This window comes from Schistocerca serialis, chromosome 3 (assembly GCF_023864345.2).
Source record: "Schistocerca serialis cubense isolate TAMUIC-IGC-003099 chromosome 3, iqSchSeri2.2, whole genome shotgun sequence".
Taxonomy (NCBI): Eukaryota; Metazoa; Arthropoda; class Insecta; order Orthoptera; family Acrididae; genus Schistocerca; species Schistocerca serialis.
In genome coordinates, this window is record NC_064640.1 from 800,407,742 (window position 1) to 800,551,920 (window position 144,179).

General features: G+C 41.7%; 1 protein-coding gene across 1 annotated transcript; it reads left to right on the top strand.

Annotated features, from left to right (window-relative positions):
- The first annotated feature begins 30,050 nt into the window (after window positions 1-30,050).
- On the top strand, window positions 30,051-110,832 carry LOC126470643 (protein obstructor-E-like). The gene is made up of 5 exons (XM_050098625.1): window positions 30,051-30,136; window positions 73,488-73,742; window positions 93,497-93,697; window positions 98,294-98,489; window positions 110,214-110,832. The coding sequence occupies exons 1-5, from the start codon at window positions 30,088-30,090 to the stop codon at window positions 110,362-110,364; spliced, it is 852 nt and encodes a 283-aa protein (XP_049954582.1). The 5' UTR covers window positions 30,051-30,087; the 3' UTR covers window positions 110,365-110,832.
- The last annotated feature ends 33,347 nt before the right edge of the window (window positions 110,833-144,179 follow it).

Here is a 144,179-nt window from a genome sequence, read left to right on the forward strand (position 1 = left end):
TATTCGATCTGAATGATTTATTAATCAAAAAGTTATATACGGACCAAGCATAGACAATGTTCCCCAATCATATAGTAATCATTTGCGGATACTTTAATCATCCAACAATTAAACGGGAAAGTTGCTGTTTTGTTTGTGGTGGGCGTGATAAGACAAAAAAAATGGTTAAAATGGCTCTGAGCACTATGGGGCTTAACATCTGAGGTCATCAGTCCCCTAGAACTTAGAACTACTTAAACCTAACTAACCTAAGGACATCACACACATCCATGCCCGAGGCAGGATTCGAACCTGCGACCGTAGCGGTCACGCGGTTCCAGACTGTAGCGCCTAGAACCGCTCGGCCATTCCGGCCGGCTGTGATAAGACATCCTGCAAAACGTTACTATATGCCTTCTCTGAAAACTGCCTAGAACAGATAGTTAGGATCCCCACTCACGGTCTAAATATATTGGGTCTAATAGTAGCAAATAGACCTGACCTCTTTGAGGATGTCCACACCGAAACTGGTATGAGTGACCATAATGCGGTTGTGGCAACAGTGATAACCAAAGCACAAAAGGCAACTAAAACAAGCAGAAAGATATAATGTTCAGCACACTAGATAAAAGATCAGTAGTATCATATCACAATGAGAAACTTGAAACTTTCAGCACAGGGCAGGAGCTTGTAGAGGAACTATGTCTCAGCTTTAAAAGAATAGTTGATCACGCACTGGGTAGGTATGTACTCAGTAGAACACTCCATAATGGGAGGGAACCTCCATGGTATACAGTCACTGTACAGAAACTTGTAAAGAAACAGAGATTACTGTTTTTCAGTAGGTGTAAAACAAAGGTAGCGGTATAGATAGAGAGACTCTGGATGAAAGGCGTTTGGCTATCAAGAAAGAAATGCATGACGCCTTCAATGACTACCGTAGTAGAATATTGTCATATGATCTTTCACAGAACCCGAAGAAATTCTGGTCGTATGTAAATGGTACCAAAGTAAGTGCCCAGTCCCTGGCGAATGAGGCAGGAACTGAAAAAGAGGGTAGCAAAGCAAAAGCTGAAATGCTTAACTTTTCCTTTACGAAGGAAAACCCAAGAGAATTGTCCCTAATTAATCCTTGCATTACTGAAAAGATGAATGAAACAAATATTAGTGTCAGTGAGGTTGGGAAACAGCTGAAATCTTTAAAATTGAACAACGCACCAGGGCCCAGTGGAATCCCTGTCAGATTCTATACTAAATTTGCGGCTGAGTTGGTGTCTCTTCTAACTATAATCTGAGTTAGTCTCTCTTCTAACTATAATCGACCGTAGATCCCCCGATCAAAAAACTGGGGCCAATTCTAGGAAAAAAAGCACAGATCACACCCATCTACAAGAGGGGTAACAGAAGCGATCCACAAAACTACCGTCTAATATTCTTGACATTGATTTGTTGTAGAATCTTAGAACATATTCTGATCTACATAATGAGGTATCTTGAATACAATGATCTCCTCAGCGTCAACCAGTACGGATTGCGAAAACATCTATCATGTGAAACCCAACTCACACTTTTCTCGCATGACATACTGAGTGCTTTGGAGCAGGACAGTCAGGTAGATGCAGTATTTTTGATTTCCCAAAACGATTTGACTCAATACTACAACTACGGTTATTGACAAAAGTATGGTCATATGGGATATCAAGTAAAAGTTGTGATTGGATTGAGGACGTTTTGTTAGTGAGTACGCAGCATGTTACCTTGGATGGAGAGTCATCGTCAGATAGTACTTCATTATAGATAACTGCATCATCAGCAGAAAGCCAGATGTTACTATTACTATTGTCTGCAACGTCACTAATATGTAACATGAACAGAAAGGGTCCAAACACACTTCCCTGTGTACACCTGAAGTTGTACACAGGGAAGTGTGTTTGGACCCTTTCTGTTCATGTTACATATTAGTGACGTTGCAGACAATAGTAATAGTAACATCTGGCTTTTTGCTGATGATGCAGTTATCTATAATGAAGTACTATCTGAAAGAAGCTACACAAATATTAAGTCAGAACTTGATAAGATTTCAAAGTGGTGCAAAGTTTAACAACTTGCTTTAAATTTTCAGGAATATAAAATTGTACACTTCACAAAACGAAAAAACGTAGTTTCTTTGACCATAATATTACTGAGTCACTGTTGGAATCGGCCAAGACGTACAAATATGTGGGTGTAACACCTCGTGGGGCCGTGAAACTGAATGATTACATAGGGTAAAGCAGCTGGCAGGCTTCGGCTTATTGGTGGAACACTGGGAAAGTGCAATGGGTCTACAAAGTAGATTGCTTACCAGTCACTCGTGCGACCCATCCTAGAATATTGCTCAAGTGTGTGGGACCCATACCAAATAGGACTAACAGGGAATATTGAACGTATACAGAGAATGGCAGCATGAATCGTCACAGGTTTGTTTAATCTGTGGGAGAGTGTCACAGAGATACTGAAAGAACTGAACTGGAAGACTCTTGAAGATAGATGTAAACTATGCCGAGAAAGCCTAATAACAAAGTTTCAAGAACTGGCTTTAAATGATGACTCTAGAAATATACTACACTCCCCTACATATCGCTCACATAGGGATCGTGAGGTTAAGATTAGAAAAATTAGAGGCATTCAAATAATCATTCTTCCCGAGCTCCATGCGTGAATGGAATGATAAGAAACCAAATAACTGGTAGAATGGGATGTACCCTCTGACACGCATGTCACGATGGTTTTCAGAGTATAGATGTAGATGTAGAATGAAAGTGCACTTATCAAGGTATTACATTGGTATGATCCCTACATCATAGAAGAGTTAAATTAAATATAACAGTGCATTAAATTGAGTAGTGATAAGGGTAGACAGGATAATGGAGGGATGGCAATTTACACTCGTTTATACATCAAGAAATAAAAATAAGCATCGCCTTTCACCACCGATCCCACTATTGAGACTACTGCTAACTCAGCAGAGGGAATCTCATCTCAACTCTGAGAACATCACAAATATGAAAAATCCAATAAATTCCATAAAATAAACGAAAAGAAAAATAATTCCCATGGATAGGTACTCCTTATGTTCCGCGAATTTAGATCAGTCAAAAATAAAAAATAAATAAATAAATAAAAGGACTGAATTTCAACGTACACTGAACGACACGTGGTCGAACTTGCCACTATACATGCAAAGAAATCTTGTCTCTTCCTAGACAACATTCAACTGAAATTCAGTACTGTCCACAAATACCTCATGAATGCTGAAGCCAAAACTAATAAAAAAAAGAACTCAGTTTGGTCAAATCCCCAAACCACGAATATCTGTTAAATTACATCATTCCAAAACAATGAAAAATAATGTACGTATATAAGCATTCATTCTGCTCTGCAAATCGAGATCTGTTGTTGTTGTGGTCTTCAGTCCTGAGACTGGTTTGATGCAGCTCTCCATGCTACTCTATCCTGTGCAAGCTTCTTCATTTCCCAGTACGCACTGCAGCTTACATTCTTCTGAATCTGTTTAGTGTATTCATCTCTTGGTCTCCCTCTACGATTTTTACCCTCCACGCTGCCCTCCAATTCTAAATTGGTGATCCCTTGATAACTCAGCACATGTCCTACCAACCGATCCCTTCTTCTAGTCAAGTTGTGCGACAAAGTCCTCTTCTCTCCAATCCTATTCAATACCTCTTCGCCGGCCGCGGTGGCCATGCGGTTCTGGCGCTGCAGTCCGGAACCGCGGGACTGCTACGGACGCAGGTTCGAATCCTGCCTCGGGCATGGGTGTGTGTGATGTCCTTAGGTTAGTTAGGTTTAAGTAGTTCTAAGTTCTAGGGGACTTATGACCTAAGATGTTGAGTCCCATAGTGCTCAGAGCCATTTGAACCATTTGAATACCTCTTCATTAGTTATGTGATCTACCCATCTAATCTTCAGCATTTTTCTGTAACACCACATTTCGAAAGCCTCTATTCTCTTCTTGTCTAAACTATTTATCGTCCAAGTTTCACTTCCATACGTGACTATACACCATACAAATACTTTCAGAAACCATTTCCTGACACTTAAATCTATACACGATGTTAACAAATTTCTCTTCTTCAGAAACGCTTTCCTCGCCATTGCCAGTCAACATTTTATATCGTCTCTACTTCGACAATCATCAGTTATTTTGCTCCCCAAACAGCAAAACTCCTTTACTACTTTGAAGTGTCTCATTTCCTAATCTAATTCCCTCAACATCACCCGACGTAATTCGACTACATTCCATTATCCTCGTTTTGCTTTTGTTGATGTTCATCTTATATCCTCCTTTCAAAGCACTATCTATTCCGTTCAACTCCTCTTCCAAGTCCTTTGCTGTCTCTGACAGAATTACAATGTCATCGGCGAACCTTCAAGTTTTTATTTCCTCTCCATGGATTTTAATACCTACTCCAAATTTTTCTTTTGTCTCCTTTACTGCTTGCTCAATATACCGATTAAATAACATCGAGGATAGGCTACAACCCTGTTTCACTCCCTTCCCAACCACTGCTTCTCTTCCATGCCCCTCGACTCTTATAACTGCCATCTGGTTTCTGTACAAATTGTAAATAGCCTTTCGCTCCCTGTATATTACCCCTGCCACCTTCAGAATTTGAAAGAGAGTATTCCAGTCAACATTGTCAAAAGCTTTCTCTAAGTCTACAAAAGCTAGAAACGTAGGTTTGCCTTTTCTTAATCTAGCTTCTAAGATAAGTCGTAGGGTCAGTATTGCCTCACGTGTTCCCATATTTGTACGGAATCCAAACTGATCTTCCCCGAGGTCGGCTTGTACCAGTTTCTCCATTCGTCTGTAACGAATTCGCGTTAGTATTTTGCAACCGTGACCTATTAAACTGATAGTTCGGTAATTCTCACATCTGTCAACACCTGCTTTCTTTGGGATTGGAATTATTATATTCTTCTTGAGGTCTGAGGGTATTTCGCCTGTCTCATACATTTTTCTCACCAGATGGTAGAGTTTTGTCAGGACTGTCTGCTTTCCCTTCTTTGCTTAGAACTGGATTTCCATCTGAGCTCTTGATATTCATACCAGTGGTTCTCTTTTCTCCAAAGGTCTCTTTAATTTTCCTGTAGGCAGTATGTATCTTACCCCTAGTGAGATGAGCCTCTACATCCTTACATTTGTCCTCTAGCCATCCCTGCTTAGCCATTTTGCACTTCCTGTCGATCTCATTTTTGAGACGTTTGTATTCCTTCTTGCCTGATTCATTTGCTGCGTTTTTACATTTTCTCCTTTCATCAATTAAATTCAATATCTCTTCAGTTACCCAAGGATTTCTGTTAGCCCTCGTCTTTTTACCTACTTGATCCTCTGCTACCTTCACTATTTCATCTCTCAAAGCTACCCATTCATCTTCTACTGTATTTCTTTCCCCCATTCCTGTCAATCGTTCCCTAATGTTCTCCCTGAAGCTCTCTACAACCTCTGGTTCTGTCAGTTTATCCAGATCCCATCTCCTTAAATTCCCGCCTTTTTGCAGTTTCTTCAGTTTTAGTCTACAGTTCATAACCAATAGATTGTGGTCAGATCTATCCAATGACTAATAAGGAATAATAATACATTGCACTCTGAGAAATATGTGATCGAACACACCATGATTCACACAAAGAAGGTTCATCTCTTTCCAAAAGAAGTGGTCAGATTTGGAAACTTCAGTAGACGCCACTCACACACTGAAGGTGAAAATGTTTACTGAAAATTAAAAATGGAACAGACTTAAATCCTACCATTGCGCATATGGTATGCTACTTGAACAATCCCACATGCTTCCAAGTCCCAAAAACTCATGAAAAATATAGAATTCAGGCCCATGCTTCTCCCAATTACATTCCACGAATTTACTTTACACACTGAAAGCAATTTCACCATGATAACCATATTGGAGAAAGAGGTTTCTTTGCACTACATCACACGTGGTGGACATATTATGCACTCACGAAGTATTACCTACCAAAAGTGCAAGAAATAGTAAGTCCACCTCCGAAGTGTCTGCTACCATAACTAATGTAATTTTCCCCAAAAGTCCAAAAAGCCTAAGTACATTCCAATACCTACATGTATAGACTGTATGAAGGACACCCTTTCTTACCTACACCCAGAGGCCGAGTGAAGTACCAGACGAAGAGAGAGTGCCTTCCTCTACCTGCTTTCTTCTTTCTCCCTCTCTTCTTTCAGCGTTTCTTACTTTATTTTATATATCGATACGGTTACGTCCTAGCAGGTCGTTTTATGCATGAAACGGCCCCTCTGAAGATGGTGTATTAAGTGTACCCTATTTTTAATATTCATGAATGGTACAACATCCGTGTCAGAAATGGAAGACATTACTGGGTCTATACGTTTTTATGCGCAGCTTACCTGTCCTCTATAGATGAGGGGTCTCTAAAAGCACACACCGAGCGAGGTGGCGCAGTGGTTAAACACTGGACTCGCATTCGGGAGGACGACGGTTCAATCCCGCGTCCGGCCATCCTGATTTAGGTTTTCCGTGATTTCCCTAAATCACTCCAGGCGAATGCCGGTATGGTTCCTCTGAAAGGGCACGGCCGACTTCCTTCCCAATCCTCCCCTAATCCGATGAGACCGATGACCACGCTGTCTGGTCTCCTTCCCCAAACCAACCAAATCTAAAAGCACATGGTATTTTAAAACTTGTCACTCCACTTTTATCGTACCTTTGTGCGATAACGTCTTGACAGTGGATCTATGGTATATGTGCCTACAACGTCGTTATATTTAAAATTGTTAGATACAGACCACTATGGGTGTTCTTAGGGCCAGTCCTATCAGTCCTGATAGTCTGATTCGTCTGACTGCCATACTATTACGCACATTTAGGGCTATTCTTTACGATTGTCAGCTGCCAACAAAACCATTTTAAATCCGAGCACACGGATTTATTTCAGAGCTGAGTGTAGAAAATATTGTTTTCCACGACAAGACTGGGGTTATAACCCCTGTTGGTTTTAGAGACCCAGAATTATTTTAGAGTATACTGTATAATAAAAGATCCAAAACGTAATTTGTAGCCATTCTTGTAATATTTTAGATAAGTGCCCCACGCCTAGTATATTCTATAAGAATAACTCACAACAGGACAGACTCAGTTTCTTGGTAGCCATCTCTGACTACTTCTTCAAGTCTCGATTTTTAAAAAAATGTACTGTATTTTCTGGGGAGCTCTATGATATTCTGAGTTAATGGGACAGATGAGATGTCGCTGAAAAACAAATTTTTTTACTGCTCTGATTCCCTCAGTGCTTGGACAGACACGAATTAGGGGGAATAAGCAAGCGGTTGTATTAGGGTAGGAGAGCTACAGGGATCACAGTGAGTCACAATGTGCTATTCCACTGCACGCCTTTATATCGTTGTTGAGTCAAAGACCCATGCAGTTCTGAGACGTGAAGCTGCAGGTGGTGTGGGACAAGAAGCTATTGTCCCTGAAGTCATCTGTCTGTGGTGCATTTCATACTGGTCACTTTGACGGGACGTAGTCTGCCCGGCGCTTCTCTTAATAAGGCACTGTCCATTGACACATGACTTCATACTGAGCAATGAAGATCCGCCAGTGTGTGGGTCAAATGGCATATAGATTAATGTACACCACATATCAGCAGAGTACGATCTATATTTTGACAGAGAGGGGAGAAACAGAACTAGCCTTCTACTTTATCTGAAGATGGGATGAGTGAGCTTTTACACACTCTAGGCATATTATTTGTGCAGGGGCATTCAGTATACTGTAGAGTGGCTGATTCACCCGTTCCTAGTCAAGTGGTCAGCCCATACAGTTGTCATGCTGTACAACAGGGCCCGCCATGGCGTGCCAAACTTTACACATGCAGGGTGTGTGGGCCGTGTGCAGGCCAAGGCTGGGCGTGGTGTTGGCTTTGCTCGTTTCTTCTCGGAAGAACCTGCAACAGTGCACCATTTCATTGAGTACTGCGGGTGATGTGGTATTTTTCGGTCGGCACAGCACTCTTCAGGTCGACAGAATCGTGCTGTCAGCGATGTTTACCATTCGCTATTTGTTTGTGGTGTGTAGTACGTTCGCAGGTCCAGTGATGATGATGTTTGGTTTTTGGGGAGATCAACTGCGCGGTCATCAGTGCCCGTAGAAAGTCCGAATTTTTACACAGTCGAATCTAACCACTGTCACGAATTATGATGATGAAATGATGAGAGCAACACAGTCAGTCTCCGGGCAGAGAAAATTCCCAGTCCGGCCGGGAATCGAATCTGGGAGCCCGTGATCCAGAGGCAGCAACGCTAGCCACTAGACCACGAGCTGCGGACCGCAGGTCCAGTGGCTGTTTGCACAACAAGACGCAGTCTAGCGATCTATCGTTACAAGCTTTTAAAAATGAATGGGGATGACAGAAGACAAGGATGAGAATTCTAAATATATGTTATGCAGTCGCAGAAGTGATGGGTACCGCAAATTTGCTATGAAACGGTATTGCAGTACCATGCAAAAGAATTTAAAGATTTAGCTGACAATGCTCGTGACAATGATCGTGAAATGATCGGCAGATGGGATTCATTGTTCTGTACATCAAGAAGCACTCTGTGCTAAATTTGCAGGCATGCAGCACGTGAATATATTGGTGGTATGAAGAGTAAAATTTCTGATATCTCCCACATTATTCCACTGTCAGTTTCAATTGTTTCCTATGCAACTGAACTAAGAGTATGGAGACTTTATATATTATTGCAAGTACGTTGGTTAAATCAAGGGGGAAGCCCGGAATGATCTTTTGATTTAAAACCTACTGTTGTCGAATTTATGAAAAAAAAGGAGTGCAGGAACGAAAATTAACATCCGAAATGGATTTCAGGCCTCGTATTTTAAGTGGACCTGACTGCACTTTGCACATGGTAAGACATTGCAAAGTGAGAAGCAGCTTTCTGATTTCATGGGGATGCATTTAAAAAGAAAATCGCGTTGTAGGAGTAACATATTTTGAGAAAGCTCACTGGCATTAAAGAAAACGAGAGGTTTGAAGAATTCATTGTGGCGTTGAAAGTATTACAAGAATAATTTCCTAGACGCTTAGAGGAGACAGCCAATCTTAAATCAGTTCTGGAGCTGTTTTCGAGACTATTCGTCGTTTCAGTTGCAAGCGTCCCTACGTATGTGAAGATGTAACTGACTGAACTGCAAGGTAATCCCCATTTTAAAGACAAATTCCTTTGACCTCAAAACTATCCAAGACGTGTACATTGCTTTCGTCAGGTACAGTTTCCACGTCAGCATAGTGAGGTTGTATAAGTGCTACAATATTTCGCCCAACATATGTGTATGAAAGACATTTTTTTGTTATGAAACTAAATAAATCACGATTATGTCGCAACCTGAGCGCGAAAACTTATGAAATTGTGTCTCGTATGCAGACAGTTTGTACCAGATAAAAATTATATTATGTCTTCAGCGCACCAACGATAATTAAATAATACTGAAAATTTGTTTTGTTCTTTATCTGTGTTGTTGATAAATGTGAAATATAAACCAAGTCATAGGCAATACGACTTCATTGCCATTTACATGCGGAGCGTTCGCAATTCGCTCTCCTCACGTTCCGACAGCGTGGTGTGGTGGTGGGAGAAACGTGCCACCCAAGCCAAGTGCTGTAACACTCGTGCCAAGGGATGGCTCGTGGGCCAGATTCTTGGCTATCCCTGCTGTAGGATTTTAGATCTTTTGCTAATGAATGTCTCCTTTCCATCAAGTTTCATATCTCATGATTTTAGCATGTGCACGCCTAAGGTTTGCGCACGCGCCTGTTTCTGTGTGTGTGTGTGTTTTGGAGAGAGAGAGAGAGAGAGAGAGAGAGAGAGAGAGAGAGAGAGAGAGAGAGAGAGACAGAGAGAGAGCGACAGAGACAAAAAGAGAAAGCAGAGACTCTGAGTGCGTGTGGCTTAGGAAAATACGATATTTCTATTCTACAAGAGATTGTACTTTTTCTCCTTTCTAACCACACTCGTTGCATATGGTTATAGAACTGATGGTAAAGACCCCGACATTTTCCACCCATGTAAAACTGTCATAACCAACTGTTTACAGCTGTATGTGCACTCTGGAAGTTATTGTGCAGTGCATGGCCAAACGTGATTCATATTAATACCAACAATTTTACGTGCTATTCTATTCATGGATTGGATAAGGAAGAACACTGTTTGGCTGGCTCTGAGCACTATGGGACTTAACATCTATGGTCATCAGTTCCCTAGAACCTAGAGCTACTTAAACCTAACTAACCTAAGGACATCACGCAACACCCAGTCATCACGAGGCAGAGAAAATCCCTGACCCCGCCGGGAATCGAACCCGCGAACCCGGGCGCGGGAAGCGAGAACGCTACCGCACGACCACGAGCTGCGTACAGAACACTGTCTATATTCCTCTATACGTTCTCTATTCTCTATTACATTATTCTCATAATTTCTACTCGAGACAGATGATGGAGATAGAATTGTGTCATATTCTGCCTGGGTCATCCGTTTTCTAAATTTATCGAAGAGAGTTACGCGAGAAGAATATCGCCTTTCTTCCAGAAAGTTTCAATTAAGTTTTCTGAGCGTCTGTAATAAATGCTTGAGGAGCTATACCAACTTGTAACTATTCTAGAAGCCTGTCCGCCTGCTTAGCTGAGTGGTAACATGTTTGCCCACCATAAAGCGGAACCGGCTTCGATTCCCGGCCATATTGGAGAGTTTCTCTGCCCGTGGACTGTTGTCGTTTTGTCCTCATCATCACCGACACACAAGGTGCCCGATGTTGCGTCACTTGAAATACGACTTGTAACTCAGCGGCAGAACTTCCCCGGAAAGGGACTCCCAGCCATCAATATCACACGATCATTTCATTTCTAGCAGCCCGCCTCTGATTTCGTTCTATGTCTGGAATCGTGCCTACGTGATGAAGATTCCACGTTGGAGCAATTCCTTAGAACTAACACCAATTAGCGTCTTGTGTGTGCTCTTCTGTATAGATGCACTGCACCTGCCAACAAATCTAACTCTTCAATTTGCCATCCCTATAATCGATTCCTCGCATTCATCTCATTTCATATCGCTTCTTAGTAGAACCACTAAACATTAAAACCATTTAAACGAGTGAGGGGCTCCAGAAGATTACCTCAAATTTTGTACTTGTATAGTATCATGTTATTTCTCTTTTTACAATCATCATGTATTTATCCGCACTTATTACACCAAGTGGATAGTCTATGCTCGGCGTTCTGCATTTTCTTACAATACTTAAATGATGAAACTTTCCTGTAAACAACACAGCCGTCAACGAGTAACCTGAGAGTGCTGTTGTCCCTATCTGATAAATCATTTATGTGCATTAGTGGACCTATTAAACTTTTTCTTTCGCTTGTACCGTTTTCCCGCAGGGATGCAGGGTCGGCAAGGTTAATCGGATTTGGCAATGTTAGATGAAGGGGTGGCTGGATGCCCTCCCTGCCACCACCCTGTACCTCCCGGGATGGAAATAGTATACTCAACTGTCTGCGACTAGTGTAATCCATGGAATAATGCGAAAGTGTTCATGTGTCTGATAGCCGTGGAACTGAGGCGGGACATGGGGACCAGCCCGGTATTCACCTAGGGGAATGTGGTAAACCGCCTAAAAACCACATCCAGGCTGGCCAGCACACCGACCGCCGTCGTTAATCCGCCGGGCGGATTCGATCCGGGGCCGGCGCGCCTACCCGAGTCCACGAAGCAGCGCATTAGCGCTCTCGGCTAATGTGGCAGCTAGTGGACCTACTAAACTTCTTCACAACAAATTTGTTGCTTTCGTTTCCGTTAAGCATTTGGCGTCCAGTGTAACCTACTGGGTGCTATCAGTCATAAAGATTACGAGACAGTCACATATCTGTGATAATGATGATGATGATCTTTGGTTTGTGGGGCGCTCAACTGCGCTGTCATCAGCGCCCGTACAAAGTCCCAGTTTCTACACAGTCCATTTTCTTTTCACAATACAATATAGTCACTCTCACAAATGATAATGGTGATGATGAAATGATGGGGACAACACAAACACACAGTCCCCGGGCAGAGAAAATCCCCAACCCGTCCAGGAATCGAACCCGGGACTCCGTGATCCAGAGGAAGCAACGCTAGCCCCCTTTGCTTTCATTTTGTTCCTTATTATTCGACGTATTTGATCGTAGCGGACGTCACATGACATCCGTTGAAGTTCGTTGCTGATGCCTTCACACAGTTTTTTTATTACAGAGACCAGCCAGCTCTTTAACCAACACGCTTAGCTACCGTGCCGGCAAGTGCACAGAACATCTGATAAATTACCTCCTAAAGTAGTAAACCTACCTGTCAATTTGAATCGACTATTTGAAAAATATCGTGTGAGAAAATATCGAGTTATGTTTCACACTAGCGCAGGTATGTGACCGAGGATGGAAGGGCAGAATGGAAGGGGGAGTCATGTGGTTCGTTAACCCCCTCTCAAAGAACACTTTAATAAATATATGTTCCTTTGATACAGATCGATAACAATTTTCAAACTTTTGAGACAACTATCGGAGAATAAAGTAGATTGAAATGAAGGGCCTCGAAAATGACAAGACGTTATAGCAAATTACAAGCTACACTACCTAATCAAAAGTATCTGGACACTTCTATGTAATGCAGAATTTACCACTAGATGCCACTATAGATGGACACACCAGTATAATAAGAGGCCGAAAGTATTGTGTTATCAGGTGAGAAGCAGTAACAGCAGAATGGATCGCTCAGGGGAGCTCAGTAACTTCGCACGGGGGCTACTGATTGTATGTCACCTGAGTAACAAATCCATCAGGGTCATGTCAACCCTTCTACAGCTGCCAAAGTCAACTGCCGATGAAGACTGATTGCATTTCCCGAGTATTCTACCAATAGACCCAAATTTGCCACCTGCTTTACATACTACTGAGCCTATGTGATCATTCCATTAGTTGTCCCTACAAAGTGTTACACACAGGTATTTGTATGAGCTGGTGTTATAGTCATAGGGTACTACATTATTTAATTTTGTGAAATGTATGATTTTGCATTTCAGGATATTTAAAGTAAACCGACATTCTTTGCACCATTTTGAAATCTTTTCAAGATTTGACAGAATATTTATACAACTTGTTTCAGACAGTACTTCATTAGAGGTAACTGCGTCATTTGCGAAAGGTCTGAGGTTACTCTTAACGTTGTCCGCAAGATCATTTACATACAGCACGCACAGCGGGGGTCCAACACATTTCCCTGAGGCACACCAAAAGTTATTCTATGTGATCAAAAGTATCCATACATCGTGCTGAAAATGACTTACAAGTTCGTGGCGCCCTCCGTCGGTAATGCTGGAATTCAATATGGTGCTGACCCACTCTTAGCCTTAATGACAGCTTCCACTGTCACAGGCATACGTTCAATTAGGTTCCGGAAGGTTTCTTGGGGAATGGCAGCCCATTCTTCACGGAGTGCTGCACTAAAGAGAGGTATCGATGTCGGTCGGTGAGGCCTGGAACGAAGTCGGCGTTCCAAAACATGCCAAAGGTTTTCCATAGGATTCAGGTCAGAAGTCTGTGCAGGCCAGTCCATTACAGGGATGTTATTGTCGTTTAACCACTCCGTTACAGGCCGTGCATTATGAACAGGTGCTCGATCGTGTTGAAAGATGCAGTCGCCATCCCGTAATTGCTCTTCAACAGTGGGAAGCAAGAAGGTGCTTAAGACATAAATGTAGGCCTGTGCTGTGATAGTGCCACGCAAAAGAACAAGGGATGCAAGCCCTCTCCATGAAAAACACGACCACACCATAAGACCACCGCCTCTGAATTTTGCTGTTGGCTCCACACACGCTGAGAGACGACGTTCACCGGGCATTCGCCTTACCCACACCCTGCCATCGAATCGCCACATTGTGTACCGAGATTCGTCACTCCACACAACGTTTTTCCACTGTTCAGTAGTCCAACGTCCACGCTCATTACACCAAGCGAGGCGTCGTTTGGCATTTACCGGCGTGATGTATGGCTTATGAACAGCCGCTCGTTCATGAAATCCAAGTTCTCGCACCTCCCACCTAACTGTCATAGAAGTTGCAGTGGATCCTGATGCAGTTTGGGATTCCTGTGTGATGGTCTGTATAGATGTCTGCCTATTACATATTACGACCCTCTTTAACTGTCAGCGGTCTCTGTCAGTCAACAGACGAGGTCGACCTGTACGCTTTTGTGCTGTACGTGTCCCTTCACGTTTCCACTTCACTATCACATCGGAAACAGTGGACCTAGGGATGTTTAGGAGTGTGGAAATCTCGCGCACAGACGTGTGACACAAGTGACGCCCAATCACCTGACCACGTTCGAAGGCCGTGAATTCCGTGGACCGCCGCCTTCCGCTCTATCACGATGTCTAATGACTACTGAGGTCGCTGATATGGAGTACGTGGCAGTAGGTGGCAGCATAATGCACCTAATATGAAAAAGTATGGTTTTGGGGGTGTCGGGATACTTTTGATCGCATAGTGTATGTCTACATCTGCTGATAACTTCCCTCATAGATAACTTTCTCCATTCTCCTTACCAAAACTCCTCAATCCAGTTACAAATTTCGCTTGATACCCTGTATGATCGTAGTTTTGATAATAGGCATAGTTGTGGTATGAGCCGAATGTATTTCGGTAATCCAGGGATACTACAGCTTCTTGACTGCATTGATCCAAAGCTTTCAGTACATCATGTGTGGGAAGTACGAGTTGAGCTTTACAAGAACCACGATATAGATAATTCTGTTAGAGATACCTCATCATGTGTATAGTCAAAATATGTCCTAAAATTCTACAACAAATCGATATCAAGGATATTAGACGGTATTTATATTTGTACAGGGTGGTCAGAAGCTGTCTGAAGGGCTTGTAAGGGTAAGAATATTTCTCTCCGTTTCAGAGTTGAATAGCACTAAAATTATCCAGTCAGGCCGTTGCGAACGCAGATTCAAGCAGACCACCAGAGACGGGGTCGCCAAACGTCTGTTTTGTTTTTTCCTAAAACCGAAGAAAAGGGCGATACAAAAACTGGACATGGGACGGTAGTAAGGATCGAACCAGAGCCAAACGCTGACCAGTCTTGTGCGCTATCATCTATGTTATGAGAACAACTGATACTGCATCTGGCGGACCACTTGAATTTGCGCGTGCAACGATCTGATTGGCTAACTTCAGTGCTAATTAACTCGGCAACGGCGCAACTTACCGAATTTTTGTCTTCACAACTGTTCCTCCGTACAACCAACCCTCCAGTACTCTTACAAGCTTTTCATACTGTTTCTGACTGCCCTGATGATGAACTACAGTTTCAAATATTGAAATTTATTCCTGAAATTCAACTTAACTGTAATAGGTACAGACGTACTGCTAAAACGACATATGAAAATTTGTGCCGGGCAGGAACTCGGATTTCCCGCTCATCGCAAGCGGTTGCCTTACCACTTGCGCTATCACTGCAAACTCCGCGGACCGACCCAAACTTGCTTATGTCACACACCTATCTATTTCTTATAGATTACTAATTCATTTACCCATCTCGTGATATCCTCTCAAGTTTTTAGAATAAAGTCAACAAGAAGTCATAGACTAACATCGTCATTTTCGTTACAGGCATGTCTGCGCCTTATATACTCTAATCGCCTCAAATATAAGTGTATGTAAGGCGAAATCTGTCCTGTGACGAAAATGACAACGATAGTCTATGACTTCTCCCTGTCTCGATTCCAAAAACCTGCACGGGGATCACGAGATGTGCGAGGGTGGGTAAATTAATTAACCGTCTATGACAAGAAATATATAGGTGTGTAACGTAAGGATGTCTGGGTCGGTTCGACGAGCGTTCTCAGATAGCCTAAGTGGTCAGGCGACAGCTCGCGATAAGCGTAAAATCCGGGTTCAGATCCCGGCTGGCACAAATTTTCATGTGTCGCTTTAGGTAGTACATCTAAACCTATCACAGTTAAGTTGAATTTTAGAAATACATTTCGATATTATACCTTAGTTTTGGGGATCATTACTGCTACTCTTTTTGTAGACGGGTGTGGCCTATGCTGTCTTCGAACTACTGGGCATGACTTTTGTTTGAGGGAACTACGATAGATTATAGTTAAAAGGGGATCTAACTCAGCTGCAATTTCATTATAGAATCTGAAAGTGATTTCATCGGGGCCTCGACCATTGTCCAGTTCTGACGATTTCAGTTTCTTCTCAACGTCGTTGACACTAATACTTCCTATACTTCCTTTACCCATCTTTCCAGTGGTACGAGGATTAAATTGGGGCAATTTTCCTGGGTCTCCCTTCGTAAAGAGACATTTGAAAGTAAGTTAAACAGTTCTGCTTTTGCTGTGCTACGCTCAATTTCAGATCGTATTTCATCCATGAATGACTGGACGCAAACGTTGGTGCCAATAACAGCCTCTACATACGACCTATTATCCAGTAGTCTCGGTTTCTTCAGAAGTTCCTTTACAGTGGCTGTAATCCATGAACCCATCATGAACTGTTCTGCTGGGTTCATACTTATCCAGTGCGTGGTCAACTATTTTTTTTTTAACTTGAGCCATAGTTCCTTCACGAGATCCTGATCTGCGCTAAGAGTTTCAAGTTCCTCACCGAGATATTACACTATTGCTCTTTTTTCTAGTTTACAGAGAATATAAATCTTCCCACATATTTTAGTTGCTGGTCGTACTTGGGTAATCATTGCAGCTACAACTGCCTCATGGTCACTGATACCTGTTATAATGTCAACGCCTCAAGGAGGTCACGTCTATTAATTGTCATTAGATCTAATACATTTCCATCGTGAGTGGATTACCGAGCTATCTGTTCTAAGTAGTTTTCAGAGCAAGCATTTAGTCATGTTTCACAGGGTATCTTATTCGTGAGTTCCAAAGTGCTACCACCGTTCCAGTTAGCACACGGTCTATGCCTGGGGAATTAGAAGGAATAGGGTATAATGGTCGAGCAGGCCCTTATAAGCGAGACATTTCTAAGTGACGCTTGAGGTGGTGTAAAGAGCAAAGAAACTGAACAGTAGATGACCTGAAACAAGTGATTTGGAGCAGCTCGAAGACGATGATTGTATCTTCACGACAATGCACCATGTCGTAAAGTAGCATCCGTGAAGCAATTGTTTGTGGACAATAACATTCCTGAAATGGACTGGCCTGCCCAGAGTCCTGAGCAGAATCCAGTGTAAAACATTTGAGATGAGTGATAACCCTGGCTTTGCTCCAGAGCCCAGCGTCCAACATCATTACCGTCACTGGTTCGCCTCTTGAGGTTAAATGGGTTGCCAGTCGTCCATAGGCATTCGGACACCTCACTGTTTCCGATAGAATTAAAGCCGCCATGAAGGCGATGGGTGGACACGTCCCGTATTGATGTCCACTAATAAATGTCCGAATACTTTTCATCAGATGTTTACCAATGGATACTTGCAGCTGCTTGCCTGAGATCTAACCTAATTGGATGGTTTTGTGGCCTGATCGCCGCAAAAAATTTCCCATCTGGGCTAGTAGCCGTTTTTTCTTAAAAAAAAAAAAAACTTCTCTCCGTAAGCAAACTCATGGTGTGCTGCAGAGGACACATTGTGCAGCATTGTCTATTCCCGTCTTTCCTGTGCCAGTCGTGAATGGCGCTCGGCTGTCGGTAAGCATCCGTATAACTCAAAATCTGTCTAATTTGATCTTCATCGTCTTTTCGCGGGATATGTGTAAGAGTTGTGGTCCGGGGGTAGAACACTACACTCCGGCGCTGGGGGTCCCGGGTTAAATCACTGACAAGGGTAGGATTATTTTTCGTTCCAGTCCCTCCAGGATGGCCCCAGGTCCCCTCAGCCTGCTATCAAATGAGTACTGAGGACCTTTCCCGGGGTAAAAGACGGCGAGGGCAAAAGGACTCGCCATCCTCCCCCTACCAATGTCGGGGTGAAAGGCTATGCTCTAGCTACAGTCAGGCCAATAGCCCAGTCACGGGCTTGTGCAATAGACTTTAATTTTTGTATGTAAGAGATGGCAATATATTGGTTGACTCATCTACACTAATGAACCAAAACATGACCACGAGACAGAATGCCAAATCAAATGGTTCAAATGGCTCTGAGCACTATGGGACTTAACTTCTGAGGTCATCAGTCTCCTAGAACTTAGAACTACTTAAACCTAACTAACCTAAGGACATCACACATATTCATCACACACAGGATTCGAACCTGCGACCGCAGCGGTCGCGCGGTTCCAAATTGAAGCGGCTAGAACCGCTCGGCCACATCGGCCGGCACTGAATGCCACCTGCTAGTGTTGTAGCCATGGTAAGGGAAGTATATAAGCGGAACAGAGATGAATGGGGAATCAGTCCAGCGCAGATACGGGCCGAAAATGGGGAAATTTTCTGACATGAGCGACGCTGACGAAGAATAGATTGTTATGGTCCAGCACCTGGGTATGATCATCTCGTTAACGGCGAAACTGGTATACTGTTAGCATGACAGTGTCGCAAGCATCTATGGAAAGGGGTTGAAGGACGGTGAAATCACGAGTAGGTGACAAATTGTTGGATGTTCATGTCACATAACAGAACCTGGATGTCGCAGGCCTGTTGCGATGGGTAGTGCAGGACCGGCGGTGATCTGTGGCAGATCTGTCGCTAGACTACATGCTAGTGCAGGCACGAGTGTTTCTGAGCACATTGTTCAGCGCTCAATGTCGAACATGGGGCTCCGCAGCAGACGACCCTTAAGTTTTCCCATTTCGACACAAAATCATCGTAAACTAGATAGAATATTGCCACGGGAACACTGAGATAGGACCGTGAATCAGTCGCATTGTGTCGCTTAGTCGGATGAATCATGCTTGTGGTTATACCAGGTCGATGGTCGTGTCCAGATAATCCGTCATCCGTGTTATGCTACTGAGGGAGTTGGGGGAGGGTGGGTTCATTCACCTGGGATTCCGTGGGATCTGTGGTAGTAATTGAAGGCACAGTGTCAGCTGTGAAGTACATGAACATTATTGTGGACCACCTACATACCTTCATGCTTGATATCTTCCCCATCGACGATGGCATCCTTTGGCAGAATCACTGTCCATGGCACAAGGCCATAATCGTGTTACAGGAATTTGAGGACTATGAGAGTGAACTCATTTTGATGTCTTGGCGATTGCCAGCCGGTGTGACCTAGTGGTTCTAGACCCTTCAGTCTACAACCGCGCTACCGCTACGGTCGCAGGTTCAAATCCTGCCTCGGGCATGGATGTGTGTGCTGTCCTTAGGTTAGTTAGGTTTAAGTAGTTCTAAGTTCTAGGGGATTGATGACCTCAGATGTTAAGTCCCATAGTACTCAGAGCCATTTGAACCATTTGTCAGTTTCAGCTGATCTGAACTCTTATGGAACACATCAGTGACGCTATCGGACGCCAGCTCTGCACCCACAAACCACAGACCCGTAATTTATGGGAACTGCGTGACCTGCGCTAGAGGATTAGGTGCTACATATCTCCGAAAACCTACCAAGGACTTATTAAATCCATGCCGCGCAGAATTGCTGTAGTACTACTTTCCAAATGTTGACTTATACGCTGTTCACCAGGTGGTCATTTATTGGCGCATCATTATATGATCGTGTGGTCTCGCAATTTTAACATAAACTATTCTGTAACAAACAACGCCTCTCTTGTAACGTCTGACAACGTAGTTGGATGAGTATTTCCTTGACGCTTTCGGGCTTACTAAACAGATCCATGACGAATCGTAATGAACATCTCTCGATCTTCACTATTTCGTCTATCAATCCTATGCGGTAAGAGTCCCAAACTAAGGAGAAATACTGAACTATCGGCCGATCGAGGATTGTGTAAGTTACCTGCTTCGTGGATCCTATAAACTTCCTGAGAGTTACATGAATGTATTCGCAGTTGCGAATGATGACAATGAAAATTTGCAATGGCCCGTGATTCGGAGCTGATTTCCCGCTTATGGCGAGCGGTCGCCTTACCTTTTGGCCATCCGAGCACGACTCACGTCCAGACCCGAACTTCCATGTGTCGTCAGCGATCATACCGTTTACATGGGGCTCCAGAAACTAGATTTAGTAAACCGATTTCCCAATGCCGCTTCTGGGTGGTCATGTTAACACTTCAAAATCGATTCTGGAAATCCACTTCTAGGTGTCGGTTTTCCAACCCCGTAATCGAATTTCGCTCTCGTGTAAACGCAACCGGTTTTGAAACGTGCTTGGACTGTCAGGTTTCGTCTAGTTTTTAAAAATTTTCTGCTGATGTGGAGGGAGTGACTTTTTGTACAGTGAAGGATAAGTTGAAATATTAGACTGAAGCTGTTTACACCTCGTCTAATAGAAAAGAAATAGCTATTGTGCTAAGTCAGAAAATGTAACAACTTTTCCTCAGGCGACATATTTAAATGGGCTAGCAAATCCGCTTGAGACCTTAACACGCAAATATGACAGCGAAAAACGGTTTCCCAAATTCGGTTTTCGTCTTTCGGAAGATGTGTCGCATGTAAATAAAGGTAGTGCAGGTGTCTACAACCTGTGCTCGTACATTAATTACGTATATTCCGGTACAGGGGACAAATTTTACTTGAAAGTCGCTTGCTCAGTGTCCCGGATAAATACGATGTTGCGGTGCCTGTGTCATTTCGAATTACGATGCAACGTACCTTCGGACATGCATACATGTCCAAAGGAACACCCACTGTGGTGACTACAACCTTCTTGAAATACATGAAATGTACACGTATTCGGAGTTGCGAATATGGACAACCTTCGGTTGTATAATCGAATGACGACAACCAAAATTTGTGCTCTACCAGGACTTGAACCCTGCTTTCCTACTTTACGCTTTGGCTATCCGTGCGCGACTAACGGCGAGACCCAAACTTCCATTTGCCGTCGCTCATGTGTCACAACCTGCACTCGTACATATTATGTAACTCCCGTACGGCCGAACGGGTGGGTGGGTGGGTGGGAGGGTGGGGGAGGCGCGGGGTGGGGGGGTGTGAAGGGGGAGAAGGAAGACACTGTAATTGAAAGTCGCTTCCCGTTATCGGCGAATAAATACGATAGTGTAGCGCCTGCGTTACATGCATGCATGTTCGAAGGATCATTGCATTGCATTTCTTAACCACACGGCCACTGCAGTATCGTCTTCCTGAGATATCTTTCAAAACACCTCAGTCCGTCGTATGCCTTTCCTAACGTTGGTTTTATATGATCGTTCCACTTTAAATCTCTCTGTCCACATACACCCAGATACTTTATGAATGTGACAGTGTCTGTTAATCAATCAGTGATCGTGTAATGGTGCAATAACGGGTCTTTTATGCACAACACTTCGCATTTGTTGACGTTGAGTCATCGACAAATATACAGGCTATACATAAAGTCCGGGAACACTTTCAATTATTTATTGCACAAGAACCAAACATTGTACTGATATCATACATATGTCAGTTTGAAGAGAAACGCTGAAAGTTTTTTTTTCATGTATACCGGCACAGCGTAGTTTGGTAATTTGCCAGTAGTCAGTGGTAGTCGCGATCGTGGCGAGTTCAGGCGCGGAGCGATCTTTCTGTGTGTTGGGATTGTTGATAGTTTAATTTTTAACGACGAAGCCACTTTTCACACTAATGGAAAAGTGAAAAGGCATAATTGTCGAAACTGGAGTACAAAGCATCAACACGACTGCACTGGATTTGAGCGTGATTCCCCAAAGGTAAATGTTTTTGTGCCTTGTCATGTCGAAAACTGTATGGGCCATTCTGCTTCGCCGAGAGCACTGTCACTCGATATTCCATATTCTGCTTCTACATGTTGTAACAATGGCTAATGCTTCAAATGTAATCGGACTCTCCGTTCATCTGTCAGCAGGATGGGGCTCCACCAGCCGGCCGCTTTGGCCGAGCGGTTCTAGGAGCTTCGGTACGGAACCGCGCTGCTGCTACGGTCGCAGGTTCGAATCCTGCCTCGGGCATGGATGTGTGTGGTGTCCTTAGGTTAGGTTTAAGTACTTCTAAGCCTAGGGGACTGATGACCTCAGATGTTAAGTCCCATAGTGCTTAGAGCCATTTGAACCATTTGGGGATCCACCCCATTCTTATCGTGAAGTTCGTGAGTACCTGGACACGGAGCTGCCGCATCGATGGGTCGGCCGTGCTACAGAAGGGGACAGCCGTTTCATGAAATGGGCTTCCCGATCACCAGATATCACTCCGTGTCACTTTTTTCTGTGGGGTCACGTCAAAGATCTGGTGTATGTACCGCCTCTACCACGTGACGTAGCAGAGCTCCGGGAGAGAATACGGGAAGCGACTGCCACAGTCGACGATGCCATGCTGGGACGGGTATGGCAAGAATTCGATTAGCATATTGATGTCCGTCGGGTCACTCATGGTTCGCATATCGAATGTTTGTAAAAAAACTTTCAGGGTTTCTCTTCAAAATGCAATATGTATGACATCTGTACAATGTTTAGTTCTTGTGCAATAAATAATTGAAAGTGTTCCCGGACTTATGTACAACCTGCAGAAGTAAATTCAGGCGTGCACTACAAAAGCGTATTGGGACCCTTGCTGTTCATGTTATATTTTAATGTCGTGGGGAACAATATCAGAAGTAACCTTAAACGTTTCGTAGATGGTGCAGTTATCAATAAAAAATACTATCTAAAAAAGGCTGCAAAAATATTCAGACAGACCTTGGTAAGATTTCAAAGTGGTGCAAATACTGGTAAATTGCTTTAAATGTTCACGAATGTAAGATTATACACTTCAGTAAAGGAAAAAAAGAACGTAACATTCTATGACTACACTATCAATAGCCACAACTGCAATCCCGGGTTCCCGGGTTCGATTCCCGGCGGGGTCAGGGATTTTCTCTGCCTCGTGATGACTGGGTGTTGTGTGATGTCCTTAGGTTAGTTAGGTTTAAGTAGTTCTAAGTTCTAGGGGACTGATGTCCATAGATGTTAAGTCCCATAGTGCTCAGAGCCATTTGAACCATTTGAACTGCAATCAGTCAACCCACGCAAATGCGTGGGTGTAAAAACTTGAAGGCATATGGAATGGAAAAATCACACAGCCCCAGTCATAGGTAATGCAGGAGTCACATTTCGGTTCATTTATACGATACTTGGAAAATGCTAGCAGCCTACTATACAAAGGATATTGCTTACAAAATACTCGTCCGACTCATCCTAGAATATTGCTCAAGTGCGTGGGACTCATAACAAGTAGGACTAACAGGAGGAATTGGAAGCATACAAAGAAGGGCTGAATGAATGGTTACAGGTATTTCCTACCAATTGGAAAGCGTCACGGAGATGCTGGAAAACCTGAACTGACGGACGACTGAAGATATACGCAAACTATGCCGTAAAGGGCTACTTGCTAAGTTTCAGGAACCTAGGAATATACTGCAAGTCTCTAAGTATTGCTCCCGTAAGACCGTGAAGACAAGATGGAACTAATTACAGCGCACACAGAGGCATTTAAACAATCTTTCTTCTCACGCTCTATATGGGATTAGAACGAGAGGACGCCCAAATAACTGCCAGTACGAAGTATCATGTACCATTGACTTCACAGTGGTTAGCAGGGTGTGTATGTAGATGTACAGGGTTATTCATATGTACTTCCGGGGTTGTAGAAAAAGACTGTGCGAAAATTGTTAGACATACAGAAAAATGACAAATATCAATGGGTAGAGCATCTCACGAAGGTTAGATTCGTAATACTCGCCATGACAGTCACAGAGCGAACCAAAAGAGGACAAGCGTTCAGAACATATCATATAATGAAGGAATACGGGCGTTCTGTGCCCTTGAATTCGCTATATGTGAATTAATTACGACGGTTCACCCACAATTTAGCACCAGATATCAGGTAAAATCGCCAATGGACAAAAGAATTCATGGATGGTACTATACATTCCGCGAGACTGGGTACTTCTGTGGTGCGAAGAAAGCAGACTGCCTGGGACCGTCAGCAGAGAAAGTTGAGCGTGTGTGGGATCATTCGTCAGGAGCCCAAGGAAACTAACATGACATGTGAGAAAAATTTACCGCAGTCAACTTTCCGGCGCATTCTGCGCAAAAGTCTCGGTGTAAATCCATACCGTATGCAATTGTCACAAGTGCTGAATACTCAGGACCATGAGCTTTGTTCTGACTATTACAATGCCTTGCAGAACTACTGGAGGAGTACGGTTTATCGCAGAAGTTGGTTATCAGTGAAAAAAGCCGTGTTTAATGTGTCTGGAAAGGTGCATCGTCATAAGATGGTATTTTGGGCACAGAACGTCCAAGCTAGATTGTGGCGCACATTCGTGATTCACCTAAGGTTAACATCTTTTGTACCATGTTCTCTTCAAAATTTCACTGGCTGTTCTTCTTTGCGGAGAAAACTGTGACAGATTTCATGTTCCTGGACGCGTTGTAGCATTGGTTCAAGCCTCAATCACAGCAAGACTTTGAAATCTTTATTTTGCAACAAGACGGTGCTCTACCACACTTTTTTTCAGACGTTCTTGATTTTCTCAGTGATGAACTGACTCAGCACTTAATTGGACGAGCTACCCACTAGGACTCTTCTCTTCAACGGCCCTCACGGTCACCTCACTTAACTCCGAGTGATTTCTTCTTGTGGGGTTATGTGAAAGATCGTGTGTTCCTACCTACGCTGCAACTTCATTTCGAAGAGTTGCTATAAAGGATAACTAATACGGTCTCTGGCATCGACCACACCATGTTAGGATGTGTATGGCAAGAGTCTGACCACCGTACTGACGCGCCTCACAAACGGTGCCCATACTGAGCACCTGTAATGTGAGTGAAAAACTTGGAGAGATTCTCTATCCACTATTATGTGTATATTTTCTGTATGTCTTGTAGTTTTCTTGCAGTCTTATTCTGGAACCTTGCAGGTACTTATCAATAAACCTGTAGACAGAATTTAGCGTTGTTGTCTTCAGTCCGAAGACTGGTTTGACGCCGCTCTCGATGCTAGTCTATCGCGTGCAAAAAATGTTCAAATGTGTGTGAAATCTTATGGGACTTAACTGCTAAGGTCATCAGTCCCTAAGCTTACACAAAACTTAACCTAAATTATCCTAAGGACAAACACACACACACACACCCATGCCCGAGGGAGGACTCGAACCTCCGCCGGAACCAGCCGCACAGTCCATGACTGCAGCTCCCAAGACCGCTCGGCTAATCCCGCGCGGCTCGCGTGCAAGCCTCTTCATCTCTGCATAGCTAGCGCCACGTGCATCAGTTTGAACCTGATTACTATGCTCAAGCCTTGGTCTGCCTCTAGAGTTTATTCTCCCGACACTTTTTTCCATTACCAGACTGGCAGTTCCTTCACATCTCAGGATGCGTCCTATCAACCAACCCCTTCATTTAGTCAAGTTGTACCATAAATTTCTTTTTTTCCAATTCTATTCAGTGCTTTCTCGATTGTTATTGGGTCTGCCCATCTAATATTCAGCATTTTCGTGTAGCCCTAAATTTCAGGAGTTTCTATTCTCGTCCTGTCTAAACTGCTTGTCGTCCACGTTTCACTTTTGTGAAAGGCTACAATTCAGTCGAATGCCTTCAGAAAAGCTGTCTTAACACTTAAATTGATATTAGATCTTAACGAATTCCACTTTTTAGATATGTTTTTCTTGCTATTGCCACTCGTTATTTTATAGACGCCTACTTTGACCATCATCAGTTATTTTACTGTCCAAATAGCAAAACTCATTTACTACTTTTAGTTTTTCATTTCCTAATCTAATTCCCTCAGTATCGCTTGATTTAATTAGATTACACTCAATTATCCTTGTTTTGAGTCTGTTGATGTTCATTTTATAGCCCCTTTTCAAGACACTGTCCAATCATCAACTGTATTTCCAGATCCGTTCCCGTCTCTGACAGAATCACAATGTCGTCGGAAAATTTAAAGTTTTTGTAACTTCTCCGCGAACTTTAATTCCCTTTCCAAATTTCACCGCCGGCCGTAGTGGCCGAGTGGTTCTAGGCGCCATAGTCTGGAACATGTCCTTAGGTTCGTTAGGTTTAAGTAGTTCTAAGTTCTAGGGGACTGATGACTTCAGAAGTTAAGTCCCATAGTGCTCAGAGCCATTTGAACCATTTCAACCAAATTTCACCTTGGTTTCCTTAACTATTTGCTCAGTGTGCAGACTCAATAACGTCGGGATAGCCTACAAGCCTGTCCCGTTGCTTTCTCTATTATGGCTTCATTTTCACGACACAATGGTTCAAATGGCTCTGAACACTATGGGACTTAACATCTGAGGTCATCAGTCCCCTAGACTTAGAACTACTTAAACCTAACTAAGGACAGCAGACACATCCATGCCCGAGGCAGGATTCGAACCTGCGACTGTAGCAGCAGAGCGGTTCCGGACTGAAGTGCCTAGAACCGCTCGGCTACAACGGCCAGCTTTTTCACGACACTAGACTCTTACAACAGCAGTCTGGTTTCTGTAAAAGTGGTCGTGCGGTAGCGTTCTCGCTTCCCACGCCCGGGTTCCCGCGTTCGATTCCCGGCGGGGTCAGGGATTTTCTCTGCCTCGTGATGGCTGGGTGTTGTGTGATGTCCTTAGGTTAGTTAGGTATAAGTAGTTCTAAGTTCTAGGGGACTGATGACCATAGATGTTAAGTCCCATAGTGCTCAGAGCCACTTGAACCATTTTTTTGTTGTTGTAAAAGCTGTAAATAATCTTTCGTTCCCTGTTTTTTATCCTTGGTACTTTCATAATTTCAAAAGAGTTTAGTCCACTCAACATTGTCAGAAGTTTCCTCTAAATCTAAAAAAGTTATAAGCTTAAATTTGCCTTTCTTCAACCTATCTGCTATAAAGGGCGTTCAAAAAGTTTCCGTTCGAAGACCGTACAGTCCAGATCAGGACAAATCGCCGTGTTGATGGAGGCAATCATCCCACTGACGCTTGAGGTTGAAGATACCTGTTTGATAAAACACCGTGTCCGGCTCCATGAAGAAGTCCGTAGCTGCCTGCTGCACATCCTCGTCCGGCAGTAACCGCCGACCCTTCAAGGCCCTTTTTAAGGAAGCGAAGGCGTGATAATCGCTTGGTTACACATCAAAACTATAGGGCGAGAGCTCGAGTGTCACCCACTTTAGCTGGCGCAACTTCTGCGTTACGACATTTGCGATATGGGGACGTTCGTTACCGTGAATCAGCACTACATGTCGCAGTTTTCCCTGACGTTTCGCCTTAACTGTCACCGTAATTCATCCAGCGTTGCGCTGTATCGTTCTCCAGCGATGGAGACACCAGGTTCCTTGAAATGGAAGAGGCGACCTCCCAGACAGACCGGCATCCAGTGTCAAATCGTGACCAGTGCGGAAGTTGGCGCACCATTCCACATCGATGGTTTTCGACAGCTATGCTGCCCTATACACATTCTTCACTCTACGATGTATGTTTACTACTGTTTGGTCATCAACAGCCAAGAAAATAATAACAGCACGTTTGTATGCATTTGGTAATAACGTCGCCACGCTTCACGTTTCAGCATTTACTGCATGCACATCAGAGAGACACGAATGTCACACTAATCCCTGCCTAAATGTCGTTGTTTGAATTAGGACTGTTGATATTTTTAAAAATATCGGGAACCCGATATATGAATATTTAAAAAAAATATTATCGACCATAGATACGTCGAAAATAGTATTGGTATATAGACGGAAAAAATATCGACGTACTGGCCTGTAAAAATATCGTTGGCCGGAGTGGCCGAACGGTTCTAGGCGCTACAGTCTGGAACTGCGTGACCGGTTCTGTCGCAGGTTCGAATCCTGCCTCGGGCATGGATGTGTGTGATGTCCTTAGGTTCGTTAGGTTTAAGTAGTTCTAAGTTCTAGGGGACTGATGACCACAGCAGTTAAGTCCCATTGTGCTCAGAGCCATTTGAACCATTTTTTTGTAAAAATATCGGCTACACATTGTAAACATACTGCCAGTTTTAGAGCTGTACATGTAAGTATTGGTTTCTTATTAGATATTCTGCACGTCAACGAGCTAGCAGTCTGCCCCTTAAAACAAAAATTGAAAGGAAAATGATGCACGTTGACACTTGGCGATAACCACTTTGCTAACAGCGGTAACTGCAGGTAAGTGACACAATAAAAGGTGTCCGATAGGTCCGCCGTTCGGTTTAGTCACATATGAATTTGTCTGGAACACTTCATGTAGACTTCCCTGTTTTTTCATTTTTGCAAACACCATCGGCCCTCCAGTTGTAGTGTCAAAACTGCGTGGTGAAGTTAAACGTTGCAGTTTCTGATACCAGCACCGAGCGACATTTACGTTAGCATTTTCCCTCACACGCCTCTGCCCACGCAAAGACTCTCTCGTCATTTTGATTTTTCTTCATCATTTTCAGTAACTGTTTTTGAAAATGCCGATGTGAAGAAAAGCACACTAGTGGCGATAAAAGTTGTTTTCTAAGTCAACTGGTGTGCTATTTCTTCACATCGGAAATCTTGTTATTCCAATCACACAGCCACCCCCAGTGTAATCGGACTTCTTCTTTGTGCCACCTATATTTGTTCACACAGTCAAAGAGAAAGACTGGATGTGATGAAAGCTCAAAAAGTTTGTAACACTTCTTCACTCTCTGAAAATAAAATTATGTTCTACTGCAATTTTAAAAGAACAATTTCAAATATTTACTGAAAAATGCGAAAAAATATAATATAAAATAAAAATATCGGCACTCGATTTTGTCTTTCGATATCGATATAGCGGGACAAGGTATCGTGCCAGTATATATCGATATTTTTGGGGAAAATATCGAAATATTGAAGTATCGACATTTTTCTACAGCCTTAGATTACGTACCCATACCGGAGTCACACTACTTTGCATATACGACGCAGAAACGCCGTCAAAAGGAAACTTTTATATGCCCATTATAGGATAAGTTGTAGGTTCAGCAGAACTGCCAATTCTTGCACCAGGCATCGATCCTATACAGGCGGTCTTAAAACGCCCTAAATGACGAACAATCTGCGACTTGACAAGGTGACATTAAATTCTTCATTTGTGTGGTCATAGTGTCCGTAGTTGCTTTATAATTCTTGAAGGTATTTTTGGTCTGTCGTTGCAACTACAAAAATGCGTGATTTTTTCACCAGACGCTTTTCGCTTTATTGAGGTAAAGCATCATCAGTGGTGGTGATTTTTAGGTTGATGTTTCGCTTACATCGGGAAATGCCGTCTGCTAGCGCATCGATGTTTTTCTGTTTTTGATACTGATAATTTTCGTCTGATTTTTAGATGTCTGCAGCGCTATGCATTTCTCACACCATACTTTTATGCATTTCTCACACCACACTTTTATGCATAAAAGTGTGGCGTGAGAAATGGATAGTGCTGCAGAACATCTAAAAATTAGACGAAAATTATCAGTGTCAGATATAGAAAAACATTGATGTGCTATCAGACCGCATATCCCGATTTAAGCGAGAAATCAGCCGAAAAATCACCACCACTGGTGCGAAACGCGTCTAGTGAAAAAATCACGCATTTTTGTAGTTGCAACGACAGACCAAAAGTACCCTCAAGAATCAATGACTGTCACGTGTTCGAACCCTGGATTCGCGCCACCACGAGTGCATTTTTCTAGAGGGTAGTTCTTTGCGAGGTATTTCTGTTTCATTAGGGACGTCATAAAGTTCACGCTCTCGGATTCGGTAAAAGACGGTCGTTAGCGTTATCGGTATACAACTGTACACATGTCGTCGGGGGCGCCCACCGTGCTTTCCGTGGACAACAAAAGGCTAGGGAGCAGCGGGCTCAGAGATTGCGCTGGCCGAAAGGCCGCCTACCGGTACTTTCTCGCGGCGGGCGTGTATAAGCGCAGCCGCAAGGTCGCCGCGGCCAGTCCGGCGCCGCGTCGCACAGCAACATGAGACCCGCAGCAGCAGCCGCCGCCATCCTGCTCCTCGCCTTCGTCGGTGAGACTCCCTCTCGTTCCGCAGCACAGCTTCCCGGACTCTGTGAGAACGCTCGATGGTCACAGAACTGCGGGGCTGTGCGCAGGCGAGAGGACCGCCTATCGTACCTGTGTATTTGACACCAGACAGCACCGCTAATTTTTAAATGCCACAGTTCACTGCGGTCTGCGAATTTCAGTTCAGATTTTAGATCGCGGTTCATTGTTGCTTTATTATTCGTGAGTTACTAAATTGCTCGACTTTTGGAGAACACGTATGGTACTTCAACGAGTAGCGAAAAAAAAGTTGTTCTAATTCATTTTGCTGAGATTTCATATTGTGTGTTTCAAAGCAGACAGGTATAACGCAGTCAACGAGTTTGGTAGGTGATCTATTGATCCGATGGGATTACATTTCCCTGGAGATATACTGAGTCTCAATTTTAACTTACACCATGGTAGAACCTGAAGCACTGAATTAAAACTTGTGCCATGATGGGCTGAAGTGTGAATTTGTGTTAGGGAGGGTCCTGGAGTAGGGTAGTCTGTACAGCTGTGTCGGCTACAATTCCACGGTGGTATAGTGGACAACACATCTGCCTAGTGAGCACGAGATCTGGAGTCAAGTCCCAGCCTAGTCACAAATTGTAATTCGTTACTTCAGCTTCTATCCTTATCGAAGAGTTTAATAGGCACTAATTTACTGAGCACTACTGAACAGATTCACATAGTTGTTCGCTGAATAATCACATTTCCGTACTTGGAGAGTATATGCACCGATGCTATGGCAACAATGTTTGCAGACGTTCTCTTGCAAGTGGGCTTTATCCTAGACGATTGTTAAGACATTGCCATTTCTGAACAGCAACTTATTTTCTTTCCTTATATTTTACTTTACTCGTACATTAAAAGGAATTACGGTACTTTCTTTTGATACATAACCATGACACCGGAAAATTAACAGAAAAAATATTTATTTGGTGGCGTAAAGATATTTTGCATGACATTAATGGCTCACTATTGTCCGCGAATTTCAGTTCAGAATATAAATCATTATTCATTGTTACCTAATGTATTACGTAAATTACTTCAATTTTAGGGAAGATATATGTCCGCTGATAGACACATCAGCAAGTGACATTCTAGTGCGAACTAAACAAAAACCAATTATTGCACCTTTGGTTGGTCTTTTATACTCTGGTTTCCAAGCAGCTTTTCTTGCGCAGTCAGCGAGTTGACTAGGCACTCGTTTCTTGAGCATCAATTAACATATCTGTATCTATATAGTTGTATACGTAGGAATAATTTGCGCCAGTGCTATAGCAATAATATTTCTGGAATTTCTCTTACAAGCAGGCTTTATCTTAGACGATTATTGAGACCTTGCCATTTCTCAACAGCTGGTTATTCGCTTTCCTTCTGTTTCACTTTCATACATAAAAGTTAAGAGAAATTACGGTGCTTGTGATATGCAACTCCCACACTCGAAAATTAAGATAAAAACAGCCATGTGACGGCGCAAAGCTGTTCCGCATGATTGTAAAAATAGATTTTTGCACTGTGAACAATGTATTTATTGGGAAATATAATGATAAAATCATTTTCTTGAGATATGGGTCCACAGATTCTACTGTATAATTTTTTAAATTACGTCATATTTACTTTTAGCTTTTACTGTTTTTGTTTTACTATTGTAATTTCAGCATTTATGCCATTTTTGAGCATAAGTGCCGGCCGCAGTGGCCGAGCGGTTCTAGGCGCTTCAGTTCGGAACTGCGCTGCTGCGATGGTCGCAGGTTCGAATCCTGCCTCGGGCATGGGTGTGTGTGATGTCCTGAGGTTAGATAGGTTTAAGTAGTTCTAAGTCTAGGGGGCTGATGACCTCAGATGTTAAGTCCCGTAGTGCTCAGAGCCATTTGAATTTTGAGCATAAGATTTTTGACTTCCACGTTGACGTTGGACAGAGATAACAGCTGAAAGCAGATATGATGTCATTTAAATAATAATAAAATTCGTATATGCTCTTTTCGATAGCGTTTTTACGTCACCAGAGTACATTTCGAACGGTTTCATCACTAGTATTCAGTTTTCATGGAAGGGCCTTGATTGCGACACGCCTGAGACGCTTATCTGTCAATTTTGCTGTTTTATGTTGTGTATGACGCCCCAATGGAACAAGTTACACATGTTGTTTACATTGTTTTTTAAAAAATTTATACATTTCCAAAGAAGACAGCTGAAGCCCTGATCAAGAAAATGTGCTTCGAAATGCGTATTGGTGAAGTAGAAAAGCTATTCATAGCACAACACACGGATTTTATTATGAACTTTTGTCCTTCCACTGTTCTGCCAAGAACAGCCTCTATGGCAACCATGAAAAAAGCTGGAAGTGTTTGTCACTCTGCAGTACAAATGCGAACGCAAAGTCGCTATCAGTTCTCCGCATGCACAGTGTTTTACGAAGTTACATCGTGTACCAGGATCATCTTACCCCCTTCATTTTCCACTCGCTGGTTCTACGCTAGAAGAAGTATTTTCGTTACCCCTATGGTTTAGCACGAATTTCTATTGTTTCATTGTCGCATTCATTATGCGAGAGGTACGTTGGAGGAATTAATACGTTTTTTGGCTCGTACTGGAACTTAGGTCACGTGACACCCGATGCCGCGTGTCCTATTGGAGTTCGCTGAGCGACTCAGTGAAGCAAAGGTCATTCTGTAGCCAGACGACTTGCATAAAGTAGAACACGTCGCGAGACACTGCAGGCGGCGGACAACTTCCCCTAGAAGGACACGCGCTCCGGAGGCCGTGCCAGCGTTTTCCTTCGTTCTTGTTACTTTGCCTTGAAACGGCTTCAATAATGTCAAGTGTGCTGATATATCCAAGGACATTCTAACGTATTAGCTGCTTTTTGAGGGACACTGATCATTACATTGTAATTCGTCTATGCACGCTGGGCGACCTTTTGACTGGAACGGGGTTGAGAGAGTGAAGTAATAACATCTTTTTCCTTTCATTGTAGTTACGTAACTGAGCGGATTCTACAATAGCTGGTATTATGTAAGTTACGATATAAAGAATAGTTATAACTGTTTACTTCCTTAAATATTGTTCCTATCCAGAATGGTTCAAAGGGCTCTGAGCACTATGGGACTTAACATCAGAGGTCATCAATCCCCTAAAACTTAGAACTACTTAAACCTAACTAACCTAAGGACATCACACACATCCATGTCCGAGGCAGGATTCGAACCTGCGACCGTAGCAGTGACGCTGTTCCGGACTGAAGCGCCTAGAACCGCTCGGCCACCGTGGCCGGCTATCCAGAATGAATCAGAGCCATTCAGAAGTGTTTAGAAATTACCATCACAATGCTCTGTGCGTTGCATCGTCTATAGCAATTAAGCAGTCACGTTAGGAAGAAAAGTTCTGTGAAACAGACGGGTGAAAGATTACTTAAGTTAGTTGTTCGCGTCTTTGTTGTAACGCTTTGAGACAGTAGGGAATTTGTAAGACGTCCAACTGAACACCTTTGCGAAAGACTTTCACCTCGCCAGCAGAATACGTGCACAACGGAGACAGCGCCTTTGTCTTTTTCCATGCACTCGGTAATATCTCACCTGAATCTTCGAAAGCCTTATTTCCAGGTGGTTACGAAATTTTGATGTAGTCTTCTGGTTTCTGTCTTTCGTGTGAAGAAACATTGAAATGAAATGAAATGTCGTGTGGCTAGGGCCTCCCGTCGGGTAGACCGTTCGCCTGGTGTAAGTCTCTTGAGTTGACGCCACTTCGGCGACTTGTGTGTCGATGACGATGAGATGATTATTAGGACAACACAACATCCACTCCCTGAGCTGATGAGGAAATCTCCGGCCCTGCCGGGAATCGAACCCGGGATCTTTGGCATGACATTCCGTCGTGCTGACAAACACTCAGCTACGGGGGGGACTGAAGGAACATTCATAAGAGTGAACAATGATGAAGGTCACTTTCGCCTGCAGTGTGCATCCAAATGCAGTTACCTTGCCTATACCAAGAGCGGGGAATGTTTCCACTCCGTTGGAAAATTTTTTGTGGCAAATTTCTATGGGCCCAAACTGCCGAGGTCATCGGTCCCTAGGCTTACACGCTACTTAATCCAATTTACGCCAAGGACAACACACACGCCCACGCCTCAGAGAGGACTCGAACCTCCGACTGGGGGAGCCGAGCGAACCGTGGCAAGGCGCCTGAGACCACGCGGTTAGCCCGCGCGGCATTTCTGTTGGAATAAACTATATGTCACACATCAGTGAAACTCATCCGGGAAGTTTCTCAGGTGTTCTCAAATAGCAATATGAAAATGTGGGCAATATGAATGATAAGAAAGAAACTAATCATAGTTGTTTTAATTTCTACCAGTGATTGCATGCATTTCGATGTAATACAACCGAAAGTAATCAGCTACGGAAATATATTTCCATTTTAGGACAAGCGAGACCGTTTCAAGAGGACGAATGAACACCTAACATGTCGATTTCACAAGATGGTGGCTGGTTGCTGTTTTTATTTCGTTCACATCGTGTTAAACACACAGTCGTTGATTTCCACTATTGAAGAAGTATAACTAAGACGACGCTCGTTTCACCATAGCACTGAAATGGAACAGTGAGAATACCATTAGAGCTGCTTCACCACAAATGTGTATGTATAAAGGACGATCAAAAGTTTTCCGCTTGAAGACGTTGCTTCAGTGTATATGCAACGCAGCACGGTTCCGATGCGAGCGTACAAGCAACGAGATTTAGACAAGGGATGAGTGTGGCATTCGTGTCTTTCCTACGTACGTGCAGTAAATGCGGAAAAGTGAACTATGGCGGCGTTATTACGAAATGGGTCCAAACACGACCAACGTGCTGTTATTCTTCATTTGGCTGCCGAAGAACAAACATCACCGAGCGAGGTGGCGCAGTGGTTAGCAAACTGGACTCGCATTCGGGAGGACGACGGTTCAATCCCGTCTCCGGCCATCCTGATTTAGGTTTTCCGTGATTTCCCTAAATCGTTTCAGGCAAATGCCGGGATGGTTCCTTTGAAAGGGCACGGCCGATTTCCTTCCCAATCCTTCCCTAACCTGAGCTAGCGCTCCGTCTCTAATGACCTCGTTGTCGACGGGACGTTAAACACTAACAACCACCACCACCACCACAAACATCGGTAGACATCCATGGAGAATGAAGAATATGTGTGGGGCAGCTTGTCTTTCGAAAACCACCGTTGCGGAATGAAAACTGCGACAATGGGTGCTGCTACTTCATGATAACGCACGTCTCCATAACGCAAATGTCATAACGCGGAAGTTACGACAACTCAAACAGGAGACACTCCAGCACCCGCCCTACAGCCCTGATTTCTCTTCGGTCCCTTAAAAAAGGCCTTGCAGGGTTGACAATTGCTGTCGGACGAGTATGTGCAGCGGGTAGTTGCACAGTCCTTCACGCAGCAGGACGAACAAGTATCTTCAGCCTGGTGCGTCGGTGGGATAATTGCCTCAGTGCTCACGGCTATTTGTCCTGATTGGCATACCGATTCTGGACTGTATGGCCTTCGAACAGAAACTGATCGTCTCTTAATCAACTGCTGGAAACACAGGCACAAAATTATACGTGCAGTGAACTCGATACATGTTTCATAGCCGGCCGGTGTGGTCGAGTGGTTCTAGGCGCTTCAGTCTGGAACCACGCGACCGATACGGTCGCAGGTTCAAATCCTGCCTCGGGCATGGATATGTGTGATGTCCTTAGGTTGGTTAAGTTTAAGTAGTTCTGAGTTATAGGGGACCGATGACCTCAGACGTTATGTCCCATAGCGCTCAGAGCCATACATGTTTCATAGGGCACCTATATCAAAACAAGTGAGTACCGAAATGGTTCACTGAACAGAGCCTAGAATGATTTCTTTCAAATCTGACTTTATATCTCATGGCTTTATTGTAAACGGGACTTCCAACCCAACAGAAAAACCTGCGTAAGGTAGAGTTATTTTTACGACAACGCTGGCTTCACTATCAGCTGTTTGAAAACGCCGCAGCCGGTTCTGAAGTACATCGGCAGATTATTATTTGGAAAACGGTACGACGCTCTCCGGTGTAGATGGCAGAAATGTGCGAGGCGGAGGAAAGCACACGGCGGGCTGGCACGTATTTTGTTTGCGATGCGCGGCGGTTGGCGGTCGCGAGCGCTGCCAGGAGAAAGCGGCCACCGACAGCCGTCTTGTGAAAGACTCGCGCCGCGCCGTTACGGCTTCTCTCTCTGCTAACGTCCTCCGCACGCTTTCGGGACAACCCGTCTATAGCTTGCGATCCGCTTGTGCCCTCTCAGCAGTTCCGTGATTCTCTCGGGTAAACGGACTCTTGTTAGTGAGGCATTGCACCGAGGTGACAAAGTCGTGGGATACCTCCTAATATCGTGTCGGACCTCCTTTTGCTCGTCATAGTACAACAACTCGACTTGGCATAGACTCAACAAGTCGTTGGAAGTGCCCTGCCTTGCTGCCGTCCATAATTGCGAAAGTGTTCCAGCTGCAGGATACTCAGCACTAACTGACCCGTCCGCCCCCGGTAGCTGAGTGGTCAGCGCGACTGAATGTCAATCCAAAGGGCGCGGGTTCGATTCCCGGGCGGGTCGGAGGTTTTCTCCACGCAGGGACTGGGTGTTGTGTTGTCCTAATCATCATCATTTCATCCCCATGGACGCGCAAGTCACCGAAGTAGGATCAGATCGAAAGACTTGAACCAGGCGAACGGTCTACCCGACGGGAGGCCCTCGTCACACGACACTAACATTATTATTATTACTAACTGATCCCATAAATGTTAGTTTAAATTCTTATCGGGCGATCTAGGTAGCCAAATCATTCGATGAATTGTCCAGAATGTTCTTCAAATCTGCCACGAACAATTGTGGCCTGGTTACATGGCGCATTGTCATCCGTGAAACTTCCATCGCTTGGGAACATGAAGTCCATGAATTTGCAAATGGTCTCCAAGTAGCCGAACATTACCATTTCCAGTCAATGATAGGTTCAGCTGGACCAGAGGACCCAGTCAAAAAATGGCTCTGAGCACTATGGGACTTAACTTCTGAGGTCATCAGTCCCCTAGAACTTAGAACTACTTAAACCTAACTAACTTAAGGACATCACACACATCCATGCCCGAGGCAGGATTCGAACCTGCGACCGTAGCGGTAGCGCGGTTCCAGACTGTAGCGCCTAGAACCGCTCGGCCACAAGGATGCAGTCCATTCCATGCAAACACAGCCCACACCATTATGGAGCCACCACCAGCTTACACAGTGTCTTGTTCACAGCTTTGGTCCTTGTCTTCGTGGGGTCTGCGCCACTCTCGAACCCTGTCATCAGTTCTTTCCAACTGAAATTGGAATTCATTTGACCAGGCCACGGTACCAGTTGTCTAGGGTCCAACCGCTGCTCTCAGTCGTTAAGTGAAGGTCATAAGCCATTGTGTTGTCCGTAGTAAGAGGTAATGCCTGATATTTGGATCTCGGAGTACTGAATTTCCTAAGATTTCCGAAATGGAATGTCCCATGCGTCTAGCTCTAATTACCATTCCGCGTCCAAAGTCTGTTAACTCCCGTCGTGTGGCCATAATCACGTCGGAAATCTTTTCACATGAATCACCTGAGTACAAATGAGAGCTCCGCCAATGCACTGGCGTTTTGTATATACCTTACGCAAACAATACTGGCGCCATCTGTATATGTCCATATCACTATCCCACGAACTTCTCTCACGTCACTTTAAAGTCATCCAAATGTGCAAACGCGTTTCCTGTGCCATCCTGCTTATCTGCAACTCGCATACTGTAGAAAAACAGACGCAGTGTTGCACAGAACCACCGTACCATAGACGCCTGCACGCAGCAACTTGTGCAGACATACCAGGTTTTATCGTACTGTCGTGCCCTTAATGTCATGAGTTTCGTTTAGTCCCGCCACAATTATGTTGGCACAATGTATCCAGAACGCAATGATATTTTTGTCTTGCATCTCGAAGATCCCTGAACTTACGAGTATGAGCAAACAAACCGCTCTTGTAAAGCCTTGCGAAACAGTCCCAATTACGTATTTTCCTTTCCAAAAATTTTTTGACGTTATTAAATGGGTCTGTCAGAAGTTTTTTCCAAGTATTTTTTGATATATGAGCATACTAACTGTTACACTTCTGCAGAAGGTCCTCTCTAGAGTCTATAATAGTATCAAGGCAGAGTCGAATGGCTCAAGATCAGACTGTCAGAGGCAGCCTGAAGAATGTAAACCGCACTGCAGGAAAACACTCGTTGAAAATTTTCGATGAACGTTCTGAGGTGCTGTCATGATGAGAGAACTGATGTAGGACGAATGGTTTTAAGTGCCTCTGGTGCTTGTGGCGGGTATTCCCAGAAATCGTTTACCATTCAGGGTTCTCGAACTGCTACTGGCGTGTCTTCATATTCAAGAGCTCACTTCTTTTGAGGTTTAATTTGAACCGTATAATGATAAATACAGTTTTTTAAACCTACTCGTATAATCGTTACATTTAGACTGCAAGATAAACTACTTCGAAATTTTTGTCTCACACTGACGCATTTGTCTCTTTGTCAGGGAATACGGTAACTAGTATGGGTCAAGTTTCATGCTGGTCTTCCAGTATGATATGACACTCAAGCATACACAGGTCCAAGGACCCCCTAACTCGTGAGATAATACATGTAGGCCTTCCTTCATTAATGTATGAATGTCAACAAAGTTCTCATAAACGGCCGAGTAGACCGGACAGGGAGACACGTCTCTTCAAGACTGAGGTTAACCCTATAATCCTTTGGAACCGTATGGATACTGTAGAGTGAGGTCGAAAGAGTTTCCCTGGAACTGGAGACAAAATCTCAAAGCACTGATTCACTGTCAGTTCTAGGAAAAAGTTTTACTGCAGAACAATTCACTACTCTTCTTTCTAATACCAAATACCGTGCAGATTATCGATCAACAGCAACGGCAATATTGATCAGAGGAAGTCAAACTACACTACTGGCCATTAAAATTGCTACACCAAGAAGAAATGCAGATGATAAACGGGTATTCATTGGACAAATATAGTATACTAGAACTGACATGTGATTACATTTTCACGCAATTTGGGAGCATAGATCCCGAGAAATCAGTACCCAGAACAACCAACTCTGACCGCAATAACTGCCTTGATACGCCTGGGCATTGAGTCAAACAGAGCTTGGATGGCGTGTATAGGTACAGCTGCCCATGCAGCTTCAACACGATACCACAGTTCAAAAAGAGTAGTGACTGGCGTATTGTGACGAGCCAGTTGCTCGGCCACCATTGACCAGACGTTTTCAATTGGTGAGAGATCTAGAGAATGTGCTGGCCAGGGCAGCAGTCGAACATTTTCTGTATCCAGAAAGGCCCGTTCAGGACCTGCAACATGTGGTCGTGCACTATCCTGCTGAAATGTAGGGTTTCGCAGGGATCGAATGAAGGGTAGAGCCACGGGTCGTAACACATCTGAAATGTAATGTCCACTGTTCAAAGTGCCGTCAATGCGAACAAGAGGTGACCGAGACGTGTAACCAATGGCACCCCATACGATCACGCCGGGTGATACGCCAGTATGGCGATGGCGCATACACGCTTGCAATGTGCGTTCACCGCTATGTCGCCAAACACTGATGCGACCATCATGATGCTGTAAACATAACTTGTATTCATCCGAGAAAATGACGTTTTGCCATTCGTGCACCCAAGGTTCTTCGCTGAGTACACCATGCAGCGTCACGGGTAACCGCAGCCATGGTCTCCGAGCTGATAGTCCATGCTGCTGCAGACGTCGTCGAACTGTTCGTGAAGATAGTTGTTGTCTTGCAAACGTTCCCATCTGTTGACTCAGGGATCGAGGCGTGGTTGCACGATCCGTTACAGCCATGCGGATAGGATGCCTGTCATCTCGACTGCTACTTATACGAGGCCGTTGGGATCCAGCACGGCGTTCCGTATTACCCTCCTAACCCAACGACTCCATATTCTGCTAACAGTCACTGGGTCTCGACCAACACGAGCAGCAATGTCACGATACGATAAACCTCAAGCGCGATAGGCTACAATCCGACCTTTATCAAAGTCGGAAACGTGATGGTACGCATTTCTCCTCCTTACAGGAGGCATCACAACAACGTTTCACCAGGCAACGCGGGTCAACTGCTGCTTGTGTATGAGAAATCGGTTGGAAACTTTCCCCATGTCGGCACGTTGTAGGTGTCGCCACCGGCGCCAACCTTGTGTGAATGCTCTGAAAAGCTAATCATTTGCATATCATAGCATCTTCTTCCTGTCGGTTAAATTTCGCGTCTGTAGCACGTCATCTTCGTGGTGTAGCAATTTTAATGGCCAGTAGTGTATTAGCAGCAGTACACACGTAGACGGGTGTAAAGCGTGCTGTGATTTGTTCGTGTGGATTGCGATGTTATAAGACTTCCACTGCACTCCCTACAAGAATCGGATCCAATTAACTTCCAGAAAATCGTGTGTATCGAAAAAAATTGAAGCCTCTGCTCCTGAAATTACATTTTACTTTTCATGTGGCACCACGTCAGAGCTTTACCGTGCGCAGGTCTACTTCGTTTCTGGAGGAACCACCACCAACGGAGGCCACTGACGTGGGCAACAACGTGGTGATGAGAAGGATCGTGTCCCGCTATGACGGAATGTATTATTTGGCAAAGTAACAGAAGACCTAACTTCGGTGGCAACACCGTCGTGTTCACACACGAAAAACGAAGAGGCAGTGGTGGAGTATACTCAAATATTCTTATAAGTGGAGCACTCTCACACTCTACGCACCAATATCACACACAACACAATAATTGAGCATTGACCGACAATTTTGTTTCATAACAGTCCTCGCGCACTTAACAATATTTATTCACGGTGTAATATACACTGTCTGATAAAAAAAGTGAAGCACCCAGAAGACACGATCCGGTATGAATGCTACATGGTACACGTACACACCATTGGCGGATATGTAAATATTAAATATTTACCAGATTAAGGGGCTTGAACAGCGTCAGATGTTGAGCGATCACTGTGAAGGACACAGAGATGCCGCATACTCGTGAGAGACAGAGTTACTCGTATCAGCACTTGACAGAGTTTGAAAACGGCCTCATTGCCGGTCTCCATTTGGCCGGTCGGAAGAATCGTGCAATATCCAGATTTATGGGGCATTTGGAAGTGACAGAGGCCCGATGTTGGACTGAATGGGAACGTGAGATCAGTCATACTTCTCGTCACGGTTCCAGTCGACCACCTTTGACCACCACAACGGAGGATCGCCGTATTGTGCACCAAGCATCTGGTAACTCCTTCACATCTGGTATCTGTGGGACCAGTGCGGACGTCAACTGGTTCTCAGTGCCAGTATCGAGCATATCAAGAAGCAGTTACAATAGCTGTGGGTCAGCTTATCTCAGGAGAGGATACAACGGCCTTATGAGACCTTCCCAACCGAGTCAGTGCATGCATCTAGGTTAGGGAGGGCGGGGGTTGGGGGGTGGGGTGTGATACCGTCATACTGATAAGGGGCTCATACTGTCAAGTTGTTTGCAAATATGATTAGATTCTATAATCACTGAAATAACGTCCCGTATCGTCACAATCCACGATATTTCATTCCGTTTCCTCCTCTCCTGGGTGGTTCTCTTTTTTTGGCCAGACACTGTATGAGAATTCACGTTTCTTTTGAATAAGCTGCTGGTCGCTATGATTCTAATACTTACTTCTTTCGTAAAAATTTAATGAGCCTTTTTTTTTCAAGTATGTCGTCTTGTTCGCTCAAAATTCGACTCGTTCACTCAGTGTTCTTTTAGAAACAAATCTTGCAGACAGAAAAATTTTTCTCAGAGTTTGTTTGCTTTCCTTGAAGTGCAGATCTGTGGGACAAAAGCTCCGAAGTTCTCGCAAATTCGGTATTTTTTGTAGTTTTCATGAAATCACTTAAATTTTGCCTAATACGACACCTATCCATATGTGCACACTTCTTCTTGTTCTTTGGGCACATAGAGGAGGGACAAGACAAAACTGGTTCAGAAATATCTCACTGTACTTAAGATCCGCACCAGGTTGCTTATCTTAAGGTACATGAAATACGAGGGCTCTCTCTCCCATTTTTTTTTTTTTTTTTTTTAAAATGGTCCGATCGGTTGCGAATTGGAAACCACAGTGAAAATCAAACAGGTTTCATTTGCAACATTTAGATACACCTTCCAGCTACTTCTCTACAGACTCGCCACTGCGACTCAGACGTCAGTCATAGTGCGTGGTACTAACTTTTTAATACTCTCGTCATAGAAGGCAGCCGCCTGTGCTTTCCGGCAGTTCTCTACGCTGGGCTGCAGCTCGTTTCTGTACCAAAATGGTGTCCCCATAGCCAGCGTTTCGTATGAGCAAAGATATGAAAATGAAAGGGAGCCAATTCCGAGGTGTATTGTGGTTGATCAAACACTTTCCATCGAAAACGATACAGGAGGGTCTACGTTGCAGCTGTGGCATGCGGTCGAGAATTGTACTAAAAGTACCAGCACCACTGCCGCACTTTGCTGTTTCTCATGACATTTACGTTATGTGAGCTGCATGGAAATCAGGTGGACCCCCTCAGCATGAAGAAATTGAATGTTAGCACGCACTTCAAACTTGGCAGGGGACATCTTTATATGCTCACTGTGCGCCCATAACTGAAAAGTGCAACATGACGCCATTGACGGTCATACTAGAGACACCGCGGAACACATCTGCGCAAACGGTTACTGGATCTTCGGTATGCTCTTTCGCGGCTGATCGGACACTGGAGAAAAAAAAAAAAAAAAAAAAAAAAAAAAAAAAAAAAAAAAAAAAAAAAACATGCCCTCACACTTCCCGGGCCAGTTTCATTTTGGCCACTCTACACTTGCACCCCATACCTCTCTGCATCGTCTCTCTCTTGCCGTAATTTGCACACCATTGACTGTCTCAGTTTTAACATTTTGCATGGATATACCATCATTTTAACTGTCAGAACTGTCACTTCTTTGTCCTTCTCACCATCAATAAATGTAATTACGTTAACGGCATGCCGTCGTGGCATGTTTCGCGACCCCTTTCCATGCATACGCTGTCAGGTAACGACGCGTGTTGCTTTGAATGAGAAGAGATGATGTTTGGTTTGTGGGGTGCTCAACTGCAGGGTCATCAACGCCCGTACAAATTCCCGATTTTTACACAGCCCAGTTTTTACACAATCCAATCTAGCCACTGTCACGAATGATGATGATGATGAAATTATGAGGACAACACAAACACCCACTCCCCGGCGGAGCATCCCCACCCGGCCGAGAATCGAACCTGGGATCCCGTGATCCAGACGCAGCAACACTAGCCACTAGACCACTAGCTGCGAACTTTGAATGAGAACGTTACTGCAGCTAGACATCTGACCAAGGTAGTTCCTGGTTTGGTAGTGGCTTCGTTTTGCGTTGGTTAGTAATGACAGTGGACAGGGGAGCCGCAACGCAGCAAATAAGTCGTCAATTTAGCGATGGACAACAATAACCGGTAAGCTGTCACACCATCTAGAACAGTGGTTCCCAACTTTTTTTGAACTATTACCCCCCAAGTGCAATTGGTTATTTTGCCGTACCCGCACCCTCCAACCACCCTCCTCCCGGTCATAAACTTTCGCGCCTTTAGAATGAAAAAGAAAACGCTGGACAATTTTATTTATTAAATTATGAAAGATGAATGATATTTAGTATTTGTGGGTATTTTATCAAGCTACGTACTAGTGAGTCAATGAGGCAATTGGTACTGCTTATGTCTCACAACCGTTTTTGTACTCCAGTTGTTATCAGTCAGTGTACGTCATAAATCACGCTCCAAAACTATTCAATTCCTTGTTTTTATTTTCATTGGTTCAAATGGCTCTGAGCACTATGGGACTCAACTGCTGAGGTCATTAGTCCCCTAGAACTTAGAACTAGTTAAACTTAACTAACCTAAGGACATCACACACATCCATGCCCGAGGCAGGATTCGAACCTGCGACCGTAGCGGTCTCGCGGTTCCAGACTGCAGCGCCAGAACCGCGCGGCCACTTCGGCCGGCTATTTTCATTGCTATCATAGTCAAAAATCTAATTTCACATGTATAAATCTTGAATGGCACATTTATTTTCGATCTGTTGTTGTGTTCTGGCAGTTGGTGTGTGTGTGTGTGTGTGTGCGTGTGTGTGTGTGTGTGTGTGTGTGTGTGTGTGTGTGTGTGTTTTGGAATGAATGCTGAAGCAGTTCCCACTGTATCGCGAGTGCTACCTACAACTCCTTCTCACGTAAGAAAGCTGACTATACACAATAAGCGTGGGCACTTGATAAAAAACAATTCCCCCCTGCATACTCCTCTCCAAAGCGGTAACTGCTTCCCCTGCACTGTGCACCTCAATTTAAAATTAACAACTTTAAAGTGTGTGCTCTGTACTTACTGTTTGTAAATCACTTGACTGGACTCCTTACTTATGCACTGTCAGAAATTGGTACACTTCAAACTGTTAATGCTTAATGTCTGACCAATAAAATAATAATAATAACACTGTGTAGAGTACTACAGCAACCTTATGTAGTTACTGTTGTTTGGTGCTGTCAATTCGTTCATTTAACTGTTTCGAAGTGAGAAATGGCTCAATTTCTGGTCTACTGCAGGAACTATCTAAAATCTGGAGAACACGTTTCAATCAAATATTTAGTGTTTGTTACGTGTATGTCTAACTTTTCCCGTCATGTGTGTATGGTAGAAAGCACAAAGTACGTGTGCAGCGAGTGGATTATGTGAGTGAGAGTAACCTTTCATCTCCACCGCATAGTGTCATAATGCTATTAAGTGAGGAAAAGCAATTATTGAAAAAAAGTAACCAATATTATCATTTAACAAAAATTTAATTTCGTGATAAACCACAAACAAATCCTTTTTGTTTTCACCCCTCAGAAAATTTCATTTTAGCCATCAGGGGGTAATTACTCCCAGGTTGGGAACCACTGGTCTAGAACCACCTCAACGTGATAGGGTAGAGAAGCCAACGACTCACACGTGTGCCATCGCTCACCGGACGTTAGTGGAAGCAGATATTAGCACGAACGCCTTAACACCGCCATTGGTTGCCCGAAGCACGATAAAGGTCGTCTGGAACGGTATGCTATGATGCTCGCTGATTGCAGGACACGAACACTCCGACAACCAAATTAGATGATCACTGCGATTGAACATAGGGCAGCACTTACGAAAGTACTCTTCTCTAGAATACCTTTATCGGTGATAAAAGGAAAACTCTGATGGTCTGATATCGTCCCTTTCTTTTGCATCATCAGTCATCTGACTGGTTAGACGCGGCCAGCTACGAATTCCTTTTCTATGCCAAAGTCTTCATCTTAGAGTAACACTTGCACTCGTCGTCTTCAATTATTCGTTGGATATATTCCAGTCTCTGACTTTCGCTGCAGTTTTTACTCTCTACAGCTCCCTCTAGCACCATGGAAGCTATTCTCACGTGTATTAACGTATTTCCTATCATCCTGTTCCTGCTGCTTATGAATGTTTTCTTCGCCGATTCTGCGGAGGACGTGCTCATTTCTTATTTTATCACCCCGCCTAAAGTTTAGCATCTTTCTGTAGTACCACATCTCAGCCACATCGATCCTCTTCTTCTCCGGTTCCCATGTAGTCCACGATCATTTCCAGAGAATGCTTTGCTCCACACGTGCATTCTCAGAAATTTCTTCCTCAAATTAAGGTCAATGTTTAATAATAGTAGATCTTTTTTGCCAGGAATGTCTTCTTTGCTTGTGCTAGTCTGATTTTTGTACCTTCCTTGCTTTCAAGGTAGCGGAATTCCTTAACTTAATCTACTTAGTGATCCCAATTTTGATGTTAACTTTATTGCTAAGCTTATTTCTGCTGTTTCTCATTGCTTTCGTCTTTCTTCAGTAGACTGCTGATTTGGTTCAGTGTGTCCTTTAATTCTTCCTCTTTTTCACTGAGGATAGCAACATCATCAGCAAATCTTATCGTTGATATTCTTTCGCCCTGAATTTATTGCCACTCTTTAACCTATTTTTCATTTCCGTCATTCCTTCTTCGATGTGCAGTTTTAACAGTATGGAAGAAATGCTGCATACCTGTCTTATAGCCTTTTTAACCCGTCCCTTCGCTTTCATTCTTATTGGATCTTACATATAGTCTATTAGCTGTATTTCCCTACAGCCTACATCTATTTATATCAGAATTTCTAATATCTTTCCGAGACGTTTTATAAGTCGATAAATTCTATGAAAATGTCTGAACTTTTGATAAGTTTTGCTTTCATTTTCAAGCACAACTCAGAACTGCTTCTCTGGTGCCTTTGCCTTTCCTAAAGCAAAACTGATCTTCACCTAAGAGACTATTAACCATCTTTTCCATTCCTATATATTATTCTATTCAGCAGCTTGGATGCATGACTGTTAAGCTGATTGTGGGATAATCCTGGTATTTGTCTGCCCTTGCTGTCTTCGGAATTGTGTGTATGATATTTTCAGAATGTCTGATGATATGTCTACAGTCCCATTGGCTCGACACATCAACTTGAATAACCGTTTTGTTGCAATATCTTCCGGTGATTTTAGAAATACCGAAGAAAGGTTATCTATGCCTTTACCCTTATTTGACCGTAACTCTTCCAAAACTCTGCCAAACTCTGTAACACTGGATCCCCTACGTCTTCCAAATCAACTTCAATTTCTTCTTCGACCATGTCAACAAACAGTTCATCCCTCTCGTAGGGGCTTTCAGTGTATTCTTTCCATCTGACCATTTCCTGCTCTACGTTTAACAGCGTAACTTTTCCTGCACTCTTAATGTTGACACCCTTGCTTTTGACTTCGACTGAGGTTGTTTTGATATTTCTATATGCTTAATGTGTCCTTCCGACGACAAATTTTTCCCAATTCCTTCACACTTTTCCTGCACCCATTTCGCCTTGGTTTCTCTGAATTTAGCATTTTTTCACTGCTATGTGACTTATATTGCTGTATTCCTGTCTTTTCCTGAACATTCTTAGACTGCCTTATTGTGTCGATCAATTCAAGTATTTCTTCTGTTACTCACTGCTTCGTCTCAGCTTCCTTTCTTGTAACTTTATTTGCCTGCCCAGCTTCTGTGATTGCCCTTTGTAGAGATGTCTCTAAAGATACAGAAACCTACAGAACGATCGTGTGGATCCGTATGTGTGTCTACAACGCTCCACAGGCGACCAGCAAGACAATAAACCATCCTATTTCTCCAGAATGATGTGAAAGTAGTCTGAGGAACAGGAAACGGTTAAGAGGCTACCTGTGTTGCATACAGCTCGCCTGACGTCATTTCCGTTGAGTACTTTTGGCGTATCTGGCATTCCACCGAGAGAATGTGTGCACCTTGGACTCAATTCTGGCTAATCTAGATACAAGTTCTTTTGGAATGGACCGAAATAACAGAATCGCTTGAAGAAATTACCTTTAACAGTTTTGCGAAAGATATGTATAGTTCATCCTTTAATACCCATAATAATTCGATATGTTCCCTCCATTGAATTCCGTTGAGTACTTTTGGCGTATCTGGCATTCCATCGAGAGAGATGTATGCACCTTGGACTCAATTCTGGCTAATCTAGATACTAGTTCTTTTGGAATGGACCGAAATAACAGAATCGCTTGAAGAAATTACCTTTAACAGTTTTGCGAAAGATATGTATAGTTCATCCTTTAATACCCATCATAATTCGATATGTTCCCTCCATTGAATTCCGTTGAGTACTTTTGGCGTATCTGGCATTCCATCGAGAGAGATGTGTGCACCTTGGACTCAATTCTGGCTAATCTAGATACAAGTTCTTTTGGAATGGACCGAAATAGCAGAATCGCTTGAAGAAATTACCTTCAACAGTTTTGCGAAAGATATGTATAGTTCATCCTTTAATACCCATCATAATTCGATATGTTCCCTCCATTGAATTCACTCATTCATTTCAGTTATTTTTACGGTTTGAATGACTGCCTTTAAAGATTCCTCTATAGTTCTTCCATTTATTTGCCTTAGTGCGATCATTTATTTTTTCGAGACTATTCCACAGATTTTAATGACTTTAAGTTTGAGATTAGTCTAACCAGTCCACGTATGTAGTAAAATGACATTTTGCAGAATGTGTTCAAGATATTGATTCTACTCCGTATCACGACAAACACCGACACAATAAAAGTAAGGCTGTTAGAGGGAAGAGAAGTGGTATAGGAACAGAAGAGGATATTGTCGCAAGGGTTAGCGGACACGAGAGCTGAGTCAGAGACGCGGAGCGAAACCGTTAAGCGGCTGCGCAGATAGGTCGCGCTGGCATTTGCTGGTAGCAGCGCTTTCCTCCAGCCGTTTCTCCTTGCGTGCCGTAATGTTCACAGCGATCAAATGAGAACTCACTTGCTCTCATCTAAATCTGATAAAAGACGAAGCAGCCTCGGCAAGATTCATCTTCTCCATGGGAGACCGGTGCTGTTATATGGTTTATACGCTTTCTTTCTCTTTTTGGGATTAGTGGATGTGTACTGGATACGGTTTGTACCCACGACTTGGAAGAGAGGAAAGATTGATATGACGTAATAAATGGAAGAGATGATGCAGCGTGGCGTTCCATTTTTTGCCTATATAAATATCGGAGAGTGTTAGCATTAAAATTACTTATACTGCTCCCCGAGAAGTATTGCACAAATTCTCGTTGAACAAAATTGAGATATATCACCATAAGATGACGTCCACTCAGAAATTGTACAAATACGTTCTCGGCTTAGTCAATATTCTGAAAATCACTATGTACTCTAGCACTGACAGTACATTCGCCTTGCTTCGTTAGTGATATAGGTTAAAATTAGCGGTCTGTCTCTGACAGATTCTCACATTGATCAGTCACTAGAGCACTGGATACGAAAGACGAAGCTCTGGGATCGAATCTGGGTCCGGTACGTAGGTTTAACTTTTGAGGGAAGATCACTTTGACTTATCTTGCTTGTTCGCTACGTGATGCAACGGTAGCAGAGTACTTTTTAATATGCTCTTTAAGTACACTAATTGTCTAATCCATTTCCGCAGTTTCTACATGGTTCAAATGGTTCAAATGGCTCTAAGCACTATGGGACTTAACATCTGAGGTCATCAGTCCCCTAGACATAGAACTACTTAAACCTAACTAACCTAAGGACATCAAACACATCCATGCCCGAGACAGGATTCGAACCTGCGGTCGTAGCAGCAACGCGGTTCCGGACTGAAGCGCCTAGAACCTCTCGACGATAGCGGCCGGCGTTTCTACATGAGCGAAATGTACTGTCTGCATCCTTCCTTAAATTATCGATTGAGGTGGCGAAGTAGTCTACTCGAGGAGCAGGATTCAAATCAATGCCGAAGTATGCAGAATTAAGTTTATTGTTATTTCCATAACTCACAACAGGTGAATATCTGGATGATTGGTTTACAGTAAATAGACCGAGGCCTGTTTATTTCTCTTTCTCATTCAACTAAACTAGTCCTCCCTCTCTAGTGCTCTCGAATTGACATAACATTTTTTAATTCTTCCCTACCTTAAACCTTTCGATATTGGTGTAGAAATATGGGATGAGTTCCACAGTTTAATCGTATGTTCTATACCTTAATATCTATCTTACCAGAGAGATATCTCATATGCTTCCCAATCACACTGTGAAAGGTTTCACAACTGTTTAGTAATTACGTTGCTAACGAAGTTATACAGTTCCTGGACAGCTGACACCTATTCTGGAGAAACTGTTAGCGAGAGGAGTGACGCTCATATTACGGTCTAACCATCCTGGAACAGTTTTCGTATAGTCTGTATAAACTGCAGTAAGTTACTAACCATATGGTTCCCTAACAAAGGCCGCAGTTGATTTCCTGCCCCCTTCCTTGAAGAGCCGAAAATTTTGTATGATACTAGGTTTAACAATATAATAAATATAATACTATTGTCTGGAGTGTCGGTGTACATTGAGTAAACAAATGGGATAGCGATATGAACATATACAAATGGCTCTAAGCACTATGGGGTTGAACATCTGAGGTCATCAGTCACCTAGACTTAGATCTAATTAAACCTAACTGACCTAAGGACATCACACACATCCATGCTCGATGCAGGATTCGAACCTGCGACCATAGCAGGTGAGCGTTTCTGGACTGAAGCGCCTAGAACCGATCGGCCACAACGGCCGGCACATATTCAAATGCCGATAGCACCGCGTACAGAAGGTATAAAAGCAGAGTGCAGTGGCGAAGCTCTCACTTGTACTCAGGCGATTCATGTGAAGACGTTTCCAACGTGATTTTGGCCACACGACGGGAATTAATAGACTTTGAATGCAGAATAGTAGTTGGAACTAGGCGCATGGGACATTCTATTTCGGAAATCGTTAGGAAATTTAATACACCGAGGTCCATAGTGTCAGGAGTGTGCTGAGAGTACCAAATTTCAGGCATTACCTTTCACCACGGTCAACACCGTGGCCGACAGAATTTACGTAACGACCGAGAGCAGCGGCGTTTGCATAGAATTGTCAGCGCTAACAGAAAAGCAACGCTGCTTGGAATAACAGCAGAAATCAACGTGGGACGTACGGCGAACGTATCTGTCAGGACAGCACAGCAAAATGTGGCGTTAATAGGCTATGGAAGCATACGATCCATGCGAATGCCTTTGCTAACAGAACGAAGTCGCCTGCAGCTCCTCTTCTGGGCTCGAGACCATGTCGATTGCACGTTAGACGACTGGAAAACCGTAGCCTGGTTAAATTAATCCCGATTGCAGTTGGTAGGAGCTGATGGCAGGGTTCGAGACCACATGAAGCCATCGACCCAAGTTGTCGACTGATGGCGGCTTCATAATGGTGTGGTATGTTACATGGAATAGACTGGGCCCTCTTATCAAACTGAACTGATCATTGACTTCAAATGGTTATGTACTGCCACTTGGAGGCCATCTGCAGCCATTCATAGACTTCATGGTCCCAAAGAACAATGGGATTTTTATGGAAGACAATGCGCCATGTTATCGGGCCACAACTGTTCGAAACTTGTTTGAAGAACATTCTGGACCATTCTATCAAATAGTTTGCTCACCCAGATAGCCCGTCATGAATCCCGTCAAATATGTGAGGGACATAATCGAGAGGTCAGTTCGTGCAAAAAGTCCTGCACCGGCAACACTCTCGCAATTATTGACGGCTATAGAGGCAGCATGGCTCAATATTTCTGCAGGGGACTTCCAACGATTTGTTGAGACCATGCCACGTCGAGCTGCTGCACGATATTAGGAGGTATCCCATGACTTTTGTCACCTCAGTGTATGTTTTGGTGATCCGGAAGTTTATGCTGATAAATTTTCCGTGATAATAAACTCAGGAGCAATCTTATTGCAGTGCGAATTGTTTTGTCCATATTAGTAACAAATGAAGCCTCCTGTGTATTTCACATGGAATGACCCTCGGTCGTGGTGATCCGAAACTAATACTCGGATCTGCGGATTCCATATCTTACTCTGCTGATCTTATTTGGTTAAAATTTGCGAACTTAAATCAGGTGCACAATATCTATGATGATGGCAGGAGTCGGACACAACTTTATTTTAAACCACTTTACTTAAAATCTATCGTCTAGAGTAATAAAAGAAAAGTATAAATATCATTAAAATCCAGTGCACGGAAAAGCTATTCTGAGAAAATTCTGTGCAACTTGCATCCAAAGTTACTTTCACATTGTCCAGCACACACACACACACACACACACACACACACACACACACACACACACAATATAGTAACTAAGGAGGCCCAGACAAGCTCACCCAACCACAAAAATAAATTGCAAGCTCTTTATTTGCGTGGAACATACTACTATAGGAACAGTCTGACAGACATTAATTGCTAATGAACTTAAGCTCTCTTATTAGAAAAGTGTTAAGAAAGGTCTGAAATAAACCAGACAACAACACTAAATAGTCACAGCGTAAAAAGCCTCATTGCGTGCACGCACCGTACCTCCTGTGAAGCTAAATTATTGGTTGGGTTTGAATGACATTGGTTTAAACCAGATTTTGGCTGCTTGATAGTTTATATTTAAATATTCTGTACTACACAGCAGTTAGGACTTTCAGAAAAAGCGTAATTATTTAAACAAACAGACTTAAATCGAGACTGGACGCGTAAATCGCATTTAAATAATTATTCTGATGAATGTGAAACACTTCTTTTAATTTATGGTTTCAAAATAAATTCACCCTATTGATTTACGATTCTGCGTTCTGCAAAACACAAAATGCTTTTCTCTGTTTTTTTAGTAGCATGAATTCACTCTTTGAATACACTACACAAAAGAATTAAAGGGTCACTTTCTCTGAAACCACATCATTTTCGCCCACTGCGACGCAGAAGCTTGAAATTTGACTCAAAGATGCCTACAGCCTTCCTCTGTTATTCTGAAAAAGTAGGACGCCCAGCGACATCACTCTCGGTCTCAGATAGCAAGATGTCGACTCATGCGAGAAGAATCCAGAGCTCAGAAGTTCATGTGAGGTGTAAGGGGAGTAAATGAAGTCGAATTGCTCCAGATTTTCACCACAATTCTGCCCAATTCCACTGTGGACGTGTCACACAACGGGAAGGACGTCACACTCCCCCTTACCCACGTCTCACGCCTCCTCTTGAACCCTCTGCGATGGAGGCAACACCTAGCGTTGAAATTGTTTTCTTATGAGTGTCCAATAAAAACATTTCAGACACACCGCCGAGGCGTCAGGAGAACGCTTTAAAGGACGTTAATGAAACCGCTCCTTCCCTTGGGGCGTTTAGTTACACACATCTCACGATCGAAAACATAAGTTTTCATTGCGATATGCAGCAGGACGACCTTCTTGGGAACCTTTGACGCTGCTGACGCCCCCCGCCCATCCCAGACGATTCAACCATTCTGCAAGGACACGGTGGGGTTGCAAACCCGTGGAACATGTGTGGTGCCACCTCCAGACACCACACTTGCTAGGTGGTAGCCTTTAAATCGGCCGCGGTCCGTTAGTATACGTCGGAACGCGTGTCGCCACTATCAGTGATTGCAGACCGAGCAGGTCTAGAGAGACTTCCTAGCACTCGCTCCAGTTGTACAACCGACTTTCCTAGCGATGGTTCACTGACAAACTACGCTCTCATTTGCCGAGACGATAGTTCAGCATAGCCTTCAGCTACGTCATATGCTACGACCTAGCAAGGCGCCATTATCAGTTACTATTGATCTTGTGAATCATGTACCGTCAGACCGACGTTCACCATTAATGGATTAAAGTCAAGTATTCCACCAGCTACGTCCGTTTTTCTAAATTCTAATTTCCTTGTCCTGTTCCAGACCTCACGCCAGCCTGCGTGAGCTAAAACGCGTGCCTTTCGGCCTCCTCTAGTAACACGGTGTTGGCTCTCCTGCCAACCAAAACAACATGATCTGACCCATTTAGAGTTTAGGGACCGTTCAAAACCATTGGACGATATTTGAACATGATCCGAAACAGCTAAGAGTCTTTATCCTTTATCAACCCTCCTGTTTTACACCCTCCTGTGGTGTGTTCATGGGGGCGTGTAGCACTGACATGTGCTCGAATAAAATGGCAAAAGGTGCGTCTAAAACAATTCAGTTCAACAACTCCGTCGGTGCCTACCGTACTCATTTACTGAGCAGCTTAGAAATTTGCCTGTGCAGACACAAATCCTGACCGATTTCAGGGCGTCTGCAGGCAGACAGCCCCTTCGACATCCCTCATATTCTGCATACTTACAAGCCGGCACTTGAGCAGCAGTGTAGACCCACTCAGCAGTAGTATGTTGAATGGGTTACTTGTCCACAGGCGCCTAGAAACCGGTCAATGTTTGTCTCTGTACGAGTACATTTTTAAACTGCTCAACAAAGGTACGCAGTTGGCTCCATGTGTGCTACCGAATTGGGGGATCTTGCCATTTTATTCATACATGTGTCAGTGTCGCACTACCCTGTGTTCAGTCCACAGGTGGGAATGAAACAGGAGGGCTGAAAAAGCATAAACACCATTTGCTCCTTCGGATCACGTTCAAATTTCGTCGAATGTATTTGAACGGCCCCTACAGCTTCCACACTGTATACCAGAGCAAAACGTGTGATCGAAATACACTCCAAAATGGTCAGATCACTTTCAATGGGGCTGCTGCCCCACGATGTCCTTAGAGAAGGCCTGAATCATCCGATGGTGTCAGCAGTGTGGAAGATTGTCAAGAACGTCATCGTGCTGCTTATCACACTGTCGTTTTCGATCGCGAAATGTGTGGGAATCATCGCTCCAAGGGAATTGGTGGTTTCATTGCCGCCCTTTATTCCATCCTCTGAGGCCTTTTCGTGTGGATACTGAGTGGCAGTGTGCCTGAAATGTTTTCCACAGCCGCCCATAAATAAACTGCGTGGTTTCAACGGTGGGTTCCGCAGTTCTGGCCGCCGTCACAGAGGCGTCAAGAAAAGGGTTGAAATTTGATAAAGGGGAGAGTAGGACGACCTTTCCATAAGAATGTCAAATCAAACACTTTTCAGCCGTCTAAATTTCCAAATTGTTATTTTATTGGGTTGCCATTTCAGGCCCCCTGATCTTCGTGTAGAAGATTCCCATCAATAGCCCAGTCAAAATACGGGCATTCAGAGACTGGTATCCATAGGACCAGATGTGGGAATTTTCCTGCATGTCTGCAGGGACCTGAAGATGGCGTAATATATCGCCAAAACTGGTAGCCCAATAAAATAACAATTTGGAAATTTTAGACGGCTGAAAGGTGTTCGGTTTGACATTCTGTAATAAACAACCGAGGTACCGCAACCAACTGTGAAAAGATGGACATACGGAGACCTTCCCATCGTGTGACACGTCCACGCAGGAGTTGTGTAGTATTGTGGTGAAATCTGGTGCCAATGTAAGATCATTAACCTACCTTTCACCTCAAGTGGTTCAAATGGCTCTGAGCACTATGGGACTTAACATCTGAGGTCATCAGACCCCTAGATCTTAGAACTACTTAAACCTAACTAACCTAAGGACATCACACACATCCATGTCGGAGGCAGGATTCGAACCTACGACCGTAGTGGTCGCACGGTTCCAGACTAAAGCGCCTAGAACCGCTCGGTCACTGCCGCCGGACCTTTGACCTCACATGAACTTCTAAGAGTTGGTCATATTTTCGCATGTGTCGACACATTCCTATTTGAAGCGGCACCGATCCCGAGAGTGACGTCACAGGCCACCACGCTCTTGCACCATTACAGAGGAAGGTTGCAGGCAGCATTGAGCCAAATGTCACACTTCTAGGCGCTTCATTCCGGAACCCCGCTGCTGCTACGGTCGGAGGTTCGAATCCTGCCTCGGGCAAGGATGTGTGTGATGTCCTTGGGTTAGTTAGGTTTAAGTAGTTCTAAGTCTAGGGGACTGATGACCTCAGATGTTAAGTCCCATAGTGCTTGGAGCCATTTGAATTTGTCACACTTCTGCGTGGCAATGAGGGTTCAAAAATGGTTCAAATGGCTCGGAGCACTATGGGACTTAACGTCTGAGGTCATCAGTCGCCTCGACTTAGAACTACTTAAACCTAACTAACTTAAGGACATCACGCACATCAATGTCCGAGGCAGGATTCGAACCTGCGACCGTAGCAGCAGCGCGGTTCCGGGCGGAAGCTCCTAGAACCTCTCGGCCACAACGGCCGGCGGCAATGAGGGAAAATTATGTAGTTTCAAAACAGTGAACCTTTAATTCATTTGCGCAGTGTTATTGCCTAATGTCCTCTTGATTTCTGCTGTTAGTATATACCGACAGGACAAGGAAACAGTGAAACGGTTAAGGAGTTGGGAAACACAATGTTGAAAAGTTCGTCATACGTATCATACTAAAGAAGCGTAACATAGCAGATGGAGACAGGTGATAAAGAGTAGTAAAATGCCATCCTGTTAGGTCTAAGACAAATGGTGCACATTTACAAATAAATCGATACGCGAAGAAGTTGACATACTGTTAGGTGACAGAGCCGACCGAAGTGGCCGTGCGGTTAAAGGCGCTGCAGTCTGGAACCGCAAGACCGCTACGGTCGCAGGTTCGAATCCTGCCTCGGGCATGGATGTTTGTGATGTCCTTAGGTTAGTTAGGTTTAACTAGTTCTAAGTTCTAGGGGACTAATGACCTCAGCAGTTGAGTCCCATAGTGCTCAGAGCCATTTGAACCATTTTGTTAGGTGACAAGAAGTCTCGGTAGCAAAAATGAGAGGAAATAACTTTGTATTCTACTGCTGTCGATCATTCTGGCCCCAATGGACCCGTCAATCAGATTGAAGTTGGAGGTGAAGGTTGAACGTATGCACGATTCTGGGCTCTGCGCCTTGGCGGCCGAATGGTGTTCCGGGCGACGGCGGCCACACCCATCAACCTTGCAAGGCGGGGCGGCCTTCTGGCCACGTCCCAGACGCAACGCGTTCCGTGTCCTCAGGTCGCACGCTCCAAGCCAATGAGACACGGTTCCTCGCATCCGTGTTGCGTTGTTTGGCAGCTCAGAACGCACGGAAATATTTCAGGTCCGGTCTTTCTGATGTGACACGTTAAAGTCGTAGTCTATGTTAACGATGAAACGTTCCTTTCATCCGTCGTCGGAGCTTCCGCGGCTATGACCTCAAGTCCCACTCGCAGTCACGGCTGGAATCCATGCACTGGCAACGGTGATCGGCGCGCGAGATCAACTACGTGACTTATTGCTCCGTAGATTCACTCGGAAAAGTATATTGGCTTGCCCGGATTAATTCCCTGTATTGGTACCCCCGTGGAATCAGTTTAAATTAGACTAACCAGCCTCGCTTTGACCTGTGAGACAGAGTTAAAAATGTCCCTATCCCAGAGTCGATAACTGAAAACAATATTTGGAGATTCGACCAGAGGACAGGAATAAGTACACTGCTAACAGTTCATACATCGCCACCAACTGGCGTCTAGCAACTTCCGCCAACACTCTCCAGAACAACAAGGAAAGGAATACAGTTAAGTGTCGGTAGGGCAACAGCTCCACATACACACGCGAAACAAACGGGATCTATTCGCTTAAATTAAATCTCAAACTCTTTCAAGATTTCCCGTGCTGACAGAACAGCTACACTGAAAAGCCAAATAAACTGGTACACCTGCCTAATATGATGTAGGGCCCCCCTGTGACCACGCAGAAGTGCCGCAACACGACGTGGCATGGACTCGACTAATGTCTGAAGTAGTGCTGGCTTGACTGGGAGGGCTGTCCACTATTCCGTAAGAGTACGAGTGGGTTAGATCTCTTCTGAACAGCAGGTTGCGAGGCATTCTAGATATTCTCAACAATGTTCATGTCTGGGGAGTTTGGTCGCCAGCGGAAGTGTTTAAACTTAGAAGAGTGTTTCTGGGGCCACTCTGTAGCAATTCTGGACGTGTAGGGTGTTGCATTGTCCTGCTGGAATTGCCAAAGACCGTCGGAATGAACAATGGACGTGAATGGATACAAGGGATCAGACAGGATGCTTATGTACGTGTCACTTGTCAGAGTTGTATCTAGACGCATCAGGGGTCCCAAATCACTCCAAATGCACACGCCCCACACCATTACAGAGCCTCCACCAGCGTGACTAGTCCCCTGCTGACATCCAAGGTCTATGGATTCATGAGATTATCTCCATACCCGTACACGTTCATCCTCTCGATACAATTTGAAACGAGACTCGTCCGACCAGGCAGTATGTTTCCAATCATCAACAGTCGAATGTCTGTGCTGACGGGCCCAGGCGAGGCGTAAAGCTTTGTGTTCTGCAGTCATCAACGGTACTCGAGTCGACCTTCGGCTGCGAAAGCCCATATCGATGATGTTTCATTGAATGGTTCACACGCTGACACTTGTCGATGGCCCAGCACTGAAATCTGCAGCAATTTGCGGAAGGGTTGCACTTCTGTCACGTTGAACGATGCCCTTCAGTCGTCGTTGGTCCCGTTCTTGCAGTACCTTCTTCGGACGCAGCGATGTCGGAGATCTGATGTTTTACCGGATTCCTAATATTCACAGTACACTCGTGAAATGGTCGTCCGGGAAAATCGCCACTTCATCGCTATCTCTGCTGTGTCCCATGGCTCGTGCGCCGACTATAACACTACGCTGAAACTCACTTAAACCTTGATAACCCACCTTTGTAGCAGCAGTAACCGATCCGACAACTGCGCCAGACACTTGTTGTCTTATATAGGTGTTGCCGACCGCAGCGTCGCATTCTGGCTGTTTATATATCTCTGTATTTGAATACACATGCCCATACCAGTTTCGTTGGCGCTTCAGTGTATATTAATCACTGAAGATCACTAACACCCTCTCTCATACAAGCAATACTCAAAATTGACCTCCACTAGCAACTACCACACCCCACTGTCTTCCACAGTTCTTCCAACGCTAGGGGGTGCAAATAAAAGGAGCTAATCCCAATTCTAAATCTACATACATACGCCGCAACCCACCTTACGGTGCATGGCGAAGGGTTCCACGTATCACTACATGTCATTTCCTTTCCTGTTCTACTCGCAAATACAGCAAGGGGAAAACGCCTGTCCAAAAGTCTCCGTACGAATCCTAATTTCTCTCGTCTTATCTTCGTGATTCTTACGCGAAAAGCACATGGCGACAGTAGAATCGTCCTGTAGTCGGCCTCAAATGGCAGTTCTCTAAAATTCTGCAATACTGCCTCGTGAAAAGAGCGTCGTCTTCCCTCCAGGAAATCCCATTTGAGTTCACGAAGCATCTTCGTAATACTTGTCTGCCGAGCGAACCTACTGGTGAATAATTTAGGAGCACGCCTCTGAATTGCTTCGATGGCTTCCTTTAATCTGAAAACCCCAGTTAAGGGGCGTGGTAAATGTTAACGAGCTGCCGGGATTTTAAACTGATACCTACTAGCAGGATGTCCCTGGTTTGTTTGGATACTGGCAAAAGGTGGGAGGATATCACTAATAAACTACTGGCCATTAAAATTGCTACACAACGAAGATGACGTGCTACAGACGCGAAGTTTAACCGACCGGAAGAAGATGCTGTGATATGCAAATGATTAGCTTTTCAGAGCATTCACACAAGGTTGGCACCGGTGGCGACAACTACAACGTGCTGACGTGAGGAAAGTTTCCAACCGATTTCTCATACACAAACAGCAGTTGACCGACGTTGCCTGGTGAAACGTTGTTGTGATGATTCGTGTAAGGAGGAGAAATGCGCACCATCACGTTTGGTTCAAATGGCTTCTGAGCACTATGGGACTTAACTTCTAAGGTCATCAGTCCCCTAGAACTTAGAACTACTTAAACCTAACTAACCTAAGGACATCACACACATCCATGCCCGAGGCAGGATTCGAACCTGCGACCGTAGCGGTCGCCCGGTTCCAGACTGTAGCGCCTAGAACCGGTCGGCCACCCCGGCTGGCCACCATCACGTTTCCGACTTTGATGATGGTCGGATTGTAGCATATCGCGATGGCGGTTTATCGTGTCGCGACATTGCTGCTCGCCTTGGTCGAGATCCAGTGACTGTTAGCAGAATAGGGAATCGGGGGGTTCAGGAGGGTAATACGGAACGCCGTGCTGAATCCCAACGGCCTCGTATCACTAGCAGTCGAGATGACAGGCATCTTATCCTCATGGCTGTAACGGATCGTGCAGCAACGACTCGATCGCTGAGTCAACAGATGAGGACGTTTGCAAGACAACAACCATCTGCACAAACAGTCGACGACGTTTGCAGCAGCATGGACTATCAGCTCGGATACTATGGCTGCGGTTACCCTTGACGCTGCATCACAGGCAGGAGCGTTTGCGATTGTGAACTCAACGACGAACCTGGGTGCACGAGTGGCAAAACGTCATTTTTTCGGATGAATCCAGGTTCTGTTTACAGCATCATGATGGTCGCATCCGTGTTTGGCGACATCGCGGTGAACGCACATTGGATGCGTGTATTCGTTATCGCCATCCTGGCGTATCACCCGGCGTGATGGTATGGGGTGCCATTGGTTACACGTCTCGATCACCTCTTGTTCGCAATGACGGCACTTTGAACTGTGGACGTTACATTTCAGATGTGTTACGACCCTTCATTCGATCCCTGCGAAACCCTACATTTCAGCAGGATAACGCACGACCGCATGTTGCAGGTCCCGTACGGGCCTTTCTGGATACAGAAAATGTTCGACTGCTGCCCTGACCAGCACATCTTCAGATCTCTCACCAATTGAAAACGTCTGGTCAATGGTGGCAGAGCAACTGGCTCGTCACGATATGCCAGTCACTACTCGTGATGAACTGTGGTATCGTGTTGAAGCTTCATGGGCAGCTGTACTTGTACACGCCATCCAAGCTCTGTTTGACTCAATGCCCAGGAGTATCAAGGCCGTTATTACGGCCAGAGGTGGTTGCTCTGGGTACTGATTTCTCAGGATCTATGCACCCACATTGTGTGAAAATGTAATCACATGTCAATTCTAGTATAATATACACTCCTGGAAATGGAAAAAAGAACACATTGACACCGGTGTGTCAGACCCACCATACTTGCTCCGGACACTGCGAGAGGGCTGTACAAGCAATGATCACACGCACGGCACAGCGGACACACCAGGAACCGCGGTGTTGGCCGTCGAATGGCGCTAGCTGCGCAGCATTTGTGCACCGCCGCCGTCAGTGTCAGCCAGTTTGCCGTGGCATACGGAGCTCCATCGCAGTCTTTAACACTGGTAGCATGCCGCGACAGCGTGGACGTGAACCGTATGTGCAGTTGACGGACTTTGAGCGAGGGCGTATAGTGGGCATGCGGGAGGCCGGGTGGACGTACCGCCGAATTGCTCAACACGTGGGGCGTGAGGTCTCCACAGTACATCGATGTTGTCGCCAGTGGTCGGCGGAAGGTGCACGTGCCCGTCGACCTGGGACCGGACCGCAGCGACGCACGGATGCACGCCAAGACCGTAGGATCCTACGCAGTGCCGTAGGGGACCGCACCGCCACTTCCCAGCAAATTAGGGACACTGTTGCTCCTGGGGTATCGGCGAGGACCATTCGCAACCGTCTCCATGAAGCTGGGCTACGGTCCCGCACACCGTTAGGCCGTCTTCCGCTCACGCCCCAACATCGTGCAGCCCGCCTCCAGTGGTGTCGCGACAGGCGTGAATGGAGGGACGAATGGAGACGTGTCGTCTTCAGCGATGAGAGTCGCTTCTGCCTTGGTGCCAATGATGGTCGTATGCGTGTTTGGCGCCGTGCAGGTGAGCGCCACAATCAGGACTGCATACGACCGAGGCACACAGGGCCAACACCCGGCATCATGGTGTGGGGAGCGATCTCCTACACTGGCCGTACACCACTGGTGATGGTCGAGGGGACACTGAATAGTGCACGGTACATCCAAACCGTCATCGAACCCATCGTTCTACCATTCCTAGACCGGCAAGGGAACTTGCTGTTCCAACAGGACAATGCACGTCCGCATGTATCCCGTGCCACCCAACGTGCTCTAGAAGGTGTAAGTCAACTACCCTGGCCAGCAAGATCTCCGGATCTGTCCCCCATTGAGCATGTTTGGGACTGGATGAAGCGTCGTCTCACGCGGTCTGCACGTCCAGCACGAACGCTGGTCCAACTGAGGCGCCAGGTGGAAATGGCATGGCAAGCCGTTCCACAGGACTACATCCAGCATCTCTACGATCGTCTCCATGGGAGAATAGCAGCCTGCATTGCTGCGAAAGGTGGATATACACTGTACTAGTGTCGACATTGTGCATGCTCTGTTGCCTGTGTCTATGTGCCTGTGGTTCTGTCAGTGTGATCATGTGATGTATCTGACCCCAAGAATGTGTCAATAAAGTTTCCCCTTCCTGGGACAATGAATTCACGGTGTTCATATTTCAATTTCCAGGAGTGTATTTGTCCAATGAATACCCGTTTACCATCTGCATTTCATCTTGGTGTAGCAATTTTAATGGCCAGTAGTGTAAGAAAGAAATAAGGAATAACAAAACTGTTGATACATTCTGAAATTGGAATCGGGTAAAAAAACAACATTTAGCCGAGATCAGCTTTCACTGACATTATGCGTTGTAAATTGACACAGAGCACATATATTGCAACCATATTTAGGTACACAGAAATGTGATCAGTCTGCAGGGAGAGTACTGAGCCACAGAGAACAGGCGGCAAAGGGGGAGACTCAGGTGAATCGTACCTCATAGCTGGCGGTTTTGATTGCGGTCTTGGCTCGTGATACTCGTGTTTGCGAAGCGAATGCAACGGCGAACGTACGCGTGGGATGTCGCTACATTGTGTTCAAGGTGATGAACAGCCAAACTACTACTAATTATTGTACCTGTAGCAAGTCGTGACCGCGACAGTAACGAAACTGCAGCTGCTGGTCCCCCGACTAGAAGCTCGAACTGAAGGTCGAATGTGACGTCAGATAACCCTTTTACGGCTTGGTGGCACAGTACTCCTGTAGGCTTCCGACGTTTAAAAAAATTGAGCCTTTTCTAAGTAAATAGAAAATCTTGCTCCAAATCTCCTTACAGGGACATAGCGGCCAACAATACCTTTTTGTCGACAGAGGTTCCTACCCAGCCTCAGTTCCAGCTGCCGGGAAGGCAGTTCTCACTGTATCGTTACACCTCCTCAAGGAAGAAAAAAAATAGTTTAAAACTTGAATAGTTTTAAGCGGTTGAGGCCATTTTGATTAAATTATCGGCTCCTCTCAGAATGACGGCAGTCAGAATCTGTTTTCAGATTTCTATTCCTCAGTATATTAGGAAACGTTATTATGACGTTTCTTTTCTCTCGGAAATTTCGTTAATGGTTTAAATTGTGACTGAATTTTCAAGGAACTCGCAATAAACTTGACATGGAAGTTTTGGATACACCGGTAGGTTATTCATTAATAAATGGTCTTGGGTCTCTCATCTGATTTTCTGCTTATTAATTCGTACTCGACTCTCTCTGTGTCTGCGGCGTTGAGCTACTGCACACGGGAGCGGCTCCTCACGTGACGGTCCTTGGAAGATCTGTTGTGTTAGCCGCTCCACAGGGCCCAGCATCGCTTCTTACACCTTCGACGACTACCGCCGACTCCTCGATTTCACGAACTCCAAATAATTCCACAAAATAATATAATATTTATCCCGTCCCTTCTTTCTCAGCCTGCTCCAATAATAGATTTAAACATTTCCATTGGCCGTTTCCCACTTCCTCTAATACACACACCAACAAACGTTTTGCAATAGCTTGGTATGTCGTGCAGGTGAGTTTCTATACCGATCGGAAGGTCACCCCTGACGTTGTTTGTAAACACACACACAGCTACCATGAGCGCAATACAGTAGAACGCCGCACTCAGTGATTACGGCATTACACAAAAAAAAAAAAAAAAAAAAATATATGGTTCAAATGGCTCTGAGCACTATGGGACTTAACTGCTGTGGTCATCAGTCCGCTATAACTTAGAACTACTTAAACCTAACTAACCTAAGGACATCACACACATCCATGCCCGAGGCAGGATTCGAACCTGCAACCGTAGCGGTCACGTGTTTCCAGACTGTAGCTCCTACAACCGCACGGCCACTCCGGCCAGCTACGGCATTTCAGTTGAAAGTTAAGCACCAGTAATGACGCATTGAAGACATATGTCAAGAATGAACGTTCTTTATGCCAAGAAGGACATTTGAGACCAGTGATCATGTCCGCATCTTCAAGTTACGCGCAGAAGTATTCTCAACCAGGGAAGTTGCTAGACGAGTGCACTGGAGTCAAAGCGATATGCTGCAGACATGGCTCTGAGCACTATGGGACTTAACATCATTGGTCATCAGACCCCTAGAACTTAGAACTACTTAAACCTAACTAACCTAAGGACACCACAGAACACCCAGTCATCATGAGGCAGAGAAAATCCCTGACCCCGCCGGGAATCGAACCCGGGAACCCGGGCGTGGGAAGCGAGAACGCTACCGCACGACCACGAGCTGCGGACAACTGCAGAAATGGAATCGGTTCCTATTGAAGTTAGTGTTGAGGACTGACGCCACGCAAGCCATCCACGTTCGACGGGTGCACTAGATGAACAATATCTACGACTTTTGACTCAAAGGAACGGTGGGCAGAGTGCTTCAGGACTGAATTTGGCGTTCGAATAGGCTAGAGGAAGTTATGTATCGCATCAAACTGTTTGGAGACGACTGAATGATGCGAATCTCCATTCCCGACGACCATGGCGAGCACCACGTCGTATTTCGTAACACGGTGGACTCCGTTACAGATGCGCAATAAATCATGCAGAATGGACGCCTCGGGATTAACGGTGGGTGGTCTTTACTGACGAAAGTCGTGTCTGTTTGTAGCCTGATAATTTCTGACAACGTGTTTGGAGACAACCCGGTGATATCGAACGTCTCCAATACTGTGTCCAACATGTGGAGCGTTGTTCTGCGGTGGCATTACATAAGGCCATCGTACACCTCTCGTAGTTGTTGAGAACAGTCTAGCTCCTCTCCGGTACGGGGACGAGATTCTTCAACTAATAGTGGGACCGTATCGCCAACATTTTGGGATGATAATTTGCGTAGCGTTTTCAATGGGAAATGTTTGATCACCCACAGTACAGACCGTAAATGACTCCCTCTGAGTTTCATCTCTGCTCCCATGAGCCGCTGGCTATGAAGACAACATTTCTTCACAGACAACGAGCTGTAGACTGGTGTAGATAACTGGCGGAAAGTATGACGAGGGTGCTGGAAAGTTTGAACAGTGTTACGACAAATGTCTCAGTGAGAGCGACGACTATGTAGGCAAGTATCTGCAAGCTGTAGCTAATTGTTAAAAATAAAACATTTTTGTTTTTCACAGTGGTTTCCACTCGCGACCGATTGGACCATAGTTTCTGAATAGCCCTCGTACAATGTCCTCAGGTAATGGCGTTGGAGGGCCAAGGTTTCGGCAACCCGCGATGCATTCCTGTATGGTTGGCGTCTGTTTCACAGGTGGTGGCCTTGGAACACAACAATTTTTCATCGGCGTCTCTGATGTAGTTTTTCTGTACTGATGCAGTCGTTCTCCAGGTACGTTTCCTGTGCCCAAGTGTATGGTCTTGGCTTAAGAGCTTAGCGAGGTATCCAAAGCCTAGCTATCTGCTGCAGAGAGCTGATAGTGAGTACAGAGGAAGATATTTTCTTGTTCTTGCAGTATGACTCCCTTTCCCACAAACTGCCATTGTGGGACAAACTGTGCACAGTGTATGATGTCATATACCATGCAGACAGAATAACCCACATGTCAAATCACTTCACTTCTAGATGAGGGACAACATGGTTACCTTGAAGGTAACAGCTATATAATGTTTGAGAGTATGTCAGAGTCAAGACAGTCTTTGATCGTAAATTTCCTTAATTCTGTTCAATAACTGGTTTCGATCGTAATGATCATTATCAGACTGATTTAAAACAGAAGTGGCACCTTTATGAGTAAGAGCATTATGGTAAGGTGCAAAATTATAATTAGTAGCATTGATTGACATTTTCTGAGATGCATCTCACAAATGACATACCTGCCTCCTTAAACTTAGTAAACGAAGCAAATAAAATTGATAGACATGGTTGACATCTTCACATGTTGCAAAATGCAATAAAGCTGTGATGAACAGTTACGGCCTGTAACGTTGGGCCGTCATTAAAACACTACGATAACGGCTCAATACAAACAGCATAGGGGGTGGCCGTTAGGTGTCACTCTCCGTAAGCAGAATCTACAATGGCGTGCTACGAGCGCAGGGAAGGGATATTTGAAATGTTATGTAAGCTAAAATGCAATTTGTTAAAAGAGGCAGAGCATAAAAATGGGTGCACAGCAAAATATTAGTTAAAATTACAAATGCCAGCTATGCACAGTTTACAATGGCTTGTTACAAAGCCAGTGAAAATACTATATAAGTCACATTATAAGGAGTGAAGAATGCAGTAAAAACAAAAAATAAGAACTAGAGCATTGAAATGAAACGACAGCAAAATAGTAGTATCAGATGCAAATGTCACCTCTCAAGCAGGTATCCACGACGTATATAGTACATAACGAAATTAACTGAAAGTAGCGTACCAGCACACGAAAAATATCTTCTACGTATCAATATAATGATGGTCAATGAAGTCGGAATCAGTTATTGAAATGAATAAAAAAAATTGCAATCGAAAACTTTTGTTTTCGACGTTCACTTCACTCCTATTTGCCAAGACATAAACAGATTTGTGCTGTAGGAGAAGGAGGTTATTCTGAACGACTCAGTTGGAGTAAGGCGGCAAGAAAGAATCGTCCAACTCATTATCGAAAGAACCACCCTCTCATTGCCTTGAAGTAATGTAGGAAAACTGAGTAAAATGTAAATCCGCGTGGCCGGACGGGGAACTAAAACCTACGCCGTTCGAAATATGACCGAATATCTTAACCATTGTTCATGACCTAGTTTCCCGTATTTCAACTTGTCTGGCTTGTATTAAACTTTGCTTAGCTGCATGTTAATAGAACATTCAGTTACAAGTGTTGTATCCTCAATTTCAAAAAAACGATTTCCTAATTAAGATTGTTGAAACAAACATATTTGTTGATTTCTGGAATTTGTTTGTAGCAAGTGAAGAATTTTCTGGTTTCACTAAAATAACTTTTGGCATTGAGGCCATACGGAAGCTTTGAAAGCAAGACAAGTGTTACGCTGGCACTCTTGCTGATATTTCCAGGAATCTGTCCTACAGGACGCAATCAGATTTCTGCAGAAACCGACCTCTGGCCGTTTCCAGTTAATAGACTTTCACATTGTCCAACGCCTGCCGATGACTGGAAGCTGAACAGTTCGAGGAGAATTTCTGATACGTCTGAGTTGTAAGATGGACAAATGTTTCCCATTCTGTTAGTATAAAGAAATACTGCCATATATAAATGAAGCAAGATTTGTGAAAAACGTGTTTTCTCATAAGATTTAGGACCTTTTGACCTACGGAGTTTTTCTCTAGCTTAGAGATGTTTTGAGTGAGCGGAAAGAAAATCATTGATTTTCGAAAGGGATAGCCTTTGTCTCACAGAATATCGTATTGCCTACCCGCGTAAGATTCTAATAAATGTTGTTTTCCTGTGCATTTCTGCTATCTGTTATTAACTATCAGGTCGATATCTAAATACTGTGTGTGCTTGTTCAGAATAGGGTAACGGTTGTGATGTCATAAATGAAAGAAGGGGGTAGTGAGAAACAGTGAGCCGCCGGCACGTAGCCTAGAGCCTCCTTGAGCTTACGGTTCCCATCCTACCGACGGCTCATTATCAACACATGTTCTTTCTCCACGGAGGGGGAGACTGCATCCACAATTTCCCAGGCAATCTCAAAGACTTCGAAATAAATTCGCTGAATGCGCATATCTTGGAATCAACTGTATTACGTATAGACATAATACATATTGAACAATGGAAAATCAAGGATAGAATGTAACAATATTATGAAAAGGAAAGTTGCTACTCACCATATAGCTATATGGTCAGTAGCAAAAAATGCTCAAATGGCTCTGAGCACTACGGGACTTAACTTCTAAGGTCATCAGCCCTAGAACTTAGAACTACTTAAACCTTTCTAACCTAAGGACATCACACACATCCATGCCCGAGCCAGGATTCGAACCAACGACCTTAGCGGTCGCGCGGTTCCAGACTGTAGCGCCTAGAACCGCTCGGCCACCCCGGTCGGCGTTAGTAGCAACTTTCGTTTTCATTGACATGAAAATTTATGCTGGACGGGGAGTCGAACCCGGATTTCTCTCTTATCTCGAGCGGTCGCCTTACCCACATTGGCTACTCGTGCACGTGTCCTAACCCGATCCAAACTTTCATATATCACACTGTCTACATAACTAAACCATAGTCCCTTACACAGGCTGTAGATGAATGTCGGTTCCACACAAATTTTCATGTGTAAGTAGTAGGTGGTACATCTATATCTAACACAACTGACGCGAAGACATTCGCATTCAGCTAATTTATTTCTTATTAATTTTGGACGGCTGTAAATCGTCATTAATGCCTGCTCATCCGAACATGCAAGTAAATCTCAGCGAAGTTGGCAAATTACGACCTTCCATCAGCTATTCTCCCTCCGCCGGCCGTCAACAAGCCATCAAAATGTCACCAAGAATCAGGATTCGAAAAAAGCTTTCTCAGTGTCGAGCGTCACCGCAGAAGCGAGCCTTAACGATGTCGTATGTGTTATATGAATGCATTAATATAATTGATTAGCATGGATGGGGAATGAATCCACAACCTCCAGTGCGAATGCACGGTATCGTTCGACCTCCTGTGGAAATCTAAAAAAAAGGTAGCAAGCACATGGACGGGGACTGCGGGCGGCTAGGTACTGCTAGGTGGGAATGTGGATCGGTTGGGGAGCGTGCCGGGATAGTTCGTGCATTTGCGATAAACGCTGGGTCCAGATGGCGTAGTGGTTAAAGCAACTGTCTCGTAAGCTGAAGATCTCGGATTCGAGTCCCCCCCCCCCCCACCCCCCGTTCTTTAAATTGACATAATTAACAATCTCGAATGCGACATCATATCTTTTTTTACCGGTTTAGTGTTAAACAAAAAGAGAAATCATGGAGCATTATTGAGTTTTGGATTCCTGACACTGCCATTCGGAGTGATGCCCGGCAATTTTTCCTTCAAGGAAGACGTCCGTTACGGATTTTTGATTTTTTATACTAGTTCTTCCACAAAGAAATTGTTCAAGAGCAGAGCTCATATATTTCGTCGCCACACAAACATTTATTCCCGCTGTAGTATATCAGCGAAATAACAGTTTAAGTGAAACTTCCTGAGAGGTTAGATCTTAGGGTGGGACCCATGCCTTGAACCAAACCTTTGCTTTTGCGGGAATTGCGAGTCATCCGCTCCAGATGACGTTTCTGGAGTACAAGGAAAATAAATTAGTAGATTGCTGTCAACTTTTAATTGCGGATGTACGCGAGCCCGCATTGCCATTTCGGGCGACACTTGCTCGTTTGCCTTGATCTTTCCGAATGTCACGTCGTCTGACCTTTCTTAAACCCGTATGCATTAATTAACATCTCGTTCTACGGGATCTTCCTGCAGTACACCGTTTGGATTATACTAGAGAGGAAGCAGCTGTGAATCCACGACATAGGTATTTTCTTAACATGATTTAAGACTAAAACATAAATCACAAAAATGTTTGATTTTTTCTTGCTGCCGTCCACTGTAAGGAGACGTTTAGAAAGGAAGAAAGGAACATTAGGGTGTACAGTTCCATCGACAACGAGTTCATGGGAGACGAAGTACAAGCTGAGACTGGGAAAGTATGTCGAAGAACATCGGCCGTGTCCTTTACACAGGACCCATCCCGGCATATATCTTAAGCGATATCAGGAAACCACGAAAAACCAAAATCTGGATAGCCGGATGGGGTATTTACTTATTTTATCCGACCAGGGGATCCCGACAGTGGAGAGGAACATACATATAAAAAAGTTGCAAGAATTGTTTACCAAACTTCTCAATTTCTTTACGTACTTGTGGTTCAGTTATGTATACATCTGAGATACTCTAACGAGGAAAATTATAACTGGCGACGTATCTAATAATAATTGTGATTCTCAATATTAATAATAACATATATAAACAATAACAAAAATATTAATTTTGCACTTTTCAACATCATCCGATACTGGAGATATGATGACATAGAATATGGATATGCCAGTGACGGAAACTTGTAAGATAGGGTATATTGTTTCAATAGAAGGCGCTGTAGACACAGAGGCTGGGAAAGACTGAGAGAGGGGAGGGTGACTATACTGTACTGCAGAAACGTATGCAGAATAAATGGCAGTTGTGATAGAAGATAGACCATTAATTATCTTTCGAGGTGGAAAAGGAGCGGAATTTTGCTGAGATTTTGAAGGAGATCGTTACGAAGTTTGGCTCCCGATACAGAAAATGATTTTGAAAAAATGGTTGTTCGAGTTTATCTCCCTATACTGCTCATATAATAGTGTTGGATGTTAAGCTGGATAAGAGGAGAGCAATGATTGCCTAGACGGTACTATAAACAGAGTATATGATAGTCTTTACGCTTATCTACACGTAATTGTCCATAGCCAGGGCTTGTATGGTCGAAAAAACGAACATCAGGAATGATAGTTCAGCTTCTTAAAAACTGTGCCACCTCGCAGACGTTATATACTGTGGTGACAAAAGTCGTGGAATAGCGATATGTACAGACACAGATGCCGCTAGTATCGCGTACGCAAGGTATAATAGGGAAGCGTATTGGCGGAGCTGTCATATGCATTCAGGTGATTCATGTACAAAGATTTCCGATGTCATTGGGGTCGCACGACGGGAAATAAGAGACTTTGAACACGGAATGGTAGTTGGAACTACATGCATTGGGCATTTAATTTCGGAAATCGTTAGGGAATTCAGTATTCTTAGATCCGTAGTCTCAAGAGTGTGCTGAGAATACCAGATTTCAGAATAGAATTAGAAGCGATTGCTTAATTAAATTCGGACCTTTATAAATGAGATGTCAGTTCAGAGCAATTTGACGTAGTGGTGTGCACTTATGATTAATTGTACAAATGATTCGTGGAACATGAGGCAAACTGGGTAACAACTATAGACCAGAGCAACAACAAAATACACTGGAGTACGACGAACAACGCATACACGCTCCTCCAACGACACATATTGACAGGTAAATACAAATATCAAACACGCATACAGAACCGATAGAGGAATTCATCATAAACCAAATTAAATCAGAGAATTCGTAAGTTGGCTATATTCATGCTGTTAAGTGTGGTACATCTGTTACACCACAACACTGAGGATAAATGTTAAAAACGACCATAGACTTATCACTATCCATGTAAAAATGAGGACACAACTGAGAGAGTAAAAGAACCACCAGCAGAATGTAAGCCGCACATGAGCACTGCGGTAAAGATGTGTATGCCCACAAATTGTTCTCATCCTACTTAGTTATGCAAATAATAGTTTGGAAATTTTTTTGGGGTACCAATACTAACGATACTTCAATACAAGAAGACAATTAGAAATAATTAATCAATTATATGCAGGCAGTTTTCCAAATACTTTCACCGAAAGTTTTGTCCAAAAGCAGAATTATCTGAGCATAATTTTAGACTGCAGCCTTGGTGTTTCTATAGTAAACACTAGTGGTTTTCTTGTGCTGTATAGCACCTTCTTGAACTTTGATCTGTTATTATAGAGGGTAGACAAAATATGAGGGCTATTTGGAAAATGAGGTCCTATTGGACTCGAAATGGAAATTACATTGAAAATCCGATGATGTGTTGGGCAGTCTCTAGTATGCCTGTCGATCGCGTCACGTCACTCTTTTCAGTTATGAGGGAACAGTGAGCATGTAAAGATGTCTGGATAAATAGTGTCACCCGCCAAGTATAAGGGCCTGGTGAGAGATTTCGCCTGATGTCATGCAGCCCACATATCACAACTGTTACGCGTTTCCTTCTTCGTGACATTATTCTAGGTCCCATTCTACAGGGGCAACGAAGGAGCCCGTGCAGCATTATCGATGGCAAATGTTTTGCAGCGTTATCGACGGGAAATGTTTGATCTCCCACAATACAGCTCGAAATCGGCTCCCACTGAGTTTCATCTCTTCTCATGTGACCCGCTGGCTATAAAGACAACGTTTTGCCACAGACAACGAACTGAAGACCAGCGTAGAGATTTGACGGTAAGCGCAGGCGGCTGCCTTCTGTGATGATTTGTTGGAACAATGTCTAACAAGGGGAGGCCACGACGTTTGGATCGCAGATTTACTTCAAACGTTGTACACCTTTAGTAGGCAATTAAAACAACATAATGTGCCAGTAGTAAGGTGTACTACTCTGGCAATTTCGAGAAAATCGAAGAGAAGTTTGACGTGTCTATTATGTAACTGATGTACCTGTGCGTAGGTGGCGGACGTTAGAGCTCATGTTGGTCAAGTGGTCAGTGTTCGAGCTTCGTAAGACGAACGTGTGCGAGCTGACTGTTCGACTCCTGCTCAAATCTTCATTTTTGTAGTACAAGTGTAAATCCTGTGATATTCGAAAAAATTTGCACCTACACTATTCGTTCTTGCTACATTAGCAACGTCTCACCGCCAAGCAGGTTAACTTCCAAATGGGGCCCGCCTCTGTGCCTGCAGCACGAAGAGTCGAGGTGCAAAGTAGTTCCGAGTACCTTACTAGACTGCATGTATATAGGATTTCGCAAATCACGTCTGGAATACATTTTCAGGAAAACTTTATGCGTTTCTTCATTTCCTTGTCGATAGTTATAAACATGTTTGTTCTAATAATTAAATTTAATTAAAAATAGTTAGTAGTCAAATAACATGAAATTCACTAAAACTTCACGCAAATACACGTGGTTTTTGAAATTATATTACCTCTCAAATGTCATATAAATTAAATAATATGGCCAGTGATGAAAAAAGTATCGGTTAAAAATTGAATTTGAGTGAGTTCGAAAGTTGACCACCGTGAAATCTAACTTCCGACACCTACGCACATATGCATGAGTTACATAATAGACGAGCATAATATCTCTAGTGGTTTCCTCGGAACTGCCGGAGTAGTACACCTTACTATTTGCACATTGTGTTGTTTTAATGGTTTACTAAAGTTATACAAAGTTTGAAGCAAATCTATGATCCCAACGTGATGGGCTCCCCTTGTAAGTCGGAACAGCGACTATATAGAGGAATAGGTGGAATATGTAACAAACTGTTGCAAACAAAACATTTTTGATTTTCACAGTGGTCTTCATTTCGTGACCGATCGGATCTTACTTCCCAAATAGCCCTCGTAAAACTGGCCGGAAAATATTTCATGCACCTAAGATAGGCAACCCGACTTACATCGTGTGCCCCAGATGTGGATGATGGGAGTGGTGTTGCCGACGCTAAGGAGCGTGAAATATGTTCTGGGAGTCTTACTTTTTCCACGCTGTGTTAAGTGTATGCCTAGCAGTTAGTGTGAGTTTATGTGCATGAGACAAGGCACAGGAAGTACGAGTGTGTGTGTGTTGCAGGTGGGAGCGCGGCGCAGTCGCGCAAGAAGCCGACGACGGCGGCGCCCGCGGCGGAAGGCGAACTGGCGGACGAATGCCCCGAGCCGAACGGCTACTTCGCAGACGCCTACCAGTGCGACAAGTACTACGAGTGCCGCGACGGCGCCATCACCGAGAAGCTCTGCCCCGACGGCATGGTCTTCAACGACTACAGCCCCGATCAGGAGAAGTGCGACCTGCCCTTCAACATCGACTGTTCCAAAAGGCCGGAACTCCGTAAGTTGTGTACAGACTGCTCTAGTGGCATTCCTTTACGTTGTTAGGAAACTTCCATCATCATATGCAGCAATCATAGCAATTCTGCACTCAAATTTTAGAGGTAGAGATTTACAATTCAAATTCTGAAAAAAAGAATGAACAGAAATCCCTGGAGACTGGAAATACACACTCATACTCTCGCTCCAATCCTTTCGTATCAGGTTTAAGTGACGTGCCGGTAACTTGTTAGATTTAAATAGGACACAGTCAGCAAATGTGAAGACATACATTTTAAAAACGTATATAGAGGGGTCCAAAAAAATGTATCACCTGTTTAAAAGTCCATAACTTGCAAATTAATCGACGGAGTTGTCTCACTTTTGGTGAAAGTGTAGCTTAAAGTCCAACATAACGATATCACTGTAGGTGTTCGAAATGGTCACCATTAACATCCACACACAAACGATCCCGCCGAACTGCAGCACGAAGTACCGACTGCAACGTGTTCAGTTGGATATTTGCACATGAATGTACGATGGATTCTCGAAGTTCATCCAATGTGCGTGGCTTTTGTCGATAAACGACGTCCTTTAGTGTTCCCCACAGGTAAAAGTCCAGAGGAGTTAGGTCTGGCGAACGCGGTGGATACACACAGCACCTCTACGGCCTATCCATCTTCCTGGTAGATTTTCGTCGAGATACGCCCTAACACGATTTTGGTAGTGGGCTGGGACACCATTTCGTTGGAAGTAAACTGTTCCGTCTCCATACAAGTCTCGGATGGCAGGTAAAATGGATGTCTGAAGCCTCTGGAGGTACACCTCACCGGTAACTGTGCCGTCAAAGAAGAATGGCCCAATCAAGCCCCGGTAAGACAACCCACACCACACATTTTCTCCTGGCAAATTCACGGCTTTGCCTGCATGGACGTTCGGATTTTCGGCGGCCCAGTAGATGCAACTGTGGCGATTTACTGCACCATTGAGTTTGAACTGTGCCTCATCAGACCACACAATCATCTCTGCAAACTCTTCATCGTTGCACACCATGTTAGTAAACCACTCGCAGTACTCCATTTTACGATCTGGGTCGTCCTCGTTCATTGCGTGTAGCAATCGTGGGATGTAGCACTTCCACTTTGCTGTCTTCAAAATTCGCCGAACAGTTGAGCGACTCACTCCAGTTTCACGGGCACACCGTCTCACAGACTTCTGTGGTGAGCGAGTGAATTGTTGTAACACACGAGGGGAGTTAGCTGGACTTGTTACTGCTACAGGTCGTCCAGATCGTTGTTTGTGTAGATCGTTAACACAGCCTTCGGCTTCAAATTTGTCTCGAATGCGACGAATCGTTAAACGTGTCGGTGGCTCTGTTTGATACTCATTTCGCCATTGCCGTTGAACCTCATTAATGTTTTCGTACTTAAAATACCACTTCAAAACTGACTTCCTTTCATCGAATGTAAGCCTTGCGCCAGCCATGTTTACTCGAGTAACTAGGTGCAACTAAGAACAAAACGCTGACTATCTGGCGACTGTCATCTGACAAAACAAAACAACGCAATACAACGCTTGTGTGGCGATTGCCGGAACTACAAACTATTACACTACCAAAGATGAGACAACTCCGTCAATTAGTTTGCCACTTATGGACTTTTAAACAGTGAATACATTTTTTGTACCCCTCTGTATAATAAACAAATACTGTTTTGCATTCAAATGTGATACCTTTACTTTAAAAACTCTATACGTACTGTCTATATAAGTTCAGAATCACGTTTTGGTGCTGATCATTTACAGACATTCTCGTAAATGAAAAAAAAAACACAACTTCTTTTTTTCATTGTCAACCAACTTCATATCATTTTCCCCTGTTGCGCAACATGGCACATCGTGCAACGGTTTGATGGACTCTTCTTCTTTACAGCTGCTGGGATATTCATCGGCAAATGAGTCCTTAGTCCATTGCTTGTAAATGGACGAGGATTCTGGGAGTTGCACTATTGTAATACTTATTCTGACATGTTTATACGAAAATCTGAGAACCTTTTCTTCTTCTGCCATGTGAGTTTTGATACACAATAAAGGTATATAATATGCGTATCTACAGAATACGGAAAAAAATATCGTCATACTTTTCTTAACTTTTTCTTCACTAGAATCATGGTCATCCTTGTTTACTACAGAAGAAAAATTTCTCCCAGCGTCTGACGTATCACTCTGTACTGAACTACTATCTAAAACAAAGTTTAAAAGACCTATAATTGCATCTTAGTCACAAAAGCGATAGTAACGAAGGCTCAGACTACTATACACGGTGTTTCACCATATCTGTTGCAAGATTCTAGTGGTTGTAGAGGGGACTTAGTAAATAAAGCTTTGATAATCAATCACTCTCCAGAAATCTATGGTCTGGATGTAAGAAATGAGGGGCAGACAAATGAAAATCAAACATCCGCTACAATGGGACCATGGAGTAGTTCTACTCGAAAGTAATCACCACACCCGTTGAGGCATTTATCCCACTGGGAGAGGAGACAATCAATTGCTTTTTCGTAGAAAGCTGCTGGTCGCTGACTCATCCGAAAGTGGACCCACTGTTGCGCTTCCTCGTCCGACTGAAACCGATGTCCACGCATATCTTTCTTCAGGTTGCTAAGGATGTGAAAACCACACGGTGATAGATCCAGGCAGTGCGGAGGATGCTGCAGTGTTTCCAAACCAAATCGCTGAAACGTAGCCTTCGTCCGATTGGCAAGGGGGGGGGGGGAGTTATTGTGCACCAGGATAATTCCGTCCGACAGCATTCCTGGGCTTTTGGACTCTATGGCGCGTCGCAGTTTCTGCAAAGTGCCTTCATAGCGCTGCACTCTGATTGAGGTTCAGATCTCGAGGAACTTTAAGAGCAGAGGGCACCTGCAGTCGAAGAAGAAGGTCATCATGACCTTACTGGAACTTGTGTGAACAGCTCTGAATTCCTTTGCCAGTTGTCCTCGCGCTGTCGGACTGAATCATCCTGTTGCACGATAAAGCCCGATCCAAACACTGCCAATCACACGAAGGCTACGCTTCGGCCATTTGGTCGGGAAACACTGCAACATCCTTAGGGATGGCCCGGATCTTTCACCGTGTGCTTTTCACATCTTTGGCGACCCGAAGAAAGAGATATACGTGGACGTCAGTTTCGGTTGGACGAGGATGTGCAAGAATGGGCGCGGTTGTGGATCCGTTGGCGGTTGACCGCTTCCTACGAAACAAGATTTGGTCGCCTCGTCTCGCAGTGGGGTACATGTCTTAAGGTACATGTCTTAACGCGTGTCGTGATTACTTTTGAATGGAACCATTGCATGGTCCCGTTGTAGCCTGTGTCCGGTTTTCATTTGACTGCTTCCTATAAGTTTGAAGATCAGATTGCTTTCAAATCTCCCGCTTTACGATACGTACACAAACTGAGAAGAGGATGCCGTCGTCAGTCCCTTCTGCAATAATTAGGACATCGCATTCCATCTGAATACAATAATGTCTGTGAGGAACTGGTACGTTCACAACTACAGGATTGACTGTGGTGCTTATTCTCGGAGAAGACAACATGGCGACGAGTATTCGAATCATTACCAATACTATGAGGTCTTTTACAGTACACGGCACATGGATCAGAGCTCTTTGTTTTCACTGTGTGCGTACCGTGACCAGTCTTCAAAGTTATTTTAAATACAAACTGTACGATTCTGGACATGTGATCGTTGTCAAAACTTTATCTACTGAGTCCCCTATACAACCCTCAGAAGTGGGTTACAGGAGTTCTGAAATACTCTTTATGTAGAGACAAAACACGAAGAAAAAAAAGCGCAATCAAAATCCACAGACTTGTAATATGTGTTGAACTACATGCAAGAGTCATCTGTGGTCATATGATCGCGCTACATGGAGCACTATACGCGCTGTGATCGGCAAAAGATGCGAGGGCCTGGAGTGGCGTGGCTAACTGGTCTCATCAAATAGTGCGAATGGAAAAAGAACACATGAAAACCCAATCAAATGACAGGTGAGGGTTTGTGTTCCTACCCGTTCCTTCTACGAGGGTTGTTCGGAAAGTAAGGAACGATCGGTCGCAAAATGGAAACCATAGTGAAAATCAAAACTGTTTTCTTTCCACATTTAGCTATACCTACTAGGTACTTCTCTACATAATCGCCGCTCCGACTTAGACTTTTGTCGGAGCGTTATACCAAATTTCCAACACGATCGTCATAGAAGGCAGCCGCATGTGCTTTTTGATAATTCTCTACGCTGGTCCATAGCGCGTAGTCTGCGCCCAAGTGTTGTCTTCGAATCTAGCGTTTCATGTGGACAGAGATGATACTCAGGACGAGGCAATTAGGGCTGTGTTGTGGGTGATGGAACACTTCCCATCGAAAAGGCTGCAGGAGCGCCTTCACTGCCCCTGCAGAGTGCGGTTGAGAATTGCCATGAAGAAGGATGTGCGTGACAGTTGTGTTAGGCGGGCTGCATTCATTAAGACGATGCCTTTCAGCGGGCCCTCCTAGTTGGCGGGAGACATCGTTGTTCTATGCACCTTTACTCGCTCACAGTGCGCTCACAACTGAAAAGAGCGTCTTGATGCGGTCGACGGGCATACTAGAGACACTATCCAAAACGTCTGTGAAAAGCCTCATCCGATTTTCACAGTGGTTTCCATTTCGCGATCGATCGTTACTCACTTTCTGAATAGCCCTCGTAATTAATTTTACAACGTCGTATTAAACAAGGTCAATGAAAGTTTGGTTTAGCAGTTAGCTGAATATCAAAGAGGTTGCAGAAATGGGAAGTCGTGTGTGGAAAAACTTTTTTATCTCAAGAGAATTCTAAAAGGAAGACAATCTGAGGAGAAATCAAAGGAATTGTGTTCGTTGTTTTCGGAGTAGCGTATGGCACGTCCCGTAATTTTAGAAGATTTTTGAGCAGTCAGAAAGGGAGAATCAATTACAAACCAGAAGTTAATGGAAGCTTACTCCAAAGTCAAATATTAGGGGGAAAATTTCGGTGACCTTCGGGAATCGAATTTAACTACGCAGGCTTGTGGCGTATCACATCAAGTATTACATCTCAGCCTAGGAAAAGGCGAGAATCAAGAAGACCAAATAAATGTAGAAGAAACAGAATGTATTTATCTAGGCGTGACAACAGAAGGCCTGAAGAGGAAGTGCGTAGAATTCACAGCTGAGGTGAACTTAAGAGCAAGGTATACAGATAACGTTTAGAAAAATGTTGACGAACTATATAAAACTATAAAATTCGAGACTTCTCATAATATGACAGTGTACATAGAATACTGACATGACAAAGAAAAGTACGAGGGCTGTCCAGAAAGTAAGTTCCGATCGGTCTCTAAATGGAAACCACAGTGAAAATCAGAAACATTTTATTTACAAGAGTTAGCTAAACTTTCCACATACTTCTCTACATAGTCGCCGCTCCGACTTGGACATTTTTCGGAGTGCTATACCAAATTTCCAACACCACCGTCATAGAAGGCAGCCGCATGTGCTTTATGATAATTCTCTACGCTAGTCCATAGCGCGTAGCCTGCGCTCAAGTGTTATCTTCGTATCCAGCGTTTCATGTGAACAGAGATGATACTTAGGACAAGCCAATTAGGGCTGTGTTGTGGGTGATCGAACACTTCCCATCGAAAAGGCTGCAGGAGCGTCTTCACTGCCCCTGCAGAGTGTGGTTGAGAATTGCCATGAAGAAGGAAGTGCGTAGCAGTTGTGTTAGGGGGGCTGCATTCATTAAGGCGAAGACTCTCAGTGGGCCCTCCTACTTGGCGGGAGACATGGTTATTCTAGGCACATTTACTCGCTCACAGTGCACTCACAGCTGAAAAGAGCGACTTGATGCGATCGACGGTCATACTAGAGACAGTACCCAATGCATCTGCGCAAAGCTTCATGGGGTTTTCACTGTGGTTTCCATTTCGCAACTGATCAGAACTTACTTTCTCGGCAAGCCTCGTATTTGCAAACGACGTTGGGAAAAGTTGGGAGATTAGAGAAATAGGAATAAGTTGTGGAATAGATGACGTTAAATGGACTGTGTAAAGAATCAAATGTGCTAAGAAGTAGGAAGATAGAACCAGATTTGTAACTTGATTTGTAAAACATGAGGTTCCAGTACTGTAACTTTCTGGTGGGTGTTATTCATATTTACTCGTAGACTTCATAAACGTTAACACTTTTCTGAGAATTTTAAAAGTATTAATTCAAATTTGTACTGATAAAAAATAAAACTCCCATGTTTACTAACCAGCACTTATTACATGTTTTATTAATTTAAACATTATTTCTCTGTTTATGATCTGTTACAAAAATGAAATTGCAGTAAGGTGAGCCCTTTGAAAGGTTTTCCTTGATATGTCGCCTTGCTGTTGTCTATAGCAGACTGCCGTTATGAAGCAGCCAAGATTCCACACACTTTGCAGGGTCAAAATGAGTCAGTGGTGGGCCATTAAGCTTCAGGAAAAGTAGTGAAGAAACAGTCTTTGTTAACAGAGAGGCTCTACCGTCAGTAATGATCAGATTCATTTGGGAGAAGGCTCTCTCACGTTAATTAGATGACACTGAAATTTTCTTGATGATAGCTATTAATGGAAGGAAATTTGTGGCATACTTTTTTTCACGATTTCCATCAAAGTTCTCACAATTATCAAAAACATAAGAAATCCTTTAATCGTATCTCGTTTGTTCAACTGCGAATGACTCTACCTATTTTTTCCCAGAAGTATTGTTATAATGTCTTTGGACCAAGTGCTTTTGGCAACTCTACGCGCTGAATTGGCTAAAACTGCATCTCCACCACTCAGCATTCTCATTTAAATGACTTTTGAATGATTATCATGAAAGTCAACAGGATTCATGGGCAGTTCCTTAGTGTTTTCGTAGAGTTTGATTCCCACAAATTTTTTGTTGTTGACAGATGTCACAGCTGGCTCATAAAAAGTTCCCGGATTACCTGTCCTAGCATTAAATGTGTTAACCAATATCTGAAGTCTTCTTATTAGACCGAAATAACTCTACATCTCGGTGTTGCAGCTTCTCACTAACTTCTGAAAGTTCTTGAAGTTCATAACATATCAACGCCAAATGTAGAACAAAGCATGTCGATGTTAGTTTTCTGAGTGGCCTTCATACTTTGATATGTTCGAAGCATCACGTGTTGCGTCTTCTTTGGCTACTACAAAATGGTTTGCAAGAACGTCGTGTTTCTCCCAGACTCCTGAAACTGTACGAAAACTGGACGAAAACTACCTTGTGTCTAACAATCTTCCAGTTTTCAACAGTTGAACACCAAACTAGTCTGCAAATTCTTTTAAAAAATCTATGTGACCAAGACGGACTTGTGAAAATAAATGTGGTATGACTTTACCTTGTTCCATGGCTGCTTCATATCCGCCTGATAATGCCAGTTTGTTTTGTTGATATTCTCTAGTATCAATACGACTATATTTAGTTTACAGGCGAGCTTGCTGCACAGTCCAGTGCCTCTTAGATGCTCACAGAATGTACACATAAATATTGACCATTTACTATGTGGTCTCTTTACTCTACAAACGCATCCATTATTTTCCGTGAGTTAAAATACATACTTTTCAGATAACCCACAGTCCGAAAAAAATCAGTTTCATCAATAGACCACTGAGGTATTCTGGTATGCAAATAAAACCAGTATTTCGCGCCAATAGATTGTGTTTAATCTTTCAGTGGAATTGTTTTGTCGTGCATAACTTACAGTTCTGACTTATCATAGTAAATATGAAGTAAGGGTCTGGTGACGAAAAATATACTCCAGCCATTGGAAGTATTCCTTTTTCAACAACAATTGTGAATTACTACAATATGGGATTAAAAGTATCCGGACACCTGGCTGAAAATGACTTACAAGTTCGTGACGCCCTCCATCGGTAATGCTGGAATTAAATATGGTGTTGGCCTACCCTTAGCCTTGTTGACAGCTTCCACTCTCGCAGGTTGGTTCAAATGGCTCTGTGCACTATGCGACTTAACGTCCGAGGTCATCAGTCGCCTAGAACTTAGAACTAATTAAACCAAACTAACCTAAGGACATCACACACATCCATGCTCGAGGCAGGATTCGAACCTGCGACCGTAGCGGTCGCTCGGTTCCAGACTGTAGCGCCTAGAACCGCACGGCCACTCCGGCCGGCACTCTCGCAGGCATACGTTCAATCAGGTGCTGGAAGCTTTCTTGGGGAATGGCAGTCCATTCCTCACGGAGTGCTGCACTGAGGAGAGGTATCGATGTGGGTCGGTGAGGCCTGGAACGAAGCCGGCGTTCCAAAACATCCCAAAGGTGTTCTATAGGATTCAGGTCAGGATTCTATGCAGGCCAGTCCATTAGAGGGATTTTATTGTCGTGTAACCATTCCGCCACAGACCGTGCATTAGTAACAGCTGCTCGATTGTGCTGAAAGATGCAATCGCCATCTCCGAATTGCTCTTCAGCAGTGGTACGCAAGATGGTGCTTAAAACATCAATGTAGCCCTATGCTGTGATAGTGCCACGCAAAACAACAAGGGAACGCACTGTATTTAGTTGCACTGCATACGAGTTGGCTCCACATTTCATATTTCTCAACGAAATAGATTTTAAAAAAAGAAATTTTCAACATCTTTTAATTAATTTTGGAGCATTGAAGACACAATATAATTTTTATCTGGTACAAATTGTCGGCAAAAACGCAGGCAGAGACAGTTTTCCACGTTTTAGAAATCAAGTTTCAACATAATCGTTACATATTTAGTTTCATAATCGAATAAAGATCTTCCGCACATATATGTTGATGAAAGTATTGTAGTACTTTCGCAACATCATTATGGAGACGTGGAAACACTACCTGAGGAAAACAATATAGATGACCTGTACAGCTGTAACGTAAAAAATTTGCCTTTAAAGCGGGAATAACACTGCAGATCAGTGAGGTACATCTGCGCATCCATGGGAGAGCTTCCAACGGAACTAGCAAATGGTCTGGAATACAGCCATAAAACAGATGTAAGATTGACAGTCGCCTAAAAAGTTTAGAAAATTATCCTGGAAATTCTTTCGAGGCCACAGTGAATTCTTCAGACATCACGTTTTCTTTAATTCTGGTGGGCTTGGGGGACCTGGACTGTGTTTGTCAGGATTTGTCCCCTCCACATTGCGATTTTATTTTTAAATGCATCCCCATCAAATCAGGAATAAGTTGTTTCTCTTTCTGTGGGCAGTGTGTAGTCAAGCCCACTTAAAATGCGAGGTCTACGATCTATTCCCGATATTCTAATCGTTCCAAGCACGGCCCTAGACTTAAGCAACGTAATTTTCAGTAATTGGTAAAGTCTGCATACTTTTCGTTCAGTTCCACTGAAAACTGTTACTGACATTGGACTTCAGAAATTTTACTATCTGTACCATCAGTTTCTTCAGGTGCTTCGTGGCTGCAAATTTAGCCTAAAGTGATTCTTGATGCAGAGAACAACGAATCCCCTACGGAAAAACTCGCCGAGGTTATGCAGTGGGTAAAACTCTTGGCTGCAAGAGGCATTGGGATCAAATCCCCGTCCAGTGTTCCCGATTTAAATTTGCGGTTGTTTTCCACAATCACGTCTACGGGGTGTTGGGATCGACCCTTAAATATGTTATGGCCGTTTTCGTACTCGATCCTTAGCCAAACTTCTTTCCAACTAACGATAAATATTTCTAGTAAAAAGTTGTTCTAAAATCAGCAATAGTATACTAACATGACAAAATAAAAATAATGAAATAAAATAAAAAGAAATCTGAGCCTAATTGATTAGATTAAGTTTCGAGAAATTTAGAGCGAAAACCTTACAAATTATGTTTTGAAAGACATAATAGTCGACATTGACTGTAGAAATTAGTTAATTTCGCTGTTACCATACCAGCTGGTATACAGGTGGCTGGTAGTTGGTCAAACTTCAAAAATCTTCTGGTATGTACACATGTTGTCGTTGTATCTGAGCCTTTAAAGCACAGTCTTCTGTAGTATAACACTTGATAGTGACCTGAAGGCCCAAGTTGTAATAGTGAAAATAAAAGATTTCTGCAATCAGTGGCGACTGTGACGTCTTTTAAAAGTTTTACAAGACTCCGAACCACAGAATTGAAAAGTTAATTACTAATTATTGCTGAGTGATAATTTATTATATACTGATTGATTTGTCCTGCAAATACAAGACAGCTTTTGCAGGGCAATTACACCGGATCCACGGTAGTTGTAGAAGCGTAATTTAACTTTTTATCGTAGAAGACAGGTTTCCGATCTTAATTGGATCTCTCGTGCTCTTAAAATATTTTAAGATTTGTGCAAACGCTGTAGTCTTTGAGACTTTCGTTGGGTAGAAAGACTTATTAAATCAACCGATATTAATTATCTGTGAGTACTGAGTTCAATAATACAATGTTTCTTGTGCTGTAGTACCGCATTTCAGAATTTCTCACAGTCGTGCAGTAGATGACATTCAGGTTACCGACGGTGTTTTAACCTGATTCTTAAGTGTATTGTTCCGATGCTGTACACAAACTACCCGTTCTAATGGCGACAGTACGTCTGCATTAGGCAAAAAGCTGAAAGTTATTTCAACAGATTTTAGTATCAGAGAAGACTGAAACTAAGATATAGAGTAAACTGGAGGATAGCAGCTCGGTTTCCGAGTGCAAGGGACGATGGAAGTTGTGTGCACGCTGCCGGCTGCGGAGACAACGCAGTGGTAAGGCCTTGAAGAGTTGGATAACCTTTGTGCAAGGTGAACAGGTCATCTGGCAACATCCGAGTGCCTACTCCGAGCAAGAAGTTCACGTTCTTCTAGCGCCTACAGGATGTTTCCGTAAGAGCGTGCAAAAATGTAACAGGACATAGAGAATGCTCCACTGAACAATTTGAGGTAGGGAACCCGGTGTCGGAGAAGCCAGCTTAAGGAGATATGGAAGTAACCTTATCTACCGCTTTGTGCAGCATTACTATTTTGCGGTTTATCTACAACAAGGGTGCGTACAAATTTACACTGTTTATTTACATATAAATTCTTCATTTCCTGCAAGGAAACAGGTTCAAATGGTTCAAATGGCTCTGAGCACTATGCGACTTAACTTCTGAGGTCATCAGTCGCCTAGAACTTAGAACTAATTAAACCTAACTAACCTAAGGACATCACACATATCCATGCCCGAGGCAGGATTCGAACCTGCGACCGTAGCGGTCGCTCGGCTCCAGACTGTAGCGCCTAGAATCGCACGGCCACTCCGGCCGGCTAAGGAAACAGGGAATACGAGCCTGATTACCAGGAAGTCATGATGCAGCTTTTGTTTACTTTACTTGACTATAACATACTTTACTTGTCCCATAACAGAATGTGCTATGAATCAACGACAGACTCTTTCATTACTCAGTACTATTCATAGACATACATACGACGGAGGAGTATTGGTACAGTTCACAGAACTAACTGGCATGCACCTTGGGTATGGGGAAGTACGTTGCTGGCTGCTGAAAGTTTGTACAGGGCACGATTTCCTAACAGACATCATCCGCCACAACGAGTGCTTATTTTTCTCGATCGACGAATGCTGGTTCACTGTAAAGAAGAAACGAGGGACCTGACAACATGAGGACTATTCGCACAACCGATTTTGAAAAGGAGTTGCTGGAATGTGTTGCAGCGGACCCCACTACAAGTACTCGTCGTATTGCACGTGAAATGGGCGCTGGACATACTAGCGTGTGGAAGTACTCCACGAACAACAGTTAAACCCGTATCACTTGCAATGCTTGTCACTGACTTTGCAGCAAGGGTCGCATTGTGTCAGTGGTTGCTTCAACAATGGATTAATGGCTCAAATTTCCTCCAGATCTTGCTGTTTATTGACGAGGCCTCATTTGATCGTGATGATATTTCGAACAGCAGGAATAGCCATTTATGGGATGAAGAAAACCCTCACGCTGTAGTAGAGTCTCACCATCAAGTTCGTTTTGCAGCGAATATCAGGGCCGGCATTGTAGACGACAATCTCATTGGGCACTATCTTCTACCTATCCGTTTGAATGACCACTTGTACTTGAGGTTCGTGCAAAGAGTTGTTGGAGAACGTACCTTTCGCTGTTCGTGAGAGGATGTGGATACAACATGACGGTGCACCCCCTAACGTGGATGTCCGCAACCATCTCAATACTGTATTTCCTGGTCGCTGGATTGGAAGGGGAGGTCCTATCTCATGGCCTGCGAGGTCACCTGACCTGAATACTCTTGATTATTTCATGTAGGGATACCTAAAGTCACTTCGAGATCTCAACGGACACAGAGATGGAATTAGTTGCCGGATTTGTAGCTGCCTGTGATGTGATTCGAAACACACCATCGATAATTGTCAGGGTGTATCAGAATCTCGTTCGCCAATGTCATGCTTACATTGAGGTTGACGGCCATCAGTTTCAGCACGTTTTGTAAGATACAGTATAAATGGTACGTTCAGTGTGTCAATGACTGTAATTACAGTTAACTGTAACTAATGTATATAAAAAAGTACACAGTAATGTAATTTTATTCCCAATATCTCCTTAAGCTGGCTTCTCCGACTTCAGGTTCCCTACCTCAAATTGTTCAGTAGAGCATCCTGTATGTCCTGTTAAATTTTTGCACGCCCTTACGGAAACACCCTGTATAAACACAGAAAAACTACAACAAACAAGTAATCACTAATGTTCACAGGTTTTCCCTCTTGGCAGTGTACACGGTAATTTTCTACCTCCACATCTATATTTAAATTTTGTAAATAGCTCTGAGCTGCTTGACAGTGGTACTTTTCATTGTGTAACATATTGAGACAGCCCCCCTAGTCCATTCAGAGATCGAGTAAATCTGTGAGAATCACAATAGTCTTGCTCATTTTGAGAATGTAAAGGAAATATATGTATACGGGGCTTAAAAATTAGAATTCTGTCCCTTGGTTAGATAAAATTAGGAAAAGGATAAATAAGGTTACATGAACCCATAATCAAAGCATTTGTTTATATGGAGCGGAATCCTGGGAAATGACAAAACAAGACAGAAGAAGACTTGAAGCCGTGCCAATGGATTTTTTGAGAAGAAGTTGTGGAGGTTCAGCGTGAGACAAGATCCCAAATAAAGAAATCAGGAAACTATCGCAAACTCCCATGTAGCTCACCGAATAGGGGGAAAAACTGCGTCTGAAACGGCATAGACATGTGATGATGAGATTAGGAATGAACCATGACCGAAAGAAGTACTTTGTTGGCAACCTACGTGGAAAAAGAGGAAGAACACGTACAGAATGGAAAAATCAAGTTCAAATGGCTCTGAGCACTATGGGACTCAACATCTTAGGTCATAAGTCCCCTAGAACTTAGAACTACTTAAACCTAAGTAGGACATCACACACACCCATGCCCGAGGCAGGATTCGAACCTGCGACCGTAGCAGCCTCGCTGTTCCGCCGGACTGCAGCGCCAGAACCGCACGGCCACCGCGGCCGGCAAAAATCAAGTGGAGGAGGGCATATTATCAAGAAATTTGAACTGAGACTTGGGTGAGAGGTTGCAGGAAAAGGTCTAAACAGCTGTGAATAACTCGGAATATATATATATATATATATATATATATATATATATATATATATATATATATATATATATATATATCAGGTGTCTGCCTGCTGCCTGTTCGGAGTGAACAACGCTTCTGACACACTCTTCCATCAGAGAGACTTGGCTTCGCCAAGTAACACTGTTTTTGTAGACGAACTCCTGTTTGTAGAATGTAAGCGTTCAAGGCTGGAAATGTTACGCTCATTAAAATGTCTATTGTTCTGTGAACAAACGAATTTTTTGTTAGAAATTCAACGAAGATCCTATTCACGTAATGGCTCGCCACCGACAACAGTAAAACATCGTTTCCGTGTGTTCCTGCACCGAAGCGTGACGTCACATACTTTCAAAAGACGAGCGCTATTGGTTGGTGTCGGTTGCTGTCATCCGCTACTTTTATTGCTTCATGATGGAACATTGGTACATATCTTCCTCGGAAGATTCCGATGTTGATGATGGTCCCACGGTACAAGTCAGGAATATTTTAATAAGTGAACTGCAGTTTCCCAGTACCAAATCAATGAATCGAAGCTTCTCATTTGCTTTATCTAGAACAGAGCCCGTGGGATTGTTCCACCACACATACCCAAGCATTGTTGTTCGCAGGTATTTGTGTGAGATGACTTCCTCCAATTATGACATATTAATTATACAGTCAAATGCTAAAACATTTTAACATTTCGTGGCATGCATTAATTTACATTTATTTTCTTTTTTATTTGCTTCATCTTTATAAAAATTGATACACATTCAACGACACAAAGGTACAGAATATATTACACAACTTACTGGAAAAATACAAGACAGTATCATATTCTTTAAACACTGCAATGGCGTAGTGAGAAGAAAAGAACATGCACTGGAGCTCGCTGTATTCGTAAATATGAATGAAGCGACATTTACATAGTAGTTGGCAGCGTGCTGGTTTCAGTTGCTAACCAGAGGACCGGTCGCGGTGCCATGTTCAGCCTGATTTCCTAAGACATCGACCATGACCAAGATCAAATGGCAAGTGAAAAGATGTGGGCTAGTGGTTTGGTGGGTGTGACTGGAGGCGAAAACACTCGCCTGGCAAGATAAGGATGAAATAAATGTAAGCGTGGTTTGTCCGTGCGTTTCACTACAGCTCCGCAACCCACACCCGCTGCCCAGTGGGGATTATATGGGACGGTAGTGTTCCATACCCCATCCATGAAAAAGGTTTTGGTTTGGAACTGCAGGAGTTGGGTTCGTAAATACAGGTGTCAGAAGAGGGCATAACACCAATAAACTTCTTATAAGAAGTCGCCAAACCAGCTGCGAATCCAGTGCCGAAATGTTCGAGACTGGCAAGAATATTCCTTCTAGTTTGTGGGAGAACGTTCCAGAATTTTAGAGTATTTTCCTGAAGATTAGAAAACGTCCTAGCATGCTCCAGAATGTTACAGAATCGTCCATAAGATTCAAAAGTGTTTTAAAATCTTTTAGAATTTTCCAGAATGTTCTGGAATGTTCAAGGCTGTTCTCGAATGTTCCAGGTTGTTCTCGAACGTTCTCGAATGCTCCATTATCCTGTTGTGGTAGGGATAAGTTCCAGCTCAGAAGGGTATATATATATATATATATATATATATATATATATATATATATATATATATATATATATGCGGTGGAGAGGCACATATACCAGTTTGGTTTTGAAAATCGATTACAGTCGATCAAGGAAAAGTAACAGGCGATAGAAAGTGAAATAAATGTAAATGAATTAAGGTAGTGAATAGTGTATTAAGTCGAATCTTAATGTGTAAAGTACTACTAACATTTACTAGGATGCCGAAACGTACAAGAGGAGGGGTCTAAATGGTTCAAATGGCTCTGAGCACTATGGGACTTAACTTCTGAGGTCATCACTCCCCTAGAACTTAGAACTACTTAAACCTAACTAACCTAAGGACATCACACACATCCATGCCCGAGGCAGGATTCGAACCTGCGACCGTAGCGGTCGGGCGGTTCCAGAATGTAGCGCCTAGAACCGCTCGGCCACTCCGGCCGGCCGAGGAGGAGGTCTGGCCAGTGATAAATTGAAAAGAAGGAAACAGAAAGAACGGGGAAGAAAAGAAACAGATGGTACGCGAGCTGCACGTTGAGATTCACAACGGAAGAGAATGAACAGACTGAGAGAAAACTTAAAGGGTGAATACCGAGATGAAAGTAGAGTAGGGGATCGAGTGAGACAATCAGCAAGCAGACATAGAGAAACTGCTGAAGAAACAGTATGAAATGAACTAAGCAGAGTTATGATGAGCGAATTTTCTGAAAGATAACGATTGCAAGCGCATGAACAAAACATTTATGTAAGAGAAGTGCAAAGCAGAAGTAGAGAATTCCACCACTATCCCATTAAAGACTACAAAAACTCAAATATGTTGTCGTTGACAAAATGTGGATCTAGTATGTCAGTTCCACAGTGCAAAGAATTTCAGTAGAGAAACCAAGAATGCGTCTCAGGAGTGGAAAAATTATATTAGCACCACTGAAAGTGTTCTAACAGAAATATTTAATTACATGACAGGACAAACTTCGAAATCAAATCGTTTTCTACAAAATGTAAGATGGTAGAATAGTTGCTTTCAGATGAGATCATTTGGTGCTACTTCTGCGAGTAGTAGAGAGCATCAATTCAGTCCTGTGTTTTCGATTAAAATGTCACCAAAGGAAGCTTATAATTTTTTACAAGTGTATTTCAGGCGCAGCGAGGATAAGACCATGTTTCTCCCCCCCCCCCCTTCCCCCCTCCCGCCTCTCTCTCTCTCTATCTATCTGTCTATCTGTCTGCTCTCTCTCTCTCTCTCTCTAGTGTTTACGAGAGAAGGTTACGATACCTCGAAACCCCGTCACTGTCAATCACTAGTTTTTGTGTCTAGTGCTACCCTTGGTTTCCCATTTGTTCACTATAGTGGTTGTGCAGTGGTGACTGTTGTGGTGCCGGCCGATGTCGCCGAGCGGTTCCAGGCGCTTCAGTCTGGAAACGCGCGACCGCTACGGTCGCAGGTTTGAATCCTGCCTCGGGCATGGATGTGTGTGATGTCCTTAGGTTAGTTAGGTTTAAGTAGGTCTAAGTTCTAGGCGACTGATGACCTCAGATGTCAAGTCCCATAGTGCTCAGAGCCATTTGAACCATTTGAGGCTCTGAGCACTATGGGACTTAACATCTTAGGTCATCAGTCCCCTAGAACTTAGAACTACTTATACCTAACTAACCTAAGGACATCACACAACACCCAGCCATCACGAGGAAGAGAAAATCCCTGACCCCGCCCTGAATCGAACCCGGGAACCCGGGCGTGGGAAACGAGAACGCTACCGCACGACCACGAGATGCGGGCGATGAACCATTTGACTGTTGTGGTCGTGGGAATATGAGATTTTGAAGTGGTCGGTATCACAATGTGGTGGTCACCAGCAGATCTTCCATCTGTTTCGCATGAATGTATAATCCAAGGGAAAAAATTTGAGATTACCTATAATGTTCTCGAGCTTTTGCAAATATTCTTGAATATTAACGAATGTTTTCGAATGTTTTAAAATATTCTAGAATGTTCCAGAGTACTGCAGAGCGTTCTACATTATACTGAGTGCTCTTTAATGGTTTCGAATGTTCTTGAATGTTTTAGTGTTCTAGTAAGTTCCACAGTCCTCTTTAACATTCTCTAACGTTCAGTGTGCTATAAAGAAACAAAAAAGTAAAGTCGAATGTCATGATTGGTTGGGAGACACGAGGGGGACGTTTAGCCATCTAAATGGAAAGGTTTTTCCTATCCTTCGCTAACACCGGCCCCTTTCCTTCACCAATCGTGCGATCTGTGAGTTAAGCGTATCTAATACATGTACTTGACTGTACTGGATATGTGTGTAGTGTGGTGTCTCTTCACGCTATATGATGAGGAGAGAAGGGAGAGGATGAAACCCTGTGCCGGTACATTGCCTGCTTCTCTCAAATAGCGCCAAGGGGACCGCCGAACTTAACGTCCCTATCCGACGGACGGATCACCATAAACAGCGTCACATTTCCTCACTCAATGAGAAACATTGGAGAGGTTTGGAATTTAGTCCAGGATATTGGCGCAAAGTCTGCTGATCAGAAACTGTAAGTCACCAGCCCTCCTCTTCTTCGGAGAAAAGGCAAAGGGGAAATTGCTAACAGCGCGTGACATACCAGGGCGGTTACTCATCCATGTAGGGTCACGCCCAGCGTTGCTTAACTTCGGTGATCCGAAGCGAATCGGTGTAGTAAACGTGACAAGGCCGTTGGCCTGTACAGAAATGCACATGTGCGTAACAGAGTGCTTTGTTCCAAATTAGTGGTTTTAAGACTATTCAAGACTGTTTTTGAGCCTTCGAGATTATTTTTGAATGTGAAAAACTAACTTTTTTTTGAATATTCATTTTTTTGATGTTATCGTATGTCCTCGCGTCATCTGGAATGTTCTCAGGAAACACAAAAACATAAAGACCAAGCAAATCAGGTCTGTTTCAACTATTTTTATTATATATTTTGGATGTTTTCTCTATGTTTATTTTGTCATTGTGGTTTTCGTCTCGTTTTCCGTGTGGCTACATCTTAATTTTCCCTCCTAGAATTACTGGCTTTCGTAGTGTATGATCGCAGTGTAGACCTAACACTAGTCACCTGGAGTGAATTTGAATCTTCAGGCTAATTAACGATCAGCTGACTCTTTACCGTGCCAGTGTGATAGACATAGCACAAACAAACGTATCGTTTATTGTCAAGTAAGGCGTATCTGACACATAGTTATGAACTGTTAACAAGCGCTATTTGTGTTTACTAATGTATTTTATACGCTCTTCACATTAATCTGACCTAAAAGAACCATGGTCACTACAATTATTCCAGCGGTTTCTGTGAAAGGTGCTCTGCAATCGTCTGCGATGATAAAGAGAACAGCTGATTTCTTTATCCCACTGAACACGGATATTCAAGCAGTTAAAACAGAAATACTGATTCTCACTATATGTTTCCCAACTCTAAAGGAAAACTGACTAATGCTTAAGAAATACTTGTACATTTTTCTCCCAGTGTGTTACATCTGTTCTACAGAACAATGTAGTATCTGTTACTGGACTTGCTGAACATTTTTCTTCTTAGTATTACATATCCTTCACCACATGGTGTGCTATGTGTGATAAGCCCAAACTTTTATAATACCAACAAGAATAAATCTCTATAAATTCAACTTTTCCTTTGTCCAAAATGCACATATTAGCTCAATTTTTTAATGTAAACAGAAAATTCACGCTGTTAAGTTAAAAGAAAATGGCTCCGAGCACTATGCGACTTAACTTCTGAGGTCATCATTATCGGAAAGCACAGGCGGCTGCCTTCTATGACGATGGTGTAGGAAATTTGGTATTACGCTCGGACAAATGTCTGCGTCAGAGCGGCGACTATGTAGAGAATTATCTGGAAAGTATAGCTAACTTTGCAAATAAAATGTTTCTGATTTGCACAGTGGTTTCCATTTAGCGACCGATCGAAACTTACTTTATCGACAACCCTCGTATGTTCATAGGCATCTCGTCGCTGTTCTATGTAGGCTGTATCCCGTATCTTCTGGAGCATACAGCACTTTTGTATCAAAACATTCAAGAAACCAACGCCGTCAATGTGCCAAGGTTGATTTTAAGGGACAGACCCGCCCCACAGTATCCTTGTAGATCGTAAACGGATTTCAATGACTTAACCTACCGAAGTGAAAGAAGAAGACCGTTGCTCTCTGTTACAAGAAAACTAAACTTAATTCCTGCAGCTGTATCAGACATGTCTAAAGAGTACCTTCCTTCTTATAGCTGCAGTCGACCATTCTACGAGAGTTCACCGAAATGTAATAAGAAGACGATTTAAGTCATGTACAATACAGTCTGAGTCTAGCTAATGCGAACCATTTTTCTTACTTTCTGTTTCTGGTTTTCTGTGATAGAAAATGTTCATTCCATCAAACTAGCTTTGAGCAAAAGCCCTGCAATGAATATGATATCGATGAGTCGTGATTGGGGACTAATGTAAATGTTTGTCGCATCTTTTTCCGCAGAAACGCCACAACCCAGTCTGCACTGCCCACGTAAGCACGGTTACTTCGCGCATGAGGAGCCGAACGTGTGCGACAAGTTCTACTACTGCGTGGACGGCAAGTTCAACATGATCACCTGCCCTGACGGACTCGTCTACAATGAGCGCACCGGCATCTGCACGTGGCCAGATGAAGCCAAGAAGAAAGGCTGCTCCTCCCAAGGTAAGAAAACAAAGGCGTCACCCAAAGCATATTAGTTCTTTCCTCAATAAACCGCTAGAAATAGTGGTAGTACTATTACTACGGAAACACCTATTAACTTATGTAATGACTATAACTTTTGACAGGAATGACCACAGGCAAATCCAATCATGTTGTTGTGGTCTTCAATCCGAAGAGTGGTTTGATGAAACTCTCCATGTTAGTCTGTCCTGTGCAAATATCGTCATCTCTATATGGGGTGATTCAGCTACCCCTACCGACGTCGTTTTATGCAACCCACAAGCTTATACATGGGCTTCAAAAACCACTTGCGAGATTTTCATACTCTCTCGCTCGCTACGCGCAAACTCTAAGTCCTGTAGAAAAAATGAACGTGACCTTTCTGCAGGAAATTTAATAAAGTCAGATTTTGCCCAGGGATACTTTTTCGCTAGAGGACGTAGTTTTCGAGTTATTCAAGAAAAACTACCAAAACTGACTTTCGGGCGCATCCCCACTTCCATACTCAGCCCCAAACAGTCAGGATTTCTGATACGTTGTTTACGGCAATCCGTCCTATCACTGTACAAAAATTTGCGACTGCACGAGTTACTTCCACATTCGACATTTTTGGTCTTCATGCAATGGCCTTACTACGTCACCGGGTTATTCGAGTACTTCAAAATAGTAAAACTGACGTTTGTGTAAATTTTATCTAAATTTTTTTTGAATTTTAACAGCATGAACTGAACAATTACGTCGTATTCGTCAGGCCTTCTGACTACGAAACTATCGTGTCTGTAAGGGTTAAGCTTGGATCGAATTTCCATCGTAATTAGTTGTAGCGTAATGTTTACAAAAGTCGTTTACCTTTCATCACCCTCACGGACACGTTTAAATTATTAACGTGAAGGAAATAGCCGATTATGTTGTCGACATAATAGCCCAATCAAGAGTGACCGAAAAAGGTCAAATATCGGAACAGTTCGTGTAATAAGAAAGTTTTTTACATTTGTAGGAGTGATTGCCATGAAAAAAATACTAGAAATGCTGATTGGTGAGGGATGAGAGTGGAGATGGAGGTACGCTTGAAGGTCACTTTTGTACGTTTTTCTTGAATAACTTGAAAACAGTGGCTTCCAGCGAAAACGTATCCGGGTACAAAATTTGACTACATTAAATTTCCTACAAAAAGGTCAGGGTCATTTTTATGTAGGACCAATAGTTTTAGCGTAGTGAACGAGAGAATATGAAAATCTCGCCCATGGTTTCTGAAGATCAGAAATAACATTGCGGGTTGCATTAAATGACGTCAGTAGGGGCAGCTGTATAGCCTTGTGTAACTAATACAACTTACACCCATTTGAACCTGCTTTCTTTAGTCAAGCCTTAGCCTCCTCCTACAATTTTTACCCACCTCCCCCTTCCAGACACACACACACGCACACACACACGCACACACACACACACAAACTAGCACTATACTTCAGAAGCTTCTGTTCTGTTCTTGCTTGAAATGTTTATCGTCCACGTTTCACTTTCGCACAAGGCGACACTCCAGATAAATACCTTCAAAAAAGACTTCCTAACTATTAAATTCATATTTAGCGTTAACGAATTTCTCTTTGTCAGAAACTCTTTTCTTGTTCTTACCAGTCTGCATTTTATACCCTCCCTACTCCGTTATCGTCAATTATTTTGTTGCCTAAATAGCCAAACGCATCAGTTACTATTAGTGTCTTACTTCCTAACGTAATTCCTTCAGCATAGCCTGATTAAATTTGACTATGTTCCATAACACTTAGTTTGCTTTTGTTGACGGCATTCATCCAATCACCCCTTTTCAAGGCGTTATCCATTCTGCTTATTTGATCTTCCAAGTCCTTTGCTGTATCCGACAGAATTACAATGTCATCGGCGAAAGCTCAAAAATTTTCTTTTTCACCCTAAACTTTAATTTCCTTTCCTAATTTGTCCTTGGTCTATTTTACTGCATGCTCAATACGCAGACTGAATAATACCTGCAATAGGCTATAACCCTGTCCCATCCCCTTGTCAACTGCTGCTTCTCCTTAATGTCATTTGACTCATATCTGCAGTCTAGCTTTAGTACAAGTTGTAGATAAACTTTCACTCCCTGTATATTTACTTACTTACTCCTTGGCGCTACAGCCCATGTAGGGTCTTGACCTCTCTGATGATCACAGCCTAATCCTGACGATTTTCTGCTCGTTTCCTCCATCTCCTGACTCCAATCTTTCTCAAATCATTTTCCACATCCTTCAGCCATCTTTTCCGGGGTCTCCCTTTGCTCCTTTTGCCACCTGGATTTACTGTTTAACCTTTTCGACAACTCGATCCTTCGACATTAGCTATACATGGCGCAGCCATCTCAATCTGTTATACTTAATTTCAGTCACCAAGTCAGGATTTCTATAACTCCTTGTTTCTCCCTATTCTCCCATGTCCCGCCTCATACACGACTCCAAAAATCTTTCTTAATATTTTCCTCTCCCATCTTCTCAGGACCTCTTCTTCTGCTACCGTCATTGTCCATGTTTCTGAGCCATACATTACCACCGGTCTTATGACTGTTTAACAGACAGTCACCTTCGATTTTCTGCTCAGGCTACGTGACTGAAGGATCTTGATCAGCGCCCAATAAGCATTATTTCCTGCAGCAATCCTAGATTGTATTTCTTCTCTTATTCTGCTGTCCTCCGTAACCAGCACTCCCAAGTATTGGAACTTCTCACATCTCTCATAATTCCCTCTGTTGAACTCTCTGTATATTAGGCCTGCTATATTCATAATTTCAAGGAGTGTGTTGCATTCAATGTTGTCTAAAGATTTATCTAAATATACAAAGGCTACAAACGTAGGCTTACCTTTCATCAACCGATTTTCTAAGATAAATCGGAGAGTCTGTATTGCACGCGTGTTATTACATTTCTCCGGAGTCAAAATAATCTGTCCCATTGTCGTCTTCTATCAGTCTTTGCAATTTATTATAAATAATTCGCCTTCTTTGGAAGTGGAGTCATTACACTCTTCTTGAAGTGCGAGGGAATTAAAAAAAAAAGTTGCAGCAAATATCTTACATTCGAGAAAACAAACAAATCTAGGTTATTGTCAACATATGCAAGCAGACAACGTCTGCAGGTAGTGTGGTAAACTCAGGTGTAATCTAAATAACCAATCTATCAGTCGCTCAGTGATGTCTATGATTTTTCTTTCAAGTCTGTTGCCACTCATAATATAGTGCTGTTGTGATCTCTCTGATGGGCTACACAATAGTTCATAGAGCAGTTTTCAAAAAGACCTTTGTGTGTTATCAAAGCAACTTATCTCTAGTTTTACTACTCCATCGAATATCTGAGCGACACACGCTGTACCTAGCTTCTCACATTAGACTGAATTTTCCCACACGTATCCTGCACCAGTATATAATGTCCTTTCACTTCCTCTAGCACCGTCCCAATAACCCACTGTCTCCCTCCATTCTTGAGAACCCTGGCTTGTTTCAGTGTCTGTGTCAGCATACACCCCGCCTTTGTTTCATTTTTAACCAATGCTTCCTCTGCATATGTTTTAACACTTCCCTCTCGTAGACCATAGGACAAACTTCAAGATCGGCTCATCTTAGCTACCCCACCTGTCCCATCCCAAATGATGTCTCGAAGCCAGTCTCTCCCTAACCGAAATCCTACCATCTACTAACCTCTAATCATAACAGTTCCTCCCTCAACATACATACATCACTTTTCATACAAGATTCACTCCAGTACCATCCTCGTCCAAAAATACATCATGTTCTTCTTGGAATCATAAAAAAATTGTATTTCTTTGATTCATAAATCAAAAGGTGAAGAGAAGTGACGATAATGCCGCCAACACGTCCAATTAGTGGGAAATGAAAAAAGTGATGGTAGAGGTTTCGTTCTAACAGTGATCACTGTACGTAGGAAGTCTTGATTCGAGCAATGCCCTCTACTGGTGCAGTCGCCTGATTTCCACTTTTCTGAAATTCCAGCCAACACTATAATTCTATAATACCATACACTTAATCTTACTTCTCGCATCCACTTACCCACCTCTACACAAATCCTTTGCCGACTCATCAAAGTCTCTAACCTAGTTGCCTACATTTAATAACTACATTACCTACTATTAAGTGTATCCAGCTCTTCTCATCCTATCCCTTATTAGGGCTCTTTCTTTACCCTTTTCGCTTTACTTTTGCTATTTTTGTTTCTCCTGATAACTGTGACTCGGCTAACATCCTGTTTACACTTACTCCAAATCCCTTGTTTTCCTACCATACGCCCTTTTACGTGACACTCTTCTGCATATCCTAACACATCTTCTCTAGCGTTCCTCTTCATCCTGAACTCTCACAGAACCACTGAAACACTTCTGTCTGGTCCCATACCATCATTGTTAACTATCTATTCAACAATGTAAAAACATGTGATGACTTTTACCTATTAAAAAAAAAACTTTAAAGCCTTTCTCGTGTTACTTTAAATTATTTATGGTAGAAGAGCGACATAATGACCACCTACCAACTCAACCACAGCCGTATGACATTGTTGTGCTAACTGCGGTGGGCGGCAGACGTGTTCCAGTTCACATGTCCAAAAGTGAACGAATCGGAGGCGCAGCAACATCCGCGCTACTCTGACCCGGAGGACTGCCAGTTCTTCTACGTCTGCATCAACGGGGAGGTGCCCCGCCGCAATGGCTGCAAGATGGGGCAGGTCTTCAACGACGCCACGCGCAGCTGTGACTGGCCTAGGAACGTTCCCGAATGGTACGTATTTGGCAACCAACTTAGATTGGAAACGTGCATTCAATTTCTACTCTCGCAACTGCCCTTGTTAATAACTTTACATGCATATCTTTTGTTCAGGATTTCAATGTTACGTAATTGAAGTATGAGAGGAAGTAGATGAATGGTAGGCCTAGGTACAATTAATCAGAGCCAACACAGATGACCAACAAATTTATATTCTGGGGGAGATAATTCAGTTGCCTTCAAGCTCTCCTCATTCAAGAGGCTTTCATCTATTCTACAACTGTTGGATAGCTGTTCTCTATATCAAAATTACGTGACACAGTACGAAATTCGTAGATGTTATATTTATATTTTAAATGATAGTTTCCTCATACAATCGAAATATATAAACATGGAGATAATTTTAACAGAAAAGAAGAAGCAATGAAACTCAGCGATATATGGACAGTGGCGCTACAGAATCGATGAGAAGTTTTTATCTTTGACGTACTATGAAGGAGAGTTATATTTTATCTTTGACAAGGTTTATCTCAGCTATCACATGGAATCCAGACCACGCCCACTTTTCACGGTATTTAGGGCGCTCTTAGACGTCCGACTCGTCAGTCGGCAAGACTCGGCACAACGTCAGGGATAGGAGAGTTCCATGGACCACGGCCATACAACCCGGAAGAATTCTCAGCAGCCGATCGTTTTCTCATTTCACTGTCAGTCTTTAATGAAAACAGTATGGACACAAAAAGTCTTTTGAGATATATTTGAATTAAGAAATACTTTACAATTGTCTATTTACGTAAATCAAAACTTTTTCACTATCAGTGCACCGTTCATAATCACAAGCACAAACATATTATTATCACTCAGCCTCCATGGCCGGGTGAAGTGCGTTGCCGTCTAGCAATATGGATGTTACAGGTTCATTTGGTAGTGAATAGCTTTGTTTTTCCTATTGTGGAAAACACTGACACAGGATTCATTAAATCTAGTAAGGGTAAATGATAAGTTGCTCGATTAAATATACAGCGAAACTGACAGACAAGCCGTCAGAGCCACACAAGCTGTCAGAATCACATTAAATCGAAAGACTTGCATCATGTTGGGTGCCACACGATCTTCATTTAATTATTACTTCTCAGTGGCATCATGTACACATAACAGGAGGTTTATCAAGATCCTAACATTTATAATACAAAATGATTGCGGCGGAAACGCTGAAAGTAGAGAAGGTGTTAGATTTCACGTTACATCGACAACGAGACCATTAGAGATGAGCACAAGTTCGGATTGCGGAAAGATGGAGAAGGAAATCCACCGTCCATTTTTCAAAGGAATTATCCTGCAATTTTTGTAAAGTGATTCAGAGAAACCACTATGTGAATTCCATTTCTCTCATATTCGAGACAGCTTTCTTAAACATTGCGCCACCATGCATAGTTAGACTGCTAACAACACACCTCAGTACATTAGTGTACGAAATTTGACAAAGGCAACTCGTATGCATATGTGTATACATATTCCACTGCTCATAAGCGTGCATCAAATATTGGATAGATTTCCATTATAAAATTTGTTATAAAGAAAGATGGGTACAGCCTACAGGCCCCCTCACTTCTATTCCCTTTGTCGTTTTCGAAGAAATACTTAGCTGATAACACGAAAAAATTACCAGCAGGTAAAATATCTACTTGTTTTCACTTGAAGCTGTAGACAAATCACTATTTAGTCTTTTGTCTGATTAGTAGGAATGAAATGACGATTTCAAAACATTAATTAAAGTTAGCGCTGCAGTCGCCGGTAGTGTTGAAAAATCAAAAAATCCAACATGGCAGCAAGCCACGCCCCCTTATCTATCATGAGACAAGCCATTTCTCCTAATCTATGATGTCACAAACCGAGACAAGATGGCAGTAAGCCATGCGTTTCTCCTCAAAACACTGTGCAATAGTTTACCGTGGAACAACTAACTACTATCTAGTATTTTAGGAGCCAATCACAATGCAGCCCATCGTGGCTATGCTGAAAAGTACCTGACAAGACAGGGATGGAAGTTCACTGTCTCGAAGATAAGAACTTGCACCAAAATAAAACTACTTGTTTAAAATAACTAACGATTTAGAATACAAAAACAGGTAGATAGGTTGAGTGTCATAATATGTAAATGTAATTACAGATCTCTCATTGTGATCGAACTTTGCACCAATATAAAATTATTTCTCAAAATATCTAAGACTTTGAGCACAAAATAAACATGGCACTACTATCATAACTTAAGTGGTCTCCAAGATAAAAAAAAAATCACGTGGCTTGCATATTGGCACTACTGGTAAAACTGATAGGTAAGGTAGCACTTGTTAACACTCACAAGTTCAGTATCCATACCACAGTTTTCAGGCACAGTAAATCCTCAAACTCAACATTTCCACATGTAAATTGTCCATATTACTAATGAAAATTCATGTTGCTCACTTACTGGTACTACTGAAATTAAGTAGAAATCAGTTGAAGTGCGTTGTTCAGTCTTTGTGCCATGCATGAAATGCATCAAATTACATGAAAATTGGTACTATGACGTTGCCAAACACGCATGGTCACTACTGCTGATCTAACTTACGGCTCAAAGTGCACTAGTCGAAGAGAATTACCAAAACAACCAATGTTATTTCCATTATGTTGATAGTGACAACCTCTTATGCTCGAAAAAGGAGTTTCATGTAGTTTACTATTCATCCATATAACTTTCTAGTCTTGGAATGCACTTAGCATAGAAATACGATCAGAATTCCTACCACTACAAATGCTTCTTGCTGATATGTCTAACAGCGATTGTCCATACCAGTAACAGAAACATTTGGAAAGATAGAGCTATTTAAACGTGTTTCACAAAAAACATACTCAGCAGTAGCAATGCATATTTGTATAGATGAGAAATATGGGTTAATATGTTTTCAACTACACACTTTAAAAGTCACCCAAACATTATAGTCATCCATACTAAGATATTAACTTTAGTTTTCAGTATAAAAAGTTTGCCATCTTCTGCTGACAATGCTAATCCGTGCTATTGCACAGTGGAAAAACGCTAAGTAGGCAAGACAGTAATAGTTGACACAAATAAATAGGCTTTCAGAACTGAAACAGTATTTTAAACCTGAAGCTAACAGTCTATATTCCATAACTTGACAGTTATGTGCAGTATCTTGACAGTGGGTGTCAGTTGCTGGAGCTTAAAACAGAACTCTAGCATCAGTAGCTGATAGTGTGTATGTGCAGTGGGTGTCAGCCACTGGTGTTTCAGCTATTGGGGGTGTCAGCTACTGTCAGTTACTGCGTGTGTGTCAGCTACTGGTTCTTAAAATTGTATTGTAACACCAATAGCTGACAGTGTGTATGTGAAGTAGGTGACTGCAACTGACACAGACACATGGCAGAGACTTACACCATGCCAGAGAAAAACTGTAACAAACTACTCCATTTTACAGCAAGCTTTGTAACAAATTGCTTCATTTTACAGCAAGCTTTGCAACAAATTGCACTATGTTTCGGGAAAAATTGTATCAACCCATCTTACAACAAAATTGTAACATATTGCCTCATATTACAGTAAAATTTTAACCATATGGACATATTGCACAAGTACACATCTTAGCATAAATGGTGGTGTCTAGTGTAACCATTTTCAGGTGTAACTACTTCTCAGTCTAACTGTTTTAGAGTGTAAACATTTTCTGGCACATCATTTTCCAGGATAACCATTTTCAATTGTGATAGCTTCCCAGCGTCAATGTTTCCCATTATGTTTGTTTCCAGTGTAGACATTTTCCAGAGTAACCATTTCCAGTGAAATAGTTTACAGGGTAACTGTTTACAGTATAATCATTTCCAATGGAACCATTCTCCAGTGTTACCATCACCAGAATAACTGTTTTCCAATGTAACTGTTTTCTCGTGTAACGGTTTTCCAGTACAATCGTTTTTCAAGGTAATTTCTTCCAATGTAATTGTTTCCAGTGTAATTGCTTTTTCACGAATGGTACTAACACGCAAAATGCTTAGTCAGGTTTGTGAAGTCACATGCCACAATCATTGCGGAATCATGTGGTCAAGGTAAGTGACCTGTGAGTGATATTGTGACATCATAGTAAAGAGGTATGACTTCTGTCCACATGAACAGATTACTGGGCTGAGCAATTGGTCTCACAAATCTGACTAAGTGTTTCATTTCTTGGAAGAAGTTTTGATGAAATGTTATACTGGTAATGTTTACACTGGAAGTGGTTACACTGGAAAATGGCTACAATAGAAATTGGTAACAGTAAAGAACCGCTACATTGGAGAACTGTTACACCAGAGAATGGTTGCATTGGAAATTAAGTAGACTTGGAAACAATTTAGTGGAAAATGGTTACACTGGAAAACAGTTACACCAGAAAGTGGTTACACTTGAAATGGTTATAATGGAAAATTGTTACACTGAGAAGTGGTCTGGAAAACTGTTACATTTGAAGATTCTTACATTTGAAAATGGTTACGCTGTAAAATGATTGCACTGGTAATGATTACACTGGAAAATGGTTACAGTGAAAAATGGTTACACTAGCAAACAGTTACAGTGGGCTTCACCATCTGTGCTAAGGTGTGTACGAGTACGATACCTACGTATGACTACAATTTTGCTTACCATGCGGCAATTTGTTAGAACTTTGCTGTAACATGGGTTGTTACAATTGTTACTGTAACATAGAGCGATTTGTTTCGACTGTTGCTGTAACAAGGGCTATCAACCACACATTTAGGAGAATTGTAATCACCCACTGCTGATGCACACTGTCAGTTACTGGTCTTAGAATTCTGTTTTAAGATACAGTAACTGACACCTACTGTCAAGTCATGACACATACGCTGTCAGCTTTTGGTTTTAGAATACTATTTCAGTTCTGAATGCCTGTTTGTTTATGTCGACTGTCATTGCCTTGCCTGTTTGGCACTGTAGTTTCACTGTATGACTCCATAAGTTAGAATTATCAGCAGATGGCAAACGTTCTGTTAATAAAGTTATTACCCTATCGTGGGGTCACCATAATGTTTGACTGACTTTGAAGGTTAAAGCGTAGCAATACTCATTTATTTCCTATATGAATGTTTATTACTGTTGTTCAGTATGCACCAACTTTCCAGAGGTTTTTGTTAGTGGTATGGATAGTCAGCATTTGCATGTGAACAAAAAGCAGTTACTATCTGTAGGCATTTTTTTTTAATCATGCTGCTATGCTAAATCCATTCCAAGCATGGGAACATGTATGCATGAATAGTGAACTAGCTGAAACTTCATCTGTGAGCATAAGATGTTGCCAGTGCAAATTTTGCGGAAATAATATTGTTTACTATAATTCTCGTCGAAAAGTGCACTTTAAGCTCTAAGTTAGATTTTCAGTAGTGCCCATGTGTGTTTTGAAATGTTACAGAACCAATGTTAATGTATTTTAATGAATTAAATGTGTAATACATATATTGAAATAAACTTTGTCTTTAGCTATGTTTCATCTCTGTCTTGTTGCACCACTGTCTTTGTGCATGTTGTGTTGTACGTAAACTTTTCATGTTATAACGTCCTCCTTGTGTATTAAGAAAATATGCTGTTTAATTGATACTTTGTAATAAAAGATCTTGTCGAAACATCTACTTCTCATCCTATAATGGTGCTTGGTCAGTCCTTTTGTCTGTGTCTACATTGTTTCTTTCTGTATGTCGTCTTTTGGAGCATTACGATTAAATGTTTAGTATTATCTAGTAGTTGCTATCGGAAATACAGCTGCAGTACTTCATCACATCCTTTGATTTCTGAGCTGTTCTTCCATATGTAGTTTGTTACAGTTGTCATTCCATCTTCGAATGTATTCCCTTCTATTTATATATCCTGATAATATGTACTTATTTCCTGTAGACTGTATCAGTTCAGTAAAGTGACTCTGCTTGTAGAGTATTATTTATTCATTGACAGTCACACAGCAATCACACACAACTACCAGCAACCATCCCCAGATCATGTTAGTACCTTAGAAGTACATTAACAGATTAGTGTATGTTCAAGCACATCCAATATCACAAATGTAGCGTGTTGTACAAAGACAGGATATGTATTCCCAAGGCAATAACCTGAATTGAAACAGCCGCTGGTGACAAACTGCTAATTGTGTATGACCATTGCGCAATTTTATCGGTGAATAAATAATATCTTGAAACGAAACATATCATGGTATACTATCCTGTCAGGGTATAATGTCCCACTTCATAATGGTTATTGTTATCAAGAACTGATAAAATGCATTGAATATTGTTCTTTGTACACGCTTTAGTGTACAAATACGTCGTCCATAATGGGCAATTTGTTAAGGGCTAAGACTGGTTAAATGTAAATAGTTATTGCTACAGTGCTTCAGTCACTTTTATTCTTATTACAACACCACCACACGCTTCGGTGGTGATGCCATCATTTTCAGGTGAGTTATGGTATATTTAAATTGTTGAATTTGTCTCTGCAAGGTAGGAAACAGACGCGTATGTTACAAACGAATTTAACAATGTAAAAGTATCCTAGAACACCTGAAGAGATGGCGTATTCATCGAAATGCATAGTGGTGTTAAAATAAAAATAAAAGGGACTGATACAGTTTACACATAATTGTTTCCTGTAGTATATATACAAAACGTGAGTACCGAAAATTGGAATTACTATAAAGATTCGCAAAGAGTCGAATTTCACATAGAAGGTGAAGGGATGGAAGACAGAACTGAAATGCGAATACTTATGTTTAGTTATTTATTTAGTCATTCTAGCCGACGTTCTAGATACAACAATAGACCTGTACTTGTGAAATTACTCTTTTTCCGCGACCGAATGGTTTCGCGTGTTCAAACCTATTTTTTCCCTTCCCACGCAACCATTCCAGATTTCAGGCTATTTATTCTGTTCCCCTCACTAAGGCCATCTGAGGATTCACAGCAACTTTAGTTTTTAGTTATTTGCTCTTGCATTTGCACCTAACATCAGTAAGGGTGGCTAGAGATAGCGCACCACGAGATTGTGTGTTAATGTCCTGGGTTAAATCCCAAGCTCTCCGCAATCTCTTGTGGAATGAGGACAATCTAAACTGTTGATGATGATCTGTCCTCTTACTGGGACGATGAATCTGGGTACCCTCTTGCTGCTATTAAAGAGAAGGAAGTTATTTACTGGTACCAGGTTTCATCTTCTTGCTTCCTTTCGTTTACTTACTTATCCATAACAACAAAAACGCAATGCTGCGTGACGCAAGCACTCTTCATAACCACCCACAGGAAACAGAGCCTCATGTGGCGTGTAACGAGCAGGAGAAAGGTAAGGATGAAGCATTAGCATTAAGATATTATTCTCTAAAGCAGTGTGGGATTCCCACGTGGTCTAGAACTATCACGGATTAATTTGACACTATTTGGTATTCCCCCCCCTCCCCCCAATCCGTTAATATGTTTCTGTTTTCCATCTGCGTACTGATTATTATCAGCTTGTTATCTTTTCTCTTATAATTTGCAAACCATTTTTGTTTGTCAATTTTTTTCTGTAAACAACACTTTCTACTGCGTCTTGTTACGTTATTTCGCCTTCAGCTACGTTCAAACTTCTTGACTCTAGGTTTTATAAGACACAAACAAGTTCTTCTTCTGGTCTGTATTATTTTACTATATTTCGTAAGTTCAAGACTAGGGTGGCTGTCAGTGAAATTTCGCAATACTTCTTCCTCATGTCTCTGATTTGTTTGCTCCATAGTCACTCAGTGCTTTGTTTAAAGTATTCTGGCCTCACTGACCAGTTTTTATGCCTATGTCTCATTTATACGGTACGTTCTCTTGCGGATACTTTCATTTGGCACTGTTTTTAAAACTAGTTACTTAATGTAATCACTCTGTTCGAATATGATATACTAATTCGCTGTTAGTAAAATTTATTTCCTGCTGCGATTAATAAGCGTTATTTATTATCTGTCTCCTAGCTGAATGATTGGTATTTCTGCATGTATTACACTTTCGGCAGGTGTAGCAAATTAAGCTGCAAATGTCAAGCACTTTAGCTCAGTACTGTCTTACGCAGGTTCTCTATGTTAGTAATACACTCTGAACCATAATTTGCAATTGCGGATATGGCTGTATTGGATACGTGGAAAATATAGTAATCAACGTGTTTCGTGTTGATAATGTACAAGTCAATAGCTGAATTTTCCTGAAGCCACTGCACCACCTAAGCTGAGTGTAGTAGCCACTGATGGTACAAAAGACGTAACATCTGTGGGGTCTTATGGGTAGCTCCAAATTGTTCTGAAAATAGTGATTTTTCCGGCAACGCGACCTGATGTCGATCCCTAAGGCAATGATAAGTTTTCTGTGACAAATATAGTCTGAGGTGTGGATAGCAGAGCATCATATTCCATCCTGAGTCCTGGAGAGATCTTCAGGCTTGATTCATTTGACTTTACAGATCACAAATTTTAATGTGAATGTCTGATGATTCTGTTCGGAGCATCGTTTGTATCATTGATCTGCCAACAGACTTGACAGTTGACTGAAATTTAATTTCTATCTGCAAGTGAAACAAGTGTCGTTGTGAATGACGCGAAATCTGTGGAAATGATGAATGCGGTAGTGGGTAAATCCAATTCCTTGTTTATTTTATTTGCATCAGAACACAGTATGTGCAGTTTCTGATACAGAAATCTGATAAAAATGACATTCCTAAGGTGAACGAAATATCGCAGAAGTCAAACAATTTAAATTCATAGGATGCGTAATAGATGAAATGTTGTCTCGGAAATACAAAATTCAGGATCTTGAGGAAAAACTGAGCGTTTATGTCTCCACTATAACACGATTCTCCATGATAAATGACACTGATAGCTTGTGTACTTCCCTTATCTTCACTCTATTATCTCCTGTGGCATCATAACTTTGGGCCAAGTCTGTATTTTCACAAAGGGATATTAATAGAAAGGAAAAGGACACCGTGGGCAGTCTGATGGAATTTGCGAGCTTTGTTTGAACCCTTATTCAAGCGTCTCGGAATACTCAGTGTACCGTATGTGTTCATATTCTCCGTCATGGGACCTGTGGCTAATAATATGGACTCATTCAACTGCAGTATGTAATCAGTAAATACTAGATCGAAAAATGATTTGCACATGGCTGAAACTTGCTTAAATTATGTGCAGAGGGGTGTACGCTATTGAGCAACCTACATTTTTTGTAGGCTTCCCGTAGAACCGAAAAATGATGGTACAATGATTTCCTGGTATCGTGTATTGTGGCAGTATTATTTTACAAGTTCCAAGATCGAGTACTTTTGGATCAGATGATTACGTAGTCAAGAGGAAAAATAAAAATGAGGCGCCAGGAATTATTATTGATAACAGTTAATAGTAATAATGAGCCATAGTAGTGTTGGTGGTGTAAGAGTTTGAGGGTAGCATTCGCTTTTGTAATGCTAATATTTATTTCAGTTCTCTGTAACTGTAGTACTTGCAGCAATCTATCTGCTTGTAATAAAAACTCGTATCTCATTAATAACGTAACTATTAGAAAATGATAAAATAAGGGTGTAGTAAAAGTCGTGTTACATTACATCAGGCACAAGAGTGTCGATTTTTAACAGCAACTACTAGTTTTTTGTTGATTCACTTACAGATGATTTTACACTGGTATCACACGTGACAAATCGATGTAGCAATGTACAACACAGTTAAAAGGTAAGAGTAAGACGCTACTGAAAGCTAAAAATATTTGTTTTTTTCTGGCATATAGCTCATCAAGCCTAGTGCGCAAATGAGTTAACTGATAGTGACAAATGCAGTGTCCTACTGCTCATTCACATTTCATCACTAGTGACAGCACACACTGCACACACTACACAGAAACATACATATACTTTTCAGCTGATGTCATGATCACAAAGATACTTTTACCTCCCCCCCCCCCCCCAATCACTCTCTTCGTGATTTCCCATTTGTCTGTCAGGAAAACAGAGTCCCCATTTCTTTTCTAAGGAAGAGAAAGTCGAGCTTAGAAAGTAAAGGATCTTTCGCATATTACTTTCCAATAACATGCATTATACTATGAAAGTGTGTTGTAGAACGACAGAGGTGTTTTAGCATTTATTTACTTTAAATATTTAGAAACTTTGTATTATCTAAATAATTCTTTAATTTATAGTATTTTTTTTTTGAAAAATGTGATTTAAATGACATTAAAAATATATTGGTTTTAGTTATCTAACAAAAGTATTAATAATGGAAGTAGCAGTAACAGTTGTTCCTCTTTTGTAATAGAATATTCTTTTTATTTTAATTGCAGCAGAGACACAGAAATTTGGGTTTGTGTGTTTCTCTATTTTCTCCCAACTAGATGTGCGTACCAAAGAACTATGTCACAGAATGTATAATAATATACACACTTAAATAGACGTAACAGAATGATAGAACATACAACAATCAAGTTAGAGAATGAATATAGCACTGTAATTAATAATAATAACAAAATATCCAGTATAATTAACGTTGTTTTAAAAATCTTCACAAGGTGCATAGAAATGGAACAGGCGTGCTAGTAGGAACTATCCTAACTTGTCTGAAGCGTGTTTTTATCCCAAAACTGCATATTCAACAGGTCCATTTGAAGATGGCATGGATATGAAGGCCAAAACCGATCGTGGGCTTAGGTAAAGTACATGTCAGCAACTGGAGCGGCCTTACATTAATTAATATCATGATACGGCCTCGAATCATTTGGGAAAACGCAAAGCAGCCACTAAACGGAATGTTTTGATCACTTAAATATATCCATTTTGAATAACCATGAACCATCCCGTGTAACGTCATTGAATAAAACTACGCAAAATAAAGCAGTTGGAGTTTATCACACATGCTAAGTGTGGCATGTATTTTGATCATATGAGTAGCTACCACAGAATTACGTGTAAGAAATTGAGCATTCTGTGTCTGATAGCAACTGTCAGTCTATTATGTGTGAACTGGGAACGATTTTTATCCAACAAATTAATCATTTTATTATTCAGCTATGATGTGATTACCTAGCCTTCCGAAACTACTTCGATATATATTCGCCGAATGCGAATTACTTGGTTTCAGCTAAATTAGGTATAGGTGTACTGCCTAGGACATATAAAAATTTCTGCCGCTCGCGATAAGTGGGAAATACGGCGCCGAGACCCGGTACGGCACAAATTTTCACATGTCACCAATAGGAAGTACATCTATAAATAATACAGCTGAAGCCAAGTTATTCGCATTAAGCGATTTTGTTTCGAACTTATATTTGTATCACTGACAAATAAAATGCCTTTGGAGCTATGCCAAATTATGCATATTATAAAAAGGATTGTTCCAAAACTGAAACCCTGAAAGAAGCTTCATGTTAAACTGTCCAAGTCAGACGTAAGATAATTTTATATTATACGATGTAAAGCAACTTTCTTCATTCTGGATAAATAAGAGTGAATCCAAACTTTTGACATACTTATCAGTATGTTTCAGCCTCTACAGTCAAAATTCGTTATCCATATCGCAAAACATACCCAATGACTGCAGCTTTTTGTCAGAATCTTTTATTGATTCAAGCAATTAGGAGTAAAATATTTTATTAGATTGTGGGCGAATGTGGAAGATCATAGCTAAGAGCGGTATGTACGATATGTTTCAGTGCGGACTGGTACAAGGGCGTGCTGACAGACGAGGAGCTATACGCGCTGGAGCACCCGAAACCTAAGGTGAAGTCGCAATCGGCATACAAAACGCGCAACGGAGGCCGGCAGCGCCCAGCGACAACGTCGCAAGAGGAGGACGCAGCCTAGTGGCCGCCGCGGGAACTACCGTCTCCCAAGTCTTCATGCACCACACTCACAATGAGGGCAGCCTGCGTCCTGTATGTGCCCCTCCTTCCAGCGAATCCATCCTATTAGGTTAAGGTAGAAGACAGTGACAGCAGTGATGGCAGTACTGCACTGGTCGTACGTTCCTTAAGTTTTACAAACTTATTCGTCTCGATTTGCATATCTCAAAGCAATCACATCGATTTTTACTGTCACTTGCATTTGCTTCTTTTCATTGAATTACACAGCTATGCTGCAGAAAACACAAATTAAAGCTTCTGGAAATTCGAAACATGTTCAATATTGCGCCTCAGATGTCATGTTAAAAGTAATAATCATTATATTTATAGCGTATTTTACTATCAAATAGGCTAAGAGATGCATGTGATTCAGCATTGCATTATAATCTTGTTTTCGATAAATAAAGCATATGCAAATTTCCGATGAAAATTACCGTATATTCATACCTGTAGTTTCGCAAAATAGTTATTTGATGTGACTGTGTGTGTGAAACAGGGCGAATGAGTAGTACTGGATTTACAATTCATTAAGAAAGAGTTGCAAAAACACACTAGAAAGTTTAAAGTAAAATCTCCTCTATTATTACACTTGCTTCTGTCTCTCCCCGTTTCCATTTGATGTGTCACTTTACATGTCACTACATTTACGCTACGTGTCCTCAAGGTACAACATAACAAATAAGGGGAGTTACAGCTGACTGTGTTGTGGAGAGAGAGAACTATGTCTGATTTAGAAGAATACGAAAGAGAGCAGACCCCAGCTTTACTGAACGAGGCAGCGAGACACTCATTTGAAGTACCATACATTAAAGAATCCATAGAAAACCTGAATGCAGGTGGCTCGAAAGGGATTTTAGTCCACTTCCAGTTTAGGAATCCACGTCTTAACCACTGCACTGATTACTCGGTTTGTTGAAATTATAGCATACCCGAGAGATGTCCGTAACCGAACTAAATTATATGGACTCTGCATTTATGTTTGATGTTACCTTTAAAGTGATATCGCTGTACGTATGCCGGCTTTAAGCTGTCACGACTACGGAAAGTTCACAAATAGCAGTAGTTTCTGATGGGAATATCTGTAGTCACTCAAGAAAATGTTGTAGGAAGACCTCTTAGAGAATGTTTAAATCAGCTTCTGCCCGTTAGGGTGGGTTAAAATTGAGGACGAGCTTCGTAAATGCTCAGAATGTCGGATTTATGTTGTGGAACTGTGCAAAGTGTTTAATGAACTTTAGAAGATCAATAAAGACAGAAGTAAAAGAAGGAAGATTTCAGTTTAACAGTTTGTCAACAAAGAGACCATTGGAGTCTGAACACATGCTGAACTGGACAAGAAAGTCAAACAAAATCAGTTGTTACCTTTTCAAGCCACCATAATGGATTTTAGGGAACCGCAAATAACTTACATTTGTACGGCCAGATTGGGACAGCTCCCCGCGAATTCGAGTCTAGTCTCATAATCATTGCGCCAACTCTATCGATCAATGTGCAAAGAGCTTAAAACGAAACTAACAAGATGTCAAATGACTGTAGCTCCTGTACAAATATTCAAATGACTAGAAGAGAGAAGTGACACAATACGTTCGATGTAGTGTTCGTCACAGCCAGACATACTACAATCATCCGGTCATAACTGTGGGTTCTTTGATTCCTTTGGGCGGCGGCTGATTGGAACTACAAGATGTGTAACATTAGTCCACTTTATTGCAAGAATGATAAAAGGATTTACTTGACTTTATACAATCCATTGACACAGGAACAAGCCGAAAATTTACAACAGCCTTTGAAGAGTAAAGCATCACTTGATGCACACAATTACAAACACTTCTCTTGAAGTACAAGTTCAATATTTACAAAAGTACAGTTTTATCTGAGACTTGAATAGTATTGGTGACCTAATTAGATGATGCCAATCACTTCATCGCAAAATGGTTCAGATTGCTCTGAGCCCTATGAGGCTTAACATCTATGGTCATCAGTCACCTAGAACTTAAAACTACTTAAACCTAACTAACCTAAGGACATCACACAATACCCAGTCATCACGAGGCAGAGAAAATCCCTGACCCCGCCGGGAATCTAACCCGGGAACCCGGGCGTGGGAAGCGAGAACGCTACCGCACGACCACGAGCTGCGGACACTTCATCGCAGCCACATATAGGACGGAGCGAGCCATCCTTCTCCAGGAGCACCTCCCGTTCGTCATTACGGATTGCAGCGAGACGTCACTGATGTCTGTAGTATTGATGCTCGATGCCGACTTTGGTGTGGCACCACGATCTTTCGATGATAACACAGTGTTGAAGTGAAATATGAAAAAAGTATGTTTCAGTATGCTTGATAAAGAACAATAACTGCGAAACATTTTGCAGTTTAATTCCGTAAATAAGATAAGAAAACATATTTGACTTTGAGACGAGTTTTTGTGTTGATTTTTATAGCCATAGATGCAGTGGCCAATTAGGTTAACGCAAATATCACTTTCAAATAATTAAAAACTGGCTGATCACTACAAGAGTGCAGAGAGCATTTGAAATGATTGCTTGTTAACTTAGCTGCTCTTAAAAAGTAAGTAAAAGGACTACAGAAAGCATTTAATTACGCAAGTGATACTGTCAAATGAGAGACCTGGTATTATACTTGTGACACCAGCGAATTACTACGGTATTAATTAGATAGGATCTGATTTTTCACAGGGAGGTTAATCATATTCGGTGTATCCAGGAGAAACTATAAGAAATTGTGTAAAAATGACATCGAACACTGTAGAGTGGGTGTTGACTAGAATATGCAGGAATTCTAGAAACTTTACGAAAAAGCAGGAACAGAGTAGCTTAGGTGTATCCAGGTAAGTAATTTATGGGAAAGGACTTCAAAATATGCCACAGGGATAGTTGATTAAGGAAATATTTATAACAAAATATATTAGAAAGGAAATAAACCAAGGTGTGCACTGAATAAGGACAGTCATAACTTCAGTCTGTGGACAAATCTACATTCAAGGTAGAAAGAGCACAGCTCGGCTTTTTAATATTTATAGCTCTGCAAAATCTCTACAGACTGATAGCTCTACCTCCGTGTGAGATTTATGTACTATAGTAGTTGACAGATGGAATCAGGAAACAAGCAGTCAGTCTGATGCAACAAATAATTTGACAGAAAATAATGGAAAGGGATTCTTAAGAGACACAGAAAAAGAGTCTTATGGTAGTTAAAGTAAGATGTGCAGAAAACGTAGAGGACTTTATTGTTGATACACTAGTATGTAAGAAAATGACACTGTAGGCGGACAAACTGTTGTCTCTTCCCAGTAGAATATGTACCACTTGCTAATACCTTACACCATAAAAACCTATTTATTTACGAACGCACAGACGAATTTATGGTCATATGTACAGATTGTTGAAAATAATGCGTTTAAGTTTCTGCAAGTAGTGGTACAACTTCGGATCTGCATTCTTGATAGTGTATCATAAATACAACTTATAAGACGAGTAGCAGTCGATATCGATTTTCCCTGAAATGTTGGAATGTTTGGTAAATTTTCTTCCAGGGTTTTAAGACAAACTGAGATACATCAGAAGGAAAATCTTCTACATTGACAGAACTACTTTTCCAAAACATGGAGAACTGTTCCTTCCATCAGTCCAGATTTTTTAATTATCTCTAAGGAAAATTATTACTCTTTCAGATGATTTATTTCGTGTGTATACAGTTTCGAAGGAAGCTCCTCCATGCTATCTCTAGATGTTGAAATATGCTCATGATTGAAACTGATCGATATACATTGATCTTAATGCGCAGCACACTGAATTGACAGCTAAGACAACTTCTTGATTCCGTCCCACCCTTTCGTGAAGGACAACAAAATCGACATCTTAGAAATAGTAAATGTTTTTATATATTAAAACTTTTTGCCAGAATCCTCATTTTGTGATCTTCGAAAATTTGTCCTTGATGTATTGTTTTATAAGTAACCCATAACATATTTCCAAAGTTTCTGTCATTACCACAATCATTCTGTGTGTCTAGTCCTACAATCTCACAACAGTTCGAGAATTGGTAGTACTTTTAAATTGGTGATCCTTGGTTTAGTTCTACTTTGCATTACCCGCCTGCCCAGGCTTCGCAAGCGTAGTACGAAGCATCTAAGGCCGGACGACTTGCTTGGCGTAGTGGTACTAAATTTTACACGCAACCTCTCTTCGTGAAGCAGTCTGTATATTAGTGACAACAATATCAAAATCCGTGCAGTGGTTCCTTGACATACCGACGGAAAACCACGGCATGGGACTTTAATATAATAGTATGTATAAATTTAGCGAGAGGGTGTCCTCCTGATGGAAATATTTTAAATGGAACTCAGAAATGCTTAGCAAAGGATCAACCTGATTCACTGCAGTTCCTGCTAATTGAATTTGATTAAAGGTTCCTGTGTTTTGCTAGCGATTATTGATAGAGGGCATTTTAAGCTTTAAACTTATCTTATTACTTAACATTTTACAGCAACATTTAGGCTACTTACCGTTCTACCACTCAAACGATAACTGCTATTTAAACTTTACCGATTGCAAACACTTTAAATGTCGAGAGAGAATGAGAGTAGCCTGATTACTATGAAGGTTAATAGTCTAACTTCTTTCTGTTGCCTTTCCCTTTCATAAAATCTGCATTTCAATGAGAGTTTAAACAGTCACCCAATTTTTTTCTGTCGTCATTCTGCAGAAGGAATTACAGTTTATTCTTGCTGATGCACATGATCATAAATAATAACCTACCCTACCCAAGTGATGAGAGATCAGTTACACTTACTTACACTGTATAAAAGCATTAGGCTATGAGCTCGTTAGAAGTATTCACTATATGTTCTCATTCTGTTTCGAAATCTTCATCTCTAAGTGTATCCTCTAATTAAATTCATATATGATATTTGTAACGTAATCACATCATCATACATACTTACCACAGCAGTCACAATGTCTTTCTGTTGTTGTTTCGCATTATATGTGAGATGTTTCGCGTCACAGACGCTCGTCATCAAGCAGAATAGACAGACAAAACTCTTAACTGTTATTTATATTATCAACATACTGTCATCTAACGAAATCTATAAGTTATTTGCCATTTTAATTATGGTATTAATTTAGTTGGTAGCATTTTGTTTCCAAAAATATTATTTAAGAGTTTTGTGTACCTTGAAGCTTGATGACGAGCACCAGGGGCTTGAAACATATCGCAACTACGTTAACGTTAACAATGACATGTACACTGTGAGTGGTTGCGGTAAATGTGTATAACCTTCATTACGACACAGTCACGAAAACCAGTATTGCCAATATGTAAAATAACTATTCCAATCGTAATGTCTTTCTGCACTTAGTCCTATATGCTGCTTCAGCCCTTATGAGATTACGTAAGCATCTACTCGTACTTCTTGGTACAACATTGAATTCTCTGACTGCAATTGTGGAAGAATTTGAGATTAACATATTGGATGAATTTTTTTATCTGAAACTTCTTGCTAGCATTTTTGGTACTCCTAAAATTTAACGATGTTAAACAGTAGCAAAATACGTATTAAAATACGTATGATGAGAGTTTTTCCCCTGCTTCTGTTTGTCTGGCTCTTATACTAATCTCACATGGACTACTCTGTTGAAGTTACTTGCTAAAGTGCCAGCTTGCTTCACTTCCTCTATAGCCTTCCTTGTCTTATTAGAATCGCTAACTATTCTGCATCTGTTGTAATTTGATGGAAAGTGAATAAGCCATTTTGAAATACTGTAATCCTACTTGTTCTCAATTCTACTTTCATTTACATTGGTTCCTTCTTAATATACAAATTAAAATATGGATGCACAGAGGTGCAGCAAAATCTCACTCCTTTTCTCACTTTCTATTTACTCATTTCTCATTTTTGTCATTTCCAGGTGATATTCACAAATATATTTTAAAATGTTCTTTAGTCATTAGATCAGGGGTAGCCTTATCAAAAGGTCAAACATTTTACTTAGTGTCATGAAAACTTTCGTCGCACTGGAATGCTATAAAATATTCTTGGTTTTGCTAATTTTCCCCAAACATGTCAGAGCAATATCTACAAGTCATCTGCGTGTTCTACATGCAAACTTATAAGTGTTCGAAAACTCAATTATTTTGAACTTTTTACCTTTCAATAGACAAAACATAATATTTTAATGCACTCTACTAAGCAGGAATAGCAAACAGGTTAGAATGTTGTAACCTCTTGAGCGTAGATTTTGAAACTAATTTAAACACAGTAGAACTCCTAAAATATGACTTCAGCTGCTTTTATCACCAGAGTAATCCCCTGCTTTGGGGACACGTAAGTTAGTAAGTTAACGCATTTTATACTTTTAGATCCACTGATATCATATAGATTAATATTTTGTGGTAGCTCCCTATCTTGGCAAAAAGTATTCATCGCACTGAAGGAAGTGATCAGAATTATATATGAGGTTCACTCTCGCACCCCTTCGTTAAGTATTTATGTATTGATGACATTTGTTGTCACCCAATGCATTTGAGTTTTCGATTAACTGTCATATTTAAAATGTCGTGCTAGAATGAAAACTGATCTATACTACTCTCTTGTGAACACAATTTTTTCATCATGAGGAATGAAATATATTGTTGCAATCAGCCTTGAAAAGCAGACTGGTAGAATATAGTGATGTCTCCATATGCGGAGTATAATTTGTTTCTCTTTGACACCTTCTTCAACTAGTCTGCCATGGAGTTAATCTAGAACAGAAATATGCAGTCAACTGTAAAACTTCAAGTGACCAGAAAGTAAGAAATATTGCAACTTCTTCTTTCAAACAAGAAACGTTACACATTATAGCCTTTACCTGAAATACTGTCTATCGAGCTCAAATTCAATAATACATAATACCGTTGCATGTTGCCCGTAATGTTCATACCAGCTGAACTCTCAAGATACGACTCACTGTTTCAACTGTGGCAGTACTTATTTTCCAAACTTGATAATAGCTCTCCCAATTACCTTGTTGCACTAGCACTTATTGAAGAAATGATATCGCAGATGTATTTCTTAGCCACAGCCTAGCAGTTGTTTCGAGAATGAACAGTTCACTCTGCAGCAGAGTATGCCTTCTTTGGAGACTGTTTGACAGGGGCAATGCTCTTACCAGAACGCTAAGGTCGGCGTTCCACTCCTGTCCGGTTGCACAGTTTTAATACGTCAATATTTTCCACAACTACGCACATCAGAAGAAAGCAAAATGAGAGGTTCGTTTTAGGTATTGTGTGGATTCCATAGACGACCTCCTGCAATTGTCCGATTGGCGGTTTGATGAAGGACACGACTGATTCCTTTTCTTCTCTCTCCCCTCCCCCCCCCCCCCCCCAAAAAAAATCACCTCTCCTCCACTGCCTCTTTTTATAAATGAGCTTGTGATCAAACTTTGAACGACCTCAGTACTGTTGGGATATTAACGAGTGATAAATAATTATTTATATGTGTTAGCTTTTTCCAGTCTGTACTCCTGAAGTTAGTAATCTCCTTTCTCCAGTCTTTTGTTTCATTTCTCTAATGTTATGGTAATGGCTATAGCATGTTTCTTTTTTTTTTAACTGCAGCACCCTTCTCTTTCAACATCACTGCAATTTGTATATCATACTTGATGTTAATTTAATTTGTGAGTCACGTGTAATTGCTCCATTAATTTCTCCATATCTGTAGATCTTTCTCCTCCGGTATATGTGTATGTCTCATTTCACTCAAGGTTTTCTCTTACTTTCTTTCTCATGCCTAATGTATTTTTTACGTCTCTGTTTATTTTCCCGTCTGATACTTTCGCTTCTTTTCATTAAACTGCCTTCGATGCTTTTGCTATGTGCTGTGAGATGTTCAGTCACACCACTGTTGTGTAACTGATCAATGTCTATTCCCTGGGAAAGTTCATTCTTGAAGTTAGAAGGTTTCATGTCATTATTAGATTATACCTGACGACCGCTTGATTGATATTTTATATTCGAAAGTCTTCGTTTAAGATCTATGCAAATGTCTATCTTGAGAATAACACCCTGAAATGTGAATTTGCCACTACCAATTGGAACCTGCCACAAAATCATAGGAATTTTCAACCCATTTCGTTATTCAACATTCTCTGCTAAAATTACCCCTTTTTAATGTTCTTACTATAGTTTTTTGGCATATTACGGTTAAAGTATTTTAGTATTGTTTAGTATTAGGTATTAGATTCTCTGGTCTTACCTCCTTGTCAGCCTGGAATATAGATCCGATGGTGGCTGGTCCTCATTTGGTTCCGATGACGAGAACATTAATTTAGTCAAGTAACATTTTAATTAAGGTCTTTACGACTCTACCTGAATCGGGAAATTGTAAATAATAGCTTTTGTACCGTCAAGACGTTAGCTTTCACAGTGAATAGGTTGCCATATTGCTAAGAAATCAGACACGATATCAAGAAAATCTAGTTGCAAATCCCCGGACGGTCATTACATTTTATGAGTGACTCCCTTTGGAAGGCCATGGTTATACCTTTCCCCCTGGGTCCTCTTCACGCCACTCACTCCTCAATCTGCCTCCCCAGACTCATTCCAACTAGTGGACCATGTCTAAGCAGAGCGTTAAATGAAAGGAAGAAGCGAGAAAGCGCGATAGCTTTATTTTAATCATTCTTCACTCGAGGTCCTAAAAACACTCTGAATTACACACGAAACTTTTTTTCATACTGAGAGAGCCATTAAAAGATTAGATTGTACATCCTTAGAAAATGGTTTCTGTCTTTACTGACATAGTGCCATTACGTTCTCCACTAAGTCGTTGAACGTCAAAGGACGAGAAGGTGCTTCGTCTTCTTACAAATATCTGATTCACAAAGACAGAGAGAAAGAGAGAGAGATTGAGAGAAAGAAAGACATGATATCTAGACTCGGCACTCAAAAATGTCTCCCTTCAGTAACAATGTTAGCTATGTGAAAGTCAGCAATTGAGGACTATCTCCCGCCCGCTGCAACCCGTTCATTCGTATCTTGAATCCAGCATGCAGTTAGGAAGGCAAACTCTGGATAAGCCAACGAGGTAATGCATGGGTGAAAATTATGACATTCTGATTGCAAGAAGAGTTGTTGTCTGGGACGTTATGTTCATTTCGTGGGAAGAGAATATCTCCCAACTCAGCATTTTACAAGTCCAATACTGAAAAGAGCACAGTAAGGTAAACCATATACCACAAGCAATTACAGATGAAATTGACAAAACACATTCAGGGTCTCCCACAAGGACTGGTCAGTATTCAGGGATATGGCAGGAACAATCATTTGAAGCAAACACCTCATACGGACATCTCCCCTATTTCGAAAGGTTTTTGAGATAGAACACATTTAACATATATAGTTTTTTTTCTGTATTATTTAATACACTGTCAGGTTTACACGTGTACATATATACAAAAATTTTTACAAAATATCAATTGAAAAATACGTATTTTAACACACAGACCTGCAAACATGTGTACTAGTAGTAGGACTACGCTTCACCATTTCAGCAACGTGCTGTTGTTCCGCTACAGGTTGTTGAACTACACGTTCAATAGAAAAATGGGAACTAAGAGGAATAACTGTTTCAGTAATGTGCCGAAAATACTGGTAAACATTCTACGATCAGGAGTTCGACGTGTCGGAAAGCACCGACGGTATTCTGTGACAACAGCAGGAGCACTACCATCGCAGAAACAATGTTTGTGGCTCCGTAAACTTTTCCGGCGTAGTAACTTGTGATATTCACGTCGGCACTCGAGCCGGAATATATCGTCATCCGGACACAAAATTTCGGCGGACCATCTGGCCGCAATCTTAAGGTGAGAAAGATGGCGGTCAGATGGGCCACCAAAATATTGTGTGCGTATGACGATATGTTCCCGCTGGAGACCCGACATGAATATCACATTATGATGTTTGTCTGGTGTGCCTCCATGAGTGTGCGGAAGACTGCTGTAGTAGGAGTAGAGTTGTGCTCTATCGAAACTACGGTGCGGTAGTTTTGTACAGTACATAAATGACGTACTAAATGTTAGGATCACCGGTAGTATTGGTAGAATTTGTAGGGAAAGAAACATAAATGAATGTATAAGAGAGAAACTGGAAGCTGTTGATTTTTCTTTGTTTTTTGTTTGTTTGGTTGTTTATTTTGTGCGTTATTAGAACCACGCATTATTCAGTGTTAGTCCATTGTGTGTTTTATATCCTTACAGAGTAGAAATTGCATTTTAAAAGCAACAAAAATTAGTTTGTCACTCAACTACTGCGCTTTTATGTAACCAAAGTAAATACTTTCGATGTAACTACAGTTTACATACATTAACACAAAAATATATGTAATTATTGTTGTTGTTTTGTACTCAATAGAACCTTCTTCAACATGATCAAAAGCAAGAGTTTCCTGTTATAACTGATAAATGCGAAATTTGTTTATGAATAACACTACGCGTTGTATATAAGTTCAAAGAAGTATTGAAGCGATGTTTGATATATTTTTGTTTTGTGGCCTTTTATTTTAGCTTTTTGCTGAGGAAATTGTATTTTCTAGCGCTATACGTTAAAGCTATATTGTTTTCTTTATTTTTGCTACATTTCTCTGATTCATATTACAAATCAATTATTTTCGAAGAAAACCTTTTTGTGAACCCTCGTCGCCTCTTTTGTAAAGGCCTCGTCGCTACTGCTGTGGACAACGAGTTGCCACTGTTGTTACAGTAGTCAGAGTTTGTGAGTACGTGAAATGGCTTCTGGTGCAGTACACCGCTAAGACAATTTCTCCGTGCCAATATTACACAGCTATACCCCAGGGTCAGGTAACAGGATAGGATAGCGGAGACTCTACAACACTCCAACAAATCTGTAACAAAGTCACACAAATGAGTTAAAAAGATTTACTTATCTTTGTGACTTGTTGAATAATGAAATCTGCCACACTGCACATAATATAACGCGAAAAAGGCCCTCAGTGGCTAAATGCAAATAATCGTAGGTAAACTTCACAGTACATAGCAAATGCAATTTACAACTGTCTGTTCAGTCCTAAGAGTTCACTAAACGACGTTCCCTGTCAAAGTCAGCCCTGAAAGATGATCTATAACCAAGTGGGCGAGAGCTGTTCTTCTATCTTCCTCGCAGGCTTCTGTCCGTTTCCGTCCGGTCATTGGCTGATTGTACTCGGCCGGAAATTGGCCGAGGTGAAGTCGATATCATTGTCCTCAGGGCCGTACGTGGAGGTGGTGGAACTCGCGCAAGTGGCGAGTCTCTAAGGCACTGGCGTCAGCTCGCATCTAAGCGCCTGCGGTGCTTTTGCCCTGGCTGAGTCTTGTTCGAACGACACAGCAAACCTAAATTAAGTATTGCCAATTTCAATTTTGCTATAAATACCGTTTATTCTTAAGTTAGAGGCAGGAGGATGCTATGTAGAACAAAAACGTTCCGTAGGTCATGCGGCCCTTTAGATATCCTCACTCAGTTTTTAGACGGTTCACGACTTCCGGTTTTCAGGGGAATTTAGTAAGACACTGATTGCATACGTAAAGAAAGCGGTCGTTACGAGGTAATGGCCGATACTATGCAACACACCCAACATACAGGTAACGTGGGTACGACCTTAACTACCAAAGCTAGTAGGAAAACTACCGTAGTCTACGCTTACTCATGCTAGTCTACGGTAATTTTACAACTGAGTAGAAGTTAACAATACAGGTAAGTAAATGCAACGACTATGATTTCCAGTATTGTCAGAAAACGATATGTTTACATTTCTGGGATCCATTCACAGATCACTTTCGCTACGTAACTACATAAATACAGAGAACATAATAAGATTTTAATAATATAGGAACAGATGCTGATTATTAGACCCTGTAATTCTATGACACTGTAAGATCCAAATAACGAATAATGAATATAGGTAAAAAGAGTTCAAAATAATATTTATAGGCAAATTTAAGGGAAGGAAGATGGATTAGCGTTTAATGTTTCTTCGTTGACCAGCTCATCAGAAAGGAAGCATTAGCTCAGAATGGGAGGGATGAGCAAGTAAAACGACACTTGATTTTTCAAAGGAACCATCCCAAAGTTTGCTCCAGTTGATTGAATGATTCATTCACCATGTTGCGTGGATCTCAACAAGAAGGTAAACGTTCAGGGATGTGGATTGAGTCAAGATATAGTTTACTATGAGACAAAGACATCATATAAACTTAATCTGTATGCTGTATTAACGATAGGCTATCACTGCACTGCTTAATATCATTCAAACGTATGCTACTTAAATTTAATCTAATAAATTAGTAAGATAGCTGCTACTTTGAGAAAAAGTACTGCTTCCTCAAGATTACTACGCAGCCGCTGTTTATCTCCTACTAGTAGCTTCTTATTTAACTGATAATGAAGACATTTTTCAAAGAGAACATTTTTACATGTATAAATACTGTCATAATTAATCGTACATTATTACTTGTTATACAGTTTTATAACATACACTCCTGATTTCCATGTAGCTAACAAAACGCCTGAATTCCTTAGTCTAGATATTCTGATAATTGGCAGAAAGAGTGGCTTATGAGGCATCATGTTTTTAATTTTCTTTTGTGTTGGTAGGGATACTCAATTTCTTGCTTTGTGTTATACAGGAGCGTTTTGAATATTTTAGCACAGGAGTTCAGAACTTCATGCTGAACCCTAAACAAAGAGGCAAAGTCTATACGCAAATTATTTTTGTGTCTTGTATTGTGATTGAGTATATCATTGTTCAGTTGAAACTGGTTTTCATTACCAGCAACAAAAATCATGAAAGAATAAATTAGTGAAAGAATTCGAAGATCCTTAAAAATACTGCTGCAAAATATGCAATTCTCTGCCACATAATATACTTACTGCTGAACAAACACTTTAATTACTTTTGGTGCACTGTCCCAGAAGATAATTCCATAAGATAACAGGGAGCAGTAATACACAAAATTAGTCAATACTCTCGTCTATATGTTAACCCAACGGGAGATGGCTCTAAGGGGCTAAGTCACTGAATAAAGGTTCTTGATTGGTTTATCGATGTGTAGACTACATTTTAACTTGTTATCCACCTAGACCCCAAGGAGTTGTAAGCACTGTGCCTTATTCAGTGCCGGCCAAAGTGGCCAAGCGGTTCTAGGCACTACAGTCTGGAACCGCGAGACCGCTACCGTCGCAGGTTCGAATCCTGCCTCGGGCATGGATGTGTGTGATGTCCTTAGGTTAGCTAGGTTTAAGTAGTTCTAAGTTGTAGTTGACTGATGACCTCAGAAGTTAAGTCCCATAGTGCTCAGAGCCATTTGAACCATTTGAACCTTATTCAGTTTATGACTATTAATGCTTGTCTGAAATTTAGGGAAAGCACGGAAAATATTAACATGGATCACCGAACAGGGATTTCAACCATGTTCCTGTAGAATGCGAATCTAGTGTCCTAGACTCTGCTAAGAAAGATCAACAGAAAAATAAAATTTACTTCATTTCAATTGTTCCTTGACCTGCACAATTAGCATAATGGTATAGAATAGCTTCAGTTGAACAATACTTTTAATTCAACTCGGAAAATGGTGAATTCACTCCAGGAAGCACAATGACTAGAAACTTACAAAAGATGAGAGTGACAAAACACAAAAGGCATTGTTCTTCTCCGGCAGGTACCCCACTATGTTACTGAATATCTACCAACTGTCTATCAGAAAATTGATCAGCTTCGAGACAAACGTTCTCTTTGGAAACGTTTTGTACTCTTTCTAGAGAATGTAGTTTAAATATAAAGGTAGATATTGGCGGGTAAACACCATGGGTGATGTATTCCTTGAGAAATGAAGTAGTACTAAGGAATGTATTCGTGCCTGTGAACAAGGCTACTACGTCATCTGCACCCTCATTGCAGAAAATAGCGAACATCCTCCGATTTTTACTAACTCAAAAATTGCTACTGTATATATCAAACGGAGCCGCACAAGATCACAAACTGAAGTGTGGTCATAAGCCACTAACGTGAGAAGGGTAACAGAATGATATGAGGCTCTCTATAAAATCATGATGTTATGTCACAGAGCAAGGAAAGTCGAAACTTGAACTGGTCCACTGGTTACCCATTTGGAGTGTGGAGAACTGTAAGAAAAACGACTCGAACAGCCACACGTTCACTGCTTCGGTTTATTCCTTTGGCATTTCATTAGATTTTTCTGTAAAATGTACCGGAGGCAAGGGCGCCCGTACACGAGGCAGCCCCTGTCCCCCTTTTCTCTCAGGGAAAGGGAACAATATAGTGTAATCACGTGCTTCTCTTTCGAGAAAATGATTTAAAAGACGGTGTTAAGCAGGTTTTAACACGGTCGGAACTGGAACTTTTTTATGCCTTCTTATGGGTAGGCAACATACTAAAAATATTCCAAACTCCGTGCCCAGTCTTCCTCCCACACATTACAAATTACCGTACAGGCGCTCTTGAATGGAGGATAGTTGTAAAGGATAGTTCTACTGAAAAATTCAGAAATAGCTAATTGAAGAAACAAGTGGAGAGGAACGTACGATGCCGGTATAGTCGTCCGCTGACGGGTAACGAGGTCACTGTTATGTATCCGGTACTCTAACAAATAACAACAAAAATGTTTGTGTTTCTATAACTTGTTTCAAAATGTAATTTATAAAAAAAAAAAAAAACGATCCGTTTGGTTATTTGAGTGATGAACTACGAATAAAGGTAAATGAACGTAAAAATATAAAATAATTCTAAAAGTCTATATGTTAACATAGCTTGAGTTTTGCTATTATTACAGTGTTCTGTAGCCTACAAAGTTCATTTTAATACCTGGGTATATCATTTCAGTATGTTATGACTTTAACAGCCACTTCGCATGCACATGAACAAGTTCGGTTGATTGAAAATTTAATTAGTCTAAGTGAACAAGTAATATAAAGGACAATAAGAAAAAGGTAAAACAAGATCTGATATAGCACCATTCATCCTGGTGATTATGCAATGATTCCTTGCACTACAGACATGGTTTTACTGTCTGCACGCATGGCACCTGTTATCTGCAGCGATAAGTTCAAAGGACGACATTAACGTGATATATAGTAGTTAAAGTCAGACAAGAAAAGCACAGTCATATGCTTGAAGATTCAAGTGCTGTATTGCAAAAAAGGACCATCCAATGTGGAATGGAAAATGAGGAGATCAGGAAGTGATGGTCGTCATCGCAATAAATGCAACGATCCTACTCAAAATTAGTTACATAATTTGTTGGTTGGTTTCATGTTGCATGAATCATTTTGCACGATAAATGTTAATCAAGACACAAAGGAATTAAATACGTTAGCTGCCAGTGGACATTGATTTAGTTCTATGGGGCACGTTGAAACTCTGTGCCAGACCAAGAATGCAGCTGGGGCTCCTGCTTACTAGGCAAATGGGCTGACTGCTATGACATCCAGACACAGTGGTCACCACAAGCGAACGGACTACTCTAGCACACCTCTCTTCAGACACAAATTCTCAACCTGTACCACGTACTATTGATGTAACGCCCCAACTCATTAGCTTCATTAATCGTGGAATCTCGCTCATTCCCGTAAAAGTTCGAGCTTGGTGTGCATCTCCACTGAAAGGACCAATAGTCGTCATCACCTAATTATGTACAGGGTGAATTACCTAAAACTTGCACCGCAAATATTGGGGAAATGGGAAGTGCTATTGATGTGCTGTTTGCAGAGAGTGGATTGGTGGTCAGGGGTTCGTATTGTTAGCCAATCAGCAGATCGTAGTAAAACTTAGCGTATTTTTGTGCAAAAAACACACCTTTTTAAATGAAGCAATGCCTATTGAGATTAATAAACTGAAAGTAGGGAAAATTAGACTGACAGTGGTGTTTATTGTAGGATTTTTGCGCGAGTCGCTTACGAGATATCGTATTTTGAGAAGTTCTGATACCGAAATTGTACAATACCAGTGGTAGCACACAGTAAAGAACAATACTAGTTACGTGGGTTCTGACGAATAACGAGACTACAGATCATCAGAGATTGTGTTCAAAATGGTCACCATCAACGGTAATTCACGCCACTAGACTCGTATAGAACGACTGCTGCACACGTGCTAGCATTTCAGCGGAGATGTCCGAGCAGGCTGCAGTAATTCGTCGTTGCATATCATAGGATATGGTTGGTATGTCCTCGAGACAGCGTCTTTCAGCTTTCCCCACAGAAATGTCTACAGACGTCAAATCCGGGGAACGGACCATCCAAGGTATAGGTCCTCTACGTCTAGTCCAACGATTTGAAAACAATTCGTGAAGACATGCTGATGTACTTCGTGCACTATGGGCTGGACAGCCATCATGTTGGTACCATAGGTTCTTCCTAGTCTGCAGAGGAAAGTGTTCTAGTACCTTTCGAACACAGTCTGCCAGGAAGCTGCGATACTTGTGCCCATTCAGTGATCTGCTCGTGAAAAACGGACCTATGAGCTGATAGTTCACTATCCCATGAGAGGCACCCACATGCCTTGCTCATACTGTGGCATCAAGCAGTCAGGCCTGCAAGATGAGTGGTCTGCCATGCGAGTGGGCTCATTCTTATTTATCGAGTAACATGAACTCTAGTGCTCACAATTAAGTTACAAGTTATTCTCCTGTTTGAATATTACGCAACGGAAACGCACATTTGACTATTAGTAATTTACAGAACTCTGACTGTTTACTACGCACTGGCAATACCACATTTTCTTTCTTATTTAACGGCTTTGATCAACACGTGGCCATCGCACTGAATATGAATGGCGCACACATTATAAATTCTGGATATCATGACAACATACAATTCGAAGGAAAAGGCCATCAATCTTTTTCTTTTCACTATCTTATTTATTCCGATAAATTCTATAACCTAAACAAACAAATTCTATAACCTACCACAATAACACATGAGAAATTACGCCCAGTGGGCATGGCTTTACATTGGTGATTCTCTATCTTAGGGTCTCGTAATTATTTAACGCTACAGTGCACTTTCTGGATAGGATGGTGGATCTTTTGCTATATCTCACACTTCGACTCTCACAACCATCATCACGAAACTTTCCTCCAGACCGAGCGGTACAAAAGGAACATGCATAACCCACTACCTCCGAAACTACCTTGCTACTCTCCCATGCAAACCACACATACTTAAATTACATGACATACACCACACTGCAACATGGAATACAACACAAGGAATAGTCACAACATTATCACTTTCAGCTTTCCCACTTCAATTAGTATTTATCCCAGTTTCACACGACATTGCCCCACTTCGTAATTTTTCTTTCCTACTATGAACTCTGGAGGATATATGCACGTCTTCCTGCGCAATGCAAGCCAAGTGGCGTTGCTGGATAGACGGCTGACTCACCTTGCTTCTCTCTCAGAGTATTATAGTTTGAATCAAGCGTCACACGGAAACATAACACGCAAAGTAATATTAAGAACATATTCATCACACACGCGAGTCCTCAACTGATACCATGGACGAGTGCTTCTGTTTATCCTTTGTCTCATACACAGATTGAGACTCACACAGTACTCACCACGTGGAAGTACTCGTCTCTAATTTCAAGTCCTGCACACGCCATTTCTTAAATATTTCCAACTTATAGTACACACGCTAGTAATTCAGCTTAACTTAAGCATTCGGAAGTATTCAACTTATTGCTACACGTGGTTTCATTGTGACCGTTGGTCACTTCCGAAGATTACTACGATCCCCTTAATATTACCTGCCTGACATTTAATTCTCCCCACAAAAGTTCCTGAAATAGAGAAATTATTATTCTAAACTACTCTTAAGTATTTCACATGCATACCATGTCTTCACTCTTTTGTCCTTACGGAGCATGCCTAAGACAGGTCTTACCAACACTAGATCCAGCGGCAGAGTGCTGAAACATGGCCGTTCTTCAGTCCTCTCGCACCTCTGCCGAAGTGGGGGAGCATCTTGCTACCATATTGGTCAGCCACATTTCAGGCGCTCAAAGCTCAGGTAAATTTCATCTCTTTGGTCCCACCAAAGGTGACCCAAGTACCGTCTCAATGATGATCATATATTCACATTCACTATCTGCCGTTAGCAGACGACCATACATTCATTCATTTCACAGATCTCACCAAATTGGATGTAGGGATTTATTTTGTGGGAGTGCACATGTGATCAATTAAATAATTAAATTGTCATTCTTTCCCACACTGGTATCCGGCTTCGCTGTATTAATTGAAATTGAGTTATTATTAGAAAAAATATGTTGTTCTGACAAGAATAACGAAGAATGTTGTACCTATTTTCAATGTCGGGCGCTACTGTACCCTTTCACCCACACTACATTTTTACGCTCCATGGACGCTGAAGTTCCACCTGACGAAGCCAACGGGGATTGTCAACAGACCAATATAGCATGTTTTGGCTGTATACACAGCCATTACTGGAAAATGTGGCTTCATCACCAAACAAAATAAATAACATATATTTGAAGTATCCCATCTTAATGCCCATGCGCAGAAGTTAACACGATTCTCATAATCGTTTCGAAGCAGCTCTTAATGGAGAGCGATGTGATACGGAGGGAACCTACGTCGATTAACTATGTGCAGGACGCTTACCTCACTGATGCCACTTCCTCCTGCGATTGAGTGGAAGCTAACGTGTGGATCAATTGCAACAGCAGGAAGAACATTCAATTCCTCCTCTGTTGTCGTCACTTATTTTCTTCTGTTGTCTAGCTGTTACGCTACCACTTTCACGTAACTGTTGAAGAGGTTGATAAATAATTACCGAGATGGTTGACGTCTATTGGGATATTTTGCTGCACACATCATGCAAGAACGAACTGTATTCTTATTACATTATTCATACATTATGTGCATGTCGGCTTTTTCTACATTGGTAAATCCCATCGTCCACTCACGGCCTACTGCTTGGACTGCCGCACACTAACTGACTAACAAATCGCAGAGCACTCAAGGAACACAGAAGTATACTTCAAGCAGGACCGTTGCTAGGTGTTTTTCCGCCCTAGGGAGGGTTGGAAAATGATGCCCCCACTTTTCTACTAGTTTCCCTGATATTCACCGCTCCCTCGTCAACATCTAAGAGCACAATAATCCAGACCTTCTAATATACTTTTAATCATTAATCTAAGGTGACCAGATATCTGCATATTCTGGGAACAGTTCTCAATTTTCACACTTCATCCTCAGTTCCTTTAAAACTGACTGAGATCAACAAATCCCCCCAATTTCTTTATATTTTTATCAATTTTTCAATTTACCGAAAATTATCTGAATATTTTAAACTAGAACTGAACTGAAAATACCAGTGCAACCAAATTTGCCATCAATTACCAATACTATTTAGCTGCAAGAAAATGGACTAATAAACACGTGGAACGATTTTCTGGTGAGAATGAATTTTTCCTTGAATTTTGAAATTATGCTATACTGATGGGAGACATTCCAAAGTGTCAGGTTTTCCGCTTTTTGATTTGAAATTAATTTTTTCCACTCTTTGCTGCCCATAAAATTTGTGCCACCCTAGGCAGCTGCCTACTCTTGTTTAATGGTAGAAATGGTGTTGACTGTAAGTAAACATAACAACATCATATCTAACAACTGCACAGACTGAAAGGCACAAGCAAGTGTTGGCATGAAAATTTTCAAAATTCAGTAACCCATAAACAACTCTCACTAGAATCCTGCTAAAAAAATGACCCACTGATTTCCTCTAGATTTAATTTGTGTATGTCATTAGGCATTGTTCCATTTAAAAAGTGTATATATCCACAAAGAACACACTTTTAAGTATTGTACAATCTTTTATTAGCCAACAGTACAAGCTGCTGATTACCAATCCATTCTGTAAAAACTGCACATCAATAGCACTTTTCATTTTCATATTTTTTTATGGTGTAAGTTTTAGGTGATTCGTCTTGTGTATGTGGTGTCTCTTCTTTTTGACATGGTCAGCGCAACTACTTAGTAAGCAGGAGACCTGGATTCAAATACTGACCTTGCAAAAAGTTTCAGCTTCCCACACTGATATAAATCACTGCCCAGTGTCAGCTAATACAGAAATTCTTCAACAGAATGGAATGAGTTGTTATGCTGAAACTTTTTCGGTTTTTTTTCAAATTGTACTCTTCTGTATATCAGGTATTTTATATCACTGAGTAAATGTCCAAAAATTTTTGTTTGTAGGCTTCTTCACCCCTTTTTGAGTTTAACACACTGGAGTCTTGAGTAATGAATGACTTTTTCTCCTGGTATCGTAATTATGTAAATCATTGTCTCTTCAGAACTGTATCACACTATTTACAACAAACTTCATGAAGGAATAAATATACTACGAAGTTGTAGTGAAAATGCCGAAGTCAAACAGATGTCTACACATTAATCGTGGGTGAGCACCACATTTTATTCTCACAATGGGTTTTTGAGAAAAGAAGACTCTTCCTTAAAGATGAGTTACCACAAAACAATAGTCCATATGAAATTATTGAATGAAAACATGCAAAAGTTGTCAACTTACTGATATGTCTTTCCACAAGATTTGCATTGAATCTAAACATGAATTTGGGTGAATTAAGTTATTTTGGCAACGAATTTATATTTTTTTAGGAATGAATGTTTATTACTTTCAAAATATGCAGTTCTTAAACGTTTTTAAATGGTTTTTCAATTAAATCATAATTAACTATTTTCCTAGAATGTTTATTTTTAAAAATTATATCATGATTTTCAAAAAGGAAAAATGTAATGGCTTCCCAATTTTCATGATATTTTTAAAGTGGTTAATTATAAATATAATTAAATCATCTTCATTTAATTTGTAATATTCCTTCAAATTTTCTAATTCACAAAAATCGCAAAGATCGTTTACAGTGCAGTCACTTTTAAGGAAGTCCAAAGGTCGAGTCGTATTTGGCACATTAGTGAGTTCTAGATTAAAAAAATTATTATTATTAATTTCTTTATATTTAAGTTTAGTAATCCCTTCCTTAATATACTGAAACAGATATTCAAGAATTTCATTATTATACCTTTTTGTTAAAATGATTTTAAATTCCTAATTCAGCTCCAAACAAATTTGTTCACCACATCTAGTATTTAAACATTCAAAACTAGTAATATTAATACAATAAATAATTTTTACTAGCTAAACTTTTTAAACAACTTAGAACTGTTTATACTGTTTATTTCCTTAATAAATGATTCCATTTCTATATAGAAAGTTTATCATTGCTATTATTTTGATATAATTAATTCATTTCTAAATCAACTGTTACAGTAGCATACTTATTATATCCATCAGTACATACATTATAGGAAACCAAACCTAATTAAGATTTAAAAGAAGCAATAGTATTAGTTTCTTGATGGAAATATCTTATACTACAAGCATTCCACCAGCAACAGTTTTTTGATACACTTCAGAAATTTGATCATTAAAGCCAAAAAATTTCTTGATTTTATCTTTTATATCCATATATAACTTAACATCAGTAATAACTTAATTCAAAATTTTATCCTCCTTAATGTGAATATTTGCATTTTTAGGATGAATATATTTATCTAAACTTTTAACTGTGTTGATTAATAGTAATTATTATAATTTCTCTATCACTACCTTTCATTAACTTTTGACATAATACTGGAAGTTAAAAAAGTTGTATAAAACCAAATACTGCAGCGTTTTTATAAATATCTCTTACAGGAAAAATTGTCATTTTTATGAACTAATGAATTGCTTTTTAATTGTAAAAGACAACTCATTTAACGTTAATAAAACTCATTTTAACAAAAAGTTTACTGAATAGGAATGAAAAACAAGAATTCCAGAAAAAATAAAAAATAAACATTGGAAACTTTTACTGGGTTCTATTTGATGTTCCGTAGTTTGGTCAAGCTGTTGTGGAAAAATGAGGTTAGGCGATTCATAATTATATTTCAACTGCTGGATGGTTAACTTGGGAAAAAATTAATCATATATATATGCACTCCAAATTGGGATAAAATTGATAATTTATATATCTGTTCCAAAATTTGAAATGCAACAAAATACTTTAAATTCATAAAAAGATGCGAAAATTTTAAAGTAAACATACACACAAAATTACTCATTTTATTGAAAATAATGATGAAATTATTCCATTAGATGAATATGAAGATAAAACAGTTATTTTATTTGATGACTTTACTCTTGAAAATAAAGATACAATTAAAGAATATTTTACTGGAGGAAGACATAAAGCAATATTCAAAAATACGAAAAAAATTAGTTTGAGATAATTATAACTTTAAAAATGTTTTTAGATTAAATGAAATAAATTTTGTACATATTTATAACGAGTTCGTCGTTGGTGATTTAAAATTTCACGATTTTAAGGAAATACATACAAAATGTTAGAATAATGATAAATTGTGATTTATTACAATAGATATAACTAAAAACTATAGTGAATGAAAATAAAGATATCTAATAAAAGATTTATTAGCCATATTAAAGATAAGTTTTTAACAACATTGTTAAATAATGGTTTAAATAACATAAGCAAAACAAAAACAATGTTAAAGATTTTTAAACAATATAAATGTTAAACTTAAATTTTAAAATGTATCAATAATTTTGTATCCATATTAAACACAAAATATAAAAATATTATAATGAAAAGTTTCAATAACAAAAATGTTAATAAAAAATATAATGATTTTATTCCAAAACATCCAAAAGATATTCCTTATTTAATTAGATTTCTGAATAATTTATCTCACACATCCTGGAAATCAGAAAATTATGGAAAAGGATTGGGAATACTGTAATTCGTAAATTATCTTTTGAAATTTACCCTCCTTGTTACAATTATTGTGCTCTAGAAACAAAGTTAAAAAAAATAGCTAGAAGTGACAGAGGAATAAATCTATCAGATGAAGCTTGTAAGAAACATAGTATTTCATACTGAGATAATAATGTTTTGGGGAAAATACAAGAATCAGGTATAGAATTCCAATTAACTGCCATAAAATATATATGTCATAGATGCGTAATTACTGTTTGAAAAACGAAAATTAAGAATGGGCCTCAATGATAATGGTTGAGAATTATAATTTTTTATATTATATAGTATAAATTTTTAACCAAATTTTTGAACATTTCTATCCAAATAACTTTTTTAAAATTTTTTGCTCATAATTCTACAGACTTTTAATATGTAATAAAATGTTCTTTTTCTACATTTCTTAAATAAAATTATAAAAAATTAGAACCTAAATAAATTTATTTTATAAATTTCTATATCAAAATTAGTTAAAATTGGTAATTAAATAATACTCCTTATTAAAAATTTTTTAATCAAAGTTATATAAAATTTTAATAGAAATAAAACTTTTTTATAATTCTTTAATCAAAGTATTATAAAATTTTATCGAAATAAAACTTTTTTATTAATTTTTCAATCAAAGTACTATAAAATTAAAATCTAAATGTAATGCATAATTTTTAAATAATGTATAATTTTTAAATAATATTTTATAAACGTTTAATCAAAATAATTTTTATACAATTGTTATGCATAATATTATCAAATTTTAATTCAAATAAAACGTTTTCAAATTTTTTGATCAAAATTAAATGAATTTTTATCTGAATTAAATTTTTTGTAAGTGTTTAAATCAAAACTATATTAAATTATAAGCCAAAAAATAATAATTTTACAGTGTATATTAGTGCCAAATGGTAAAACTCAATGAAAACAATGAAAATAAAACAAACCGATACAGTCTTGAGCCCAGGAGAGGCGCTGCAAACAATGTTGTGGTGTTAAAAAAAAGGTACTGGCGTCGGCCGTTAACGATAAATATCGCCGCACTGTCGTAACAGACATGTTGGACTTACGTCCCGCATTGATTTCTGCCGTTATTTGACGGAGTGTTGCTTGCCTGTCAGTACTGACAAGTCTACCCAAATGCCGCTGCTCTCGGTCGTTAATTGAAGGCTGTCGGCCACTGCGTTGTCTGTGGTGAGAGGTAACGCCTGAAATCTGGTATTCTCGGCATACTGTTGTCACTGTGAATCGTGTAATCCCCAACGACCTCCTCAATGGAATGTCCCATAAGTCTATCTCCAACTTCCGTTCCACGGTCACAGTCCGTTAAATTCCATCGTGCGGCTAGTAGCACGTCGGAATCGGTTTCCCATGAGTCATCTGAGTACAACTGACAGCTCCGCCAATGCACTGCCCTTTTATACCTTGCGTTATCGATTCTGCCGCCATCTGTATATGTGTATACTGCTATGCCATGACTTTTCTTACCTTAGTGTATACTTCTAACATGGTGCAATGCTCTTTCCCTTTCTACTTTATCGAAGCCGACACTTTCATACGAAGTGTCAAATACTTACAGCGTGCCGGTTTTTCTTGGGCGCGATGCGTGCAACGTGAATAAAGGACACAGCAGCGCTGTGGCAAGAAATGATGTGCCGGCTTCCAATTTACAGCCGCAGGCGGCACGGACTACTTTCTTGAAGGCATTTGATCAGACAGGAAATTCGTATTGCCGGACTTCACATATACGCTGATCTACCAGCTTAGTTGTGGACTTTAGAACATGACATGCTGAGCGGGAGAAATTAAAAGAATCGCACCTCTCGGAGGGCACCTCATACCGACCAGCTCAGTTTAAATATACACTATTTTTTTCTCTCATGTAAGTGAATTGCGAATTTTTTTCGATTATCTTTTCACAAGCATGGGCAACACTTTTCACACACACTTTCAAGCTTCTCTCACACAAGTAAGTACTTGGTTTGAACCAACAGTTTCTTGAAGATAAGGACGGTGGGAACTAGGCGCCTTTCCTCGACTGCTGTACTCTCGGCTTAACAAAGCAGGTTAGTGATCTTGTCGGTAGCATTGCACGAAAGATTCAGCAGAGCAACAACGTTTCCATCCAGCTCGTAATCGTAAGCGATTTACGATTGTAGAAATTATCTGATGCGTGTGGGGTCCTAAGTAAGTTTCTAACTGAACAGACTGGAAGAGAGCTTTTGCCGTTTGTGATTTGAAAAGAAACAATGTGAAATAGAACAAGCGAACATTTTAACCACGTTCTTATCTTCTGTACGTTCGTATTTATCACTCATCTCCCCCAATTACTCCTTACAGTGATAAAGCTAATAGAAATGGTGTTGCACTGCTAAATTACAAACGAATCAGATTCATAATTGTGTTTTACCCAACAAGAAGAAGTTCATAAGCATTTAGATCGTTATTTCAACGGTTATGCACATTGCATATTATATATTTCGTCAAATTCAAAGACAAGAATATAAATTTAATAACACTATATTCGTAAACAGTGCTTTCTACCGATAAATGGAGAACTACCACATACCAGCATGTGATACTATCGAAAACACAACAAACATTGTGATCAACCTTATCCTTGTTAAACTGACACTGAATACTTTCTTCCGACGACAAATTCAGTTCAGTATTGTACAAAGCAGCAATCAAAGCCTCCAATCGTCACGGAATGGGATCATTGATGGTTAGAATAAGTTCCTGGGGCGTCTCCCTCCATGCAAGTTATATGTGAGTGCACGAAGCATGAACGGCCTTTACTGGATATCCGAAGTGCTGGCCAACCACATGGCAGATATGCTCGATATGCCAAATGGCAGGCGTGCCTATAGGACATGGAAGCAACCTATTGTGTTGCAATATAACTTTCGGGGTTGTACGTTGTTCCGGTGTAAAATCAAGTGCCGGTACGCCGGTCGGGAACGTTAGAGCAGAGAGGGCTGTGGAGAAGTCAGCCAATAGCACGCGGGCCGACCTCTCTCCAGGACGACAACCCGACAGCAGCGCCCTCGACACGAAGAGGACATAAGCGCTCCGTCGCCTAGTTGAAGACTAGTACTTCTATACTGAAGAGATTCCTTACTTTGTCTGTCACCCTTTGCCTGCGACACATCTGTATTTCACGAAGTTAAGTATTGTAATCATTTCCTTTTGCAATAAATTTCATTAATATGATTTGCTTGAGCTGTTGTCTAGCGATCCGAGAAAGCAGGTTTCCTAGGCACCTCATATTTGACGAGTAGGCAGGATACAACACATGTTCCTTGGCACCTATGGTTAAAAATGTAGAATGTCGAGTTGCCTGAAGGATGTCTGTTCCTTACACTCTAATATTGCTGGTGTATGGATGCTATTCAGACTGAACTCAATATGTAGGAGTCGAGATGTACAAATAGTTAGTTACATCTTCCATTGATCATTTGAACGATTATTTTATCGACATGATGTGGAACGAGTCAGTACACAAGTTTTGTTTACATGGTTAGCGTCAACTGTATGAACATACTATTATTTTAGTCGTACTCAAGCAACTGCTCTGACAAACAAGTTTTTTTTTTTACTGGCTACCAATTTTTGAGTAGAAATACGTCAATGGAATAGGAGGAGTTGTCCAGGAGAAATGATTGTCAGTTATTTTTAAAACTTGCTTTGCTACCTTTCAGACATGTCATACTATTTGGCAAATGATCGAAATATTTTGTTGCTGCTTGTTGATCTCCTTTCTAAGCTACTGACTGCTGTAATAATGGGTAATAACGGTCACTTTTCCCCCTAGTGTTGTAGGTATGGACATTACTGTTCTTCTCAAATTGTTATCGATTATTTATGACTAATTTCACTAGCGAATACACACTGATCAGCTAGAACATTATGACCACCGACCTACTATCGATATAAACCCGTTCACGCGATAGCAGAGTCACCTGGCGAGGAAGATACAGCTCGCGAGGGTCGCCACGGGCTGCAACAAGTTATCGGCAGTGGTCGCTGCAATAAACCCTCAGCGGATCGTTTACTCCTTGCCTGTGTCCAATAACACCCAGGTATTGTCGCTTTGAACTGTTCAGTCCTTGCGAATTGCCTCAATCACTACAGATGTCTACCTAGTTAGGAGATGCTGGTGACACCTATGGTGACTCAGTTGCGAGATGACTTCCAATAGGTTCCCGGTTTTCTAATTACATATATAATTTAGTTGAAGAATATGCATAATAAAGAGATTTGATTTTCCTTAAAACTACTTTCCCTCGTGGTCGCCTTTCTTCCCACGGGAGTGTCACGTCAATTCTCGAATGGGTAGTACTCATGCATGCAGTTATATTATGACTTACATTTTATTAAAATGAATAACAGGTCTCTCTTTCGATTGTTCCTTAATACCGCTGTTCATATAAAATACTTTATACTCCGTTTTTCAATGTAGCACATTCTCGTAGGAGTTTCTCGTTGCATGACTTGGTTTCCTTTATCTTAGATTGCTGTCCTTCAACTAGAGTTACGGCGGTGCAAATGCTTCATTGATAACAAGGGTGCCAAGGATGAACAGGAAGTTAAGACTGATATTACTGTTGTGTTGGTTCCGGTGTTTATCTCCCAAGTCTAGACCAGACATTTACCATTTCTCTTTATTGACGCTACCTTCTGAACAATCTCACCCCTATCCCTATGACTAAGGGTAAAATTACTAACCATGCAACTACCACAACAAATACAATGCTTGCAGAATTACAGAAATGTTAAACAACTTATCTAAAGGTTTGGAGGGCTTAGTTGAAGAGCAGCTTAATATTTCCAATAATGTGACTCCTTTTCTCGACATCTGTGTCCATGTTGACAACAACATACAAATGGTCACCCAGAACCTTCTCTACACAGTAGTGGATGTCGTATCACAAGTAAGACTATACTAGTTTATTCTCGATTCGATAAGATTGTTGACATTTTCTGACCAGAACGAGATCTTCTTTCTTAATCCTTGGTCTCTTGGTGGTAGGATCATACTGCCCCTCTTCAGTGGATCCTTTCATATAATCCCTCTCAGAGAAACTGATAATTTAGGTTGTAAACTCTACAAGGGAAAGGGCAAAAACACACCATTCCACTCACAGGCGTAATCACTGACTTCTCTAGCATGAGTTCAGTCGAGGAATAACAGCGGAGTCGTATGTTAAACCATTGCTAATATCCCCAAATTACAGAAAATACTTGACCCGCCTTGTATGCTTCATTGAGAAGTGAATTTGTGGCAGCTTCTCAATTTCCGAGATACAACATTCGACTGGATTTGACGCAGCATGATACACACGTATCCTGTGGATATTGACTCATCACTGCCTTATCTCAGCAATCTAAGCACAGAAGGTGAATTGTGGGATGTTGTCAGCTAAGACACCTCGGAACTACTGAACACGACAGTGTAACGCCGCAGGCATCTCGCAAAACCAACAGCGAAAGTGGTTCTCGCTGGGTAGAATTGAATGCAGTTTATCAATATGTCTAGTATCGCAAACAGGAAACGAGCTCCACCTCTACATACTGGGAGACTTCGCATAATGTCAACTGATGTAAGTTATCTTGGGGCAGATGCAGTCACGTGCTGCATCAGACAAGTAAGCCTTTCTGTCAGAGGTTTAGCTCTCTGGCACAAGACACATTTTGTCAACTGCTTGACAGTGAGTGATTGCACGTTCTTCAAGTGTCTATCCTGCTTAAGAATCGTGAGGCACTTTGCAGCCCTGTAGTGTCCGAACAATAGGTGGGTCCACCCTATAAGATAAGCATGCAAAGCTTCCATCTGCCATTGTCCTGATGAATGTGGACGTGGACGTACAGAACTCCATCCAACAAACGCCATTAAGGGGAGGTTTACTATCTTTTGGTTAAAAAATCGATTTTTTTAAATTGCATTTTTCGATCCATAAAAGAATTTAGAATCCATCCCTGAAACAGTTTTTCCGAATACGGAACGGAAATGTTTGTTATTCGCGATTGAACAAAAAAATGCGCCTGCCTGAAATCGGCCTTTTTCACGCAGCAGTTTTTCTCTTTCTGAGGACGAGTTATTGTACCGGTGCTTGGGGGGAAACACACAAAAATTCAATGAAAGTTTGCACGCGTGTGTTTGGAAGTTAGCTCCTAAGCGTTTGCATTCTGGTGCGAAGACTGTGGAGATTGCGACTTTCCTGGCAGTGAGCAGCTTCAACGAGGGGTATTCAGCAATTCTGAACACCATGACAACGATGGACGTCACCCTGGGACTCTATTCGACGCAGTTCGCTAAGCATTCGGACGACCACCGGATTCAAGCGGCCGGAAACCGCTGTAACCGGCCGTACGAGCGGCTCTGGAGCAGCGCAGGATGGCCGAGATCCAACAGAACGCCCTACATGAGGAAGAGGAAGGACCAGTTTATGGACCCGGAATAGTAGACTGAACGTATGTTGCATAATATTACATTTATATGTAGTCAAAACTCCAAACGCGTTTTTCCCGAAATGACGTTTTTTTTTTATCGCGCGGTATGGTAACTTCAAATCTACTGAACAGATTGGCATGATTCTTTGTTTACAACGAAGCTAACTCAATTGTCTAGGAGTTGTACAACTTTTATTCCGATCCATCAACTATAAATATTTTTACTTCGCCGACGAAGCCGAAAAATCGATGAAAGAAACCTTATTTTCTTCAAATGGCCGCCATTTTGTTTCCTATGGTCCAAATAACAAGCGAAGTACAACTCCTAAAGAATCTTATATACTAAGCTAACGTCAACTCAATTTTGATTTCAGACGAGCGGGCTGACCTGTGACATACAGCACGTGGAGGTCTACATCGAAATTTTGTTTCGTTCCGACGGCACCTCCGCCTTTTCTCCTTCACGTTCCCGGTAGAAAAAATTTCAGTTTGTAGAGAAAATATCAATAAACATTTTGACTAAATTTGACTTTGATATCTATAACACATCCTGAGAAAAAAATTCTCAAAGAACATGCTTTTTTCGGGCAAAAGATAGTAAACCTCCCCTTAAGTACGTATCACCTCCCTCGCTCGAACTTGGCAGTAACTGATACTAAATCACCAGAAACTTAGGGCCATCTGACTGATGAGGAGTTTGCACCTCATTTCTACGTAAACTTCTAGTTTAGCAATCCAATGGAAATCAATCCCCTTACTCTCCGGGTCGTCCAGATTTTCATCAGGCATTCCAAGAGAAAGACAGGCTAAGGAATCTGGAACTATGTTGTCTTTGCTGGGCATGTACGGGACAGTTTAATTAAATTCCTTCAAGGTGAGTGTGCAGCGCAGTAATCTGGCATTCAATCTCCCACCGCTGTTCAGGAAGGTGAGTGCACGGTGGAGCGTCACTATCACTACCTGGTAGCCTGGTAGGTACTGTCGGAATCTGTGCAGGTTCCAGGCTACAGTCACACTATCCCTCCTCTCACAATCACTTAACATTCCACACGCAAAACAAATAATTGTGTTCCTTCTATTTTCCTCACTCCGTTCTTGGTACAACTGCGAACCTACTGCATAATAGGAACTAACAGTGCACATTATTTACAACACCATAATGGCAATAGCATTACGTAGTGGAACGATAACACATCTGGAAAGACTATGTTTCTGCCAGCCATAGCTTCAAATGCATGACAAAGCTAGTTTCCCAGTCTTGGTTCTATAGGTTGGTTCAGTCTGGCACCGCGCGACCTCTACGGTCGCAGGTTCGAATCCTGCCTCGGGCATTGATGTGTGTGATGTCCTTAGGTTAGTTAGGTTTAAGTAGTTCTAAGTTGTAGGGGACTGATGACCAGAGATGTTAAGTCCCATAGTGCTCAGAGCCATTTGAACCATTTTCCTATAGGTTGGGGCAAATAAAAGTGGCCCAGAGGAGTGAATATGAGTGGACGTGAATGTGTGCATATAACCACATCCCACAACGCGCACGCCATGTGTACGCCCTCCACGTGATCCACACCGGTTCAAAGCGTAGTGCGAGCTGTGTCAGTGTGAGTGAAGCAGGACAAACGGGACGATGGTCCTCACAGTGGAGCAGCAGGCGTTATACGACAACAAAATCGTGAAAACGGCACAGTCATCTGTTTGCTGAGAAGTTTAATGGTATCAATGTGCCAGCAAAGAGTACCGTGCAACGCTTAGTCCGAAAATGGCATCAGACAGGATCTGTTTTGAATAAATCAAAAAACATTCCAAAACGTGTCCGCACACCAGGAAATATGACTTCAGTTCACCAGAAAATGCCGCGGAGTCCTACCTCATCAACCCGATGCCTGTCGCAAGAGACCAGCATATCAGGTGGATCATGAGAGGAATACTCCGCCTGGAACAGCGCATGCATCCCTACCGAGTGTCTTGTTCATGCATTAAAACCAGCAAATGCTCCTCAGCGGCTACAGTTTTGTGAGTGGTTGTTCACTGAGGTAACAACGAATGACTTGGTTACGGAGCTGTTCTTGGTGTCTGATGAAGCCCGGATTCACCTAAGTGGTTATGTCAACTTACAGAATCACAGGTTCTGGGCAGCAGAGAATCTACCTAACTTCCACAAAACATCATTGCGTGATCAGAAGGTTGTAGTTTGGTGTACACAGCCTGCACGCCACATTATTGGTCCCATTTTCTTTGATTGCCAACATTTTGAAACTATTTGTGGCAGCATTAACGGAGGAAGGCAAGACCTATAATTGTTTCCAACAGAATGGAGCAATTGCTCATACAGTCGGCCGATTCACACAGTCTTCACGCCTGACGGAATTGTTAGCAGAGGTCAGTCTGGTCGCGGCCCTGGCTGGTCACCCAGGTCACCAGATCTGACAGTGTGCGATTTCTTTGTGCGGGGAGTCCTCAAGTCTAAGGTATATCGCAACAATCCTCATCGTCTTCAAGAACTGCAGCAGAAGATTTCGGATGAGACTGCAGCAGTTCCAGAAGCCCAGCTTCGATCCGCCTTTAGTAACTTGCTGACCAGTGCCAAAAGATAAATGGTGGCCACTTCCAACATCTGTTACAGTGAGGTTAGTACTGTATTTCCTTTCCTGTGCTGTGTTTCTTTGTGCTCTGGAACTCTTTCTGTGGGCTACTTTTATGTGCTCCGCCCAGTATGAGAAGTAACATGGGCAGACGAGATGATTTCAGTCATTCAGCAGACTAACTATGAATTCCGCCATCAGGTTGGCTAGAAACAGCTACCAAGGCATACAGCACATAGTTTTATAAGCATTATAGGTCCTGATTGTCTTTTTAGGTATAGTATCGATGTATGGTATTACATGCTGCCATTACGAATAATCCATTAAAACTACAATCTTCCAGAACATGTACACATCCAGCTAAAAATATAACACTTATGTATTCTAATTTAGGAGTCATAACAATAGAAAGGATCAACAACGTCTAAGATAGAGTTACGCCCCAGTAGATAAAATTGCAGAACGACATTAGGGTTACATATACGAATATTTTAGTATGTGATAGTCTAAATGTGCTCAAACAAATAAAGCCTGCTGTACATATCAGGAAGGTATAATTTGTTCTCTATGTTACCAAAAATACAGTCAGCACTCACCTTTACATTGTCAGAATCACTGTCACTAGATTTTTCTCATGTTATTAACACTGGGAAGGTAATGTATCCCATAATGATTTGCTTACGACGAACAGTCATCTAGCCTACAGATAGTTCACAGTAGAACTATCAGCATCGCTGTTTATTAGCTCATGTAACCGATTTCCAGATTAAATAATTAAATCTCTAGACATACAGAGCATAGTATTATAACTAATTATCGGACCTTATTACATGGAGTGTATGCACAGCCACACAGATCAACAGTATTTAAATCGCTGGAAGAGTCCAGTTTAGATGCCCTGTCAGTCTACATTAGTCCGCGCAAAAAAAGTCTTAGCATGGTGATATGACCACCAACAATAATAAAGACAGCCGTTTTGTAGACAGTCTGATGGTAGAATTCAGAGTTACGCTGTCTGATGATTGAAATCATCTCTTCTCCCCACGTTACATCCTATAAAACCAAGATGGGGAAGCTAGCTTCATTATGCATTTGCAGCTATGGTTGGCAGAAACATAGTAGTTCTAGATGTATTACGGTTACGAAATGTCGCCAGCGAGCTTATAAAACCATATTACTGGATTTGCTCATCTGTCTGAGTACCATACCAGGTTGTGTTAAGAGATGTGGAATATAATTATGGTGCACCCTACCTTAAATCTATGAACCCTAAATATATTAGCTCCTGAGAGTTCTGTAAGAGGAAGACCACACATGCAAAGATTACGGACATTTTCTCCAAGTGAGATGTCACATTCACCACCTTCCAGTTCGAAGAGAAAGATAAAAAATACTTTTTCTACGGACTTCTCCTAACGACAGCATTAGGAGTTGAACTTTAGCTGACGTCTGCTTCATCATCAATAACTATGTCGTTTTTAGAGCTCTAATGAAATATCTGAGCCAGCGGAGAGGTGGACTCGTGCTAAAATCTTAGCATGCAGCACTTTACATCTGATAATATTACCGTAACCAGTACAAGTTGGGTGTGTTTTAGCCACTAAATATGCCTTATTGTTAATAAGAATGTATGGGTAAATCCTACAGCTGACAGACGTGTAATAAAAATTATTTTAGTGCATTTTTAATCATACAGCTCCACTGGCTGCTTCGCACTCTCGTCAGATGACACGATGGTAGTCTTTATGTAACAGCTTCTTGGATTAGAGACACCGTCACTTTTGCGCGGGCTCTGCTCAAATCGCCTTCCTTTATCAGTTTGC

Bases quoted from the DNA above. Each gene is read 5' to 3' on its own strand.
- LOC126470643 (XM_050098625.1), top strand. From the start codon at position 30,088: ATGAGACCCGCAGCAGCAGCCGCCGCCATCCTGCTCCTCGCCTTCGTC. The intron at 73,743-93,496 runs GTAAGTTGTGTA...CTTTTTCCGCAG, and splicing joins TTCCAAAAGGCCGGAACTCC to AAACGCCACAACCCAGTCTG. The intron at 98,490-110,213 runs GTACGTATTTGG...GATATGTTTCAG, and splicing joins CCTAGGAACGTTCCCGAATG to TGCGGACTGGTACAAGGGCG.